Genomic DNA, 127,366 nt, shown 5'->3' on the forward strand with positions numbered 1-127,366 from the left:
ATATTACGTATTGTTCATCAATATTAATATATTATTACCCTAATACAAATGTTGTCAATCCAGCACTTCATTTGGTACGTAGTTGCAAACAGATTAGCAGTCGCTAATACAACAAACTTATTATTGACATTATTTGTTTGTTTGATTGATGTGTAATTTTAAAGACAATGTCTGCAAATGAACGAGTTATGACTATTTGCATAAAAACAATAAAAAAAATTAGAGACTACTCTCTTTTACCCCATCACCAGAATTTATATGTCATTACTCACTACCTGATCATGACTTGCAATTCAGCAATGTATCTAGAATTCTCTTAAATTCTGATTAATATAGTATATCAGAATGTCATAATAAAACTCAAGACGAAAAATGAGCTACGCATCGTTATACGTCATTATTATATTTAATTTGATTCAAACTTTAAAGCATATATATATATATATGTATATATACATATATGTATACACGTATGTATAAATAATGAGATATCGTGATTAAATAATGCAAATAAATACTCATAAAAGTTATGTTGAACTTGAGTTATAGTCTCGAGCAGATATTGGGTCAATGATGAAGAATAAAAAAAATCAGATCTATCAAGATCTTATTTATGAGATTGACTAGTAATTTAAATCTCTCGACAGCTAAGAGTAGTAATTCAATTACAAATGTATGAAACTAGAAGAATGCTACGTAAGTTATAAGTTATAACACTACTTATAAGCATCCATACAAAAATGAAACTTGATGTGGATATATATTAAAAAAAAAAAAAAATTATATATTTAATGGATCTAAATCTCTAATTCACTCATTCATATCAAATGTCACAGTAGTGATGATATTTTAATATATATATATATATATATATATATATATATATATATATAGCATCTCTTATGATAAAAATATAAACGCCTTTCTCTCGGTGAAAAAATAAAGATTATTTATTTTGTTTGATTTTTTGAAATTCTATGATCCAAACGTGTCCCACGATTAAACCTGGCAGGTCGTTTTTATACTGGAAAATATATAGTTTTTTAATTCTTATTTTTTATACTATTTTACTTGGCATATTATGTTGAGCTGTGAAACAATATTGTAGTAAACTTTCTTTTGTGCTTTGCTAACTGTGATGCGTTACATTCAACAAATCAATTTTCTCTGATCTGTCGTACAAGAAACACACCTAACATTAATCTTCTCAAGATATCTTACACGCCCACTTGAAAAAATTCAACTACTTGGACCAGTTTATTTCTTCTTATTTAAAACCTTATTTCATTAAGATTACAGGTTTAAGTGACTTTCAAATGTTGGTTAGTAGGACGGGTTTCCTTTTATTTTTAATTGAAAAAACATTCTACAAACTAACATATGAATTGCAACGTACCTAACGGGAATAAAAGAATTCAATTACAGGAATAATATTTTGATCAATTTAATGATGATCATATCGGCATGGAAATGGTAAGAAGATTAAACCCAATTTGAGTAACAATTGTATAAAATAATAAGATTAAATAATTTCCGATGGCTGCTAGCTAATTTAGCGAGGTTTAGAAGAAACCCCAGTCATTTAATATCATTTACAATTGAAAATTGCAATCTTACCAAATACTTTCTTTGACATATTCGCTTACGCTGTTCAAGACTTCAGACTGAGTTGAAGTCCAGTTAGTAATTATTATAGTTTAGTTTCATATTGAAAACTGGCACAAGTCAGTCAATTGCATTTATTATTATATTGATTATATGTAGAGAAATAGTACGTACAAACATGCACGTAAAATACTAGGAATCAGATATAGTTGCCCAATTTTACTTGCTAGCTTGTCGAATAAAAAAAACAACAAAAGTACGAGAAAAAAGGTAAATGTTGAATAAATCAAAGTGATTTTATAAAAAGAAACTATTTACTCACCGAGCGAGCCACGTATAAAATAAATCACATAGACAGATTCTATTTTATTTTGTCTTTCTTTTTTAGAGCTAAAAATATTACATTAGATATCAAATAAAGGTGGGTCCCACAGCCACATATATTATTGACCATGCATCTTACCTTCTCTATCGACGTCGATCAAATCGAAGGTCGATCAATCATTTGTACTAAACAATTATTTTGTGATCCACACACATATATTGAACAAATCAGTAAAAAAATTTATTGTTCGGCTTTACTGTTTTTATTTTGGCGGATGGTCAAGTTTCATTCTCACAATTAAATTAAAATTGTCATTTTCTCCAAACCCAATCCTTATTTCTATTAGTTATCAACCTTCTCTAATAAAACTCATTGATTGAAATAGTACTTGCACAAATATTTTCGCTGGGTAGATCCCAAAAGAATAAACCCTTTAATCAAACATTAATTAATCCCAACAGTTTTAGAGACTTGCATATTGTTCTCTCACATAACACCATAACTAAATAATTGGCAGAAAAGCCAAAAGGAGAAGCAATAATAATCTTCCTTTTTTCACTTTTCCATTTGTTTCGGAGGAAAAAAAATAGCAATTTGAATATAGATTAGAATATTAAGTCTCTTTCTCTCAATAATTAAAAAAAAAAAACAAAAATAATAATAATAGATATAGAGATAGCCTTTCTCCCTTTGGAAAAAGATGCAAAGACACCAAACACTTTCATAATTCCACTCCATTTGTCACACTCTTCTTCATCTTCACATCCCAAATTCAACCATATATAGTTTACTCTTTTTTTTATATATATATTTAGATCCCAATGTATATGCCATCCATTCAAACTTCAAAGCCTTCATGTCACGATTTACATAAACTAACACGCAGTTAAACCCCAACATAATACTCCCACTATATATATACACACACACACAACATATATATCTTAGTCATATATACACAAGAAAACAAACCAACTTAATAGATCAAGAAATAAACAAAAAAGAAAGATGGCTATGGCTAGCCTGGTGAAGGTGATCCTAGGCTCGATAGCCTTCGGAATCTTCTGGGTGATGGCGGTTTTCCCGTCGGTGCCGGTGCTTCCGATCGGCAGAACCGCCGGCTCTATGGTCGGAGGAGTTCTGATGGTGGTTTTCCGGGTGATATCTCCGGCGGAGGCGTATCACTCGATCGACCTTCCGATCTTGGGCCTCCTCTTCGGAACCATGGTGGTCTCGGTGTACCTCGAGCGAGCCGACATGTTCAAATACCTCGGCCACGTCCTCTCGTGGCGGAGCCGCGGAGCCAAAGACCTTCTTCTCCGAGTCTGCCTCGTCTCAGCCGTCTCCGGAGCTCTGTTCACAAACGACACGGCCTGTGTCGTTTTGACTGAGTTCGTCCTCAAGCTCGCTCGCCACCACAACCTTCCTCCTCATCCGTTTCTCCTCGCCCTCGCCACGTCAGCCAACATCGGCTCCGCCGCGACTCCGATCGGAAACCCTCAGAATCTCGTGATCGCCGTCCAGAGCGGGATTTCCTTTGGTTCCTTCCTCGCCGGACTCCTTCCGGCGACTCTCGTCGGACTCGCTGTGAACGCCGCGATGTTGCTCGTCGCGTACTGGCGCGCGCTCGCGCCTTTGACAGCCGAGGCGGTCTCGGCCTCTGCCGCGGCGGAGGCGGCGGCGAATTCTCACCGATTCTCTCCGGCCACGCTCTCGCACTTCTCGTCGTTGAACTCTCAGGACTGGTCGTCGAAGATCGACGCGCTTTCTCTTCAGAGTCCCACGGCGGTTTCCGTCGCAGTCGGATCCGATCGCATCCGGAGCAGGATGAGCTCCACCGGAGGGGATCACGAGATCCAAAGAGTTCTCAGCGAGGCTCTGGAAGGCAAAGATCACCTCACCGTCGACGTCGGAGCCGGAGTCGGAATCGGAGCCGCGACCTCTTTTCACGGCGGGAATTCCAACCGGATCGCGTCCGTGAACGGTCTGTCGGAGTCCGGATCCGTGAAATCGCGTCCCGCCGTCGCTGCTCCGCCGTTTCGCGGGGCGATCCCGGAGAAATGGCGGAGGTCGATCTGGAAGCTCTGCGTGTATCTAGTCACCGCCGGAATGCTCGCCGGACTTCTCCTCGGACTCGACATGTCGTGGACCGCCATAACCGCCGCGCTTGCCCTAATCGTGCTCGATTTCAAGGACGCACAGCACTGCCTCGAAAAGGTAACGCTGACGTGGCGCTCCGTAAATAAAAAAGTAATAACACTGAATTGTGAAATGACTGGAATGTCCAGGTATCGTATTCGCTGCTGATATTCTTCTGCGGGATGTTCATAACCGTGGACGGGTTCAACAAAACTGGGATCCCAAGCACTATGTGGGATATGATAGAGCCACATGCCAAGATAGACCGCCTCGCTGGCATCGCTATTCTCGCTCTGGTTATCGTTGCACTTTCCAATCTCGCCTCTAATGTCCCCACTGGTACGTCTCTCCTTTTTGTCTTTTTCTCTTGTGATCTAGCTCTTTTTTATTTATTACCCTTCTTTTTTTTATGTACTACACAAGATTCTAGAGAGATCTATTTATCGACGTGTTTTATTTAGTACATGGTCATGGTATGGTACACGATAAGTACGTCACGTAAATTTACGAGTGTTTAATGTCTCTATACGTATAAGGTAGCTCGAAAATGATGACGCTGTGTTTTCTCGATCAAAATTAGGGCTAGGAAATTAATAATTTTTTTTTTTTTTTACATATAAAATTAGGGTTAGGACTGAGGAATCGGTTTGTGTATATTCTAGTAAGGGTCGTTATCTTCCACTACCAATTTGCGAGGACCGACTTTCATTGTCTCTTTGAGTCGTTATCAGGTCTTTATGTATTTTCGTTTTTCTGATATCATTTTATTTCTTAGATTGTTTGTTTATATTAATTTGAATCTGATATAAATTCTTTTAAGGGGGTGTTCTGTCATTTTCGGTATGAAGTTCTAGGTTAAGTGGCCTTTTTAGCCCCACGTCGCTCAAACTGACCGTGCATATATATCGTGTAATCATAAACGTGAATGATATGTTGATCACATATATATTTGATATAATAAAGCGCCAATATCCTCAGATTGTAGTAGAAAAATAAACGGACAAGATGATAAATATCTATTTTTTTTTACAAAGTTCTACAATTCAACCCCTGTTGAATTGTGTTAAAGATTTTAAGATGTTTAGTTTTCCCAAAATATAATGTCATCCTTAATCAGGTAAAAAAGAAAAATATGAAATTAACAAAACCTCGCCATGGTGATTATTTAATTATCATGTAAAGGTATAGAATAATTACTTACTTATGCTAAGAAGTCAACAATATATTTGCTAAATGATCAGTTGTATTTATATTTTTTTTAAAAATAAAAAGGACTCCTCTTGTCAACTTAAAAAAGAAAAAAAAAATCAAATGTATAAGTTAGTTAGGTAGCCAAATTCCTATTCCAATCATGAATAATCATATCTCTCAAATTTAAAATAGTTGCATAAAAAATGCGTGATAATTTTTTTTTATTCTTCATAGTATTGTTGCTCGGAGGACGAGTGGCGGCCTCGGCAGCAATGATCTCCGGGGCTCAAGAAAAGAAGGCATGGCTGATCTTAGCGTGGGCCAGCACGGTGGCCGGGAACCTCTCTTTGTTGGGGTCCGCGGCAAATTTGATTGTGTGCGAACAAGCCCGCCGGGCCCCACAACTCGGATACAATTTGTCCTTTTGGACACATCTTAAATTCGGAATTCCTTCCACCCTAATTGTCACCGCCGTTGGTTTGACACTTATAAGATGACTGATTGTGATGATTTTTCGTTTTTTTTTTTTCTTTTGTTTGTGTAATTTTTTTTTTCTTCCTCTTTTTACGCTGATAAATTTAAATTTACTAGAAGGGTTGTGAGAATGAAAAATGATTATCCTCCTCCGTAGTAAAATTATAATTGTTTTCAATAGTTTGCATTTGTTTTGTTTGTCTATTGAACTAGTTCATTAGAACAATAACAATTATAACATTGTGAAAAGTTAGAGCTTTGACTTCTTTTTTCTTATTCTCTTCTTTTTTATTATTTAATTTTTATGAAAGAGACTTGTGTTGTAGCATGAAGGGTTCATAAGCTGCAACAAAAGGAAATGGTGTTTGGTGTTCCACGTAAAAATTATGATGTCACGCTCACACTCACACATTGAATTGGAAAATATTAATGTATTAAAGTTGTCAGAGATTTGTAGTTGATTTTAATAAATGTTCACAATTGTGACCATTTGATTTAATAATGATAAAGAGGGGTTTTATATTGAGAATGTCGACGAGAATATACATCATATACGTCAAACATAAAATTTAATCGGAGTTCGTACTAACTAAGAAGTGTAGTAGTGTGTGGGAACAATATAAATCTAATTTTTATTATATTCACGCCGTAAGCTCATAAGACGAAAACTCATATGGAGAATAAATCTCACGGATACCGATTTTTTTACGGTCATTTCAAGAATATTAAGAATATTGACTTCTAACCTTTCATAAACATTAATTTTAATATAAAATGTGAGCAACTATTCTATTCTATGAAAAGCATTTAAAAAAAAAAAAATTATATTCTATGAAAAGAAAAGAAAAAGGACACAGTTATTCAATTATTTGTTAGCAATAGCTATTTATAGTCATTTTAAGTTCGTTTCTACATCAATTTCTATTTTAGTGTAAAATTATATATAAATATAATTTTTTTATTAAAATATATATATATATATATATATATATATATATATATATATATAGAACGCTCAAAAAGCTTATCATTTTATAACAATATGAAAATGTAGACAGAGATATAAGTAATAAAATAAAAAAAATAAAAATAAAAAATAAAAACTATGGCTATTTGAATTTTGGACAACTACTGGAAGTTGAAAAGTCTGACAAGTTTTCTCTTCAAATACTCCAAAATGAGGCCTATAAATGGGCCATGACTTTTTTTCATTTCTCCTGTAGTTTATTGACAATATTGTCGTTTTACCAGCTGTTTGTTTTTTTTATTTATTTATTTTAAAGACAGCTGTCAGTGAGGATTTAAGCCGCGATTACCAATTAGTTTATGTTAAATACTCAATTGATGCTTTCAATTGTTTGTAGTTTTAAAGTAAATACTATTTAATGGCCCTCTATGATTTTAGGATTCTATGACTCTTTATATTTTTCTCTTAACAATTCACATTTATATAATTTAACAACTCGAAATGTTATTGATTTAGAAACAAATTTTTCTACTAATACTCTATGTTAATTTAACACTAAAAAAGATTATTAATTTGAAATAAATTTTGAACGGATATAAAAAACCTAGCTCAAAATATGAACATCCGCGTCCAAATCCATACTATTTTCCTCAAAATTATGTAACCGGGGTCCTTAAAATGCTCAAATATATTAGCATTTTTATGTGTACCAAAGTTAGTCCATTTTGACACAAATCGGTCTGGTCTATCAATCCCCGGAAAATAATAAATAAATTATAATATTAAAGTTAGGTTTTTTTTTTTATTCTTTTTGCATCAGTATTAAAGTTAGTTGTATGATTGTATCAGTGTAGTATGTGTTTTTTTTTTCTTTTCTTCTAATATACTTGAGACCCCACGACTTCGATTCAGCTCACTATACACATAATCTGATACAACATATTATAAGTTATAACAAAACCAAATATCGTTGAGTTGTGACGATTTGCTATAAAATAATTGTATTTTTTTATTGGGAAGGAAAACCCCCACAGACAATTTATAATAACAAACAAATAATATCAAGTCTTTCTTTATGCAATTATTCTAATTTATTTTACAGGTAAACCCGATGTTACAAATTAAAATTCAAACTAATTAAAATACATGAAACATAGAAACTACATCATAGCAAACGTAAATGTTTTGAAGCTGATTCTCTAAACAATTTTGAGATTCGTTCATATCAATATTTTAAGAGTTCATCATTTTTTTGTTCATAATTATGATTATAATTTCGTAACAATACTAAATGAAATGTTATATTCATTAATTACTAACGACTGTAATAATGTTCTTTTTTAGTTAAAAAAAACTTTAGCGTCTATATATACTGAAGCTAGATGAAGATATTGGCAATGATAATAAGCATTAATGTTTAAACAAGGTAATTTTTTTATATACTTTTTGTGAGTTTCTCAGCTCAATAAAAATGTGACCGACGAGTTTGACGAGTCGATGTTTGGGTTTAGATGTTACATCTTTCTTGGAAATTGTTTGTAGATGAGTACTTAATGTGCAATTTCATTGGGTGTTTCAATTTCAATTACAATTATTTTGTAAGTAAGTTGTTAATATATACAAGTTTTATTGGATTTGTTTGAATGTGTTCGTTTTAATTATTTGGGTTTGTATTATTATTTGTGTTATTTTAACCACTGTAAGCAATTATAAACATGAGAATATATGTAGCGTGACAGAATAATAGCGATGTTAACATACTAAATGATTATAAACATACAAATGAACAACGAATTAAGAAATAAAAGCATTTAGGGGGAGAATTAAGGGTACTAAAGTCAAAATTATTTATTTATAAGTAACTGTTGGAGAGAGAGAGAGAGAGAGAGAGAGAGAGAGAGAGAGAGAGAGAGAGAGAGAGGTGATTGTTAAGAAATAAACAGTACGTTAAATACTTACTAATAACAATAACACTCGTTGTTTTAAATAGTTATAAACCGATGCATAGTTAAGAGTTAAGGAAAGAAAATAGAGCATGAGAGAAAGAGGTATAAACAAAAATTAAAAAAAAATCATATTATTTAGAAGAAACGGTATGAAATAGTTAAACGATTACCCTCAATTAAAATTATAACTAAGCTATTCAAATAAATAAAGAACTATCTCAATTCATGCATACGGTTCCATATTATGAAGCATGCGTCATGCTTTTGTTTGAACTATTTTCTTAATTATTTAGATAGTTCGGGCTATAATTATAGGCATAGCGTAAAGAGTTTGAATGGGTTATATATCCAACTCTCCGACTTATTTTATCACTAATTAATAGGTTAGGAAAAAAATCAAAAGCTAGTTAAATTTTAAATCTAAAAGTCTTGCTACATAATTACAAGTTTTCAAAACTGAATTTAATTAAGGAACATATTCATTTTTTTTGGTCAACTAATTGACATTAGCCAATATGGCTGTTTTATATTCATTATAACTACTTTAGATTATCTATAACTCGCTCAATAGAGTGAAATTTAACAAAATAAAGTTAGATTATCTCAAATCGAACTCTATATCATACTATATGATAAGGGGATTGAATATGGGAACTACAAATAAAGAGATTCAATATTCACAAACTATATGATAATGAGTGAAGATATATAATATTTAATTACTTTAATTTATATTAAAATAATCCCAAAATTATCATTAATCTATATTATTTTATAATATATATATATATATATATATAATACTCTTAAAAAGATTTTATGTCATTCTAATTATATATTTGCGGTATGAAAATTAATTTTAACATGATAAAAAATAATAAGATAAAATAAAATACATTGAATAATGACAAACAAACTTTTAAATAAATTAAATGACGTAAATATATAATATGTTAGTATTTTATTCTATTATTTTAAAGTTACATATAATATAGTGTGTACATATATATATATATATATATATATATATATTTTCTATTTTTTATTTTTATTTTTATGTAAATTCACATTTATTTGAGAATCTAAAAAATAATTTTAAATACATGTAAAACGAATAAAAATATGTCGAATATAAAAGATACAAGTTAAAAGTATTAAAATAATAGATAGTTAATTTTGTTTATGTTAAGAATATAATTTTTTTTTGGTTGGATATGAAACTCTTTGATTTTAATATTATCAGAGCGTCATTTTCACAAAGTATAAATGACACCCCGAGAGCAAAAACGATAAAGCAAGCCCATACGTAAATCACAAGTTCACAAGCGAAGTCTTTTGATCAAACATCGAGTCAATTTTGACTCTTGACGCCAACTCATTTTGAGCACAAAACAAGCCTCGGCGCTAGTTCATTTTGGCCACAAAACAAGCTTCGCCTTCAACTTATTTTGGCCATCATATAAGGTTTTCTGCCAACTTGATGATGTCGCCAACCTGATAGCGTCGCTAATCTGATGACGCCGTCGACCTGATGGCGTCGCCAACTTGATGATGACGCCTACTTTATAGCGTCACCAACTTGATGACGCCAACCTTCTGATGGCGTCAACCCGATGGCGCCGTCAACCTGATGGTGCAGCCAACCCGATGACGCCATCAACCTGCCACGCGCGTCAACCTGCTGGTGCCTCCAACTTTAGGTGACGCGAACCTGATGGTGACACCTACCCGAGGTGACGCCAACACAAAGGCACCAACTTCATGGCGCTGCCAACCCGAAATGCCATCCACTCCTTGTTGCCGCCGACCCCAAAAATGCACTTAGAGGTAGTTGTCACCAATTCCTCTAGCCATGATGCCACCAACCTGCCCAAGGCTCCTTGTCGCCAACCTGCCAAGAGCTTCTTGCCACCAACCTGTCCAAAGCTTCTTGCCGCTAACCCCACTTGCCACAAGTCAAAACTCGCCTCCAACCTCTATTTACTTCAACTCATAATCAAGAGAAGTCTCAAGCCTCTATAAATACTCGTCTCAACTCTCTCTCAAGGTAAGTTCATCTCGACTTGAAAATCCTCTGTCTCTCTCTCACTAGAGAAATATTTCCTCGATCTACCCTTTAGAGATGAGATGAGACCCGCCACTTCTACTAATATTGAGCGTCGGGGAAAACACTCCGCGTCCCCTAATTTATGTTTCTTGATTCTCAGGTTGAATAATACGAAATACATGAAAATCATGAAGTACACGAAGGTTGACTATTGACGAAGTGACGAGGAGCTGGAAACCATGTTCCGGTGAGGCAAAAACGACGAGAATAGAAAAATTTCACCACACTTAATTTTACGTGCGATAATAAGGTATGACCTTAAATCGAACAACGAACGATTATAAATGTTAATCTAACAAGGCGATTAACAAATGAAAAATAGAGTTACTTATTCTATCGAGATGCCCTTAGGTCAATTTTCCAATTGCATTTTGTTATTATTATTGCTTTCCACTTAAGTCAATTTTACTATATTAAAGTATAAGCTAACTAACGCTCGAGTTATTAGATTACATTATTGACGTCCAACTTAAAAAAAAGCAATAAAAAGACTAAAATGGAGGAAATAAAAGGATCGGTCGTAAGTAAGACTTATTAAATATTAAATAAAAACGAAAAAAAAATCAACAGCTTTCAGACAAGTCTATCAATGTCTTTTAACTCAGATATATACCCTTTCTCTCTTTCTTCTTTTTGTCAACCGAGTTTCTGAAGTCAGAGAGAGAAAAAAATTCCATTTGAATCAAACCTCTTACGTTTCATATGTATTTAGGGTTTTGATTTGAGTAATTTTGAGGCTCAATAGGGATTCAGAGTCACTCAGATTTGTGCTTACAACCAACTCAGTGGCGATTTCGACTCAGCGAGTAAGCATCGTCTTTTTCACTTCTTGTTGTCTAATTTTAGCATTTTTTTTTATTATACAATATTTCGTCCTGTAAGTTTATTTCATCGAAAAAAACCCCGGAGATTTTGAAGTGCGAATCAGCAATAAGGCGTTGACATTTTCAATCTTCATAGTTGAAACTTGAAATTGCTGTGTTGGTTATGACTTATGATGATGTGAGTTTGAGGTCAAATGGATGCCTTGGTTGCTGTGTGATGGTAGTTTGGTAATTATTTATTTTTGCATTACCAAAATAAATAAGGAAATAAAATTATTTACTGGTTTTGTTTGCTGTGGAAATATATCGAGGATCAATGCTGTTGTCTCGTTTGATTTTTAGAAAGAAAAAAAAACTTTGAGAAAGTCAAACGGAGATGTTCTGATTTTGATCGTCTTTCTGTTCCTTTAAAAAAAAAAGGTGACTTGGGGTGAACATAATTTAGAAAATTTGAGATTGATGAAACTAAAGTAATTATTCGGTTTGCAGATCCGGGTTATTCAACTTAAAATGACTGAATCAAGTCGAAAAAAGAACTCAGTACTCAGCAAAGCTGTATAAATGCATAATTAAATATCATTTCGCTGATTTCATGCGTAGTCTTATAACCGCATTTTTTTTCCTCGTTGCAGGTTTTTTTTGGGGGCTCTTGAACTGGTCTTGAAAGTTTCATGACCTCATTGGCTTGCAAATACTAGTTTCTAGCGAATGGTTTTACTCTTAAAGTACACGGTCGGTGATACTGTTGAGCTTTAGTTGGAAATATGCCTACATGGTGGGGAAAATCGTCTTCCAAAGAAGCGAAGAAGAAAGTGGGCAAGGAGAGTTTTATCGACACGCTGCACCGGAAATTTAGGACCGCCTCCGACGGAAGAGCGGGCAGTGGAGCTCGAAGACGTTCCGGCGACACGGTTTCCGAAAAAGGATCTCGGTCCCCTGCAGAATCGAGATCTCCCTCGCCGCCGTCCAAACAAGTGGCGAGGTGTCAGAGCTTCGTCGAGAGGCCTCAGCCTCTTCCTCTCCCCAATCGAAATTCGCCAAGTGTCGGTCGTCCGGATCCCGGAATCGACCTGTCTGCGAAACCGAGATGCGAAAAGAGGTCCGAGTCGTCTGCGTTTTCGCTTCCTGAGCCAGCTTGTAGCAGCAGGGTAAATCCCACCGACTTGGACAGTGATTTGGAGAGTGATGATAATGATGATCAAGCTGACTCACATCGACGTAGTCCTCGGGCTGCTGATTATGACGATGGACTTAAAGCTTTCGCGGGAAACCCTTCCAGGTGAAGCTTAATTAACCCTTTTTCGCCGAATTCCACTTTAATTTGTGGGAAATAGCCAATTGAAATTAATGGATTCGCGAAATAGCCAAAGTTCGCCTAAAATTAGTGAAATAGCCAAAATTTACAAAATATGTGTGGTGTCAATAGGATTTCAGACAGTGGTAAATTGCTTGTATAAAAGTGTCAAATATTTTGTTAAAAACTTAAAACCTTGGCTAAACGGCTATTTTGTATGATTTCTTTCTATTTATTGAGATGATTAATCAATGTTGTTATTATTTCACTTTTTTGCCTCCTGAAGTGTGATGCTAAAAGATCAGCACCAGCCCTCTAATTCCTCCCAAATAAGCCCGAGGGAGTCGAAAAAACCAGCGAACCGTCCTTCTGGTAATCCCGTCCCGACGGCATCACCGAAACGAAGGCCTTTGAGCAGCCATGTCCCGAATCTATTGGTTCCTTACAACGGTGGATTTTGCAGCACTCCCGACAGTTCCAGGTCGAGCCCTTCCAGAAGCCCGATGAGAGGATTCGGCTCCGAGCAAGCGGCGAATTCCTTTTGGCCGGGGATTGGGTCCGGTCAATGCTCGAGTCCCGGGTCGGGTCAAAACTCGGGCCATAATTCCATGGGAGGAGATATGTCAGGACAGCTGTTTTGGCAGCAAAGCAAGGGTAGCCCCGAGTACTCTCCTGTGCCCAGTCCTAGAATGACGAGCCCCGGGCCCGGTTCGAGGATTCACAGCGGTGCGGTCACGCCAGTCCATCCCAGAGCCGGAGGTGCGCCTCTCGAGTCTCAGACGAGCCACCATTTGCCTCTGCCACCTGTCGTGATCTCTAATCCGTCTCCTTTCTCTCATTCGAATTCCGCGGCCGTGTCTCCTTCTGTGCCGCGGAGTCCGGGGAGGTCAGAGAATCCTCCGAGTCCCGGCTCTCGCTGGAAAAAGGGAAAGTTGCTTGGCAGAGGGACGTTTGGGCATGTTTATGTGGGTTTCAACAGGTTTGTCTAACAAGTTATTATATATATATATATATAATATTATCATTTATATTGGGCTAGGATATTAGGCAAGCGATTCACAATATATTCTTTGACCATTATGGAAGATGTTTGATTTGCATAACCTGAGTTTGTGTGTGTGTGTTTGTTTCACATTTTTGCAGTGAGAATGGAGACATGTGCGCCATGAAGGAGGTTACGTTGTTTTCAGATGATGCGAAGTCGAAGGAAAGTGCAAAGCAATTGATGCAGGTATCTCTCTCTCTCTCTCTCTCTCTCTCTCTCTCTCTCTCTCTCTCTTCTGTTTCTTAAAATTGGTGTTGATCCTCATCTTTCTGATCTGACATGGCATGGCAAGTACAGTATGAACGAGTTCTAATATTTATCTACTGGACAGGAAATCAGTTTGTTAAGCCGTTTAAGGCATCAGAACATTGTGCAATACTATGGATCTGAATCGGTGAGTTTTACACCAATTTCCATATTCCATATTTATTACCTAGTCTAGTGTATTTTGTATGTCAATTTCTACGTTCTACGATTACCAAATTCGGAATGACCTGTGGCATTACCAACTTACTAACCAACCGATATTAGTTAAATTTATACAAAGACTAGCTCCACTAGCATACAGTCCCGCACAGGAGACGATACCTGCACAACCCGGATTTCTAGCATAAGTGTGTTATGTTGATTTCTGTTGTGATATAACTATATTCGAGGCGGTTATTCACAAGTCTCAAATTATTGTAGTAGTAAAATTTTAATTACATGGTATCTGGACTTAATTATTGAAAAAACTGCGTATTTAAGTTACGAAGCATTCCTTCAACAGTTGGGAGACAAATTATACATTTACCTGGAGTATGTATCTGGAGGCTCAATCTATAAATTACTTCAAGACTATGGACAATTTGGTGAACTTGCAATTCGGAGTTATACTCAACAAATCTTGTCAGGCCTTGCGTATTTACATGCAAAAAATACCGTTCACAGGTGAATGAAATACCCATTTACGTTATGAGCATCTCAAGCTTTTGTTCCTTTTTTTAGTTCTTGTTCAAATACTAAGAATTCAGCGCAAAAGTCTTTTTAACTAAACATATATTGGTGTTAACTTTTTCTTGGAACAGGGATATTAAAGGGGCAAATATACTTGTTGATCCAAACGGCTGTATCAAATTGGCAGACTTTGGGATGGCAAAGCATGTAAGCTTAAGAACTATTTCCTTTTGTTTTACTTCTGATAAACTTAAATCTATTTTTTGCAATTGTGTAATACTTCTTGAATCTATAATCTGATAATTTTATGCAGATAACTGGCCAGTCATGTCCATTGTCATTCAAGGGAAGCCCTTACTGGATGGCACCTGAGGTGGGATTTTATTTATTTATTATTATTTAATTATAAAGTTTATTGGTTCTGCTGTTTTCTAGATCATTCCGTGACCTTTATTGCATATTTCATTACCTAGGTTATAAAGAACTCAAATGGACGCAACCTTGCCGTGGATATATGGAGCCTCGGTTGCACAGTTTTGGAAATGGCGACCACAAAGCCACCTTGGAGTCAATATGAAGGAGTTAGTACATTTACATTACACTATTAGTTGGAATGCATATCAAATTGATTACATTTTCGTCTCATAGGTTGCAGCGATGTTTAAGATTGGGAACAGCAAAGAACTTCCAGCGATTCCAGATCACCTTTCAAAGGATGGAAAGGATTTCGTGTATCAATGCTTGCAACGAGATCCACAGCATCGTCCCACGGCCGCTTGGCTTTTGGATCACCCTTTTGTGAAATATGCTACGCCATTGGAGAGGCTGATTATGAGCCCTAAGTCTTCCGATCCGCCTCCCGCGGTTACCACTGGAGTGAAATCTATGGTATGATGATCGATACCTCTAAATGGCTTTAGCTCTCTCATGTTTTGATATATGAAGGAAAAAAAAAAAACCGTATCGATTTTGGTATTTTCATTTGTATTTAAAAAGGTTATTTAATGTTGTTCTGGTTCTGGATGCCCTCATATACGTTGGAAATGCTGTGCTCTCCAAATCGGAATTTCTTCCTTACAAAATACTTTCAGACTGTATTCATGCTTTTTCTCTACTAATCATTGATAAGTAGAGGCTAACTAACTTCGTACCTTCTATATTAACCCTAACTTATCTACTTATTATCCTAATACCCCCGATATTCCAGGTTCTAACAGTTTGGTGGTAATTTGCAGGGAATTGGACAAGCTAGAAACTTATCCTCGTTAGACTCAGATAGACTTGCAGTTCATTCCACAAGAGTACTACAAACTTCTCCGCATTCCAGGTTTCTCTCTCTCTCTCTCTCTCTCTCTCTCTCTCTCTCTCTCGGTGATGAGTTTGATAAAATCACTTTTTAGAGTTACATGGGTTGACTTTTTTTTTTTTTTCCTTTCCTGAAATCTAGCGAAATCCCTATTCCAACGCGTAACGTTTCGTGCCCCGTATCGCCGATAGGAAGCCCTTTGCTGAACTCGAGGTCGCCCCGACACGGGAACGGAAGAATGACTCCGTCGCCGATCTCCAGTCCACGCAACACTTCAGGCTCGTCAACGCCTCTCAGCAGCGGCGCTCCGTTCAGCCACTCGATAAATTTGAGTCCCTACGGGAACGGCCCTTCCTACCACGATTCGAGCCCCGACATGTTCCGGGGAATGCAGCCGAGTTCTCGGGCCTTCTCGGAACTGGCGGCCTGCGAAAACGACATGCAGTTCGCTCGGCCCGCCCACGCAGAGTACGACGGACAATCGGTTTTGGCTGATCGTGTGACTCGACAGCTCTTAGGAGGCTCGGCCGCTAATGGCAATGCCAAAACGATCCCGTCTCTGGACCTGAGTTCAGCCTCGTCTTTGCCCACTCGGACACATTGCGTTTAAGATTTAAAAAAGAAAAGAAGATGATCATGGTCAGTTTATTTCACATTTCTGAATATACTAACGAAAGCTTAGCACCCGAGGCAGGACTGTGGGATGAGATGTAACTAACACGTGGCAAGTGGAGACAGGTATTTCTCTTGCCGATTATCTACGTTCATGATTCTTCATTGATGCTCGGGTAGAGAACTGTCACAAAGTTTTTGGCTTTGCCTCGGGGCATGGTTGTTTTCGTTCGAATACAGTTCTGTAATATAAAAAAGAATTAGTAGGTTCTAAAACTGAGAGGACCGTATATTTCTTTAGATATTCGGTATAGAGAAGAAAAGAGTATTACAATTTTTTTTATCGTCCCCTTTTTTTGACAGAGCAATCAGCATCTTTTTTTGGTGTTGCCCGGTCAAGTGTAACTTTTTATTTACCTTTCTTGATACATAATTTGTTGTAACTTATACTAACTGCATCACGGAATGAAGATCCTAATTACAAAGGTCCTCTCTACCTTTCGTGTCTATATATTTTAATGCTTTCCAATAAAGAAGATCTCGTTCTAAAACTATGAAAGCCATGCTAAGATACCTTAGCTTTCAGGCTAAATTGACATCATTAGCAAATACAAGAAGACCTTTATCCGTGACTATGTTCTCTTCATCTTAACCAAACCGATTAGTCCCATTTTATTTTCAGTGCTTAAATCGGTTTTTTCTTGCAAGGGATTATAGTTGTAATTTTTTTTTTAATTCTATTTAGAGTAATGTTTAAAATGTCGCTAGCCAACGATTTGTTTATGGAATCAGATTGCAAGAATATCAACAAAAAAAACTAGTGATTAATGGGGAAATGAAAAATTACCAAGTGATAAATTGGTTTTCGATATCTCAATAAATCTATCATCTTCGTCCTCTCTTTAAACCTACAAATCCCCTCTCTTGCCTTTCATTCTCTTATCCTTCATGAGCCACTGATCGCTCTCGTTTCCTATGCTTTATTATGCTTCATCCTCGTTGAATTTTAATTTTTTTTTAACTTTAAATAAAAAAACTCAATATTCACCAAAAGGGCTAATTTTGGAAATGTCGGATTTTCAACCAAAAACTACAAGAAGTCCAAATATAAGCCGTCTTTCTTTTCGTAAATACAGGAAAACTTTTTTTTTTTTTGATGGATTTCAAGCAACATTAGTGGGTAATCGGTGTATCGGTGTTGAATTATCCCTATATTAGGGTTTGTGAAATGTTACCCCATACAAAGTTAATATTCAATTTTGTCTTGTATATAACTGGTCTATTGCATATTTAGGGTTTTAGATCAAATACAAGGCGACGCCCAGATTTTTCTCCATCTCTCAGCAGTCGTAAACCTAAGTATCCCAGTAATATTATTTTCATCAATATCTCGTTTCCGTTCAGGCATTGATACTTGGCGCACAGTTCTTCCTGGATAATTATTCTCATTCTTGGATGATCAATTGGTTTGTAGGCAACAATGGCGGACGTAGCAAAGCCGCTGGCTTACATACCGGAGACGATCTTGAAGAAACGGAAAGTCAATGAGGAGACGGCTCTGAGAAGGAAAGCGCAATTAGAGCAGAGAAAATTTGCTGCCACTAGCAAGAAAAATAAGACCGAGTTTATCAAAAAGCCCGAGGAATTCGTCAAGGAGTTCCGTTACAGGGTAACGAAAAATATTCATTCTTTTTTATTTTCGAAATTATGGGTTATATATGAGATAGCTGAATTTGATGACTATTATCTGTCCAAGATTAAGAACCGTGTGTAATTTGAGTTGAAGTCCTCGGTTGTGGTCGAGAGTATTTGGGATGTATTTGGAGAAGGTTGGTTCAGAGACATGATGTCAATTGCTATTTAGGCATCAAGATTCGCTTTATCTTTGCCATCACAGTTTGTCAAATTTAGTGACAAGCTTACTGTTGTTTAGCTTTAATGTTTTGTTATTCTGCATTTCAGGAGGCAGATTTCCTCCGTATGAAGACTAGGATGAAGAGAAAGAGGCCAGAGTCATCCACCGGAAAGTCGAAGCTCCTCTTCATTGTCCGCATCCAAGGGTAATAATATATCTGTATATGTATTATAATTACAGTATGCTGTACCAGCTAAGAATATCTTACATTTATAAAATTGCGGTTTTTAATATATATGTATTATAATTACAGTATGCTGTACCAGCTAAGAATATCTTTCATTCTTATCACCTGTATCCATCAAGGCTCTGCTTTATAAAATTGCGGTTTTTAATATTCTTCAGAACAAATGACATGCATCCAGTAGTAAGGAAGACGTTGTACGACCTGCGATTGAGGAAAGTCTTTAGCGGTGTCTTTGTGAAAGTGAATGCGTCGGTACTTGAGAAGCTTCAAAAGGCTGAGCCGTATGTGACTTACGGGTAAGCCATATGAAATCTTTTGCATTTAAAGAAATGATTCATTTGTCAATATAGTGTTTGGGAAACTCAGTATGCTGAATCTACTTATATCAGAATGAAGCTTACTATATTCAATAATTTAGATAGACTTCTAGTCGGAAATGTTGATGGATCTTTAAGGATTTGAAGTTTCGCACATAGTTCTTCCTGGAGTCAAATTTCCTTTGGAATAATGGTTTCTAGGATTTTATTTGTGCGTATAGAAAATTTAGAATCCTCTCTGCTTGAGTCTTCCCTGGTGAATACCAATGGGGATGTGCTCCAATGTAATTGGCTTACATTTTTTCGTTATTGTTAAATGATCCACTTTTGTCTTGAGAGGTAGAACACCTGAAGGGATGATATTTTTAATAATCTTGATGGGGGTTTTTGGTGTCATAGATATCCGAATCTCAAGAATGTCAAGGAACTGATTTTCAAGAAAGGCTATGGAAACATAGATAAGAAGAAGGTACCCCTAACCGACAACAACATTATCGAGCAGGTACTAGACTCTAGAGCGTCAAATCTAAAATATCGTATTCTTTTTCAACAGAAGAAATACATTGTTTCAATACATGTCAAGTCTTATACAGCATTTACAAACTTTGCAGGAACTTGGGAAGCATGGAATTCTCTGCATTGAAGATATTGTCCACGAAGTTGCAAATGTTGGTCCACATTTTAAGGAGGTCACTCGATTTTTGTGGCCGTTTATGCTGAACAAGCCAGTAGAAGGGTTAAAAGGACTGAAGAAGACATATGAGCAAGGAGGAGAATCTGGAAACCGAGAGGATCAAATCAATGAGCTAATCGATAAAATGAATTAGGTTAAGGAGAAAGAGAAGCCAAGTTTTGAATTTTTTTTAATTATAAATTTTGATTTTATGTTAGTCTGTACATGGGGGGGGGGGGGTAAAACCGTACTCAAATTGTGTTGTAATCTAATTTTGATCCAAAATAGTAAAACAATTTTGTGATTTTTGATATTTTATAAGACTGCTTTGTCCCTCCACGGAAATGGGATGGCTCGAATCACTTGTGTGCCAAACCTCATTGATCTCCACTGGGCATTTCTTTGTGTCGACTGGCAGGTGTTGGATTCTATAATAATCACTCATTACCACGGTTTAATGTGTAGTAGTCGCTCGTGGTTCTCTGTAATTCACTCCTGCCTTGCGCTTCGGGCGGTAAAAAAGCAGCTTAAATTGGGCTCAGAAGTCCACCAAATGGGTAGTTTATTTGGCAATTGTTATAACTGTCGTGTTGATGATATATAGTCGGAGTTATGTAATCTGCTGCACTTCGTTAAGAATGGTAAGACACGTCAAGGATCTGTCCGAGTAGTTGGGATATTGAATACTGCCACACGCGCACATATATACATATATATATACTAGCTTAAATAAGAGGGACGTCGTGCAGTCCTTCGTCTCACCATCATCACGTCAGCTCGTCTCATCATCAGTTCGTCAACTCATCTCACCATCAGTTCGTCAGCTCATCTCACCATCATCACGTCAGCTCGTCTCACCATCATCACGTCAGCTCGTCTCATCATCAGTTCGTCAACTCATCTCACCATCAGTTCGTCAGTTCATCTCGTCAGCTCGTCTCACCATCAGTTCGTCAGCTCATCTCACCATCATCACGTCAGCTCGTCTCACCATCATCACGTCAGCTCGTCTCATCATCAGTTCGTCAACTCATCTCACCATCAGTTCGTCAGTTCATCTCACCATCAATGACTATCCAAGTGACGAGCCTCTTCGAACTGTGCAATCCAAGCTCGATTTCTTCATCATACCAAATCAAGCTTGAGGGGGGTTGTTCCACACAGGAACGTTTCTTCTAAAGTGATCTCGGAATTGTAAGGAACACAATTGTAGACACGAAGTTCACTTTTTTTTTTTTTTTTTTTTTTTTTTTTTTTTTATAATTATACAAGTGGTTTTCAGCTAATTAGAATAGCAAACAAGTATAATCCTTCAAATAAAAATAATCACTACGAACCTCTGGACGACGACTCAATCGAACAGAATCAATACACGCACCCAAGACTGTGTCTGACACTATTGAACCTTTAGGGCCTGAAGAAAAAGAGAGGAAAATTTTTAATCGTGCCCGAATGTCTTTAGTAGCAACTACATAACTTACCGTTGTCAACCATTGTATCTCTAAGGCAGTTGTATTGACACTCGAGCACCTCGGCTAAAATGAAAACGGCAATTAGCTTATTTAATACCATATAACTTCTAGCTCCTTTCAATTATATACAAAAAAATACAACAACAAAAGATTTAAACTCTACTTTCTTTTTGGTTGGCTTTTAATTATCAATGACCACCTAGACAATTACGGTCATCATTAACGGAATCAGGAAAAATATACCAAAAACTGAAACAGTCCAATATCTACCAGAATAAAACAATTGATTAGCAAGCTGGTAAGTGGCTACGATTCATATTAAAGCCAAACAAAGTATGACAGCTTCCACAATTTAATAACAAAATTCACACGCGCACATAATCTTGGGTTCCAATCCTGATGAAATGATAACAGTATAAAAAAAAAAGTGGATTATGTTTTGAAGTTCAAACTTCAAAAATTGCTAAAAAAAACTACACACATATATGTAAATCCGGAATTACGGTGTGTAAATAAAAACAAACAAGAATGTTCAGCTGCGTTAAAATCGGAAATCACCAAATACCGTTTAGATTGAAAAACAAAAAAGAACCCGTATATAACGGTACGGTAATAGAATATAAGAAAATGCACGTTGTACAGAAACACAGATGCACAGAATCTAGCTACCAAAGCATAACAAAATTTGGCTTAAGAATAAAAATATGCAAAGTAATAAGTTTCATGATCAATATATCATAAAACACAAGGTCCATAAAATTTTCGAACATTTTGATATAACTTCTAAACTTTCTAATGAAATCTAGTACTGGAAAAATTCAAAACATAGTTGTCAACTGAAGTAACTTATTAATTTTCTAAAAAAAAAAAAAATTACCAAAAGCTTTTGAATAACAAACCAATGTCAAAGTAATTATAATGAAAATGAATATTTACCTGTGAAAAAGTTTTTTTTTTTTTTTTTTTTTTTTTTTCAGGGGATGCCTACTTGTTCGCCAGTCTTTTTTTCACGATGACCCGAGTCAATTTGCAGATGTTGGAGGCGGCGTGTTAGGCTGCAGAGGATTCCACTCGAGCTGTAGAGTGGCCCAAGAAGGGTTGTCTCTGAACATTGGTAACGATATTTACTTTGATTCATTCAATTAGTTTTGGTAAATTGCTAAAATTTAGTTTGTATATAATTTTTGTCCTTAAGATGTATCCACAACGATGATTGTCCAACCTGGACCTGTGGTCGACTTCTTGATTGCTAACCAAGGGGTGCAAGATCCCTACAACATTGACTGGGCAAAGGTAATCGGAGTTTGTATGTAATCCTACGGCCGAGTTAATTAGATTTTCTCTTGACATGCCTCTTTTAACAGGCCAAGAGATCTCTCAAGAACCTGAGGGTTAGAGTTAGCCCTTCCAATTTGGAGTACAAGATAACAGGGCTGAGTGACTTACCCTGCAACCAACAAACGTATTTTCTTTTAGTTTTTCTTCAATCAGAAAACTTCTTTTAGTTTCCCTCTTATTGTGTTTGTTTAATTTTTTTTTTCTTCTAATTGATTGGGCCAACTCTTGTGTATGCTTGTTATCAGTTTTTTGCTGAAGCAGAAAAACGGAGACAACGATGCTGAACCTAAGGAAGTGACAGTAACTGATTATTATAGAAATGTCCGAGATACAAGTCTACAATATTCTGACAATTGTCCTTGCATCAATGTTGGGAAGCCCAAAAGGCCAACCTACTTTCCTATAGAGATGATTTGATTTGATTTGTTGTTACTAAGTCAACTTTGCATCCTGATGATTTCTTGTAATTGAGGTTTTTTTTTTGTGTGTGTACAGATGTGCAGTCCGGTTTCACTCCCTTGTTAAACAATTGTCACATGGATTCACTCCCTATCATATGTAAAACTAATGCTTTAAAAAGAGAACTAAAATCAACCCTTGTTAAAATATTAAAATCACAGTACAAACAACAACACTTGATACAACTCGGGTTCTCGTCAAATTTTTTTTTTTATCTCACCTGCTTGGCTATCTTACAGACCTGGCATTTCAAGTCTGTAGCGCTTCGGCGATCGATCCCGTGAGGCTCAGAACTTCGAACGGAGCTCTGTTAGCCAATTCCTTGACCGTAACAGGGCATGAATCTGTGGTCCAAAAGTGCGTAAACGCCTTCTCTGATGGTCCTGAACAAAAGCACAAACGAAACGTCACAGAGCTACACACGAAGCCACCGACTCAGACCTGGCATAATCATTAAAGAAATCTAGAACTGCTAAAACACAACTGGATACCAGAAGCATTAACCATTTGTTAAATCAATATGTGGGAATTTATTTTAAGTTAAAGCAACAATAGACAAAGGCAATTGAATGACCACTAACAATCCTCACAAAATCAGACTTACAAGCTTCAATTTAAATTCAATCAATAATATACAACGAAATCAATCGAAACAAGCACGATTTCAGAATCCCCAAATCAGATGCCAATTTCAAACCCTAGAAATAACAATTAAAAAAACCCTAATTTACAAACCTAAAACTCTGGAGGCCGACGACGAAGAGAGCGGAATCGGGCGACCAAGATTCTTCGGAAGCGTCGTTGCCAGCGAGGAAAGAGCAGAGGTCAGCGCGGCGGAGGAGGAAGAGTCCTGTCAAGTCGCGTAGAAGACTCGGAGCTCGTCGGCACTCGCGCTGTGCTCACGTCGGAAGCGCGTGTCGGGTGAGCGCGGGGACAGAGAGACAACAGGCGAGAGATAGAGATGGCGGCGCCTGGGCGCTGGTCGCGCGGTCGGCAGAGGCGCGCGCGCAGTCGGGGTTGGCGCTCGCGGGGGAGAGAGGAAGAGAGGACGAAGAAGAGGGAGCGGGTGAGAGAGAGGAAGACGGGAAAAGGGTGGTGGCGTTGTTCAGGAGAGAGGGGGCGAGAATCAGTGAGAGAAGAAGGAAGAGAAAGAGAGCGGTGAGGTGAGGTGAGGAAGAATGGAGAAGAAGAAATTGAGGAAGCAATTGAAATTGAGAACGTGGTAAGGATAAAACTTATATACGTGTAAAATTATAATTGGTTTATGTTATGAACAGTAAATGAACAGTAAACCATCATTTTGATTTCTAAGTATAAAGTAGAGATATTATATATATATATATATATATATTTTTTTTTATGTACTAAAAATCTAAAAAGTAACATATATTGTTAAAATCTGAAAACTGAGGTCGAATATATAATCCATTGCACACTTTCAAAATAAAGGCAGGGTCTCCATTGGAAATTCCCTAAAAACAAATATTATATACAATATTCGTTTACTCTCATAAAAACCCCATATTGCTATCATTTGCTAACTATAATATGAAACATCTTCACAGAGAGGGGAAAAGAAGAAAAGAAGAAGAAGAAGAATATAAGGTCTATAACAAATGTATTATTATTATTATTATTCAATATACGCTATATAGGGTAAACTCTAATACCTATGTAAGATGACATGAACAAATTATGATTTTGATGATTTTGTCAAATTCTCACTGAAATCCCAGAGCTTCTTGGCCAAATCTAAATCCGCGGCTTTTGAGCTCGTTTCCGAAATGTTGCAATCAACAAAATATTTTCCACTCACTCCTTTCACCTGCGGAGCCAACGCCACATAGCACGTCGTTGCAGCTCCCTATAACAATATTTATAATGAGTGAAATTATATTAACAGAATTGTGATTTATGTATCTTATTTATTCATAACATAATATATTGGACTTTTACCTGCTCAACATTTTTCATAACATATTTACCGAGGGTATTAATAAGGCCTGCAGGGACAAAAAAAAAGGAGGTTATTTTGCTTGCTCTATAGAAGAAAAAAAATGAAAATTTTACTTCGAAAAAAGTATTATTTACTCCTGGAAATTCCAGTGTGACGGAATAGATTGGTGACTATTACACCGGGGTGAAGTGAATTCGCGGTTATATCAACCCCGTCGTCCTGGGAAAAAAATTAATAAAAGAAAATAAATTCAAAATTATAACTTATTAAGACAATGTAGAAGTAGAGAAGAGTGTTGTTTTGCCTTTAACCGTCTCGAGAGCTCGTTTGCATGCAAAATATTGGCCAGCTTTGATTGTCCGTATGCTGCTCCGCTGTTGTACCTGAAAAACTCCAACATTTGGTAGTCGATAAACATGTTGTGATTTAAGTATTTATTTATTAAGGCAGGGTATTTTTTTTTTTGATACCTTGATTCGTCGTTGATCTTGTCAAAGCAAATTCCCTCGGAGTAAGAGAAGCGATGAGCCATCGAAGAAAGATTCACGATCCTTCCTTCTCTTTTGCTTTCCTCGGCGCTTTTCTTCATTGTGTCCAACAACAAATTTGTCAATAGAAAGTGACCTACAAAAAAAAAAAAAACAAAAATTAATCGACAGGATTTCATCGTAGTGATTCTAATTAAAATAAGTACCTAGGTGGTTCGTCGCAAACTGTAGTTCTACGCCGTCTTTTGAAAGCATGAATGGTGTTGCCATAATGCCTGCATTGTTACTTTTGAACAAAAATTAACTAAGTTAATAAACGTGACATTAAGTGAAAATTTGAGAGAGGTAAATATTATTAACAATGAGTTCTCTTCTCACACAAGGATGTTGAGTGGTTGACCGGTTGACTTGTAATCAGAGGCAAACTTCCGAACAGACGAGAGCGAAGCGAGGTCCAATTCCATGGCGTCAACTTTAGCTTTTGGAATTTCTTTGACTATCGATTCTTTGACTTTTTTTCCGGCTTCCAAATTTTTCACAGCCATCATTACACGGACACCGCGTAATGCCAAAACCCGCGTAGTTTCGGCGCCTATGCCACTTGATGCTCCTGTAATTTTTTTTTTTTTTCAATGCATACCAATAAATGTAAAAATGTCCAAAATGTGATAATGTAACAAGTTACAAGACTAGTAAGAACTTCTATTAGAGAGTAAACATATAATTTTTATGACATGTCGGCTCCACCATTGTAAGTGAGGCAATAAACTTGAAAAAATATTCCTATCAAATTGGGTTCATCTTTAAAACAAGTCAATGTTTAAAAGAAAAAAAAAATCTCGTTTGACCAGTGTACCCTTAATTTTTTTTTTTTTTTTTTTTGTGACACAATTGAGTAAAAATCTCAATTTCATGACTTGTGACACTGATAAGTCATATATTTTCAAATTTACGATGGTGACAAGAGATTTTAAAGTGATTTTTTTTTAGATTAGAAATTCACTACCTCTCAAACTGATCTGATGAATGGATATGGTTAGAAAGTAAGTTGAGTTTCAAAATAGAAGTAATATTGTAGCGATGATAAATATAACACTAGACTAAGGATATAATGGTAGTTTAATACTGTACAAACATCACACTGAAATTATGGGCATAAATGTCCAAAATATGTAAATTATGACCTGTGACAATGGCAGTGAAACCAGATCCATCATATCCTTGAGTAACTTCCTCTCCCGTACAAGATGATGCGAAGCCTGATGAGGCTTTTCTTCTCCTAAAAAACCACATTCTTTCTCTATTTTCCTGTAAAATGGACAGTCTAATTATATAACCTCGCTTTTTGAAGAAAAAAAAAATGGTTGAAGAACGAAAAATGGGAGTAATTGGCACCCAGTCAGTACGATGAATTTAATTTAATAAAATTATAAATTTTCCTTCCTCTTTTTGGTGGAACATGTTCTGCCAGCTCATCTCTGAATTAATGACCACCCAATTTTGCCATTTCTGTATGGCCCCATGTTTTTTTTTGTCCTGCTTATAAATCATATTTTCTTTTGCTTATCAATTAAGCTAGCCCCTCCCCCTAAACATATTGGAGTAATCTGCCTTAGTTTTTTGCACGGCTAAAAAACGATTTTGACCTAATTGCAGACGGAATCAATCAAACAAGCAAAAACGTAAAGTAAAGAACACAATCAAATTTTTCCGTGCTTCGTCCAGAGAATCACATGCACGTTGAGCTCCGTGGGAGAAGTTCGATTTTTTACTATGCTTGTCTCGATTACACCCTCAAAATTTCACCGATTCTCAATCTCTCAATTACAACAATCTCTCGCTCTCACTACATATGATTCTTCTTATCAGTGTCTCATAAAAAAACATGATCAAGATGATCGCTCAAAAACACACCACTCAAAGAAGAAGATGAAGATAGAAAACCTTAAATGAATCGTACAATATATTCATAAATTTTAAGGGCGAATATTTTTATATTTAAAATACATTGAGAATGAGACCTATGTTTATTATTTATTTATTATTGCGACACATTATATTTACTATGCCAATCATGAAAATAGACATGATTATGACACAGTTGCAACGATCTAGAAAGCCTAACCACTGAAGTGCTCATGCGGGCATATTGGAATAAAGTTGTGAACATATCAACTAAAGAAAACTTAAAAAATCAGACAATCAAAATTGTATAACAAATGAAAATTGTATAAAATTAAAATTTTTTTTTTTGCCAAAAGTAGGACTAAATTAAGGCCCATTTCCAATTTCCTACTATTTTAAAAAATTTACCAAACTATGACTAGTAAAAAAAAGTCAAATGAGAGATACACAAAATTTTACCTATTATACCCTCATACTAATTACCAACTTATCATCTTCCCCAATAAAATCTCTTCTTTTTTCTCCTTCTTTCTCTTTTCCCGCTCAGCCCATCGAGTAATTTTTTTTTTTTACTAGTCCTAGTTTGGTAAATTTTTGGAAAAAGTAGGAAATTGGAAATGAGCCTTAATTTAGTCATAGTTAAGGAAATGTCCAATTAAAATAACATGTTTTAATAATAAGGGATTATTCCTATTCTATGACTTGTACCAAGATTTTGGACCAAAATATACTAAACCCAAATAAATCCTAAACTATGACTACCTATTTTCACTAAATACAAAAATACCCTTACTTTTAATTACATTTGATTTTCTTTCTTATTTAATTATTTGACTTTCTTTTCGTTTTGGGTTCAACTCTCTTCCACTCTCTCTTTTCGTTTTTCAGTTCGTCATCTTTGTTTGGGTTCATCTTTGTTTTTTCAATTTGTCTTTTTAGTTTAGGGTTAGAGATTTTCATGAAATTTTTTTTGATCATATTCAAAGTGTTTAAGTCGTTGAATTTTTGTGGTTTTTGAAGTTAAAAAACAAAGAAAAAACGATTCTCGGGATTCTGGAAAATTTTGAAAATTTTCTGAAATTTTCTGGGTTTTCGTTGAAGATTTATTGACATTGATGTCAATAAATATGCATTTTTATTGACATTAATGTAAATAAATCTTTAACGTTTCTGTGTTTTTGTTGAAGATTTATTGACATTGATGTCAATAAATATGCATTTTTATTGACATTAATGTCAATAAATCTTCAACGATTCTGGGAAATGCATTTGAAGATTTATTGACATTGATGTCAATAAATATGCATTAAGAAGAACATGTATGCTCAGAATCAAACCTATATTAAGAAGAATCAAACATTTATTGACATGTATGCTCAGAATCAAATCATCAACGAAAACCCAGAAACGTTGAAGATTTATTGACATTAATGTCAATAAAAATGCATATTTATTGACATCAATGTCAATAAATCTTCAACGATTCTGGAAAATTCCTTTGAAGATTAATCTTCAACGATTCTGAAAAATTCATTTGAAGATTTATTGACATTGATGTCAATAAATATGCATTTTTATTGACATCAACGTCAATAAATCTTCAACGAAAACCCATAAATTTTCAGAAACTTTTCAAAATTATCCAGAATCCCGAGAATCGTTTTTCTTTGTTTTTTAACTTTAAAAACCACAAAAATTCTACGCGGAATCCATGGCGGGCTGTTCCGACGGACACTTCGAGGTCGCCGCCGCCGGGATGGCCATGGGCTGCTCTCCGGCGGCCATGACCGTCGTTCCCAGGAGCTTCAGCGTCGGAGATTCCCAGGGCTGCTCTCCGGGTTTTTGTAATGATGTTTGTTTTCATAATATAAACTAAATAATTGTTTTTGTTTTATTAATTAACTAATAAAAATAAACTAAATATGAAGGATAAATATGTAATTACTCATTTCATTAAGTCATAGTTTAGTATTTATTTGGGTTTAGTAGATTTTGGTCCAAAATCATGGTACAAGTCATATAATAGGAATAATCCCTAATAATAACTACGAACTGGGCTGATACATAAGTTTGCTTGTTGTCACATTTGAAGCTCAAAGGCCCAATTTAAAACAAGCAAGGTCCACATAGAAAATGGGCCGAAGTTAAAAGTAGGTATATAAACGTGAGTGATGAATTATCGTAGGCTATCATAAATATATAAACGTATTAGGTTTTATCTTAGCCTAGCGATACAATTTCTTCTGAAGTGGAAGCAGCGATAACCAGGTTTTTCCAACTCTCTCCTTCGATTTCTTAGCTCCAACTGCTTATTTACGCGAAATGATTGCGCTGTGATACATATTTCCGATCTCCCACTGAATTCATTCATATGCTCGAAAGCGTTTCCGTGTTTCGCTTCGATTTATTGTCTAAATTTTCGCATTCCTTTTTAGTAAATCAGTACAGATTAGTGAAATAGAAGGTTAAGAGGTTTAAATCACCAAGCCCTAGCTTTTGTGCAACTAAGTTCTGCATATGATGATTTTCGTCGCTTTTAGATTTTTACTTTCCCATTTTTGGCTTCCTGTGTATCTTAAACCATTTTTCTAGTTTTTATCGTGAGTGGTGTATCGGTGTTGAATTATCCCTATATTAGGGTTTGTGAAATGTTACCCCATATATTAGGGTTTTCGCTGAGACAGGCTCTCTAGGATTTGGTTTTCCGAAACGCAAGTTATTTAATTTCTTCCGTCGATATTTTTGGGTCTTTAGGTAAGCCATGGTTAAGCACAACAATGTTATCCCAAATGGTCACTTCAAGAAGCATTGGCAAAACTATGTCAAGACCTGGTTCAACCAGCCTGCCAGGAAGACACGCAGAAGGATCGGTCAGTACTTTTATGATCCTAATCGCTCTCACACTGAGTTTTATGTACATAATTAGGTTTGAGACTGAGTCTTTCAATGTATTTTGTGTACAACCAGCTCGCCAAAAGAAGGCAGTGAAGATCTTCCCTAGGCCAACCGCTGGGCCTCTTCGCCCCATCGTCCATGCTCAGACCCTGAAGTACAACATGAAGACTAGGTCTGGAAGAGGATTTTCTTTGGAAGAACTCAAGGTTGGTGGTTTTTTTTTTTTTTTTTTTTTTTTTTTTTTTTTTAATTCAAAGATCAATTTTATCGTTCTCATTAACACATCAGAACGTGGTACTGTATGTATGTGTGTGATCTCACTTCACTTGTTCTGGTTATACGGAAGTTTGTTCCAAGGAAACTGATGTTGAACAGCTATGGTTTTTGCTACAACTTTGGTATCTGAGTTGGGATGGTATTTTATGTTGCTAACCAGAATTTTGGATGTAAGGTTGATATCAGTTTATGTTATGCTAAAGCACTGTTGTAAATTTTTTATAAGGCTGCCGGGATCCCGAAGAAGCTTGCCCCGACCATCGGGATTTCTGTGGACCATCGCCGAAGGAACAGGTCTTTGGAGGGTCTCCAAACTAATGTTCAGAGGCTCAAGACCTACAAGGCCAAGCTTGTTGTCTTCCCAAGGCGTGCCCGCAAGGTCAAGGTAATAGTCGCAAACGACTCCGATTTCCTTTTCGAAAGTATTCTTAGCTTTTGCATTTCACTCTGATTTCTTTATTAATCAATTTCCCATGATTTCTTTATTAATCAATTTTCCATTCTTGTCGTTCCATCATTGTATATAGGCTGGGGATTCCACTCCGGAGGAATTGGCTAACGCCACCCAAGTCAAGGGTGATTTCATGCCGATCGAGGTTACGAAGCCGAACGTTGAGCTTGTTAAGTTGACCGCGGACATGAAAGCGTTCAAGGCTTACAACAAGCTGAGATTGGAGAGGACAAACGAACGCCACTTCGGTAAGAGGCAGAAGAGGGCCGCTGAGGCTGAGAAGGAGGAGAAGAAGTAGAGGATTCTCTAATCCATTTAGGGCAACACCTTCAAACTTCTTTTTGTTCGGTTCTAGTCAAATTTTGAGCTTGAGTTGGGACTTCTAATCCTGTTGTGCCATGCTGGGATGAAGAATATGTTGGATCTTAGTGTTGATGATTTAATTATGGTTTATAATTTTATATTGAGACTCAGTTTTCCTACTTATGTTTTGCTGTTATATTTTCTTGAAATTTAGATTCGCTATTCACATTGGACTAGTTTGATTATGAATTAGCCGGGATATTTTTCAGGAGAGATTAGTGCCATAACTTGTTTAGGGCCTTTATATGAGAGAATCAATACTTTGCAATTGAACGGATAATTATACCTTGGTTATAAACCTCTATTTAAGTTCATAAGTGCATGATTTTCCTTTATCCACGAACAATGAGCTCACTCTGTCGTTTAGACGTCTGGCTATGGAGTTGCTGGAGCGGTGACCCGAGGAAGTATTTCCGCTTCATGACACGGGTTAAATGATTTTAGATCCTTAAACCCGAATACCGGATGTATCTTCTTCTTTTTCGCCTTGTCTCCTCTTTGTTGTTGACGTTCAAGTCTTTACATTTATTACAAAGATATTCCAAGATGCCACACACAAAGGAAAATGCCTTCTTAGGCCGCTCTGCAAATCAGAGAAGTTTCTTATATGAAAAAACACTTATTCGAACTAACTTGTTATCATTCGAATTAACCGGTACCTTTCCCTTGGAAAAGCGAAATAGGCCTGTCGAAGACTCTTGCAAGCTTCAGATATCAGTGTTACGAAAACAGTCTTGATGAGCCTAAAATTTCGGAAGCTTGAATTCATATTTTGGTACCACAATGGCTCTCTTCCATTTCTTATAGGGTTTTCATTATTCATAAGGTCCGTATAACACAATATTTACGCGGTAACTAAATGATGATCTCAACAAAACAAATCGACAAATTGATTAGATTCAACACTTATTTAAGAGCACACTCTGCAGATTTATCACCAAGTACAAGTAATTCCTTGGCTTCAAAATATTATTATCATTGAAATACTCACCGCAATTTATTTTTTTGGGGGGACGGTAAGATCAATAACTACATTTTTCTTCTTCTCTCTAACCTTGTTTGAGTGTATGCAGGGATTTTTGGAGGAGAACGATAACGTCGTTGGAAGAACTGCTTCTCGAACGGACTTAAAACGGATACAGTTTGACTTTACCGATAATTTTTCTTCATCCAAACTAATTCTTCCCATGTTTCTTAAGAAACCTGTACGTTAAGTTGTTGACTTCTAAAGTGAGACTTGATGTAAGGTATATCTAGCTAACACCTTCTTTAACTTTGGAGCTTCAGTAACCAACACCTTCTTGAACCCTGTCATTTTGATAAAGCTGTGATGATTATGATAGATAAAAACTTAAAACTTTGACTATTTTGATTGTTCACTCCCTGATTTATTAATTGATCAATTTCCTACTGTTATTATGTTGTATATAGAACGGCCATTCTACTCCAAAGGAGTTGACTAACGCCACTGAAGTCAACAGTGACTTCATGCCGAACGAAGTTGAGAAGCAGAACGTTGAGCTTATTAGGGTCAATTTGCGTTTTATCATTTGTTAGTGTGTTGTGTTAAATTTGAATCCCAACATTGAAAAAACTGAATCTGAACATTTCTAGTACGTTTCTTATGCTCTTTTGATCCATTTGAACAACATTTGAAATTTATTGAATTATTAGGGATCAAATTGATATATATTTTTTTCTTTATGCACTAAAATCTAAAAAGTAACATATATTGTTAAAATTTGAAAACTGAGGTCGTATATATAATTGCACACTTTCTTATACAATATTATATACAATATTCGTTTACTCTCATAAAAACCCCATATTGCTATCATTTGCTAACTATAATATGAAACATCTTCACAGAGAGGGGAAAAGAAGAAAAGAAGAAGAAGAAGAATATAAGGTCTATAACAAATGTATTATTATTATTATTATTATTATTATTATTATTATTATTATTATTATTATTATTATTATTATTATTATTATTATTATTATTTAATGTATGTTATATAGGCTATACTCTAATACCTATGTAAGATGACATGAACAAATTATGATTTTGATGATTTTGTCAAATTCTCACTGAAATCCCAGAGCTTCTTGGCCAAATCTAAATCCGCGGCTTTTGAGCTCGTTTCCGAAATGTTGCAATCAACAAAATATTTTCCACTCACTCCTTTCACCTGCGGAGCCAAAGCCACATAGCACGTCGTTGCAGCTCCCTATAACAATATTTATAATCAATAAACAAGAGTCAAATTATATTAACAGAATTGTGATTTATGTATCTTATTTATTCATAACATAATATATTGGACTTTTACCTGCTCAACATTTTTCATAACATATTTACCGAGGGTATTAATAAGCCCTGCAGGGACAAAAAAAAAACGGAGGTTATTTTGCTTGCTCTATAGAAGGAAAAAAAAAGGGTAATTAAGCTAAGTAGCCTCCTGAAAATAGCCACTTTATTTTTAGCCAACGTTCTGTAAATAAGTGGTAAATAGCCAGGAGGATTTATTTACAACAAAAATTGGCCGAGACTACCCTTCCAACCGTTCCCGCCCATTAACATGCTGAAAATAAAACATTTAATACAAAATATTCTGATATAACCGCCCATTAATGTCATTAAGATTATTAATTAAGATCATTAATCAACCAGGCCTTTTTTCTTTCGCTCTTCTCTTCCATTTCGCGTCGCTTCTAGTTTCTTCTCCGAATTCATCCATGGCCAGCAACGATCCCGAGCACCGTGAGGACGAGGAGACCCGGCCGCCGAGGACGAGGACACCGAAGCGCAGGTCGCTCCGATCGTCAAGCTCGAAGAGGTCGCTGTCAGTACCGGCGAGGAAGACGAAGACGCCGTCCTCGATCTGTAAGTTTCTGTCTCTCATCGCCGATCTCGCTGTAAAACCCTAAGTTTTCTTTCGCTCTTCTCTTCCATTTCGCGTCGCTTCTAGTTTCTTCTCCTAATTCATCCATGGCCAGCAACGATCCCGAGCACCGTGAGGACGAGGAGACCCCGGCCGCCGAGGACGAGGACACCGGAGCGCAGGTCGCTCGGCGGCGGTTGAGGCGGCGGTTATGGCGGAGGAGGCTACAGCGGTGGCGGTGGTCGCGGAGGAGGTGGAGGCGGTGGGAACAACTGCTTCAACTGCTTCAATTTATTATTTTGGGGTTTTTTTCTAGGGTTTGATATTTGGGGATGGGTGTTTCGTTTTCAGTTTGTGCGCTTTGTTTGGTTGGTTATGTTGTTTTTTTTTTTTTTTTTTTTTTTTTTAATATACAGTATGTTCGTGTAAATAAATAGCCTATTTACAGTATGTTCGTGTAAATAGGCTATCTATTTACAGTATATTCATGTAAAAACGAAGCTTATTTACAGTATATTCATTGTAAATACAAAGCCTATTTACAGTTAATCGTGTAAATAAACTGAAAAATTCTGGAAATATTTTGAGCACGAAAATTCTGGAAATTATGAATATATGGAAGACAAAAAAATATCAATGAATGAAGAATTAATTCGAAATTAATTACCTAATGAATTGCAACGAAAATAGAAACTAATTAACTAAAGTCAATGTTAAAAATTTCCAAATACATAACAATTAATGGCTGATATCTTTCAAAATCTGCTCAAAATTCAAATTTCAAATTTCAAATTTGAAACTTCCATTTTCGGTTTAATATTTAATTCGAATTTTTTTAAAAAAATTGCCTAATTAAAATAGCTGAAGGACAAAAAAGTAAAACTAATTCAATTAATAAGCTGCCACGTAAGCAAGATGGCTATTTACAGGAAATTAACGAAAGGTTGGCTAATTTTAAATTGCTACACTTTCCGTGGCTTATGCAGCCAATTATTTGAAAAAAAAATGGAAATTTTATTTCGAAAAAGTATTATTTACTCCTGGAAATTCCAGTGTGACGGAATAGATTGGTGACTATTACACCGGGGTGAAGTGAATTCGCGGTTATATCAACCCCGTCGTCCTGGGAAAAAAATTAATAAAAGAAAATAAATTCAAAATTATAACTTATTAAGACAATGTAGAAGTAGAGAAGAATGTTGTTTTGCCTTTAACAGTCTCGAGAGCTCGTTTGCATGCAAAATATTGTACCACCATTTCCCCTATTTAGTTCATAGAAAAACGATTATTTATAGGGTCAAGCGGCTAAATGGCCAAATAGAACTTAAGGATTTGCAAAATAGCCAAAGTTTATCAAGTATAAGCAAAATAGCCAAGCTGCGATTATTAATCCAGGCAGGATTAAATTTAATCCACACAAAATATCGGGATTAAATTTAATCCAGGCAGGATTAATTTAGTCCAGGGATGAGAGTAATGGCTATTTTGGTTAACCTAATGAAACTATGGCTATTTTGCAAAAGCCATAGTTTGAATTGGCTAGTTCATGCCATTTTTCCTTATTTATATGCTTTTTTCCATTAATTAAATTTAAAATTCAACGGACTCGCGGCAAATCCTAAACTTGACCCCTTCGCCATTCTTACAGCTCCAGAAGCTCTCTCTCTCTCTCTCCCAGAAACTCGTTATCATTCTCATATCGCCACTCCCAATGAAACCCCACAGGTTTCTCAACTACCAAACACTCAAGTACCTCAAAACACTCAGACCCGTCGTCCTCAACCACCCTTCACACTTCGCCGCGCTTTTCTCTTCAACCCCTCAGACCCCGGAAACAGACCCTCCTCCGATCGTCCCGGCGAAATCCGACACCGATTCTCAAGACTCTCTTCTAAACCTGATCAACTCTTCTCAGTGGCATTTAATCAAACACCTCTCGCCCGCTCAAACCTCCCACGCTCTCCTCAGCCTCCACGAGAAGCCAGACCTCGCTCTCCGCTTCATAGGACACGTGGAATTCAGCCGCCTAGACGTCAAATCCCAGTTCCTCGCCGTCGCCGTACTCGCCGGAGCTCCGTCGCCGGAACCCGCCCTCCGTCTTCTCAAGATCGCCGTCAACGGCGACGACTCCAGATCGATCCGCGAGATCTTCGACGGGCTGTGGATCGCGAGAGAGCAATTGGGCATCGACGACGACGATGCCGGCGTGTTCGAACTCTTGATCAGGGCTTGCTGCGAGGCGAAGAAGGCCAACGAGGCGATAGAGTGCTTCCACGCCATGAAAGACAAGGGCTTGGTCCCAAAGATCGAGACTTGCAACGAGATGTTGACTTTTTGCCTGAGATCGGAGATGTTCGAGGCCGCCTGGGTCGTGTACGCCGACATGTTTCGGCTCGAGATCAGGTCGAGCGTCGTGACCTTCAACATCATGATCAGCGTCCTTTCAAGACAAGGGAAGCTGAAGAAGGCCAAGGAGTTCATCGACTACATGGAGTTTCTCGACATCAAGCCCAACAACGCAACTTACAACGCCCTGATCCACGGCTACTGCTCGAAGGCCCGGGTCGAAGGAGCTCGGGTGATCCTCGACGCGATGAGAAGCAGAGGATTGAAACCCGACTCCCACACGTACAGCCCGATCGTCAACGCACTGTGCGAGGAGAGAAAGACCGACGAGGCCGCCAAGACTCTGGACGAGATGATCACGATCGGAATAGCCCCGACCGCCGCGGCCTACAACGTCCTCGTCGAGGGGCTCTGCGAGAGAGGCGATCTCGAGAAGGTTTTCGGGTACAAAGACAGAATGACCGAGAGGGGCGTGAACTCGTCCGCTTCGACTTACAACCCGTTGATCCACGGGCTATTTCTCGAGGGCAAACCGGGGAGAGCCGAGGAGTTGCTCGCGGAGATGAGAGAGAGAGCGGCGTGAGCCCCGACGAGGTCACGTACAACTTCGCGATCAACGGAGCTTCCCGGCTCGGACTCGCCGGAAAAGCCTTCTCTCTCCGCGACGAGATGGAAAGCAAAGGAATCGCCGCGACGAGACCGACCTTCACTTCGCTCGTCTACGCTCTGACGCGGGAGAGAAAGACCGCGGAGGCGGAGGAGCTCGTGAGGACGATGGTCGGGAGAGGGGTCGCTCCCGATCGGACGGTCTTCAACGCTCTGATCGACGGCCACTGCGCCGGCGGCGAAACGGGGCGCGCTTTCGGGGTCTTCGAGAGGATGGAGAGACTGGGAGTCTCTCCGGACGAAGTAACGTTCAATCTGTTGATTAACGGGCTTTGCAGGGAAGGGAGCGTAGAGGAGGCCCGCGGGCTTATCGCGGAGATGAAGCTGCGGGGGATCAAGCCCGGCCACGTCAGCTACAGCATCCTCATCGGCGGCTACAAGCCTCGGGACGAGGCGTCAGGCGTGGGTTTCGATCCCACGATTCTCAGTTACCGTGTGCTCTTGGAAGGGCTCGGAAAGAGCCGCGACGACGAGCTCGCCGCAGAACTCCTCGAGCAAGTGGCGGGCTAATGTCGAAGATTGGTTGATTAATTAATGAGTACTGATGCAACTTTTTAATAGATTGATTTTTTTACATCAACTGGTTAGTTGAATTTACTGGGAAAAACAAATACAAATACACTGTACTTTGTATTCCTTTTTATTGTTTCTTAAAGAATTGAAAGTTGACCTTTTTTTTCATTTTTAGGAGTGAGCAGTCTTAATCCGGTAGGTTTTTGCATTTTTACCAAAAGTTGCACTTTTTTTCTTTGGTCCCTTGTGTTGTTATGTATTTTTAGAAATTTCATAATGTAACTAATTTACAAGAAAACGGGTTCCATGTTTTCATGGTAGATTCAGGTTCTACTATCCTTCACGAGGTCATATTGTGAACACAGAAAAAAAAAAAAAAAGTGATCTTGTATGATATGAAAAAATACATAAACTTGTATTCAATTCTGGATAGGAAAATATATTCACCAAAAAAATTGATCACGAATTTGTCCTTCTTTAATGACTTGCATTAATTTAATCAGAAACGAGAGCTGAGGGAGGTTACACAAATACAAGTACAACGACCAAGTGAAAAAAAAATTGAATGAATTTCAGCGAAAGTGAAGATAAAATATATAAAGGGTATTTCCGTCTTTGCATAATAGCTTGTTGTAGACATATGGTATCATATATACCGCAGCGGGATATGCAAAAACATTACAACAGCGACAACAACAAAAAAAATCTTCAGCTTTATTTCTCAATTCTCATCAGAGAGCAAACTAGTTCATGAGGTTTGACTTCTCAACTTTCCACTTTCTCTTCTGCCAAACAAGAACATCCCGATCGAATATTTCGCGGTCTCTGATAATCTCTTTGTATTTTGAAATTTTCGTGTTTGGAATTGATAGTTCGATGGAGAAGCAACAGGAATTGGAATGGAACGGCGCTCAAGTAGTCCACGGTCCACCCAAGACCCAACTAAAAACGAATGTCGTTTTATGTTGGTCTCAATGACAAAGGTCTTCTCTTTGGTTGAGGACCCAGTTAGGCTCCTGAAACTAGCCGCTGACACCAAAAACCTCCGGGCAGGGAAACAAATCCACGCTCATCTAGTCGTCACGACTCAACAAGCCTCGAGCAGAACCAACAACGTGATTCCGACGAACTCGCTAATCAACCTCTACGCGAAATGCGGCCGAGTTTCCACTGCCCGCCAACTGTTCGACTTAATGCCCGTCAGAAACGTCGTCTCTTGGAGCGCCTTGATGACTGGCTATTTCCACAACGGATACGTAATGGAGGTTCTTGGCTTGTTCAAGAGAATGGTTTCGGACTGCCACGTGGTTCCCAACGAGTTCGTCTTGACCACCGTTGTTTCGTCGTGCTCGGATAGTTGCAGAGTCGAAGAGGGAAAGCAGTGCCACTGCTATGCAGTGAAGTCCGGGTTGGTGTTTCACCAGCACGTGAAGAACTCGCTTGTTCACATGTACACGAAGTGCTCGGACTTGGGAGAGGCTATGAGCATTTTCGCTGCGGTCCCGGGTTTCGATGTCTTCTCTTACAACTCGGTGGTTAGTGGGTTAGTTGAAAACGGGCGTTTAAACGAAGCCGTGGGAGCATTGAGGACGATGGTCAGCGAGCATGTAAAGTGGGACAGTGTTACTTATGTCACAAGTTTTGGGGTTTGCTCTGATCTTAGAAGCCTTAGATTGGGCCGGGAAGTTCACTGCAGGCTCTTCAAGGATGGCGTCGAGTGCGATGCTTTTGTCGAAGGTTCGATCATGGACATGTATGGAAAGTGTGGTAAACTCGCGTACGCATCGAAAGTCTTCGAGCGCTCTAGGATTCGAAACGTCGTGTCGTGGAATATGATCATGGCCGCGTCTTTCCAAAGCGGTTACTTCGAGGAAGCTCTCAGCCTATTCGTCAAAATGAGGGAAGATGGTTTCGGTCCGAAAGAGTATACTTTCTCCGTGGCGTTGAACTCGACCGCGTCTCTGTCAGCGCTGAGGCACGGAGCTACGTTACACGCTTACGTAGAGAAAACGGGCTTTTCCGATCACGTCATCGTCGCGAACGCGTTGATCAACATGTACTCGAAGAGCGGGGACATCGAAGTGGCGAACCGGGCGTTCTCGCTGATGACGTGTCGAGAAACCGTCACATGGAACATCATGATATCCGGGTACGCGCATCACGGCCTCGGGAAGGAAGCTCTGGACTTGTTCCGCGACATGATGGGCTCCGAAGAGCGTCCGAACTACGTGACGTTCGTCGCGGTCCTCTCGGCGTGCGCTCATCTCGGTCTAGTCCAACAAGGCCTCGATTACCTCACCAGTGTCATGAAGCGGTTCGGGGTCGAGCCGGGCGTGGAACACCACACGTGCATCGTGGGTCTTCTCGGCCGGGCCGGTCGGCTCGAAGAAGCCGAGGACTACATGAGATCGGCCGCGGTCGAGTGGGATGTGACCGCCTGGCGAACCATGCTCAACGCCTGTTACCTCCACCGCGACTACAGTCACGGCAGACGGGTCGCCGAGATCGTAGTCAAAATGGACCCGAATGACGTCGGAACGTACGTGCTTCTCTCGAACATGTACGCGTTGGGCAAGGAATGGGACGGGGTCGTGAATATCCGGAGGCTAATGAGGCAAAAGAACGTGAAGAAGGAGCCGGGTGTGAGCTGGGTCGAGGTGAAAGGGACGACCCACGTGTTTGTTTCGGAGGACGATTCTCATCCGGAGTGTAGAGAGATACGCGAGAAAGTGAGGGAATTGATGGCCGGGATTAGGCCGTTAGGGTACGTGCCTGATATCTCTTCTGTGTTGCACGACGTGGAAGACGAGCAGAAAGAAGATTACATTAGCTATCACAGCGAGAAGCTCGCCGTCGCATACGGCCTCATGAAGAGTCCCATGGGAGCACCGATTCGAGTCATCAAAAATATCAGGATGTGCGACGATTGCCACTCTGCAGTGAAGCTGATCTCGAAGCTCACCGACAGATTGATAATCGTAAGAGATACAAATCGTTTTCATCATTTTAAAGATGGTGTATGTTCTTGTGCAGATTATTGGTGATAGTTTACTGGAATTTATTTAGAGAGAGCCAAAAAAACGGGGCCTTTGACCGATTATTGGTGCAGATTATACTCTTGTTCAAATTGGGCTGGTATTTCATTGTGACACAAATTCAAGTATGAAAGAGCAGTTCATATATTTTCTGCAAGTTACACATGAGGAAAAATAGAATAAAAAAGAGAAAAATAAAATCAAAATCAAAATCAACAAAAATATCCTCCACGAACTTGAAAAACTCGTGGAGATCAATCTTTCTATCGAGATTCGCATCTCAGCCTTCTTGATCATCCTACTGCTAAGTATCTGATCCTTGTTTCAGCCACTAAACAAACAAAGCACTCTCTGCTACTCCGTACGGCAAATCGCCACCAGAACCTGGATCAGCGACACGGAGAATAAGATAGGATTTTGTTGGAAAAAAAAATCAATAATCGTGAATTGAATTATATGGATATTGTAACATAATTATTCTCTTGTTCTGTAGAATCTTCGGGACACATAGGTCTCTCAATATATATTAAGGCAGTCTGAAATATACAAAGACCAGCCTAAAGGCTCTCCATTGAATTCCTACCAAGCTATCAAAATTAGGGAAATTGATCTTCTACTCATACTTCAAGGAAAATCCAAATTTGTTCTGGAAAATACTGTCTAGCTGATCAAATTTGAAGTAACATGTACGCAATTTTTCCTAAAACGTTCCTAAAATACTCTCAAATTTCTTCAAAACCCACGTACACTCCATAAGCTCAGACTTAAAAAAAAAAAATCCAAAAAGAAATCTACTTCAACGTCCATTCTAACTTAACTTAATCAATCGTCTTCAAGCATATACCTAGAGTTACGCAATCTCATGCCACGGCGCCGATAGGTTGTTTGAGAGATTTTCCGGAGGATTTTCCGGCGAAGTCCTCGGGGTTGTAGACGACGGTGATGTAGAGAGTGCAGCTAGGGCAGCGAGCGATCTCCTCGCCGATACGGAGATCGTCCATGGTGATCTGGAAGAGGTCGCCGCACGGGCACGGGTACGTGTACGATCGGAGCTCCTCGTTCCACTCCATATCTTCGATCTCCACGTCGTCGTATGACATTTTTCTTCTTTTTCTTCAAAGCCCTATTTCATTCTTCCGAGGCTAGTCTATGCGTTTTATACGGTAGAATTTCTTTTAATATAGTTTTTTTATTTGGGGGGAGAAAATAAATATAATAAATAAATGTTCGTCTTTTACAAATTAGTTGAACACTTTTTTTTTTTTTTTTTTTTACCAATTAGTTGAAGACTTAAAAAAGTCTGTTTGAAATCCAAAAATATGAGAGAAATTTGAACGAAAATAAAAATGATAAAAAAAATGCATAAGAAAATCATAATTGTTTGTTGGGTTTGGAAGTGATGAAAAATACAAGAGAAAAAAATGACAATTCCTGACACTTGAAATTTTTTATTAATTGGACCTAAAAATTAATTAAGTATCAAGATTAGACCTCATTTTTTAAAAAGACCTAAATATGGACTTTTGAACCAAAAGTAGACAAAATTCCTCTCTAACCAATATTTTAAAATTTTAGTCTATCCCTCACATTCACTCTCTCTCACTCGATTTCTCTCTCTCTCAACCGAAAAAAAATCTCTTACGATTCCATACGATATTGTATGACAGAATACGACGTGATACGATAGAATATCTTGGAATTCCGGCGGTGGTGGAGGCCCAAAATCCCGAGCTCTCAAAACGACGAAAAAATGCGATTTTCTTGTTAAATCTCATTGGATATAGTTAGAATATGTATTAGGAGTTAATATTTATAATTTGTGTTGATTTGTGTTGATTTGAGTCGGATTTAGAAAGTTAGGGTTTGAAATTGGGGATAAAATACGATAGGATACGATGAACTTAATGAAAGTATGATGTTGTACGATACGATGCGATGTCATACGATGAAATTGATATGTATGTACGATCCCGTCAAAAATTTTGGTCGTACATACGATGTTGTACGATATTATACGATAAGTTGCAATTCTGACTGTTTTTTTAGGACAATTTGAAGTTCATTTACAATGTGCCTTTCTCGGGCCGTATCACGTACGGTGGGACTGGTATCTTGAAGATCGTAAGAAAGAGATTTGATGATCTTCATATCAAATATCGAATTGTTGGGACTCCGTTCGAGCAGTTTTTTACGGAAACCGAAGACAATTTCTCTCTGATGCTCGTACACACTCTTCTACAACGTAAGATCGAGACAACGACACGTGGAGAGATACAGTTTGGATTGGGCGGTAAACGAGTGAGATTCGGACGCCTCGAATACTCCTTAATCTGTGGGTTGAGTTATGAAGACGGTCCGTCCAAGAAATAACAAGAGCTGCGCACGAGCGATAGGTTGATCACCGAGCACCTGAACGGAGTGGCTGGTTGCAAGTTAATTGCATTGGTAACGACGTTCAATATTTGTCAGAATCCGGACGATACATTGAAGCTCGGTCTTTGTTTATTTGCATTGGGCTATCTACGAGGGCAGCCAGCCAATAAAGTGATTGAAGAAAAGTGGCAAAAATTTATGTTGAAGACTTGTTGTTCTTCTTCAAGATGCCATGGGTAAATATCAGCTGGTCCGAGACATACTCCAGCCTCTCGGTCAACTTGAAGCACTATCATGAGGCGTTGCTGAATAAATAGAAGAAAAAGCCGGATGTGGCTCAAAAAGAGGCCAAATACACGTTGACAGGTAATTTGCATACCCTTCATTACTGGGCATACGAGGCTATCCCAGAGATCGGGATGAGATTCGGTTCAAGCCACGGTATTCGAGTGCCTAAGATGCATTCATGGTCCAGCAATGTTGTCATTATGGGCAACGACATCGAGGCCTGTTGAATAAGAAAAACGGTAAGTTCTTTTAACTTAAAAAAAAATTATGTCACTAACTTTGAAATATGATTAATTTTTTGGTTTTGTAGTTTGGCGTTCTTCAGATGTTGAAACCACGGGCAGCAGAGAAAGAATTTTTCACTTTGCTCGAGACGCAGACGATCAAATGTCTATATTCAATAGACGTCGAGAGAGATGAAGCAACGATGCCGCATACTATTGATGTGGAAATGGACCTAGTAGCGTCTGTTGCGAAGGAGGCCGATGTCCTCGGATTTGATGAAGATTCAGACGAAAAACATGTTTCAGACACTTCATGTCTTTCTTGTCCAAGAGCTTCTCGTCCCAAAGCAGCTGCTCGTCCTGAAGCTTTTCCTCATCCCGAAGTTTCCGAGTATCCCACCCCCGAAACGGTCGCTCGTCCCGAAGATCCCTAGCCGTTTGTAATAATGCGGGAAATGTGGAAAGAACTAAGGAAATCTCAGGGGATCATCTTACATGCATTAAGGCCCGGCCCAACCATGAGGGAGCTAAAGCAATTGCTTTAGGCCTCATTTTGAAGAAGACCCATAATTTTAATAACTATTTAGAAAATATAAAAATAAAATATTATAAAGCTAAAAACCTGAAACAATGAACGCATGTATTTTAAGTTTTTTTTTTAATTTTTTTTATTCACTTTTAATTGGCTGAGTAACTTCTAATGGGTCCACGTTCTTAAAATCTCCACCTCTCTCTCTAACATTTGTACATTCTATAACAATTAAAAAGACACCTACGATATTTCATTTAAATACTTTCAATCAAAATGGAAATTTATTACTCCACCACGGCCCTATTTTTCCCCTCTTTTGATCAAATTACCCACATGAACATTATTCAAAATATGAAGTTTTTTTTAATCATACTTATATAAAAATCATATATGCAGTTCATTAATTCTTCTATATATATTCTCCAAGTTAGGCTCTCTTATGTGCAAATAAATATAAAAAAGTAATTATCATTTATATTTCTCTGTTTATTTATTGTTTTTTTATTCTTTATTATTTCTGTTGTTTGCGTTATAAATATCAATTAGATATTTTTTTCCTGATTGTTATATACTGTCAATAATTTTTTGTTTGGCTTATTTTTCAAATATAAATGAAGAATAATTGCGCATGCAACCGGTAAAAATTAGTAATTGGAGTAAGAAAATTGCGTGTTTTAAAAAAAAATGGGTAAGTTTCAATCCCTAATTCGATGATATTTTGTAAGAGATTTGTTTGATTTTCTGAAAAAAGGAGTTTGGGTTCGTCATTTGGGATCCAGGAAAAAGTTCGAATTTGTTGTCTGCAATTTCGAACTTTTTAGTTATTATTTCGATTGCATTTCGAACTTTTTAACTTTTACAGATTTGACTGGTAATGTATACTCTTCAAGAATGGTTCTTCAAGCGGAGAGAAAAATCTCAAAACGCGAAGACCAAATTGAGTCCAAAATTTGATTTTGGGTCTGAGGGTTTGAAGTTTTCCATGAATTTTCGGTGATTAAGATTGTTTTTGTTATGAAATTTTAGGTATTTTTGGTTTGAAATTTTGGGTATATTTTGATTAGACATTTCGGATTTTTTGGCTATGAAGTTTATACCGTTTAGGGTACTTTCTGGTATTATTTGAAGGGATTTCGAAGATTTATGTTTGATTTGTTTTGGAAAGATTTGTGAGGGTATGTATGCAGTTTGGATATTTTGCACCTACTTTTAGCAATATTTGTGTCAAAATTCGAAGTTCTTACCTTTGATTGATTCTTTATTTCGAACTTTTCCCAGTGTTTATGACAACTTATCATTTTTTTGCCGCCCCCGAGACGGCAAGCACCGTGGCAGCCCCTGATGACGACGACGATGATTTCGTCAACCCTCCGGCGAAAAAAGACCCTCCGGCGAAAGAATCTGTCGGCGTCTATGGTAAGTTCATGTTGATTTCAAACTATTTTGGCTATATTTCTTGGTTTATTTTCTCAATTTCAAAGTTGTTTGTGTTTTTTAATTATTTTATGTTGGATTGTGTAGTTTCGAAGAGAAGGAGCAAGCGGCCAATAAAGTATGATGATTACACTCCGTTGAACACAGCCAAACTGAAAAGCTTGAAAAAGGGGTGATGAAAATTGGATGAAAACAATGAAAAAGTTTGGATGAAAATTGGGTTTGTAATGTTTGCTGATAATTACTTTGGTAGTTTTGGAGAGGGACTAGTTTTTTGGATGAAAATTGGGTTTGTAATGTTTACTGATAATTACTTTGGTAGTTTTGGAGACTAGTTTTTTGGATGAAAATTGGGTTTGTAATGTTTAATGATAACTGAAATGTCTGAAATCAAAGACATAAAATAACTGAAACCTCTGAAATCCATTACATAAAATAACAGAAATCTCAAAAATCCAACACATAAATAACTGGAAAGTATGAAATCCATTACATAAAATAACTGAAATGTTTGAAATCAAAGACATAAAATAACTGAAACCTCTGAAATCCATTACATAAAATAACTGAAATATCTGAAATCCAACACATAAATATTAACTGGAAAGTATGAAATCCATTACATAAAATAACTGAAATGTCTGAAATCAAAGACATAAAATAACTGAAACCTCTGAAATCCATTACATAAAATAACTGAAATCTCTGAAATCCAACACATAAATAACTTGAAGTTGTAAGTCCTCATCAAATTTTGGACTCAATTTGGTCTTCGCGTTTCGAGATTTTTCTCTCCGCTTGAAGAACCATTCTTGAAGAGTATACTTTACAAGTCAAATGTGTAAAAGTTAAAAAGTTCGAAATGCAATCGAAATAACAACTAAAAAGTTCGAAATTACAGACAACAAATTCGAACTTTTTCATGGATCCCAAATGACGAACCCAAACTCCTTTTTCAGAAAATCAAACAAATCTCTTACAAAATATCATCGAATTAGGGATCGAAACTTACCAATTTTTCGTCTCTCAAGTAGTTAACTACATAGAACGCCCAACAAATTTGAGTTTAAAGGAATTAGGTCGTGGGCATCGAGGGCTGAACAAGAAGAGGAAGGAGCGAATGGCGGCAACGATGAGGGCTGAACAAGAAGAGGAATGAGCGAATGGCGGCAACGACGAGGACTTGTTTGCGACGAGGACCGGTTCGGGCTTCGCCGTGCGTGGGTTTGTGGGGTTTTGCTCCTCTTTTTTATTTTGATTTTATTAAGTCATTTAACTCTACTCATGAAGGAAGAAGAAGAAATAAGGGTGTTTCAGAAAAATGCTTGATTTTCCTAAGAGTACTAAAACATGGCTTTATTTTCAAATGTGATGTCACAAAATGCTTGGTTTATAAAGTTTCCCTAAGCTAGCCCATCCTCCTAAACATATTGGAGTAATTTGCCTTGGTTTTTTGCACTTCTAAAAAACGATTTGACCTAATTGGAGATGGAATCAATCAGACAAGCAAAAACGTAAAGTATAGAACACAATCAAATTTTTATGTGCTTCGTTCAGAGAATCGCATGCACGCTGAGCTCCGTGGGAGAAGTTCGATTTTTTACTATGCTTGTCTCGATTACACCCTCAAAATTTTACCGATTCTCAATTACAACAATCTCTCGTTATCACTACATATGATTCTTCTTATCAGTGTCTCACAAGAAAACATGATCAAGATGATCGCTCAAAAACACGCCACTCAAATAAGAAGATGAAGAGAGAAAACCTTAAATGAATCGTACAACAGAATGTAATGACTCGAACAATAATTCTTGAGCTCTTCAACCACTTCATCGCTTAGTACTTGAAAAAAAAATTACTCAACAAACAATAAGTCTAAGCAGTGCTTAAACTTAGTGTTAGTAACGACCTTATTACTCATATCAAAGGGATTTTCTTCAGTATCAATCTTCAACAGTTTCACAATATTTATGGCTATCAAGTCCCTAATGAAATGAAATTTAAGATCCACATGTTTTATCTTCTTATGATACACATGAATTTTGTTCAAGTGAATAGTAATCTGACCATCAGAATAAACCACAACATTGACGACAATCAAATTGGTTTCTTTATTGATTTATGTTTCTAAATATATGAAAGGGATTATTTACTCTCAAATCTCAATGGCTCGTAATCTTCTCTCAGAATTTTGCCACTTGTCACTCTTCTCAACCTCACCTCTATATGACACACCTCTCCATTTTTTTCCCCCAAAAACTCTCTCTCTCAGAGAAAACCGACCGACCATAAAAAAAAATGTCGGGTGGGGTTGGGTTAGCTTGCGACGACCTAAGCAACCTCTCAAGAGAACAGAAAGATGACGTGGCGGCTTCGAAGTCTAACAAAAGAATCGGAGGCTTTCTCTCTTTCCGCCAAATGAACTCTCTGGCTTTGATCGTAATTCTCTCGGCGAGTGGAATGGTTTACGCTCGAGATTTCGCCTTCGTGGTCCTCTCGATCTTCTACACCTTCTTCCTCTCCAAGTTCGCGTTTCCGAGGCTCGCCGTCTCCGGCGAGGAACCGCCGGTGTTCGACCCCAAGAGCAGGCTCCTCCGAGCGTACGTCTCCGTCGGAGCGGTGATCGGACTGTTGCTTCCGATCGCGTACATCGGCGAGGGCGTGTACGAGGGAGACAAGGAGGGAGTGAGGGCGGCGATTCCGCACGTGTTCCTGCTGGCGAGCCAGGTGTTCATGGAAGGAGTGGTGTTCTCCGGCGGTTTCTCGACTCCGATGAGAGTGTTCGTTCCGGTGTCGTACAACGCCGTGAGGATGGGGACTCTGCTGGCGTGGCTCGGCGACGAGTTCTCGAAGGTCCACCGGGAATTTGGCGGGAATCCGAGGAGGCTTTTTCTTGGGAGAGCTCTTGCGATTGCCAACGTGGCGTTTTGGGGGTTTAATCTCTTGGGCTTCTTGTTGCCTGTTTATCTTCCCAGAGCTTTCAAAAATTATTATTCCGACTCCAAGCATAAAGATTAAGTTTCTGTTTTTTTTTTTTTTTTTTTTTTTTTTTTTTTTTTTGTGATTCTGTCAAATGTTGCCGACTTGCCGGTGTTTCTGTTTGGTAGGTTTTACTTCTAAACACTCTTGTTTATTAAGACGCAGAACGAATATTGGTATCTGATGAATTAGTCTTTGCTGTGGAACTGATTTGTTTACCAAACAATTCAGAGCAAAAAAAAAAAATATCTAAAAACATGCGGAGATAACTAAGATAAGTTGACTTAAACAAGATTCGAGAACCTTATAATATCATCAAGGTGTGTTGTGATGCAAAGTAAGTCCAACCTTAAAGAACCTATGAAAACTGAACTTGGAAGTTCCCACTTTTAAACATGTTCATATTCCTTTTTTTAATCATCTTTCAACTCCTACTTTAAAGTACTTATTAAACCCTTAGCAAACCCAAAAGTGGCCTACAACTGGAACAACAAAAGAAAAAAAGAAATGAACTAAAACTGGAAGAAAAAGAAAAAGAAAAAGAAAAAAACATTTTTTTCAAAATAAACTTTGGTACAAAGTATGATACAGACCACCACCATCCATCATAACAGAACAAGGTCAAAACAACCGAGCATAATGCTCATATTGTAATCCTCGCATTTCTTTCTGTTTTCCCTTTTTTTTCATTTTTATTGTTTTTTCCTCTTCTTTCTCTCCAACACATTCTTCTGCCACTCAAACAAATGGGGGTGGGTGGATACAAGGCGTAAAAAATTGCGATTTGGTCATGTAAAAAAACAAACAAATTTTTTACTTGTGCGCCACCGCAGCAACGTTTCAGGCCTACTTTTTCGCTCAGCTCTCCTAGCAGCAAAAACTTCATTATAGCTTCTTTCGAATCCGCTTTCGCTGCCACCGGACGATACTCAGAGACCCAATATTTCCGACAAAGAATCCTTATCTCCTATCCAAACCTGTTTGAACGCCAAAATTTCACATTACTTGCGAAAACAGGATCAAATTTGAGGGCATCTATTTGATTACATTTAAAAAAGTCATGAAAAGTGAAAGGGCAACAAAAATTACTGTTGTATCTACTTGAGCCATTGCCATTCATCGTTATAGGCACAAGCCTTCTTTCTTGGCCCAAGGATAACATTTCTTGCATTCTCTCCGGCCAATCTGAATTTAATCTACGTGCAAAGTCCTCGACTTCTCTGGAACAAACACATCAAGCACAGTTGATTAGCTTAGTCCAAAAAACCACCAGCAATATGTCATAGTATTATTTAACTTGATATAATGAACAACTCAGATCTATGCTCCTCTAACCACATAAGAAGGAATTGGTTTTTTTTTTTTTTTGGTAAGGGAGTTCAACAATTTAGATCACTATTACCTGTCAAGTTCTTCCTTCATGGCCGGATCTAAATCGTCATCAAGATCAGCATCGTCAAAGTCAAGTTTTAGCGAAAATGACGCGTTTGCAGAATCTGGAAACACTAACGATCTGCTGGGAGAGGCACCATCATTGCAATCATGAAAAGTTGGACAAAGTTCGTCGAATTCCTGTGTTTTATAAAGACGCCCTTGTTTTTTAGAACTTATATAAGATCTTGAATAAAATGGTTTAAGAAATATAGACAAGTATGTATCTTATTCTTATAGAAGATTGGAGAAACAAATCTGTGACCTAAAAAAAAAGAAAGAAAAAAAAAATGTGCGTCATCTCCAACATTCACAAACAAGATCTGAACAAACCTTATCATGGTCCCCGTTCACGTCATTTGTAGAATTCTTCGAATGATCTTTTCTTCTTCGGTTTTTCTTTTTATTCTTATTGTTTCTAGCTCCCTTTGAATCTGCAAGACAAAGTAAATCACGTATGTTTTCATGTATTTGCAAATTACACAGACGTATCATTTTTGCTACTTCCAAATAATCTATGCCCTTTTCTTATAGATAGTATAATGGCTTTCTGAGTAAAGAAAGTGTAGCTATATCTTAATGATCAGCCACGGTTTCCTTGGAAAAGCAAAGAATTATATCAAAGTTGTAGCAAAAAGTTTATACATAAAACAAGCTCAAAGATGATTTCAGTAATCTAGCCTATAAAAAAATCTAGCAATGAACTCATCAATCGAAGTACATTATAATCAAATTTTTTAAATATTGAAATCTTAAAGGTACCTCCATTTCCCCCATTTATAAATGACAAGAGATCTTCAACAGAGCGTTCATCCACACGCTCTTCTTCAGCCTCGATAGTCTACAACATAAGAACGCAAACATCATCAGCGCAAATAACAAATGCATGCAGGCTTGATGGATTTCGTTATGCCATATAGCATTTAGATTACATTCAGTTCAAATTTAATATGTTTTTAAAATATAGATTTACCACAAAAACTGATTCAACATATGCTAAAGGCTTCAAACTCTTCAAGTAAGAGTAAGCACCTTCAATTTCTCTCTCTCTTTCAATTCTTTCCTCTTTCTCGCATATAGCCGGTTTAGAAGACGAATTCGAGGATCGTCGGTTATGTTTCTGAGAGGCTCCAACTTCTCCTCCTGGTTAAAACCAATTCCACATAAATTTTTTGTAACCTATGTCAGATTCCAAATTCCAAAAAAAAAAAAAAAGGCTTGAAGCTAACCTCGGTGAGGTCATCTGGTAAATGAAATGTCTCGCGAATCTCCTCTGGTGTTTTCCCTTCAATAATTCGCGCAAGTGCTCTACTTGTGAGATCAACCAAAGGCTTTAGCTGGAGGCTGTCAGCAGCAGATGTCAACTCGCACAATTTTTTTGTGTCCATCCTAATAAATTTCTCATCGTAAGTTTTTCGTTCCTGCAGATGAGAATGTTTACGATTCAGCTACAGCAAACTTCGATCTAGTGCATCAATTCATGTCAAAAATGACGTAAGTATTAAAAATCTAGCTTTGATGAAAGACCTCCTCTTCTTTGCTGGAATGATGAGTTGTCTAACCAAATTCATTGTGTTGTTTAGGATAAAAATAGAGTAAAGAGGAATACAAATTTATGAACAGAATTGTCGAATGAAGGGCCCAATGGGTCTGAGAAGCAGATATACATTCTTCCTTCCATATTCACCAAAATAAAGACAAATAAATATCACAGATAAAAATTATATATAAGGGGCAAGTGAGGGGTTTGAGGAGAGGAGGCATATTCAACCTTGTTAGAACGACCTGGTACTTGGTGAAATCGACAATAATCAAGAATCAAGCCCAAGATAGCAGGGTTAACTCGTTGTGGAAGTATGATCGCGTAATTCTTGGAAGTGCCCATGCCGGTTTGAATTATTTCGCGACATATCATGGGGCAAAACATGGCGACCTCTTCTTCTACTTGCTGTATCGAACCATCGGCAGTCTGAAGCCAGATGTAGGACTTCATCTAGTTCACAAAACATAACCATGATTAAGCAAAAGCCCAGCTCAAAGAAGATTCCTTACACAATTGGCCTACTTGAACATATTATTCTGCCCTTAACTAACCCAAAGTCTTTATGTTTACAGACATGATATAGCCTAATGAATCTCTGTCCTCGAAAAATGAAGGCAAGCCTCAATCATTTGGCATCAATTCTTCTACCCTCTATACATATATCTTTAACACATGTTTAATATGAGGAAGAATATCAAAACTTCCTAATATAAACAAGTCTATTTTTTCAGTCTTATATTTGAGAGCTGCATTAATCTAAAAAAAAAAAAAATCATTAAAACACCTATTGAAAAAACTAAATTTTGTACCGAGGAAATTTGACATACCTCGGGTTTCACTACTGCCATAGCACTCTCTGACATTTGACGATTGCACAGCAGGACTTATTAAGAACTTCAAGACAATGGATGACTATGCACTTGTACACTCCAAAAAATATTATAAAGAAGAAATTTATAATGCTAGAGCAAGCTCCCCCTCCTTCTCGAGCGTCAAAATTACTATAACAGATGAGAAACTTAGCAAATATTCCCAAAACGATACAACGCCAAATCCCAGAACCAGCTGGATTAGCATTATATTGAAAAGCTTGCTAAATAGTTCCTGAAATGTGAAGACAATTGATTTGTTACTTCGGATAGACAACAGTCCATACCGGTAAAATAATTAGACTTATAAGAAGAAAAACTATCGGTTTTAAAGCCTTTGATTAATTTGTTTTTATTTTCAAATAAAAGATGAGGATAATAAAAGCTTCCGAACTAACACATTTCGAATCAACACTTAGTAACCAAAAGATTCATATTGAGTTTCAACACCAAATACCAACTCAACATGGTTACCTTATCCACAGACTAAAGTAAAAAAAAAAAAAAAAAAAAAAAAAAAAAAAAAAAAAAAAAAACACCAAAAGTCGATAATCTAGAACACGTCAAAGCTCCAAATTCCACTAAATCTAGCTATGTACTTTTCTGCCACATTTTCCCATACCAAATAACTAGAATATGTATAACTGTTCTATCCCGAAAGAATATCAAAAATACATTACAGTAGCAAACGCAACCAGCCAATATATCATAAACTATAAGCTAACACCGAATATACAAATAAATCAAACAAGGGAAATTAAAGAAAAAATTAGAAAACGATAAAATAAAAATACTTTGACAAGAAAAACCTATCCCAATCTAGTAAAGCTTCCAAATTACATCCGAAATCCATAAAAAAAAATTCACTAATCACCAACAACAACAACAACTAATCGTCAAATGAAACGAGAGCTCGAAACGACAATAAACGATACGATTAGGGATAACACATTACAAACATGCATATGAAGATATACAAACTCTCCGAGAGAGAGAACACGAGTCTGTGGCGTACCTTTGAAACGAGATAGAATGTCGATTGAGAGAGCGACAGCGAGAGAAATTGAGAACAGAAAGAAAAATAAAAATTGAGAAGCTAGGGTTTCGAAGAAGCTGTTCGTTGTTTCTGCGTTGGGTTTGTTTATTTTTATTTTTTAATTTTAATTCCGATTATTAATTTGTGTGTGTGTGTGTGTTTTGGTTTGCGATTGCTTTGGGTTCTCTTGCGTTTCTCTATTGTGATTTGGGTGTGGGGGTGGTTGTGACCCGCACGTGACTCTCTTAAAAACGGGGTTCCTCGCACGTGCATGTTTTACGGTGTTTTTTTTAGTCTTGACTCTATTTAATTGGGCCTTTAATTCTCACCGGCCCAGTGTTATTTATTTTTATTTTTTTTGCTTTTCTACTAATTTTTTTTCTGTGAAGATGTTACCGGTTTATGTGATGATATTTCAAAGATACCCGGTAACTCTCGAATTTTTAAAAATCGATATTGATAAAACTAAAATTGAAAAATCAGTACCAGAAATATCACATAGTGATGTATTACCAGAAATATCACATAGTGATGATATACAACTTTATCACTTATTTGACGTGAAAGAAGAAGTACATAGAGTTTATATTTATATCCACGTTGGGCTAACTAACAACTAACCAAAGACATATTCCCGCTGAAGGTTTTATAATTTTATTATTTTTCATAAGACAAATTGATATTTATAGCCATATCAACCGTTTTGTTGTACTTGTACTTTAGTTTAGGTTGGTAAAGAATCTCCAGTTGTGGTACCAAAAATCTTCTCTACTTCGTTCCAATGTCCCCAAAAAAACAAAGCTACCTAAATCTTTTAGGTGATCCATTTAAAAGCTTTTTGCTTTTGGTTTAAAAGATTTGCTTCGTTAATTATCAACAATTGCATTATTTATGTAAATAAAACATATCTACAATTGTGTGTGTTGATGAGCTGGCAAAAACAGGGTCCACGTACTAATCGCCAATCTGCCATTTTCTTTCTCGGCCCAAAAAAATTGCCAAACAAATTTTTGGATTGGACTGCTTTTTGACGAAGAAGAATGTGGGTTTTTGGTCGACGAAAATTCTCATCGGAGTTCTCATCGTCTTCTACGGCCGAGGAGGTCACTCAAGGAACTGATGGAACAGATCTCACCGCCATTGTTACAGGTTATATATTATCCCGTACACTCTCGAGGATTGATTAGTAATTCAACATCATGTTTCTGAAAATCTGAATTAGGGCTTTCGCTCCAAGGTTTTCTTCGGCTACTCTAATTTGTCATTTTTAATGCTATATACATATACATGTAGATATGCAGAGTGAGAAGTATTGAACTTAGATGCTTTTGCGATTTAACATACTTGCCTTCAACTACAAGTCTAGTATCTTTGTCAAGTTTAGAGCTTTAAGAAATTGAAATAAAAAAACTAAAATAATTTTTTGTAGGGAACTTTCCAAATGTCAAGAAATGAGAAATTTATACATTTCCTGATCATTTTTTACTCAATAAATTTAGGAGCATCTAGTGGCATAGGAGTTGAAACTACGCGAGTTCTGGCATTACGCGGTGTTCGTGTAGTGATGGCTGTGAGAAATTTGGAAGCTGGAAAAAAAGTCAAAGAGTCTATTGTCAGAGAAATCCCGAAAGCTAAACTCGACGCCATGGAATTGGACCTCAGTTCGCTCTCGTCCATAAGGCAATTCACGTCGGATTACAAGTCGACTGGTCAACCTCTAAACATCCTCATGTGAGAAAGCTCATTTCACAGCTCTCAAATCAAAACTTTTTTTAAAATTTTATTGTAATTTTTTTTGGGTTGAAAGTAACAATGCAGGAATTATGGCAACACCATTCACGCTTTCGAAAGACAACATAGAGCTACAGTTTGCCACAAACCACTTAGGTATGAATTTCTGATTAGAACCGTTTTTGTACATATATTTTTATTTATTTTATATTTTAATTTAGAAATTTTCTCTGTGCAGGTCACTTTCTCTTGACAAAACTGTTGTTGGACACGATGAAGAAAAGCGCCGCTGAAAGCAAAAGAGAAGGAAGAATTGTGAATGTGTCCTCTAGAGCTCACCGCTCCTCATATCCCGAAGGAATTCGCTTCGACAAAATCAACGACAAATCAAGGTATTATAAAAATCACGATATGTTTATTGATAATGCTAAACTAAGTTTTATTTTTATTATATTGCGTTCGAGTTCAGTTACAATGGCAGATTAGCATACGGGCAATCAAAGATTGCCAACATTTTGCACGCCAATGAGTTGTCGAGGCGCTTAAAGGCATGTTCGCATTCTTTTAAGTGTTGCAAAATTCAAATCTAAAAGACATTAAATTGAATGTTTTTCTTTCAGGAAGACGGGGTCAACATAACTGCAAATTCGCTTCATCCTGGTTTAATAGTCACTGATATATTCCGTCACATTGGAATCGCCAGCTGTAAATAATACTTAGGACCCTTAAATCTCCTTTTTTTTTTTTTCCTTGTTAGAGAATTTCTATCAACCATTGAGCTTTTGTTCTGGTGCAGGGCTTGTGGGAGCAATTGGCAAGTATGTCATGAAAAATGTTCAACAGGTGTGGCTAATAAATAAGACTGTAAATTATATAAAAATAAATCTAATTCATTTATTAAAATAATGTTATAGGGTGCAGCTACGACGTGTTACGTGGCGTTGACCCCGCAAGTGAAAGGAGTGAGCGGCGAGTATTTTGTTGATTGTAACATTTCGAAGGCGAGCTCGGAAGCCATGAAAACAGACACGGCCAAGAGGCTTTGGGATTTGAGTGAGCTTTTGACGAGATAAGAAAAATCATAAACCCGTTTATTTAATCAGTTAGTACTACAGTCTGGCTTATAAATCAAATCTGATTCAAAAGTGGAAGTGCATTGCACGGTGATTTGTGAACGAAACTTATAGCCAAAGCTAGTGTTGTATTTGAAAAGCTTATATTGAAAAGCTTGCTAAATAGTTCATGAAATGTGAAGACAATTGATTTGTTACTTCGGATAGACAACAGTCCATACCGGTAAAATAATTAGATTTATGAACATGACTGCAAAAAGATAGTAAATTCAGATTTAAGAACACAATACAATGTTTAGATAGGAAGTGCATCAGGGTTTATAAACAAAGCGCAGATTTGTGGTTCATTGTATGACGGGACGGCGACAAGAAGGGCAGGAGTTACGAGAGCGCGCCCACGGGACGAGGCAGTCGCGGTGGAAGAGATGGGAGCAGTAGGTGCGTACCACCTCCTTATCGTGAGGGCCCACGAATTTGTCCAAACAAATGGGGCACGTCTGATCCACGGGGACGCGCCTGACGCACCTAATAAGTTGGTTCTGCAGCCCCACCTCGTACGAGTCGTCGTCGAATTCTCCCTCCAAATACTCGTCTCCGCCCGGGTGGTAGGGCCCGGAGATCACCATCATGAAAAAGAGCACCCTGGTGGTCGGGAACTCGGAAAAGGCGTCGAAGGAGCAGAGGCGCAGCCAGAACCCGATGGGAAACAGCAAGGCCTCGGGCATGCGCCACGGCATGTCGACGAACAAGTCGGTGGCAAAGGCGAAGTCGAAATCCTGGCGCTCCTCCGTTTGCTGCCGACTGAACAAACGCATCACCCTCTGCCTCACCGGACTGCGGGCGCAATGGAGGTACTTCGCTTGGAAGACTACGTACTGTTTCCCGTCTTCTGGCAGCGAACTTTCTCGAGACACATCGTCCACGAACAGTTGGCATAAATACCTGCCGCCTTCGATCACTTGTCAGTTCCGCTGCAGCTGGTACTCCACTCCTCCTCCCATATTTAGTCCTTCCTAATCGCAACTTCGAATTATGTCTTGCTGTATTTAGTCGGACTCGGCCTCACAGGGTATATATATATACACATAGACAACACTACCTACGAATCCTAATAGGAAACCTTTCTAACAATATATATTATTCCTCAATTAATTTTTTTTTTTTTAACGAAAGATAAAAAAAAATCGTATAATTATAGCAATAATTAATAAATCGGAAAGTTTCAATTTTCAACTTTCAACAATATGATAGTTTCTCTCTCTAATAACCTATATTGATACCACGTTTGATACCACATTTAATACCCTATAATACCTTGTATTGAAACCACTTTTATTTTCGTAGCAAAATCCATATATAAATTATATCAACAATTGAAGCCACGTTCAGGAACAATTTATTTTCAAATTCTCTCTCACTCTCTCTCTCTCTCTCAGCAATATAACAAAACGTGGTTAAATCTTTCAGCGCCGTCGAAGAGGTGATGAGGATAGATAGCTTGTCGGAGTTGTTTCGTTCTTCTTGAGAGTTGAACAAATTGGAGTCTTCTTGATCAAGGTAATTAAACCCTCTATGATTGGTCCGAATTTGAAGATGAATAGGTGCGTACCACCTCCTTATTGAATTCGTCCAAACAAATGGGGGCACGTCTGATCCACGGGGACGAGGCTGACATACCTAATAGTGAGGCAGCCTATGAAACTACAGATAATGGAAGAGGAAGAGGCAAAAAGAAGACTTTTTAAGACTTGCAACCTGGGCCATCTTTAACACTTTGTCGGAACATTTACAAGTTCTTGTGAAGGCAACAGTTGAGATGTGCCGAGAGTGTTGGACATCATGTTGCATGGGCACGCAAATATCTCACTCATGTGGTTCTGCAAAATCAAAAAGAGCCTTGAGAGCAACTCTTGAAGGCTTGACCAAGATTAACGGCATTGTACCACTGGTATGGTCGCTTCTGTTCTCAACGCCACCATGTGCATATCCTTGGCCCTAAAAGTCTGCAATGAGGTTTTGGATGACTCAGCGGACACGCGTAATGATACCGCGGTGGAGATGGATTCCAGCAAGGACCTCTCGCTGTCATAAATTCACGGTTTAGAGATCAAACTCAAAACTCGATGGAGCTCGCGAGCAATAGTCTCGCTATTGTCACAAAGGGTTTGAAACTCTTGGCGAATCTCGACGTTCTAGTTTATCAGAGGCTTCTTGAGCTTGTGTGGGAGGAAATAAGAGAGAGTGAAAGAGAACATAGAGAAGTGGGAGGAAGGAAAAACAGAAAATAAAAAAGGGAGGGATAAAAAGAATAAAGGAAAGAAATGAGAAAATTGGTAAAAGAAGATATTACAGACGTATATCACTAATAAAAGAATAAGTAATTTAGCAAAATAGTCAAATCAAACCTTTAACATTGCTAAATAGCCAAGGTTTTGTAAATACTAAGTAAATAGTCAGATATCATTTAAGACACTTCTACATTTACTAAAAAGCCCAGACATTTTCCGCCTATAAGCACACGGTTTACTTAATAAAAAAAAATAGAGGTAACGTGTAAACGAGAATCAAGGAAGTAATAACTGCAAATTAATTACGATTATCTCTCCACCAATATTTAATCTGCCATTAAGAAAAAATCTCTGTTAATGTATCTTGATGCGTAGTAAAATGTAATCATGTTTCAATGTTAATGTATGGGAAAAACCATTGTGAATGCATTTAGAATTTTGGGTGTTTGGATGTTAGAATGAAAAAATAGGTGTTGACATATTTTGCAGTAAATCTGAGAAATATTGGGCAATTTAAATTTTTGTCGTGTGTAAATTTATTTACATATATTTACACCGAGTATGTCAATCCTTCGATCTTACAACAATGTATGGTTGTTAATATCTGTAGTAAATGTGTGTAAATATTAAGTACTATTATATTTGGTTATATGGAAGTGTTTATTTACGCATATTTACTGCATAAGTTGTTATAACTTATTTACATATATTTAAATAATAAACGATACAATATATTTCTGGCCGAAAATATCAGAAATAATCTATAAAAAGAAACAAATAAATTACAACTTCCGCGTCCATTTAGTTCATAAAATAAAGGGAATCATAAATTGACTAAATCATGTTCACACTTATATCTAAAAAACAATTCAAAAAAATTCGGGAAAAAATTTAAACCGAAAATTCAAATATGTAATTCAAAATTCAAACGCACATGGGCAATTTTCGGAAATAAAAAACTATTATTGGGCCACGTCATCGACATGGCTATTTACTTAGTATTTACAAAACCTTGACTAAATAGCAAATCATAAGGTTTGATTTGGCTATTTTGCTAATTTTTTGTAAAAGAATTAATAAAATCAGAGAAATTATAATTCAGGATCGTGTAATTACTTAATAGACAATGAAACTTTTTGGTGATAAAAGCTATTGAACAATATCCAATATAAGTACACAAGGTAAAAACAAACATAAAACAACATGAGCTCACTAATATTCATAGTTAAGAAACTCCATGAGATCTTAAATGCAACAAACCATTCACGAAGAAACTCTCAGCATAAAATCACCAATGTAGAGGTCACATGTAAATCATATCTCGACGAAAACTTAAATTTTCGTTACTCAAGTAGATATCATATAATTGTTTGGAGTATGTCATTGCAAGAAGAATGCATTGTTCGGCCATCTCGGAACCCTCTTGGAGACTTATTATCGGATCCCCTCCGAGATTTCCACACGTGAGGAATCGGGCCAGCTTGGTGGCTCTTTAATCATTGAAAAATTTTAAAAAAAATTTAGAAGAGATATTATTGTGGACTATCTGTAGCGCTAAAGCCGAGTAGGTTCTTCTCCAGCAATCTTCCACATCGCTTCTCCTCGGAGCTCTGTCGGCGGAAGATAGCACAAACTGCCACGGAGCACAGTTCGAGACTTTCCTAAAGCTGCCAATACATCTTGCTGGCATTCCCATTGGATAGGCTCGTCGTCTTGGAGTGCCAATTCATTCTCCGACGACGAAGAACTGCTCATAATTGCTTGATAATATATATCTTCGATCCCGACCTATTAAGACATCGAAGAAGCACGAATGGGCAAGCGCCTGCTCCCAGTGCTTTGGGATTTGAGAAACTTTTTGATGAGATCAAAAAAATCATAAACCCGTTTATTTAATAGTTAGTACTAAAGTCTCGGTTCAAGCCCAATATATAGTACTTTAAATTTTTTTTACCTTTGTGTTTGGCCGATGTGGGACTTTTCTCATCCTTAGACCTCAACAAAATATACTAATGATAGAAATGACATCCCTTCAATTTCATTTTTTTTCTTCATAAGATTAGTGTTTGAACTTTCATTTTGTTGCAAAAATGCCCATTCCGTCAATTTTTTAACCATTACGTCTAAATTTTGCTGACGTGCATGTTACATGTGACTTAAAACATATAAAATTAACAAAATACCCCCACTCAGTATTATTATTATGAAATAAAAAAGAGAAAGATTGTACAGAAAAACATTATTTAACTCTCTCTCTCTCTCTTCACCATCTTTATACCATTTCAACATCAAGCGAGTTCAAACTAGAAAGGCCTCTTCTGGGATTGATAGAATAACAATTGTTGGTCTTTTCAACATCAATAACAACAACAACAATAACAATGACGATCTCTTCGAAAACCATAATCTTGATCGTGGAGGCCAATGGAAATCCCCGAAGTGTGCTGCTGAAGTTAGGGGGTTTACTTCACTGATAACTATGACGAGACTGATAATGGAGGTCCACAACGCAACAGACCCGATGCCAAAGGATGGACATGGCACGACGTGCCCCTTTGGTGTTCGATTTTTTCTTTGATTTCGCCGTTGCTTATGAAGCTCTGAAATCGAGAGAGAAAGAGAGAGACCTCTTAAACGAGGTGATATCTTTACACTCCGGCTGAGAGAGAGAGTGAGAGAGCTCCACCACAAGGAGGCTCCGTTCCGATCGCAGTCTCGCTACCTCAAAATTGGTTGGAGTCACGACGCAGGTGCACATGCTGCACCAAAATTAATGAATGGATTAATAAAATTTGTGCACCTGACATACATATTTTTCAACATTGTAACTCCAACCTATTTGTACGTTCTCGAACCAATTGCTTATTCGAGAGATGAAAATCCAGCATTGACATAAGTTGTTAGATATTCGAGAGAGATTTAGCAATACGGTTATGTGAGCGGGATTAACATAGTATGATTGAATAATCAAGCTTACTTATAGGAATCCCAACCACATGAGAGATGAGAGAAGGATGAAGCTAAAATCTTTGTCTTCCTCATATTCATACGTATCTGTCATATTTTGCAATTTTTAATTGTATCAATATTAATAAATTATCGGTTAATGTTCAATACTTATGGGATCGACTTGTTTTTAATTATGAATTTTACTATTATAACGACATATGCACCCAGTGCGGAGCTAGGAATTGAAGTCAAGGGGGAAATTTAAAAAAAAAATAAAGAGGGGCAAATTTGAAAAAAATCAAATAAATTTGGGCTAAAAATTTAAAGTAAAATTTGTAATTTTTAAAAGTTCAGGAGAGGTATTGGCCCACCCCTGGTCTCTATGTGGCTCACATGCGTACATAATTTTCAACATCGTGACTTGAACCCACATTTTGGTTGGGAGCTTATTAATAAAAATAACTTTACATTCATTATTTGGATTGATAAAATTGGTTTGTTAGATATCAATCTTTTAGTTAATTAACTTAATTTCGAATAACGAATGAAGTGGCATCTGCAAACGTAAATTAACAGTTGATTATCAGTGGAATCTAATCAATCAAATTTAAACACGTCCACAAGATCTTAACACAGTAAACGTTGATGTTGATGTGCTTTTAAGCCCTTATTTAACATCACCGAGATACAATAAAATGCCATTGCACTCAAGTCGCGGTAAGAACTAGCTAGCGTAGTGAATCAAAGCAACAAAGGTTAACAACAACAACAGAAATCCCATGCATGCATGCACATAGTAGTAAATAATTATTGATGTGATGGTACGAATGATCAGACGGTGGTGATGATGGGGTTGAGAAATTGGGGGTCCTTCTCCAACCTCTCCATGGCTGAGGTCTCGAGGCTGATCTCGACGTCGATGCTTCTGCCGCCGGACTTTCCGGGATACAAGTACACCATTCCGTCGAACCTGTTGTTGGTCCCGCTCCTCACTCCCTCTGGCTTCCCGAACCCGAAATCCACATTGTACACCTTGAACCTCGGCGAGCTTCCCACCGCCACGCAGTTCACCCCCGCGTCCTAATTCATTCATTTTTTTTTTAATCCACAAAAATAATTATCATTGTTAACTAAATCTATATAATGTACATGTTGATGTTCCTAGCACAAGATTTATGTCACCTATCAAAAATGTGCGAAAAAATTATTTGTATTGCCACTAACATATTTGGTCATTTAAATATGGAATTCCGAAATTACAAAAAAAAAAAAAAAAAAATGATCACATGTATATATTTTCAGATGTCTCTCTTGAATATCAGATCCGTTCATTATTCTAAAGTATCAATAAAAGTATAAAAGGAGACACAAATCTAGAAACAAATATATTTTTTGTAGAGAGAGGTATAGGAGACATTTATCTATTTCACGAAAATGTTGAACATCAATCCAATATATTCTTCCTAGAAATAATATATTTTGTTAAGAAGCATTCGTATATACATGCTAATAACGTATTTAAACATATTTAATTATTTATACGTACCTTGAATTGGAAGATCTTGGGAGCGGCTTCCCACTCGTCATTACGCTTGTTGATGGCCTTGGAGTCGTGTCCCTCAATAGCCTTCTGCACCGTCGCGGCGCCGAACGCCGGCGGATTTCCGACCAAAAGCCCCGCCGCAGTGACCGTGAAGATCGCCTGAATCAGGTTCCCGAAGTACGTGTCAGGCATCTCCGGCTCCACTCGCTTCCGACAGTCGGCGAACACGGTGTACACCGTGTAGTCCTCCGGCTTCAGCTCACGTGCCATGGTCACGTGGCGCCAGATATGCGCCGACAGCGACTGGAACGTCGAGAACGCCTTCGCCGGCGGCGGATCCGCGCCGTCCGATCGGTTGACCTCCGACTTGATCCAGTCGATCGTTGACTCCGGGAACTTGAAGACCTTCTCGCGGAGGATCGGAGCGGCTGGTTTTCCGTTCGACTCCGGCGCCGGCTCCGCCGCCACGGCGGCGTGGGGGTCCGGAGGGAGGGTTAGGTCGAGCTTGACTCTGGTGTTGCGGGCCTTGGTGCGGTCCAGGAAGGGCTTGGCCGAGATTGACTCGGCGCCGTTGCAGATCTCGGCCCATGAGCTCATGAAGTGCCACGTGGCCGTCCCGTCTAGGATCGCGTGGTTGAACGCGCACCCGATCGCTATCCCGTCTTTCAGCTTCGTTAGCTGGCATTTCGGGTTTTGATTAATTAGTTGCATGCATTTATTTATTTACTCTGTATGATCTGTATTTATAATCTACTGCTGTAATTAAACCTTTTTGTGATAATAAAACAGAACCGAAAAGGAGAAAAAAAAAAAAAAAACTGTCATGATGGATAATTTTTTGTTGTTTTTTGGGGTGTATATTCTATCAAAGATTTAACAAAGCAGTTGATATTTTGTTCGAAATTGCTAAATAATTTTAGATAGGATGAGATATATGGTTAAATGTTCGCACATGGCTCACCGAAATTATTAATAAAAAGATAAGGTGGAGTGTACTAAAAAGTGAGCACAGGGTAGCCATAAATGATAGCGTTACAAACTGGTAGCTGAGCCAGTTAAAGAAGGCATTAATAGTGAACCACTAATCCAAACATTGGGGTAGTTGTACAACATTCACAAATAGCCACACATATAATAAATAAATTAAAATTAAAACAAACACGCGCTATTCTATTATTTCTCATTATAGTTTGTAATTTGTATAATAATAATAATAATAATAATAAATAATAAAAACCAACTAAAGTGATTTTAAATTTAATAGATCTACGTTGCAAACTGAAGAGTTGATCGTCAACCTTTGTCGACCGAATTAAGAAGAAAAGACAAAAAAAAAAAAAAAAAAAAATGATAATCCATACATACATGTACGTCTAGGCTAATATAATTTCAATGCATGCATGCATGCGCTTCAACTACTACTAATTAGTATTATTATTATTATTATTATTACCTGAACGGACAACAAAGGCCTATGAGTGCCTTCCAAGTTAAGCACGCCGTTCAAAGGAATAAGCTCCTTGAAAGTGGCGGTGCCTTCCTCGACCAACAGGTCTCCGATCCCGATCTCCTCCGCGGAAGCCTCGACGACCTCGACGCCGTCCACGTCATCATCGTCGTACTCGACTCTGAACACGCCTTCCTCGTCGGTCCCGAGCTTCCCCGCCAGCTGGTGAAACTCGACCAGGACCGAGGCCAGGCCGTCTTTCAGCTTCTCCACCGTTCCCTCGAAGTCGGTCCCTTTGTAGAACATCAGCTTCTGGTTGTAGTAAAACGCCAAGTATGGGAGATCGAATGTCACCAATTGGTACGTCTTTTTGCCGATCTCTTTGTTCGGCTTCACGTGGGATTTGTTTGTGATTTTCGCCTTCGGAGGAGGAGGACTATCGCTCTGAACCATCTTTTCCTGATTTCTTTTTGGGCTTATTAGTTTGTGAGATCAGATCAGATCAGAAGATAAAAGATTGTGTTCAGTATATATATTTTTTTTGTGTTCTTATTAGTTGAAATGGGATATAGTGCGTACTTATAGTAGTGAGAGAAACAGTATCTCTTTCTTTCTAGTGTAGTTGAAAAGAGCATTTATTGGCTATTTTTGGTGCGGTTGAGATCAATAAATGTTTCTTTTCTCTTGCGGAATGGGATGGTAATTTTAGCTGTTATTTGGCCTGTTACCTAGTTTAATTGGAATACCCTTTTTATCTCGGATAATCGGGTAAGACCCGCTAAGATTTTATAAGGTTCAAATTTAAATTCGAATAAGTAGACGCATACCCATCTACCCGATATATATCCTTTAACACTAAAAATGTGCTTTCATTATAAATTGATCTTGAGCCTATTGTTTGCGTTATTTATCATTTGACTAACACTATAATGTTGATAGTGTTGATTTAATCTCCTCTCTCTCACGTACATGATCAAATGGAACACAATTACGTCCATTTAGCAAAAAAAAAAAAATAGAACGGATTAAATTTCTTCATTCCGGGATGGAGTGATTCATCGATCCCGAAATTCGGAATAGAATATTAGAGTTCAGAAGTTCAACACCAATAAACCCAACAAATATGTATATATACGCAAGTATTCTGATTTTTTCATTTTAATTGGCCCTCGTAAATTTTAACAGGTTTTTTTTACGTAATCCCGGGCGAAGTGGATTCTGCCTAGAAAAATCAGAATTTGCATTTTTTTTTCACTTAAGAAATGCCCATCCGCGTCCATTAGTTGTACATTTTAATGTGAATTATGAGTCTACCAACTTGTTGACGTCTTTATACTCTGACATCTAGTACTGCTGGTCCACAACCAAATTTAATTAAACCCCTCTCATGAAGCTGATCTATCAGAGCACTCATAAAATCGTATTGATTAAGAAGTTAGATAATTGTTTTAGGCACTTCTAAAACTCGTTTGATGATGACAGCCAGCTATTTGCTAACGTGTAATCTAAAACAACTTATTAATGGTATTTTTAACGGATATAATTAGATAATTCCTACACACCTAAAAAAAAAAGAGCATTCTTATATATGTGCAATTTGTGTTTAGCTAAATGGGTTCTCGCTATATCCTCAATTGCAAATAAAATATAGTCAGCATTTTACATATTAATTTGATCAAATTTTACCAAGAGATTAAAGCTCGTATATTGGGGTGTTCGGTTTAGTTTGTTACCTTTCTTTATTATATGATACAAAAAATACCGTAGAAATAACCAAACCGGTTGAAAATCAAATTTTAATTATCCAATTAATCGTTTTGTTTTCATTCGGCCAACTAAATTGATTAACAGTTTTTAAATACAAAATATCAAATATATATTCAATATTTCAGTTTATATATTATTTAACTTTGGTTCGCTTACGGTAGTTAATCAAATTTAACGCGTCTTTAAAACTGACTAACAATGTGATTATATTAAACTAGCCTGGTTAATTACTGAACCAAATTATTTGTAATCTACCTCTTAATTATATATATATATATATATATATATATATATATATATATATATATATATATCGATTCATTTTGGGTAATTATTAAGCAGTTCACCGTTTTACCACCATAAATTTATATAGAATAATAGAGAAATATCTTTCACATTCGAATCAATTAAAAATAAAACTACAAAAATGAATTTGTGTTCAAATTTTTTTATTTTAATTTTGTGCATGTTACAAGTCATAATGTTTCTCCCCCAAAAAAACCTATGTTCGTATTAATGTTTGAAGAGAGGACCATGCTCATTACTATACAACGAAACTGTACCATTGTAGAAGTTTTTACAATGTTTAGTATACCGTTGTAGAATCCCTTAGATTTCTACAACAGTACGCTAAGTGTTGTAAAATTTTCGGAAGTTTCTACAACAGTACATAAAGTGTTGTAGAAGATTTTATAATACTGGATTCTACAACGATATAAAAGTGTTGTAATTTATCACTGTTTTTAAGTATTGTAGAATCTCAATTTAATAGTAATGCTTAAATTCAAAGTTATATATGAAGCTCAAACTAGCAAGTTTTTTTAAAATATGATTATTTACCAATGAAAACAAATTCGATAAAAAGTCTATATAAATTATTTGTATGATTAGTTTCGAAAAACTTTACCGAGAGCAATTTTATGAGAAATTATTTTATTGAACTAAAGCAAGTATGTACTATGTACTAAACTTGAAAATTCGGTTAACTTCAGTTAACCTTTAACCGAATTTTTTTCTCACGGTTAATTGTTAACCGAAATAGAAAAGTGGACAATTAATTGCAATTAATTGTTTTAACCGAAAAGTGGACAACTGCAGCAAAAGTGGACAATTGCTTACGTATCCCACATTCCCACGTATTGTTTTAACACTTTCTTTAAGCCACATCCACATGATGTGATTGTACAGTACGATTAATTTTTCAATTAACCTAGGTTAATTGTTTTTTATTCGGTTAAAATTAACCGTACGATTAATTTTAACCGAAAATTCAATTAAAATTAACCGTACGGTTAATTTTAACCGAATAATTTCAATTAAAATTTAAATCAAAATTTTTTCTTTAACCGAATTTTTTTCCTTGTTTTGGTATGGGCATATATACTTGTTTAAATAGGACCCAACTATTGAAAGGGCTTAGCTGGAGTTCCTCCAATCAAATCATAAAGCCTTTGTTCTCTCCCCAAAAAGTTATTTTCTTATTATTTTGGTTGCCCATTTGCCGATCATCACCAGCCTTTGTAATTTTACATCATCTCTCCCTCTCTCTCTCTCTCTCATTTTTAAGAGCTGCTTAATTATTAGTGCTTTCATTTTCATATTTATCGTCAGATATACACAGTAACACAGGCCATGTGACTCTTGTGCGCGCCATAAATTTTCGACCTCTCTCTTTGGCTGTCTTTGCTTCTCTTAGCCTAGAATAGAGTGCACTGTGCTGAATGTTTGACTAGAAGAACTCGCTAGCTGGCTAATTAATTTTTGCGCCTATGCATGTATATTATTATTATAGAGTATACGTACGTTAACAAACGCGAGTTGTAGTAGTTAATTAAGTTGCGACCGAGGTCAACCGTCAAATCAATTGCTGAAATAACACAGCTCTTTCTAACATTTGAGTGATTTGACGTAATAATTTCTTAGGGTTAGTCAAAGATGTAGTAACCTAGTGTTGCCTATTATGATATATGACGACCATAAATAATAATCATGAAAAATGTTATTAGAAAGTTTAGCTAAATTTTAAAAAATAAAGTTGCTCAGATTTAGCTAGGTTATTATTCCTACGCGTAGCGCGATGTGCCACATAAACTACCTCCGTAATATGAGTTATTTCTTTCTTTAAGGGTTATTATGCAACCACTTTTCTCTCAACTAAACTATTGAACTTTCTATCATCTTTTGTCGAATTGTTGGATTGACTTTTTAGGCCAATGAGAAGGAACATACCAAACTCCATTATTAACAGAAAATATAGATATGTGTCATTTGTTTGCCACCCCATATCTTAATAGCTCTCCATATTTTAGTTTCAACTTAATTAAATTTTTAAAAATAATTTTTTCATTGTTATTCTTCTTGTGTGAATATAGTGTCTCTCTATATTCATTGAAAATAAGTCATCATCTCTAGCTCTCCATATTAATTTCAACTTACAATTAATTAAATTTTTAAAAAATAATTTTTTCATTGTTATTCTTCTTGTGCGAATATAGTGTCTCTCTATATTCATTGAAAATAAGTCATCTCGTTATTTTTTAACACATTTTAAACAGAAAAATATAACAAAAAGGACACTATATAAGTAACTCGAGAGTTAAATAATAATATAATCATCATAAGAAATTACTGGTATTTTTTTCTCGTTGATATAAATTATAAAGTAACCATAAATATAAAATTTAAAAGTAACTGAAAAGAAAACTCATGTGATTAACCTCAATGAAAGTGTTTTTCGGTTGATGATATTTATTGGTCTCACCACTCCCCAACGTGACTTGTTCAGATCGTGCAGCTACACAATAAATAATGGACAATCATATCTAAAATTTTCAGCCTTTCTGCACAACTCAATGTTATATGTTTTAGTTTTAAAAAAAATATTGGGAACATAGTATTAAGATTTAAGAGTATGGTTTTGTGTATATTGTTTATTGTTAGCAGTCTCACCAAGATTTAGACGTGTGTCATTGGTTGAAAGTTGAAACTCAGTGTTTGATTAATTTGGGGTGGTCATCTATTACTTAACAAGAGAGTTGACTTGAGAAAACATATGTGCGTGTATATAGCTTTGTATAAATATCAATGTATTTCGTGAAGGATTTTTAAACTTCGTAAATTATTTTAAATTTTTTAATAGATCGATCACGAAATAAGGAAAAACTTAAAATTTATATAAATATCAATGTATTTCGTGAAAGATTATTAAATTTCGTTAACTATTTTAAAAGTTTTAATAGATCGATCACGAAATATGAAAACGGTTAAAGTTTATGTAGGAAAACAATATTCTTTCTTAATTTCAATAATAGAACTATCAAATTTTAATTGATTTTGATAATGTGACATGATCAGTTTAATAATATTTGTATCAATATTCATTGAAGAACTTGCTACTCATTGAAAATAAATCATAAATGTAATGTTTATTAATTAACTTGTTTTCGCAAAATATAGCTTTTTTAATTGTAAAGAATTTTTTATTTTTATTTATTATGAAATTTGTTTATAATTTTTTAACTATGTATTTTTACTAGTAAAATAAATTTGTAAGAAAAATAATTATTTACCATTTAATTTAAAAATATAAAAAACACTCATTTTCTTAACGATCTTAAAAATGTTAAACTTTTATTGCACTATTTCTATGTTTTGCATTGCAGAGCAAAAAAGAAAGCTTAGTATTTTCATTTATGTGAGGGAATTTGTGTACATAAGAGAAAGTAATAATGTGAGTAAAAAATATATGTAGCACATTTAACTAATTAAACGGTTGAATTAATATTTTTAACTTACCACATAATTGAATAAATAAGTTTGGCAAAATGTCAATAACAACGACGTACGGGCATGAAAAGTTAGGTATCACCCAGGTAAACATATTTATTCTGGCGTTTTGATAGGGCTTGGAAAGCAAAGCAACTTCATTCACATATGAGGTATACTTTAAGTATACACACACTTGAAGCAAAAAAAAAAAAAAGCATATACCTTGTATTGTAGGCAGGTATAATATAAGTATAACAAAAAACTGAAAGAAATAGATCTTTTGCCCAAGGACTGAGCGTTATGTTTCCTGTTTTTTCAATTCAATTTTGGGCGTGAAAAGAGAGCTGCCGGTCGCGATATATATATCATTTTTAATTTTATTTAGTACAAAATAATTATACTTTTAAAAAAACTTCAAATTAACCCTAAGATTTTTTTTTTCATGTTAGTCCCCTCCTACGTCTCTCTGCTCCTGTCATATATACAGTGAATAATCTAGAAATTAAGCTCAAAGGTATGTGTATAAAGGTTGGGCTCATCGAGTTATTTGTATTCAAGTACATGGCTTGTCTTTTTACGCATATCCTCATGTGACTACATGATATCAAGCCTAGCTAAATTAAGTTTCACCATGTATTTGAAACTGAGATAAAAAGAGATATCTATCCGATCCGATATCATTTGCTCGATTGTGTGTAAAGTCCACGGTAGCAATGGAACGGAGAAAAGTAACCAAACAAAGATTTATAATTTCACATTACAAAAAGAAAAAAAAAACTAAAATAAAATGTCTCCAAAAAATTACATGACATTTTCATAAATTACACGAACAATAAGTTCTACTTTGATGATAAAACACAAGGATGTTTGGTGGGTTGTTTTAGAATCTCCTTGACGACGGTGTTTCTGGCTCGATTTATGGTCATGAAGCAAAGATACAAATGTTCCTCCAGCTCATCAACTTGCTCCTTGAAGCCGGCCTCGTTCTTCTTCAGCTGGCGCGCCACGTCACCGCTCGCTTGCACCCAATCTCCGTCCGATCTCCTCTCCACCCAAAACCTAGCCGTCCCTCGAACGTGCTCGAGCTCGTCGTTGAGCCGAGCCACCAAGTGGCTTATCGTGTCCAAGTCGCGGCTCAGCGTGTACGTCCCTTTAGCCGCCGCGTCGAGCTGAGCCGCGGCCCTCGCGAGCCGCCTCGAAGCCGCCAGCTCGATCGAAGCCGATATCAGAGCCGGCAGCGCCACCAGAAACGACAGCGCGTGGGTGACGATGATCACGCTCAGCGAAGCCGCAAGAGCCACGAGGACGACAGCCGAGCCGTGCCTCGCGCTGTTGATGACGTGGAGTTTCGCTCGGGCCTTATCACGTTTCGACTCCAGACGCTGGAGTAAATCAGAACAGTCCGTTCGGATCGAAACGACCCGAAACGGGGACGAAACGGGCGAGAGAAACGTGTCCACGGAGTCTGATAGCAGCGGAGCCGCGAGGGTGGCTTTGAACGAGCGGTATTTGACACGTGTCGTTTCGATGTCCTTCAACAGGAGGGCACATAAAGCTGAAGCACTGGCTGTTTGGGAGAAATATTCGGACAATAAAGTACGGATATTGGGCCTAATCTTATGACCCGAAACGGAATTTAAGATCTTTGTGACCGTAAGCTGATCTGGATCCAAAAGACACTCGGCGAATAGACGGTACGATGGGAGCCGAGCCGCCGAAGTTGACTCGGCTGGAATAGGCGTGGCGCAAGTACAACCGTCGGATAACTCGACGACATGTGTCCAAAATTCGACATACGATTGTGTACGGAAGGCGTTTGCGTATTCCTCGCGTACATCTACGCTTATAGAACGGCTGGGACTGGAAGTATCACCGTCCATCACTGCATTTCATTTTAAAGACTAAAATCAGTATATAGGCTGTTTGATTACAAAACTATGATTATTTATAATTTTATTTTTACTAAAAGTTAACAATTATTTTAATTCCAAAATTATGTTCAAATTTGTCAATAAACATAGTTATATATTGACAAGTTTGTGAATAAATAATCATAATTTTGAAAATTAGAAGCAATTAATAGATTTTGGTATAAAAAAAAATAAAGGAAAATTGTCAAAAGTATGACTAAATTAAGGTCAATTTCCATTTTCCTACTTTTTTTCAAAAATTTACCAAACTAGGAACGGTCAAATGAGAGATACACAAAATTATACCTATTATACCATCATACTAATTACCAACCTACAATTTTTCCCAATAAAATTTCTTATTTTTTCTCTTTCTTTCTATTTTCCCGCTCAGCCCATCAAGAAAAAGAATTTTTTTTTTACTAGTCCTAGTTTGGTAAATTTTTTAAAAAAGTAGGAAAATGGAAATGTCTCTTAATTTAGTCTTAGTTAAGAAAATGTCCCAAAAATAAATGGTAAAATATTTAGAATAATCCATACATTATTTCCCTTGCTATCTTTTGGGCGTTACGTGCTTTTATCTGGTAATGAAGCTAATTCATGTGGAAAATATCCTAGCTACCCCAATTTAATTACTATATACGAGAATATCCTATTTCTCATTCTTATCTTGATAATATATATTTTTTTACGGTATTTTCCTTGGTGTTTAAAGTTTCATTTGATTTGTTTTAAGTCATATATTTCGTTTTTTGTATTATTTATTTATGGTTTCTTTTAAAATCACGGAAAAATTATCTGAAATAAAAAAAAAAATCATAAAATATATGAAAATTGGAGATATTCAGGGAATGATCATAAAGTATTCGTTGAATTTTTGCCTAATGCATTGTTTTAGGAAAAAATATACATTTTTGGTATTTTCTATTCACTTTCATTTCCATGAGCATTTTTTTTCAGTTCACTTCAAAATATTCAATGTTGAGATGATCCAGTCATTATTTTATTCTCTTGCAGATATACTAAATGGGACGAGAATTAGTAATAGTAAATACATACCGATGCATGAAAAAAAATTCCTAATGCGAGAGCTGACTTTCTTCTTCATCTCCCAAATGCAAATCTCAGTCTCGCCAATACACTTGTTGTTGATTTTCTCTGAACGACACAACGACGAAACAGGGTAAGCTAATTAAATTAGCAAAAGCCCTGTAAATAAATAAGAAAGGAAGATGAGTACGAAGGAAGAAGAAATAACAAAAACCAATCTAAGATGTCAATACGATGGCTTTTGTCCACTAAAAATAGCCTCTCTGTTTCTTCTCTCAAAGAAGAGAGTAGTCGATTTATAAAGCATAAAAGATGTTTCCTTTTCCTCTAGCTTTTGCTTGTAGGACAATAAGATATAGGCTTCAATTCCGGGACTTGTAGTGCACGTGAAGACTTGTGATTGTTTGGATAATTTGCAAGAAAATAACAATTTGAATTTCCCTTTCGGTTACGATGCTTGGTTGTGTAACATTTACTTATTTAACTAAAATGACATTGGCTTATGTCATCCTATATAATGATTGGTGAACATTATCATGTAATCCATCTACATTTTGTATGTTGTTTCAATGATTATTAAAAGTTATAACAAATTATTTGACGAACGGAAATATTATAGAAGATTTTTTTTTTTTTTTAATGCAGAGATGATCGGTTAGAATACTATTGAAAAATTGCTCAGGGGTGAACTAGTCGTGAGTTGCCAAAACATTTCCATGTTTTTTATGGCGGAGCCATATATTACATTTAAGGAAAGCAAATTTGAAAAACCATTATTCGAAAGGGCATACATGAAAAAAAAAATCATATAATTTTAGACCAAAATATAAAAAATAATAAACAAAAAATGGGGTAAAAATTATAATTATCAAAAGTTCAAAGGATGCATTTGGTCCTTAGCTGGCTCTGTCGTGCGTGCATCTCCCTAATATGAGATAAAAACTCATACTCAAAGAGGATAACATATTCATCGACCAAATTGGTTTTTTCCCAAATACCATGGTATTTAAAAGGTAATCGAGACCAAAATCAGAAAGGTGTCGGGGAAGTTTTAGGATATTTTTCGACACCTTTCTGGTTTTGGTCCCGATTTCTTCCGTCAAATCCTAGGGATTCCTTCATTTTTCGGCGGTCTAAAGACGACTATTCCTTGCGTCCCGACGAAAAGCGAGCGTGAAGATTGGTAAGTGTACAAATCACGACGAACTTCAAACCTTGATGAAATATAGTGTATTTTTATGAAATTTTTTGTGATTTTTTATAATTAAGTTCAATTTCTTAGTTTCTAACTTGATTATTGGTATTAATCTGAGTTTGTATCCAATTTTTTTCAAACTTTTTTTTTGTCAGATCGGAAAATTAAGTTTTGATTTAAATGTGTTTTTGAGTTTTTTGTTAAATTAGTTGGTTATTAACATGAATATTATCATTATTTTGATTTTGTGTCCTATTTTTTTTAATTTGTTTGTTAAATTCGAATTTAATATAATTTTGAATAAATGTTGTGTTGAACTTTTTGAATTATGACTTGTAATGTAATGAAGATACTATAGATTGTTTCTATTTTTATTCTATGTTATGTATGACTTTTTAAAAAAAATATATTTGTTCACTGCATTCCTCTCAATAAATATGGTATTTGACGGTATCATTCGACTGTAACAGTAAGTTCAACGTCACAATTTATTCTTTTTTTTTTTTCTGTATTCCACGGTATACCACTGGATATTAGTAAAATCTGAGTCTTGAAACAGCATTTCAATCATTGGACCAAACTAACTTCATGACTTTCAACCACAAAAAATAAGTATATTTTATTAATTTTAATATGTGTAATATAATGGGATCACATTTTGCATTTCACGTTTATAGTTTTAACGATTCACTAAATGAAAGTGCCCAAACATGAACATAGTGAAGACAATTTACTTTTTTTTTTTACAGACAATTTACTAAATTCTAAATTTACTTGATGCTCTACAACGAACATAATGTGGAAACCGCAAACTCTCTTACAAGTTACAACTATAAAGCTACGCAACCAACAATTAAAAAAAGCTAGCACCTAAGATTTTAATATTAAAATAAACAATATATTCACTACTTTTGATGCGCAACTGCTCGTGGAGAAAAAAACAATATGACACAACATGCCTATGACGATAAATAAAACGACAACATTATCCCTAATAATATTTTTGTTGTATTTTGATTGATAATGCCTAAAAAAGACGATGGATATTTATCTATTTTGCATTTAATTATTCGAGAGAACTCATGCATCCGGATGCCAAATACCAATAACAAAACATTTAATAATAATTTAAATCCGTCAATTGACGCGGATGTACCCAAAAATAAATTATCACTAACATAAAGAAACGCATGAATCACAATTGTTTTTTTCTTCACCTAACATGAATCATAAGTAACCGTATTTAAATGAGAAAATAACACATTTATACCCTGTGTTTTAGTGAAATGTCGAGTTTAACCCTCGATTTTCAAAAATGTCGAGTTCATACTATCTGTTTAACTAAAATGACGAAATTATACCCTGAAATAAATAACAGCGTCACAAATCCCCCTTTCATTGATATTAACTCTTATATAAGAAAAACCAAATCAAATCTAAATCAGTGCCCTAACTTACAAATTCTCAATTTTGAAATAAAAATAGCCTTAAATTGAAATTAAATAATAAAACTCATACCTCCTAAGAAATGACTTCATTCAATGTTCAAATTGAAACTCTAAATCCTGGATTCTCTGTTCGAATATGCGATTTTGATGACTATCAACTATCGATGTTTACCCATTTGCCTCTTTCTGTGTTTTTCACGATTAAGAGACTATTGTTTATTTTTTAGTTTTTAAATAAATTACATATATGGCGCGAATGAATAAAGATAATTGGTGTTTATATATAAATATTATAGTCAACGTCAATGAAAAGTCAATAAAAAGAATATTCGTGACACTGTTGTCTATTTCAGGGTATAATTTCGTCATTTTAATTAAACAGATGGTATAATTTCGTCAATTTAGTTAAACAGATGGTATGAACTCGACATTTTTGAAAACCGAATGTACACAGGAGGGTATAAATGTGTTATTTTCCCTATTTAAATTCACAAAAGTCGGCTTCTTTTATCCTCTCTATTCTTGACTTTTATTCCAAATCGCCGTTATATTTATTTTATTTATTTATGTCCCACACCCAGCAATAAAAAAAAAAAAAAAAAAAAAAAAAAAAAAAAGTACACGTGTCATTTCGTCAACCAAACACACCAAAAGGCTCAATAGAACGAAAACGAACATGAGAGATCATAGAGGTAAAGAATCATCTAGAAGTCGTCATCGTCGTAGCCGAGATCTTCCTCCACTTTCGCCGCCGCGTCATCGGCGATCTGATCCTCCACGTAATCCACTCCTTCCGCCAGAGCCAGACCTCCCAGCAGCCCCGCCGCCGCTCCCACCGCCAGCCCCGTCCCCATTCCCCCAAACTTCCCCTTCTTCTTCTCCTCCTCTCCGCCGCCGTACGAGCCGCTTCCGTACGGATACCCCGAAGGAGGCGCGGCGATCGGCGCCGAATAGTACGGATCTCTCGCCGGCGCTCCGTACGGCATCGGCGGAGGCGGAGGCGGCGCGTAGTAAGCCTCGCCGGGATGAGGTCCGACGGAGTAGGGTTCCGGCGGACGGCGGTAGGGATCGCGTACGGAAACCCTAACTTCGAGCTTTCCGTGCGGCCTTCCGGAGGGGCGTTTGAGCTTGAGAGTCCGATCGGCGCGCTCGTCGAAGCCGACTTCGTCGATTATTTCGCGGATCGGGAGCCGAGCCGAGCCGATGAGGCGCTTGGTGTCGGGCTCGGAGCCGGCGTGGACGACGTCGATGTGGAGCGTGGTTTCATCGTCGTCGATCGGGGCGGTGAGTGGGATCACGAGAGTCTCGTCCCAGACCGGATCGGTGTCGTTCAGGTCGTCGGACCGGGTCGAGCATTTCCGGTTCGGGTCGACCCACAGGACGGCGTACGGACGGGTCGGACCGTACCGCCAGTTCACGTTCTTGACGTTCTTCGCGGAGGAGACTTTTACTTCCAGTTCGTAGCGAGACGACATTTCTTTTCTTCTTCTGTTTTGGAAAAACGACAGGTTTTCTCGTTGAAACGATGAGATGGTTTCATTCTTCTTTTGGCAAAGGGGTATTTATAGGTGTAATAAAACGTTGGGGACGAAATTTACGCATTTGCCACTGAGGGCATATGCTTTCGTTGAAAGACTGTTATGCCCTTGTCTTGGTTGAAGGAATATTAATATGCTTTTCATTTAAGGTCACTCACAAGTCACAAGACTCATAACCAGTGTGGTAGTTAATTAATCTGAGATAGGAGGCATAATTAGGCAGGTTGATAATGGTGAAGTTTTTTTTTTTGGGGGCGAGATAGCTTACTCGTTAAGCACTGTCGAGATTCTTCTTGATATTGCTTTCTTAAATTGATATGACTTCTGACACGTCAGTTTTTAGCATCAAAATTAGGTGATATCTAAAAAGCGTGGAAAATGAGGCAAATGCGTGTACAGTTGACTCATATGCTATTGGAAACGGAACGTTATGTTCTGCACGGTTTGCACACGGTAAATCCGCTCACTTAACAAAGCCCAAATTACTTTACTCAAAGCTAGTCCACAGTCCCGATCTAAATACAGGATGTTGGTCGGAATGGTCGATGTTATATTTTCAGATGTTGCTCAACCCGATCAGGTTTACCTTTCTGTTACATTTTTAATTTTCACATTTGAGATTTTATCATATTTGTGCGGGTTTGTTCAGTGTCGTTATATCTTGTATTTGATTAATCATTTACCTAAACTAGCTAATTTCCATTTCGTACATAGAAATCGTTTTTGTTTTGCTATAAATTAATGCTTGTCAAAATTGTCTAGATTGTGGATAGTGTTTTTTGTTATGTTTATTATCCTTCCGTGGTTTCTATAGTTTATATACATTCGAATTTGATGAATTACTCGGATTCCCCTACACGACATACGTATGATGTTAACCCGAGCTATCTGATGCATTACAAGTTCTTAATCTTTATATTTCCAAACGCCTGTGATTTTTAGTGTAACAGAGCTAGTTACTATATATGTGAATGCGTTGTCAATTTTGTCAAATCTTTTTTTTTTTTTTTTTGGTTAGTAATATATTCACTTTCGTTATATCTGCAAAGCACACGATGATCTTCCGCGGATTCCCCTTCAAGACACTATGGGTGATTTAAGCCCGAGAATCTGATGCTTTGTCTGGCTTATGGTATTGCTATTTAATTTTTTACTCTATTGTAAGTGTCTAACCCATTATTGTAATCGAAGTAATGGTAATGTTTAGTTGTCGAGATAAGACATTTTCGATGACGGTAAGGCAATAGCTTTCAATTTTCATTGCCATAGAATGTTATTAATTTTCTTCGTTCTGATCCTCCTGTGTTAATCCTAACAGGCAAGAATTCTAGCACTCGATGCTAGTTACTTTTTGAAAGCTGGAGGTCACTTTGTGATCTCGATCAAAAGGTTTGTATATTCTCAAGATGTCTTGGTCTTCAAGTTTTGGCTCACTGTTTCTGAATATAACCCAAATCTTCGATCATTTCTGAATATTGCTACCGTATGCCTAAGAAGACCAAGGCCTGATCATATTATCATTGCATGTCTTTGTGACTTATTTGAGTAGTAACTTATTTCTTTAGAGTTTTTAAGACTTGTCTTCATGTTATTTCTTTGGTGCATGTAACATGGATTTTTCATTTTATATGTCTTAAAAATTTTGTTTCTGTTCTCTTTGATATATCTTTAGTTTCCTTTGCCGGACTCTTTTAGAAAACTAAACCAATCAAGAAAACCGGCTTGAAGCATGAAACGTGATACTTGCAAATAAGATGAGTCTATTTTGATCGTAATTAACATCAAGCTTTCATCATCTTTCATCAACTTGCTGCTTTAGCTTTTAATTCTTGTTGTTCTGGCACTTGGTGAGCCCTCCTCTATATTTATACACTTCGTTCATGGCTGATTTTGATCTGCTCGTTAGTGCTAATAAAAGTCCTCTCTCAAATTTTTAGCACAAGATTAACGATCGATACTAAATTTTTTAATCTCGTTCAGGATGCATAGAATACTTCTACGAATCCCCTCTTGTTGAATTGTTCGTGTGATGTGCACCACACTCTTGCTCAATAGATTCGGGGACGACACTCAATAAAACTCCACGTCGAAGTCAATGAAGGAGGAGATCAGAATCCCACTGCCCTGTCTCCCAAATAAATACTTGAATGGAATGTATATTAGGGATTTGAACACGAGTGTTTCAAAAAAAAATTATGGATTCCTACAAAAATCTAAAAAAGAATGATGTATGAGTCTTTAGTTTGTCACTATTTGTGATATTAATGACATGTTTGTCATCCCTACAAATCTTTTTTAAGATTTTTGTAGGAATACCATTTTTTTTTTAAAAAAAAAACTTAATAGTTTTGGCAATTCCCCTATTAATTACCACTATTTTAATTGACCGATCAAACAAAACAAGAGAATATAGCTCAACCGAAATGAGAAATATAATCTACCTCTGTGTCAATAAGAAAATAAGATATGTAAGAGGTACACTTGAAGTGGTAGCTAGTTTGGTCTAGTGTAATCTCATACATACCTCTTTCAACTTAATGTTCTTATACAAAATCATGTAATCTTGACCAATAGTGATTCTTGATCAATAATGTCACTTCTCAAAAAAGAAAAAAAGAAAAAAGAAAGGTACACTTGAAAATAAGCATGCTCTTAGAGCATCTGTAATGGTGTTTGGCTTAACAACTTTAAGGACTTGCTTGCAATTAGGAGAAGTGTTAAGCTATTTGCTTAACCATTATTTGGCAATTTGACTATGTGATTGGCTAGAGAAATTGGCTCTATAGAGCTACTTGCTTAAGCAAAATACATGAGACTCAATACACCACTTGATGTATATTTTAGCAATTATTTTATTTTTTTTTATACTGCTTTACCAACGGCATAGTATTGAATATGAGAAGATTCAAGTGAAAATTGAATAAAAAATAAACAAAAATAGAAATTGACAAGTGGGATAAACTTAAACAAGATGAGAAATCAACTTACCATTGTGGATGATTTAGCTTAAAGTAAGTTGTATTTTGGTATGACTTATATGTGGCATGATAAGCTAATTTGACATTTGATTACCATTAAAGATGCTCTTAGAATCTCTCCCACTTTACAACTTAAAGATGCAGAATTGGGATTCGAACCCACGCCCTCTTTAGAAGACCAAAATTTGGGTCTGGCGCCTTAAACCACTCGATTCATTGTCGTATATTGCACTATTATTATATTAATTATTAAAGCAAACATTTTTTGTAATAACGCTTTACTTTATAACCCATGCATGTTTGACATGTACATCAAAAGTCAAGGTTTCAAAAGTCGACGATTTTCAGCGGCGGCACCGACGCCAAGAGCTCAGCGGCCGACGAAAACGAATTTATATGCCGCTCGAAAATCGGAGAAAGCAAATTTTTTGTGTGCTTATAAAAAGAAAAAAAATGCAAATATTGAACTATCATATGGGGCTTATGCCAACGTCCGGCGACTTTCGGTCGAGAAAGATGATTCAGTGAAGATGAAGATGTGTGCACTGTGTATCATTATTATTCTTCCTCTCTTTCTACTGTCTGATCTGGCTTATGCCAATGAGATTTGTCTGTTATAAAGAGAATCTACGGAATCTCGTTATAAAGAGACCAAGAGGTATTTTTATCATTATTGACATTCATTAAATTATCTATGCAAGTCTAGTAGTGTAGACATGACGCAGTAAAAATGTTAAAAAAAAAACATTTTCAATCAATATTTACATTTATAGTATATACACGATCAATAATTTAATATGCAAACAAGTTTTGATAAAAAGAAAATAATAAAATTAATACATATTATGAAATAAGGATTAAAAGATATTCTAGACATAAATTTAAAAAACATTATAATAACATAAATCTCATCTATTTTACAATTTAAATATTATACAAATCTCATCTATTATAAAAGTTAAACCATTGCTTTGATGAATAGCGGCAAAAAACAGATCATATTGAATACGACGTTCATCCATTAAAGTTTTCAATGACTCATATTCGAGATGACATTCAAGACAAAATAATTATAAAAAATCTATACCACCAGAACATCTGAAATCTTCTCATCATTGACCGTCGCTTGACCACCCCAACGTCGCATACGCTCTGTCGTTTGTTCCACCTATAACATTGACTTCCGTTTAGCAAAGATTGTAAACAAAAATAGTTAAACTATTGTTTAAAACGACAAATTTAATTAATTACCTCTTTTTGCCAATTGGTTTTATAAAGCACTATCAAGAGTAAGAAGGTCTGGAGAGCAGTTCCACAAATCATGCCTCCCCAAATTCCCTTTTCATGTTATAAGAGCACATGTACATTATTAGAACAATCAAGAACAGAATTAGAAGGTTTTTTTTTTTAAATGACATTTAAGCATTAAATAATTAATTACCATGACTCCGAGGTTGGCACTGTAGCCCAAAAGGAAGCCCAATGGCAGCCCAAAACCATAGTACGAACCTAAATTTATATACGCCACCAATGATTGCCAACCTCCACCAATGGCAACACCTACCAAATTGACAAAAAAAAAAAAAAAATCAATGCTAATTATTTACATATCAACAAGTAGTGATTAACTATCATTGACTTTATGTTTGTTTCTTTATGTCTGTTTATTTGGTACCCGAAATCACTGGCTGAACGCTGTTGACGATCATAGTGACGCCGAGAAGGTATCCGAGGCGAGCCACGGCTCGTTGAACATCCTCACTGTTCGTGAATATGACCGCAAAGTAGTCTTTGGTCAGCATAATCAAGACGCTGAAGAATATCCCGAAGAGGAGTGACTGGAGCACCGTTGCATACACCGAATATTTTGCCGCCAATGGATGCCCCGATCCAAGCTCATTTGAAACCCGAACGCTTTTTAAAAAAATTAATCAAATAAGTGTTTGTAGTTTTGTACTTCAAGCTAGTAAGAAAATTTAGTTACCTTATTGCAGCATTGATTCCAAGGAACAACATGAATTCCCATCCATTCAAATTCATACTATAATCACAAAAAATAAATATAAATATTAAATAAGTAAAATAAAATATAACCACATATATTGGCAAAAACCAGCTATGGACATGGGGATATGCCTCATGAACATTTAGCAATTATAATTTTTACTCAAATTCTATATTAACTTTATATTTTTACTTGAAAATTGTATGATTTTTCTATACATGTCTCCTCCAAATTTTCTTTCTTTCAAATTTGTCTACTGATTATAGTTTTTGGCTCCGGCATTAGTGACATTATCATATCATTTTAAAAAATAACACTAATGTTCATTATAGCACGCTGATGAATATCATTTTTCTTCAGATAATGATAGACGCGGTCTATTTATCCGAAGGAGACATATATGGATTCATTTGATTTCTAAGTTTTAAATGCGAGCGATAATTTATGAGCATTTATTTATTTATTTAAAAGGTGAACTTCTGACCAGACGGAGAGAGAGTCGATGGCGATGACGGCGTTTCCGAGGTGTCCAACCATGACAATGATGCTCATCATGTACCAAATCTCGAGGCAAAGCATAAGAGCCGAAGCGAAAGAGAGCCTCACAAACCCCCATATCTCACTAAAAGCTGACCGCGAAAACCCGGTCCAACCCTCACTACACCAACCCAACACGTAAACCACCTGAGCCATCACGGTGACCCAGCTCGTGACGTCGACCGCCATGGCGGCCCCGACCAAACCCCAACCGAGGGCCGAGATGAAAAGCCAGAGAAGTGCCACGTGGAGCACCAGGGCCGCGAAGCCGATCCAGGCGAGAGCCGCGACTTTGCTCTGCGCCTGAAGGAACTTCTGAGTCGGGAAGTTGAGGGCGAGCGAGAAGAGCTGAGGGATCGTCATCACCGTGAAGGCTCCGGCGAGTTCCGCCACGTCATCGGCTTGGCCGAGGAGCTTCAGGATCGGCGCCGAGAAGATGTAGACGGGCGAGATGAGGATAGAGCTCGCGAGCAGGATTATCCATGACCTTTGCAGATAGATTCCGAGCATCTCTACTTTTCCGGCCCCGAATGCTTGCCCACATAGAGTCTCCAACGCACTTCCCATCCCAAGCTAAGAAAATAAGAAATAAATAAATAATCACTTACCAAGTAAAGATAAAGAATGATATAATATCGGTGTGAGAGAGGTCTACCATGAAGCCGAAGGAGAAAGTGCCGATGACGGTGAGGGAGATGGTAACGGCGGAGAGTTCAAGATCGCCAAGGTGACCGGCGAAGATGTTAGTGGCGGAAAAAACGCCGTAATTGCAGATAATTGTGGCTACGATTGGACCAGCGATCTTCCATAGCTTCGTCGTTTCCTTCCAGAACACGATGTTGGCTTCCTTCACGCTCTTCACCGGAGCGTAGTCTTCACTCACCGCTGCTTCCAGTAGAGGTCGTGCTTCGTCCATTTTTATTGATCTTTTTACCTTCTTTTCCACGTAAAGCCCTATAGGAGTTTGCTTCTGATCTCTTGGTTTTGCAAAATAATTAAGATAAAACAAATCGCGAGATCTATGGCTTCCAATAATTAAGTTTATGTCAGTGACAATTAAAATAATATGTACAGTTGTCTAAAAAAAAATTAGTCAAGATCTGATTTTTGTTATATTTATAGTCAATAGTCTAAGTAATTAAAATAACCTTTTCCATGTAAAACCCTTGGAATCGCTTATAATATAATCTTGGTTTTGCAAAATAATTGAGATAAAACAATTAGGAGTATATAAGGTTTAAAATAAATTTTAACCTTATTCTAGATAATATTGGTTTATTTTATTTATTTAATATTTATATATTCCGTTGGGCACGCTAAGTATTTAGCCCAATTAGTCCACCTCTTTTAACAACGATTCGGAAGAGAAGCCGAGCAATCTCGTCGAAATTGAAGTGAAAGTCGATTAGGAGGGATAAAGGTGATGAATCTAAAGCTCATTAAAGAAAAGAAAAAAAAACATCGATCGTAATTGTAATGAATAATTTTGGAACCAAAATAAAATAGGCTATTTAAAAATGGGAAAATATCAACGATATCCCATGTCCTTAATCGAAATGTGTGATTTATTCCCTTAGTTTTCAGAAAAATCAGACAAATCCCTTCGGTTTAATATAAATGATAAATATCTCTCTTAAAAATATGTTATATTGCAAATACCACCATTTTCATTCATTTTTTATATAAATAAAAAATTGAACTCCCCAAAATGCTCTCAATAAAATAAATATTTATTTACTATTTTATATTAAAAAAAAATCAAAATCTCTCTCTAAACAAAAATCCTTAACTTTTTATAAAGAAAAAATTTGATTTAATTTTTTTTTATATATAAAATAAAAAATAATAGTTATTTCATTAAGGACATTTTGGAAATTTTTAATTTTTTTAAATAAACGAAAAAGGTGGTATATAGGATATTATATATTTTAAAGGGAGGTATGTGTTATTTATATTAAATTGATGGGAGATATATGATATTTTTGAAATTGATAAGATGAATCTCGCATTTCAATAAAATATAGGACTTTTTGTATGAAATAGACATTTCAAACTTAGTGTTTAGTATGAAATTTTTTAAGATTTCATATTTTTAAATGAAATCCGTTTTATAAAATATATAACTAAACACACAATAAGCTATAAATACCTTTTCATATATATAAATCTATTGAAAAAAATAATTATGTAGCTTTGTATATATATATATATATATATATATATTATTATATATATATAAAGCTAAACCCAAATTCACTGTTCATCTAGTGTAAAAACACTGTTGAGCAGTTTTTTAAAATTACAAAAATACTCTTATAATTCTCTGAAAATACAAAAATACCCTTTAATGGTCAAAAATCTAGATTATTCGGATTTCATAGTACTAATGATTCGCTCAGCTACGTCAGCAACAGTAACGTATGCCCAATTAGTTACTAAAAAAATTACAATTTTTTATTGTGCTTAACTTTTCCCAAGTGAAAGACTTTTCATATCGGCTAATGCGAAAAAAAAATGAACTTCTCCAATTCTCTAGAAAAATCAATCCTGAATCCAAATATATATTTCTGACAGCTTGACGTTTCGTATCTCGCATTGAGATAGTTTTGAAATGTTCCTAATATAAAATAAAATACACAAGTACCAGATATCTTTTTTACAAATGCTGCCAGCCTGCCATCCCTGTCATCTTTTGATTTTTCCCGAAGCTCTCTAGGGATGGCAACGGGTACGGGTAAGGCCGGGTACACCTATTCCGTTATCCGTACCCGCTATAATTTTTTACCCGTTACCCGGACCCGTTTACCCGGATTTTGAAACGGGTCGGGTAACGGGGATACCCGCCGGGTAAACGGGTTAAAAATGTTGGACCCGTTACCCGTTTATCCGGTTAAAAAAAGGGTAGCGGGTCGGGTAGACCCGCTTACCCGTTTATAAAATAAAAATCCATCAACAATATAAAATTTAAAAATAATATATCATCTTTAGGTAAACATATGATTTATTATATTTTTAAAAACAATGTTTAAAATATATCATCTAATTAGGTAAACATATGATTTATTATATTTTTAAATATTTAAAAGTTAACGGGTCGGGTCCCGGGTAACCGGGTACGGGATGACTATTCCGTTACCCGTACCCGGACCCGTTAAAACCTTAACGGGTATTACCCGTTTACCCAAAAAGAACGGGTATTACCCGACCCGAATAAATAGGGTAACGGGCCGGAACGCGGGTAACGGGTCAAATTGCCATCCCTAAAGCTCTCTAGAAACGTCCTAAAATTGCTATATATATAGCCTTCGGTTCAATGAACCTCATCTATTCCTCTTATCTTTGATACCTACAAAATCTAGCATGCAAAGATTAATACTTAACTACCTGCCATCTTCGATACCTGCTAAAAGATTAATACTTTGGTTCCCCATGTCACCATTCCTTAATCTGCAAACAGAAATAGAGAAAATAGGACCTAATCGGTCGCATGCAAAGATCTATTCTAAAGCTCAACTACCCACACCACTTTATTTTGGTACAAACGAAGTTACAAAAATTATGTTCTAATTTTCCCCTATTCTTCTCCCTCTGAATCAAACTTTTTATTGCCATTAGATTCTCATATGTTCTATTCTCTATTTTTAAAAAAAAATCAATCAGAAGCCTATTTTGTCAAAGAAAAAGGATAAACATATAGACAAACATTAAAATCAAAGAAAATATATTTAAAAATAAAAACCTACCGATCTTCGACGACAGCGTAGCAAACCCCCCCACACAAAAAAAACTAAGCTTCAAAGAGTAAAGATCCACGAGCGAGCTTATGAAGAGACATGAACTAAAATCAAACTGACAAATAGAGGAAAAAAAAATGAAACCAACGATTCTTCGATGAAAGCATATCAAACAATAGCAAACAAATATGAACTTGATGGAGAAAAATATCTATGACGACAAGCGAGATTAGAGAGAGAGAGAGACTGATATACAGAGAGAGTGAGATAGAAAATATTTTTTTTTTAATAAATAAGCAAAAACTCAGAGAGATGTTGTGTTTGGATTTTTTTTTTTTTTATCGGATGATTATTTGTTTTCTGCATCCTTTTTTTTTTTTTTTTTTGAAGGCATTTTCTGCATCCTTTCTAGACCGTAGGATGTACATCAATGTAATAGTTCAGATTAAAAATCGTAACTTTTTTTTTTTTTTTTTGAAAGAGATTAAAAATCGTAACTTGATAATGTTGACACGAATTCAACTCTTTTCAATAAAAAAAATCACCTGTCAATGTAAAAGAAAATCAAGGCACAACTCATGTGAGGCTGGGGCACAGGCCCACACCTTATAGGGTTTAGGTTTGATATATTTTTGGGTTTTTTTTTTTAAATGGGATTAAATACTTAAAGTTAAAGAACATTTATATATTTATAATAATATATATATATGAATAGAAGGATATCTCTAATAGAAATAAAAAATGTTATTACAAATAAATAAGGTCGATTCCAATTATATGAATTATCAAAATTTATAATTTATATATTTATTTTACATTCATATTTAACTATTATATACATTGCATATTATATTAACTTCTTATCTTGACTAATATGCATAATTAGTTTTAATTTAACTTGAATGAGTGTATTAATTTCAATCGAAGTTATTTATATATTTATTTCGAATGAGGAAAGTATATTAATTGATTATTTATTTGGACTAATAATACTAATAATACGTTTCCTTGACCGCTGCAACGCGCGGGTATATATATATATATATATATATATATATATATATATATATATATATATATATATATATATTAGTGATAAGATATAAATAGGAAACACCAATATGCTACAAACATTAAGGGAAAGTGTGGCTTGAGGTGACGGAGAGGGAATAGAATCATGATTCTTTAAATTGGGTCATTCGTTTGGTTTCAAAATTAAAATAGAAGTACATATTTCAATATAATGTTAATTCACCACATTTAGATGAATGAACATTTAATTGGCATACCAATTGAATTCTAATTCTATTCCAAATATTTTTATAATCCAAAAATACGTACCCTTAAATTGAGAAAATGTATATACATTCACGAGCAAAAAAAAATATTTACTGACATAAAAATAACCACTAAAATTGTTCCAGCAAGTAAACCCAACAACACAAATCGTCGGAGGTATCGCGGAACTCCGACGCCCCCTTTCATCACTGTAATCATCGACGTATAGTCACCGGATCTACTTCAATGTTCCCCAGTAACTGTTATCTCTTTGTACCAATAACTTTTAAAAAATTAATATTGCGTGTCTGCTTCGGTGACCATTTTTTTCGATGATCTCATTAATAGATTTTAATTTATGTGTTGTGATGTTTGTCTTCTTTTTTGGTATATATACGTATATATGTTATTTGTGGTGAATGTTTTTTTAATTTTTTTTTGGATAATTTACAAGAATACACCCTGAACTCTTGGTCGATTAACAATGTGCACCCTCAACTTTGATTTTCAACAAAAATTACTCTGAACTACCATTTTTCTTGACTTTTGCCCCTTCCGTCAAAATTTAGCAGTTACCTCCATAAGATACGTACGTTTTAGTCACATGTTACCTCAATCGAGGGTAGAATAGTATTTTTTAGTATATTGAATTAATTTTTAATTTTTTTATATAAATTAACTCTCTCTCTCTCTCTCTCTCTCTCTCTCTCTCTCTCTCTCTCTCTCGCTCTTTTCTTTATCTCAATTTGAGATTCTCAACTCCGAAATAGGTTTCTTCTCTGTTTCATATTCAAATTTTCCTCTTTCCGATTTCGGCTTCAACAGTAACCGGTGATGCGAGAACTTCCAGAAGAAATAAAGCCGTTCTGAGAGTGAGAGACTTGTTTTTTTTCCTTTCTTTTTAACATTAATTCCGTATACATAACATGGAAGCTCGAGTTGGGCAAACAAGTCTGAACTCAAACAGCAAAAGACTGCAACAACAACAGCCACAAAACCAGAGTCTGGATCAACAAACCCAAATGGGGACGGTTCAATTTCTCGCTGGAGGTCTCGCCGGAGCTTTTAGCAAGACCTGTACGGCTCCTCTGGCTCGCCTCACAATCCTTTTTCAGGTTTTTTTATGTAACTAAAAAGAATTCTCTTCCGCGACTCTGATTTTACGCATAAAAGCTTTCATCTCTTTTTCTTTTCCGGTTAAGGCTGTATGACTTTGTGAGAAGGGTTTTTCGTTTAGGTCTAGCTTTATTTCTTGGGTGAATTGAATTTGAGGATTTATATCACTTGTCCATCGGTGCGACCAACGTTTCCCCTATATTTTTACCCATTTCCTTTTTCAAGCTTGAAGAGTTTTTATTTCTTCTTCTTTTCAATCTATGCACTATCGGGTTTGTATTCGGCATTATGTTTTGCTCAGTTTTGTTACTGTTAAGGAGAACATTATAAAATTTATTTTATTTTTTGAACTGTTGGCAAAAGTATAAGATAGGTTTCTTGGGATAGATGTTTAAAGGTTGGAATTGTGTTGTTTGATTTGCGTGGTTTAGCTGCAAGGAATGCACACTGATGTTGCAACGCTGCGTAAAGCGAGCATATGGCATGAAGCTTCTCGAATCCTCAACGAAGAAGGGTTTAGAGCGTTTTGGAAAGGAAATCTCGTCACCATCGCTCATCGTCTTCCCTACTCTTCTGTTAACTTCTACGCTTATGAACGCTACAAAAATCTGGGTTTATATTTGATTGTTGATGTCTATCATTGTACTGTAAATAATAAGAAATTCTACCAGGACTCTCGACGAACAAACCAAATGGAGGTTATGAATGTGTGCGTTGTGTATGTATTGATTTTTTTTTAAAAAAAAGTTGTATATATAAATGGGTTTATGTGTGTATTGATTTGTTAGTGTATGTGTCAGGAGAGAGAGAGAGAGAGAGAGAGAGAGAGAGAGAGAGAGAGAGAGAGAGAGAGAGAGAGAGAGAGAGAGAGAGTTAATTTATATAAAAAAAATTAAAAATTAATTTAATATACTAAAAAATACTATTCTACCCTCGATTGAGGTAACATGTGACTAAAACGTGCGTATCTTATGGATGGTAACTGCTAAATTTTGACGGAATGGGCAAAAGTCAAGAAAAATGATAGTTCAAAGTAGTTTTTGTTGAAAATCGAAGTTGAGGGTGCACATTGTTAATCGACCAAGAGTTCAGGGTGTATTCTTGTAAATTATCTTTTTTTTTTTCTTTTCAGAAATATGTTGCAATTAGCCATTATAATGTCTCATTTCAAGATTCTATCTCCGGTTTGTTCTATTAAAAAAAATAGTCAATTAGCTCGCAGTAAATTAAATTAACTAAATAGTTAATTAAAATGTGCTTGGACTATTGAACTATTTTTTTTAATAAAATAAAACTTGTTCTACTTTTTAAAATGAGCATGGGCTATATTTGGTTGATTGCCCATTTTATTTTTAGATTAGAGTTTCTTTGGCCCCCATTCATTGGAGGGGGTTTTTTTTTTTTTTACTTATGGTTTCTAGTTATGAAGACATCCTTTAATTGTTGTCCACTGATAACAATATTTTATTTTGGGGCAATTTTAGAGTTGGACGGTGTATTAATTTTTGTAATCATACGCCATACTAAGGAAATAATGAGTTATATGTATTATTTACATTATTTTTGTCTTTCCTAAAAAAATATTTTTTTTATTGTCATTTTGATAAATAAAAAAAATCAAATTTATAACTAATTAAATTACCTAAACTAAGAGATTTTCTAAATCACCAACTTTTTGTAAATTTTAAATAAATAACTATAATAGCGATGTGACATTTTTTGGATAGTTTATGATTTCCATATTTGTACTTGTGATTCACGTTATTTTTTGTAAATTTTATAGAGTATTTATATTAATTTGGGCTTGTAAATAATATTTCGTGGCTATTTATTAAAAGCTTACGAAAAATTGGCTAAAAGAAAAAATTCAAGTGGTTCCTAACATAGTCTAGTTGGTAATTCCACACCACTTTCGAAGTGGATGTCGTGGGTTCAATCATCACTCACATGAAAGCCGCCTTAAAAAAATGACAAAATTCAATATTTTATATGGCAGTAAAACAATATTGATAGTTTTATACCAACCAAGTCACCTAAACTAAGAGATTTACTAAATAATCAACCTTTTGTAAATTTTAAGTAAATAACTATAACGGCGACGTGACGTCTTTTGGATAGTTTTTTTATTTCCATATTTACCATTGTGTTTCACGTTGATTTTTGTAATTTTATAGGGTATTTATGTTAAATTGGGATTGTAGGAAAACGACCCAAATAACTCTAAAGGCTAAGCCCCGAACGGCTCTGAAGGATAAGCCTCAAACGGATATGAATGCTGAGCCATAAAACAAATCTGAAGGCGGAGCCCCAAACAACTCTGAAGGCTAATTAAGTCATAAACCGACTCTTAAGGCTGAGTCACAGAACAGTTCTGAAGGCAGAGCTTTAAACGACTCTGAGCCCCAAACGACTCAGAAGGCTGCGCCCTAAACAACTTTGAAGGTTGAGCCCCAAATGGCTCAGAATGCTGAGCCATAAAATGGCTCAAAAGGCGGAGCCCCAAACACCTCTGAAGGTTGAGCCGCAAAACGGTTCTGAAGGTGAAGCCCCAAACGACTCTGAGCCCCAAATGGCTATGAGGGTCGAGCCTCAAACATCTCTGAAGGTTGAGACCCAAACGTCCCTAATGGTGTGAAATCACTTTTTCGGACAACTTAAGGTCCAAGTGTCCCTATAAATACCATACATGTTTTAGAATAAATACAACAATCCTTGGAGGTGAAAAATACTACAACTTCTTTCTCTCCCTCCATCTCTCTCTAAAATTTTCTTAACACATATCAACAAAATAATGCTAGAGTTACTCCACGTGGGAACCGGATCAAAACCGCCCTATAAACTTTCGTTATTTAGCGATTCTCAATTTTCCGTTATTAGAGCATCTTTAATGGTTTCTTGCTTAAGAATTGTAGGGATTTGCTTGCAAATATCAAAAATGTTTAGCTAGTTGCTTAACCATTGTTTTGCATATTGGCTATTGATTTAGCTAAGCAAATCTAAGCAAATTGGCTAATTTAAGCTAGTTGCTTAACTATTTAGCTATAGAAAATCTATGTGGCAAAAATACTATTTAGCTAAGCAATAGCCTAAGCTAAACCATTAAAGATGCTCTTACTGACTGATTTTCCTGAAATTTAAACCATTACTTTGATGAATAACCGCAAAAAACACATCATATCGAATACGACGTTCATCCATTAAAGTTCTCAGTGACTCATATTCGAGATGACATTCAAGGCAAAATAATTATAAAAGACCTATACCACTAGAACATCTGAAATCTTCTCATCATTGACCATCGCTTGACCACCCCAATGTCGCATACGCTCGGTCGTTTGTTCCACCTGTAACATTGACTTCCGTTTAGCAAAATTGTAAAACAAATAGTTAACTATTGTTTAAAACGATAAATTTAATTAATTACCTCTTTTTGCCAATTGGTTTTATAAAGCACTATCAAGAGTAACAAGGTCTGGAGAGCAGTTCCACAAATCATGCCTCCCCAAATTCCCTTTTCATGTTATAAGAGCACATGTACATTATTAGAACAATCAAGAACACAATTAGAAGGGGTTTTTTTTAAATGAGATTTAAGCATTAAATAATTAATTACCATGACTCCGAGGTTGGCAGTGTAGCCCAAAAGGAAGCCCAATGGCAGCCCAAAACCATAGTACGAACCTAAATTTATATACGCCACCAATGATTGCCAACCTCCACCAATGGCAACACCTACCAAATTGACACCAAAAAAAAAAAAAAAAAAAATCAATGCTAATTACTTACATATCAACAAGTAGTGATTAAGTATCATTGACTTTATGTTTGTTTCTTTATGTCTGTTTATTTGGTACCCGAAATCACTGGCTGAACGCTGTTGACGATCATAGTGACGCCGAGAAGGTATGCGAGGCGAGCCACGGCTCTTTGAACATCCTCGCTGTTCGTGAATATGATCGCAAAGTAGTCTTTGGTCAGCAGAATCAAGACGCTGAAGAATATCCCGAAGATGAGTGACTGGAACACCGTTGAATACACCGCATATTTTGCCGCCAATGGACGCCCCGATCCAAGCTCATTCGAAACCCGAACACTTTAAAAAAAAAAAAAATCAAATAAGTGTTTGAAGTTTTGTACTTCAAGCTAGTAAGAAAATTTAGTTACCTTATTGCAGCATTGATTCCAAGGAACAACATGAATTCCCATCCATTCAAATTCATACTATAATCACAACAAATAAAAATAAACATTAAATAAAATAAAATACAACCACATAAATTATTGTGTACGGCACAGTCGAAATAACGCCACATATATTGGCAAAAGCCAGCTAAGGACATGGGCATATGCCCCGTGAACATTTAGGAATTATAATTTTTACTCAAAATCTATAATTATTTTATATTTTTTACTTTAAAATTGTATGATTTTTCTAGACATGTCTCCTCTAAAAATTATTTTCCAAATTTGTCCACTGATTATAGTTTTTGGCTTTGGCACTAGTGACATCTTCATATCATTTTAGAAAATAACATTGATATTTATTAGCGCGCTGATAAATATCATTTTTCTTTAAATAATGATAGACGCGATCTATTTACCCGAAGGAGAATTTATATGGATTCAATTTGATTTCTAAGTTTCAAACGCGGGCGATAATTAATGAGCATTTATTTATTTATTTAAAAGATGAATTTCTGACCAGACGGAGAGAGAATCGATGGCGATGACGGAGTTTCCGAGGTGTCCAACCATGACAATGATGCTCATCATATACCAAATCTCGAGGCAAAGCATAAGAGCCGAAGCAAAAGAGAGCCTCACAAACCCCCATATCTCACTAAAAGCCGACCGCGAAAACCCGGTCCAACCCTCACTACACCAACCCAACACATAAACCACCTGAGCCAGCACGGTGACCCAGCTCGTGACGTCGAAAGCCACGGCGGCCCCGACCAGACCCCAGTCAAAGACCTTCACAAAGAGCCAGAGAAGCGCCACGTGGAGCACCAGGGTCGCGAAGCCGATCCAGGCGAGAGCCGCGACTTTGCTCTGCGCCTGAAGGAACTTCTGAGTCGGGAAGTTGAGGGCGAGCGAGAAGAGCTGAGGGATCGTCATCACCGTGAAGGCTCCGGCGAGTTCCGCCACGTCATCGGCTTGGCCGAGGAGCTTCAGGATCGGCGCCGAGAAGACGTAGAGAGGCGATAGGACCAGAGAGCTCGCGAACAGGATTATCCATGACCTTTGCAAATAGATTCCGAGCATCTCTACTTTTCCGGCCCCGAATGCTTGCCCACACAGGGTCTCCAATGCGCTTCCCATCCCAAGCTAACAAAAAAAAAAAATCATAAATATTTACCTAGTAAAAAGAAAATGATTAATATTGAGTGAGTGAGAGAGAAAAAGAGACCATGAAGCCGAAGGAGAAAGTTCCGATGACGGTGAGGGAGATGGTAACGGCGGAGAGTTGAAGATCGCCGAGGTGTCCGACGAAGATGTTAGTAACAGAGCTAACGCCGTAATTACAGACAATGGTGACGACGATTGGACCAGCGATTTTCCATAGCTTCGTCGTTTCCTTCCAGAACACGCTGTTTGCTTCCTTCACGCTCTTCACCGGCGCGTAGTCTTTACTCTCCGCTGCTTCCAGTAGAGGTCGTGTTTCGTCCATTGCTGTTGAGCCTTACTTTTCTTTTCCACGCAAAAACCTAGGAGTTGCTCTCTAGGTTTTGCAAAATGATTAGAAGACAAAGAAAAATAAACAAATTGCTATATATATTGCTTCCAATAACGAACATTTGTCGGCGACAGTTAAAATAATAGCTGAGGTTGACCTTTTAAAAAATAAATTAAAAGTCATGGTTTGATATGTAAAATATATAGTCATGGTTGGTAGTACCAACCTCTAAGTATGTAAAATATCCTTCTTAATATTCTCTTGGTTTTGCAAACTAGTAAAACAAATCGGAATATAGACGATTTAAAATAAATTTAAACCTTAGTCTAGTTAATATTCGTCTTGTTTAATTTACTAGTTATATTTTACGTACATTTTATGTTTCTTCAGAACAAAAAGGAAATAAGAAGTAAGATAATATTTTCATTGTGTTGCACTAGCATTTTATATAGGGCTTAGGGGAAAAAAATTGCATCCAAGATTGATTATCAATATCTATCTCTACATTCCGTAAGATAAAAAAAAAAAAAATTAAAACCGTCTATATTTTCTTATAAATCAAATAAATGATTTTACTAATCTATCTTTATTGCATTTAAAGTATGTGTAACTTTCTATATACATAAAGATCTATAACTTTTCATTCTAACCACCACTTTTGACAAATATTGATATTGATATTGATATTGATATGCATTCTAAAGTCTCAACGGGATGATTATTTTGTCACTAGAATGAATGAACTACTTCATGTATCTACATAAACATAATCATTAAACAAGAATTATGAATCACACAGAGTATATAGATTTTACACTTGTTCAAAAATATTTTTGGTAAATTATCAATGTACATATACCTATATAAATATATATATAGTAAATCCTGGTGGATATACCAAACCCTTGGATAAAGAATATCTAACATTTTTTTCCCTTTTTTTCTGCTCAGAAAAGAAGATCTAACCTTTCTAAAACAATACCAATCATGGTGGGTGAGGAAGATAATCATATCTAATGACGATTATTACCGACACCGACCAGTCAACTATGATATCACTTTGTATGTCATTATTACGTAAATTCTGAATCCCAAATTACAATCACCGTACAAGACACAAGTACATGTTGTCTCTTCTATCTTTTTTGAATCTACCAGCTTTTACAAAGCACGTGCTTAGCTGACATTCAAAAAACTTTTTGTAAGCACGGAGGAACTCACCACGACTTCAATTGTTCTTTTAAATCAAGAGCCCATTAGAAACCTTCTATAGATCGATTCAATGATTAAAATTCAATTTGGTAATCTATACACATTTTCTTGTTTCTTATTTTCCCTTTTTTTCCGGGAAAAAAAATGTTACTTCTCCTCTCAGTAGTGAGAAATTGTCCCAATAAAAAAAGGTTACATCACATATAGTACAAAATTTCTCCTTATTTATTATAACTCTAAACAAAATTTCTCTTAATTGATACAAAAAATTAGGTAATTAGTCAATTAAAACATTTGAGATTATTATATAATCAACGTTTCGTAAATCTTAGATAAATATTTATAAAGATGACGTGACATTCCTGATTTGTCATTTCATGAAATAAAATGGTGGGATATATACATCAATTTACACGTGTAAATACATAGACGTGACTATTTATCTAAGATTTACGAAATACTGACTATATAGCAACATGAAACTGTAAATATAACTATGTACCTGATTGACCCTTATTGATAACAAAAACTATGATAATTACCTTTACCATTTTATTTTTTGGCTCAGAATTACCTTTACCAATTAGTTTTCTCGGATAGTGTTGGAGCTAAGAAGCACTTTTTTACAGTCACTAATATTAAAAGAGCGAATTCGATTTAAATTTATTTATGGGCCTTGGAATTTCATTTTAAAGGGGTCGATTCCTCAACTCAAATAGTCGTAAAAAAAATATTTAAGAATATTGATTAGGTGAATGATAATATGAAACAAATAGAGAAGACAAATTAGGTGAGTATGCATTGTGAGATATTTTATGACTATTAAGTGTTTAGTAAAGTTGGTATAATAGTGTTTAATTATCGTTAAACTCGCAACCCCTCCTCTCCGGGGCATGTGACAGCTTGGCATCAGAGCATTATATATGGCTTCATCGAAGTCCACGAGTTCAACTCCGATGGAGAAGAATAAGGTTCCAGCTGCTGAACTAGCCGAATAATGCCGCATCCAGCAGCTCCTCATCACAGTGTGGTCGCTGCTCGGCCAGCAGTTCCGTTTCCAAACACAAAACAGCAACAAAACAAATTTTGGTACTTTGGGTTGCCCAATATTTTATTCTCCTCCACAAACCTCTTCAGCGGTATGGCATTCATATTCGCTTCACACACACTCAAACATACACACGCACTCACATACACACACATTAACTCACTTACACACACAGATAGACATTCAAACTCACAGCACACACATATAGACACTCAAACACAAAGCTCACACACAAACGCACAGAACACGCGTACACACACACATAAATCCACATAAAACACACCACACACACACTCGGACACACATACACTCACTCACTCACTACACACTCACAAACATACACACACTCACAGACAGACTCAAACGCACAGGACACACACACAAAACGAATACGCACACACAGAACACTCACTCTCAAACACACGTATAATCACTCACACACAGTTGTCATAGAAGCTAAAAATATATATGACAACCAAAGCCTAATTATATTTTTAGTTTTACTATAAACGACAACCTCCCATTGAAAGAAAAAAAGGAAGAAGTGTAAAGTTTGTTAAAGCACTTTATTAATCACTTGGCAAGCAGCGAATTGAAAAATCCGCCCAAATGTCCAGGATTACATATGTTAACTTTATTCGATAAGATATATAAAGAGCTATTGAAAAGACTTGGTATTACTCTTGTAAAAAGACTATAAATTACTGTTTATTATAACTGACTGGTCTTTATTTCTTACCTAAATGCTCAATAATTGGCCTATTTTTATAATAACCAAATTAGGGTCAAAGAATTTTTTGTTTTTCACCCGAGAAGTGGGAATGCACCAAATACAGTACGTATCATATCTTTTTGCAGGAAATAAAACAAAAGCAGTAAAAATATTGTGGAAATATAAAAACCCTAAATGTTTTCGACAAACTTCTCTACGTTACTAGAAATGTACAAAACAATAAATATATTCACGAAAAGTAGCAAGACTGCATGAATTAATGATTGAAAGGTCAATTAAACGTACACAACATGATGATCTTATTAAGTTCGAAACAGAATATTTATATATTTTCCAAAACTATAGAGGCATAGTCTGTTGGTGAGTATTTCATTCCAATAATAATAAAAATAAAAATAAAAGATTGTTCATTTAAAATTAATAGTGAAGTATTTCTTGAATGTTAGGTAAGCACGTGTGCCTTCTGAGGAGTGGTGCTAATTCGGTACACTCACCGCCATCTTGGCCGGTCACATCGACGACCTCTCTCTCTCTCTCTCTCTCTCTCTCTCTCTCTCTCTCCAAGATTATATGTGCAAATAAATGCACTCAAACAAGATCAAACGGACGGGACGGACATTTTTGTTCCATTTGGAATGGAATACATCCTTGAAAGTCCGCTTTCTAAACAAAAATTATTCAATCATCACATAAGATAAAAAAAATAATAATAATAACTAACTAAAAAAAAATTAAAAAAGCGGATGGGTCTCCAAATTGACGAAAATGAATAAATGTTTCACCCGTGATTCAATCCATTTTTATTTTTTGATAAATGGATGAATAAAACCTTCATCCGTCCCTATAGCTATAGGCTATAGCCCCCCAAAAAATTATACTTTTTGTCCATTTTTTTTTTAATTCTTATTATTTACCTTATAAAATTACAAATTAGTCCACCTAAATTTTATTTTGCATATTATTAGCCCGCCTAATTTACGTCCCTAGCACTGTCCCTTATATTTGGTAGCTTTGGATGTTGAGTGATTGGAGACATTGTGTGGACAAGCCGTGTGAGCCGGAAAATAGAGCTCGATGCTCGAAATGTACATACGATACAAGGTCATGGATAATCCTATCGCGAGCTCTTTCCTTGTCTTGTCTGTCTACATCTTCGCCGCTCCAATCTAAAGGTCGTGGGCTAGACCCAAAGAAAAGTCGAGTCTCTCGCATGGATCGGCTTCGCGGCTCTGGTGTTCCACGTGGCACTTTTCTCTGACTCTTCGTTTGGCTAGGGTTTAGTTGGAAATTAGAGGAGATTAATATGTAAAAAAATAATTAGGGGTGCTAATTTGTAAATTATTTCTAGGATAATTTTTTTAAAAAAAAGAATACACATCCCTTTGTTTGCGTAACAAATATATCTAATTAACATTCAAATTTTGCACCATGGATATTTTTCTAATAAAACTAAAACGGTAACCACGAGAAAGTTCACATTTATTACATAAATTGTTGCGCAAAGCGGAAACAAAAGACCCGCCAATAGCTTGAACTCGAACTTTGAAGTACAAAAACCACTTGATTGGCGTCCATTGTCGGAAAAATACACGGTGTACGTGACAGTGTTCCAGTTACTCCTCATCAGAATATTCTTCGGAGTTGTGATTTTGTTGACCAAAGACTACTTTGCGGTCATATTCACGAGCAGCGACGAAGTTCAACGAGCCGTGGCTCAGCGTAACGATGATTCTCAACAGCGTTCAGCCCGTTATTTCGGGTACTAATGAGACATGATAAATTAAACTTGATAATGTTAGTTGTTGAGATGTGATTAACTAGCATTAATTATTTTTGGGAAGGTATTGCAATCATTGGTGGCCTATATTAACTTGGGCTGCTTCTACGGTTTCGGGCTGCCATTATTGGGCTTTCATTCGGGCTACACAGCCAACCTCGGAATCATGGTAAATATTTCTCCTAATGATTTCTACTTTACTCGTGGAAATTAGAGTTTTGAAGATAAAAGATAAAAATGCGCAATTTTTTTAGTTGTAGTTTATTTGTAAAATTTATGCAAAGCATGGTGGTAGTGCGTTACAAAATAAGAGTAACTACTAATAAAAATAAGCGTAATAATGTTACAAAAATAAAACATCTAAGGGTTACAAAAGGAAGAAAAAAAAAAGGAATTTACATTATTTTTTTAATTAAGGGTTCGATTATAACTAATTCTGCACACAATTTTTTTTCTTATATACAAGGTCGTTGTGTGAGCTTATTACGTTGTAAACATTATTGTTAACTAATTATATGATTTTTTTTTTCCCACATGCATGTATAAATAAAAAAAATTATATCAATCTCATAAAGGGTTTAAAATTTGTTTGCAGACTAAAAAAAAAAAAAAATCTATGTCTGTGTAAGTCTTTACAGTAATTAATGACGTTGACATGATAAGCTTAGTATAACTGTGCTTTAATATAACATTGATTTTTCAGTTGTATGTTCCTTTCAGGTATTAATTGAAAATCAGACTGGCAAGAAGATCCTTCAAGACGGATGACGTCGAATTTCTCCAGCGTCAACTTATTCAGGATATTAAATCGAAAATGACACAGAATACTACTAAAAAAATAATAGCAGAGATTGTACTATGGGAATGTTATAACCTCGCTATCCTCAGAAACTCTTCACCAGAAGTCTAGCATGACCCACGAAACATAATATCATTCTCACAAAGGACATACACAAGGGAAATGCAATGCACAATTTTCTCTCATTTGATATCTACTTGACCAATATAAACATTGTTCAATGGGATTTATAACCAGCCCTATTAACACTGGACTCACTAAACGACGAGACTTGAACCACACTCTAAAGCGAGTGATTCTAAAATAACTACCGAGTCATAGCCAGTACACAAAATAAAATTCACACATGTTTGATAACCATCTAAATTCCAAAATATCTTCAGTTTCGTAACTATTCTTTGTGGACGATTCTCGATAAATGCCCACCAAGAATTAGGACATTAAACTGATTCAAAACTATATAAACACAATATCTTTGCGCCAAAAACGAATTCATCGATAACCATTAGAAATATCCATCTCAAATAACGAAAAATAAAACGTAAACACTTGCCATGTTTATAGATTCTGTAAGGGCGATTCTGAACTCGATAAATGCCCACCTAAAATTCAACAAGTTAACTCTCTCCATATTTACAGCAGGTACACAGACTAGGCCTCCAGCCAATAATTAGGACATCAAACTAATTCAAAACTTCACGGAAACACCTTACACTGTCCAAAATCTTATTTTGGGACTAACCACTAGAAAACTAATCATTTGAATCAAATCAAAATGTAAAGAAAACCAAGTACACATCATTTAGCAATACAGAACAACTTTTACGAAAAAAAAAGTATTGAAGGTGCTAGTATAGCTTCGAAAAAGATTAAGATCCACTAAAACGCAATTACTCACGAGACCAATCCCGATCCGCCTAAAGACTCAAACTTTAATCTTTCAAATCTAATACAAAACCACAGACTCATGAAACAAACCACAAAGATCCAGTTTCCAATCTTTTCAATACAAACTCTAAAAAAAATGTTTAATTACAGATTACAATACAATTACAACTCAAGTCACGCTCACGCATACATATATAAGGTCATAGGAGCAAGGAATGTTGGTCATCGTCTTCATCTAGCTGATCTGAATGCGACGCAGAAAAGAGAGGCGAGTGAAACCGAGGAAGTGAAGCCTCAGAGCAGACATGAAGCCGCCGTAAAATATCAGCCTTAATAGATCGCAACAGAATCAAACTTGGGCTGCAAATTCTCGCAAAGAAATCAAACTTGGGCTGCAAATTCTCGCAATAAAACACCACGATCATAGCCGGGGATGATTTTAGAACAAGTTTCGTACTTTCTTTCATTTTGAAAGATCAAATTTTTCACTCCAAGCATTTTTGTTCCAACTTTCCAGTTTCCAATACAAACTCTCTCTAACAAGGGTAAAAATGTTTAATTACAGATCACAATAACACAAGTCACCTATACACATGTAGAGAGGGTCATAGGAGCAAGGAATGCTGGTCATTATCTTCTCCTTCGCCTCTGCCTCCATCTCCATCTAGCTCATCCGAATCTGAAGCAGAGAAGAGAGGCGAGTGAGACCGAGGAAGAGAAGCCTCGCAGCAGACATCAAGCCGCCTTCGAAAATCAGCCTCCGTGGACCTCAACAGAACCGGGAGCGGAAAGCAAACCCGTCGATCAACGCACGCCTGGTGTCTCGGCACAATCCGTCGGTCGAGACTAAACGAAAAGTACTGCGGAAACCGCTTCAACTCTCTCGTGTCCCGCCCCATACGAACCGCAAAGAAGTCGAACTTGGGCTGCAAATTCTCGGCGGCGCTGTAGCCGAAGAGCGGCGGAAACTTCCTGACCATGGCCGCGGCCTCGGCGGGCGAGAACCCGAGCCGGCGTTGGAGGAACCGCAGCCGGGGGAGAAGCTTCCCTTCGACGTCGGCGGTGAGGAGGGTCGGGTGGCGGTGCGGGAAAGGGATGCCGAGGGAGCGGAGGAAGAGGAGGGTCGGGCGGAGGAGGGAGGTGACGTGGCAGACGAGGATGCGGGGGCGGCGGAGGAGGACGGCGGCGAGGGAGGATTGCGGGACCCGGGCCTCGGTGAGGAGGAACGCGACGACCGGGGAGAGGCGGTGGGGGACGGAGAGGGTGAGGGATTCCGGGCAGAGGTGGGCCACGCGGCGGAGGGCGGCCGGGGAGAGGTTTACCGTCGGGGAGAGGAGGAACGCCGCGGCCGAGCGGAGGCGGGAGAGAGGGGTCGTGAGGAGAGCTGGGTGGATGGGAAGGAGGGTCAGAAGGTCTATTCCCAGGGAGTCTAGGTACATAAGCTTCGCCTGAAACTCGCCGCAGGGGATCGTAGCCGAGGCGGGTTCGGGAAGGGGTTTGCTTTTCTTGGCGGTGCTGATGTGGAGAGTCTGTGGTGCGGGTGGTTTGGGGGGGCAGTTTGGGAATTTGGTGGGGGTGATTGGGATGTGAGGTGGTTTGGAGGGGTAGTTTGGGAATTTAGGGGTGGTGGTGGAGGGAAGGAGGAGGAGGTGATGGGTGGCTTCTGGCATTTGGGGACTGAGAGAGGGAGAGGAGGTGAATGAGGAGGAAGGAAGAGAGTTTTGGTATGTCTTCTTCTTCTACATCACTCTCTCTCTCTCGAGCTCTTTTTTTTTTTTCTTTTTTTTTTTGCTAGGATGAGGTGGTGGGTGGGGATTGGGGAAGAAGGATAAGGTTGTTCCTGTTTTTTTGTTTGCGAAAGAATCAGAGTAAGAGGTGTGTTTTGTGGGGACTGGGGGGTGATAATATTATTATCTCATGAAATCTAACTATCTAAGGATATATTGGAGTTATTTGAGAGAAATAGACCTCACTTCGGCTTAGGCCTCGTTTTGGGCAGACCCGAATTCTCCGAGTCATAACGAGACTTGGTCCGACCTTGGAGATGGTTTCGCGGATCCTGGCTGATGACTAGTTACGCAGAGGAGAGGAAATGATTCATGTCTTGTTTCTTGCTATCGGTTCTTTTTTTCTTTTTTTTTTATGGGGGTCGATTTTTAACTCGTAACATTGTATAACAATAATTATAGGTAATTTTCATCTTAAATCTAATAGGTTTGTTTTTAGTTACATCTCTAGTGTCAATTTCTTCAAGTAACGTATGTATAGATCAAATGTCTTCATGATTTGGATTCATATAGATTTCGTTATGTTATGTGGGAGTGCTTGCTCTTCACGTGGGGGTGTAAAAATATTTTTTCATTATTTATTGAGCTTTAGTTCGGCCAAAGCCCAATAAGTGATTCAGTCCGGCTCTAAGCGAAAAGACCAAGTCCATTTCACTGAAAGGAGAACAGATCGTCCGCGTTGGTCCAATCAAGGAACGAAGTCGTAGTCAAGCTGAAACTTCGTCGAGAAGACCGGATCTAAAACTTGACCAGTCTGCGACGTGGTGAGGACGAGCTAATCAACACGTGTCCAAGAGATGATCCTTTCTTCGCCAATAAATAACGACTGTTGTATTCATTTTCGCACACACAAGCTTTCACTCTGTCTCTCATTTTTTTATTCAAATTCTCTCAGTCTTTTGTTGAGTTCGCCTTCTTGAGCTCGGCACTTCGCCCCTTCTAAACGATCATTATTAATACAACTCATTTCTTTTATATTTCGTATCAATATTTCTTTTGAATTAAATCCATATTTTATTTTTGTTTTTTATACGAAGTCTTCTGAGACCTATTATTAAATAAAACAAATATATCGTATATCTATTTGTGATTGTTGACGATCCCGAAATCGACATCAACAATTTGGCGTCGTCTGTGGGACACTTCAGAAAGACTAACATCGAAAGAAACAACTCTCCCAAAAAAAAAATTATCATATCTTTCACCCCGACTCATTATGAACCAGGAGAGGAAATCCCTCCAGGGATCAGGGCAATCCTGGATATGCTGAACAAAAAGTTGAAAAATCAGGAAGAAACCAACCGAGCTCTCAATGCTAGGCTAGACTACCTCACGACCTCTCTGAACACCCCGGATCCACGATCTCGGTCCGGCGAAATGACCACCTCTGAGTCGGCTCGGAACGCGGCTTCAGCTGCACAGACGGGCCGAGCTCTTCCTTCAGGCATCCAACTGGACTTTACTAAGATTCAGGTTTCCCGATGGTTAGACCAGACCCCCTGTCCGAGCTTCTAGCTCGGCGGAACTTCAGATGAGGCTGCCCCGGAGGCTCGAAATGATCCGATCGGGCTGCCCCCGCCCCCGCCGGCACGAGCACCCTTCGGGCCCTTCCCAGCGAACTCCGAACCTCATCCCTCAAAGACAACAAGACCTGGTCCATTGTTGACAGACCACCAAACAAGAAGGTAGTAGGATCAAGATGGATTTTCAAGCTAAAGGAAGGAATCGAATGAGTTGAACAACCAAGGTTCAAGGCAAGACTGGTTGCAAAAGGTTTCTCACAACAAGAGGGAATAGACTACAATGAAATCTATTCACCTGTTGTAAAACACATATCAATAAGAGCAATGCTTGCTCTAGTTGCTCACTTCAACTGGGAGCTTGAAAAAATGGATGTCAAAACAGTCTTCCTCTATGGAGACCTTGATGAGACTATCTACATGGAGCAACCAGAGGGCTTGTGGCAGGTGAAAAAGGTTTGCTTACTCCACAAGTCTTTATATGGCTTGAAGCAATCTCCTAGACTTTGGTATTTCAGGTTTGACTCTTTCATGATTAAGTATGGTTTTCATATGAGTGAATATGACTGGTGTGTGTATTTCAAATGTCTAAGAAATTCACTTATGATCTATCTATTACTCTATGTTGATGATATGCTGATAATCTGTCAAGATGCCTTTGAGATATACAGGTTGAAATCATGGCTGAAGAGTGAATTTCAGATGAAGGACTTAGGCCTTGCAAAGAAGATTCTTGGCATGGAAATTTTAAGGTTCAGAAATAGGAAAAGCCTAAAGCTACATCAGAAGCAATACATGATCAAGGTGCTTGAAAGGTTTGATATGGCAAATGCCAAACCGGTATCTACTCCTATATCTCAGCATTTTAAACTTTCTATGTCACAATGTCCTGATAGCGAGAGTGATAAGACTGATATGTCTAAAATTCCTTATGCTAGTGTTGTAGGAAGTTTAATGTATGCTATGATATGTTCTAGGCCTGATCTTGCTTATGCCATAAGTCTTGTTAGTCGTTTCATGTCAAATCCAGGAAAAGAACACTGGAATGCTGTGAAATGGATTTTGATATATGTTAAAGGGTTTTTGGATGTTGTTATTGTCAATGGTCCCTGTGAGACTAACAATGTGCAGGTGAAGGGTTATGTGGATGCTGACTATGCAGGAAGCATAGATACAAGAAGGTCCTTGACTGGATACATATTCACAACATGTGGAGGAGTTGTGAGTTAGAAGTCAAATCTTCAATTTGTAGTCACTTTGTCAACTACTGAGGCAGAGTACACTGCCATCACTGAAGTTGTTAAATAGGCAATCTGGCTAAAGGGTTTTGTGTCAGAGTTAGGCTTCAAACAGGAACAAGTGCAGATCATGAGTGACAGTCAAAGTGCTCTACATCTCGCAAAGCACCAAGTCTTCCACGAACGATCAAAGCATATACATGTTAGCAGGCACGAAGCCAGATGTAACTCAGGGGGGGCTATGGCCCCCTCTAAAAAAAATTACACTTTTTACCCACTTTTCATTTTATTTTTACAGTTTTTTACCCTTAAAATATATAAATTAGCCCCCCATGATTTTTTTTTTACAAATTAGCCCCCCTTAAAGTGAAAACCTGGCTTCGTCCATGGATGTCGGACTACATTTTGTAAGAGACATGGTAAGTGAAGGCACAGTGAAGATCGACAAGATTTTTACAGACGACAACCCTGCAGACATGCTGACAAAGCATGTACCAAGTAACAAGTTCAGCCATTGTTTGGACTTAGTACATGTTAAGAGCAGCAGAGTGGAGAGGCCTTACGGCCAAAAGATCAAGATCAATTAATTAAATGATGAGAAGAGGATTCTCAGCTTAGGTGGAAATTTGTTAGTTTGTTAAGGCTCTCTTATCCTCTTTTACACGTGGCGTGCATCTGAAGGCAGTGAAGCGTTGCAGCAGTTCAGTAGTGTGGCTGTTGGATCTTCAACAAAACTGCTTAGTTGGCAAGGCATCTAAAGTTGGCGTTTATATAGAGGAGATAAGTTGGTTTTTCATCAAGGTTTTTAGATCATCACTTGTATTCTTTACATTTTTTAGAAACACTGAGAGTCTTGAGAGAGAAAGTCCGGGTTAGAATTTAGGTCAAGAAGGGTGTGTTGAGTGAATTGTATTCGGGTGTGAGTTGAGAGTTCTTTTCATTGAAAGTTGATTGATCTTGGTTGCTGGATGTAGGTCTTAAGACCGAACCAGGGTAAACTTTGTGTCTCGTCTCCTTTTTTGCTCAAAATCCACAAACAACGCTAGATCGAAGAGGTTACTTGCACTGGAAGGCATCGCTCGAGAAGTAAAATTCAAACCAACAGGAAATTTTGCATAACACTTGTTATTGTATTCACGTTCTAAATGTGACTTGGAAAAGTAACAATAGGCTCGAAATTCATCAACATCTCTTTAACCAAATCTATAGTGTACAAGTTTCATTCGTTCACTTATATACACAACACAATCATTTTCATACGTATTCACAAATCACGAGAATAATGTTTTAAAACAATAAAACAAATAAAAAAAAATTACATATTCATATTATGCATGTACTATGAAATTGTGAGCTATATTTTTAACATTGATTCAATAAATGGTCGTATATTGCCTGGGTCCATTACTCTAAAGAACCAAAATTGTTAATAAATGTCATGTCACCGTTTGATAAATGAAAATGTACAAAATAAATAAAAATTAATAAAGGGTAAAAAAAAACATAAACTTGTACTATTAATTCTCATCTTTTCATTATATTCGAAATGAATATTGAAGGACTGGTCCCCGTATCAACCAAGTATTGTTTAGTGGTGAAAAGCCAAAAGAAGATGAAGAAAAAAACTAAAGAAAGTACGCATTGAATTAAATATTTGGCTAACCAACACAAGTAGAAAAATATAACGACGATCCGATTAATACATACCCATTTTCTTCCCGCTCCAAGTAGGAAGTTTCACGTGTCAGGTTCTGGAATGAAAATCCAACACGTGTATGCATAGAAATCTAATAAGTATTTATATATAGTTAATCCAACGGATGTGGTTCAATCATAAAAAAAAACTCTAATTGCGGCGCTACTTTTGCGAAAGAATCACAGCAAATCTAAAGCTGCGATGTCCAGCGTCCACGATCAGTAGCCGGTAACTACTTGTTTGTGAGAGTGGGACCCGCATGATTGCATGGGCTGAGGTCTTCGTCTTCCAATTTAATATTGTTATATCAATTTACATTTTTTAAAATGAATTTATTAGGAAAAAATTATATCGAAATAGTTATCCTCTATTAAAATTATAGCAAAATTATTTAAATCATTAAAGAAATAAACCAACGTATATATGTTCATTATATGATGCATGTGTCATGTCTTTCTTTTGGTTACTTTTTTTTAAAAAAAATAGTTTGACTATAATTTTAACATTGGGAGTTTGAATGAGCTATATGCCTAACTCTTTCATTTATTATTTTGAAAAAAAAACAAAAATGACTTTAAAACTTTGATTCTCCGCTCAAGTGTAAAATTGCAGCTTAATATATTATTGATAAATTAAAATCGTTTATTTTTCCTTTATTCACTAAAAATTTAACATTTATGTGGTTTTATGATAGAAAATGTACGAAATACGATATATATATATATATATATATATATATATATATTCACTATAAATAAATAAGTACAATAAAAAAAAAAATTATCTTAAACTTTAATGTATTTTATCATCCCAAAAAATACACGATATAAATTGTGGCTCTCTCTCATGTCATTTAAGAATTTTGAAAAATTCACTCATTTTCTAAGCTTTCATCAGGGATTTCGATCACCGTTCTCATCTAACTAGCAGCGTGCCTCCAACTTGAGGGAGCTATATCGATGATTGGTTTCATGTTCAGCCTCGGGATCTACCTTCCCTCGACTTGATGCTCTCCCCCACAACCTATCGTTACTTTGTCTTGTGCAGTGAAGCCTCTTCTAGTTTGGAGTTTTTTTTTTACATGTTTTCATCGTGTTGTAAAATCTTCAATCCAACAGATGGGCCCTGATCGGTGGATCTTAGATTTTTCAATTCGTGAATCTCGTTATCGTTGGAGATAATCTCATGGTGATTGACAGCCCCAAAGACCTTTGGCACTTTACCTTCAAGCCAATCTCTAGTGAACGTATTTCTTTATTGTGGAAAAATCTCTCGTCGAGCTTCTTTTTCTCTAATCAATGTCATCTAGCAGCGTCGCTTTCATCGATGGTGTGGACTGACGTACGGATGTTATTCTTAGGCGAGAGGTGTTCTATATTATACTCAATCGAAGTGAAGTCCACAACCCCCAAATCCTAGTTTTGGGAGTCTGGTATATATACTTTCTGCTCACGAGACTGGTGGGTGGGTTATCTTGCTCAAGACAAGTCTAAATTTGTACCTTAAGTCAAAAGCGCCTATTTTGTTCAACATTCAAAAATCCTCATCTTCAAATTCCGACCAAAGCATAAGAAATAAAGAGGACACATTCACTCAATCAACCCCACAACAACAATCAACAAACCTCAACTTCACCCTATCCAAATAAAACCCTAAGTTTTTCTCTTGGATTTTCAAGCAAGAAAAGAATAAAATTTTGAACATTTATCTTAGTATGGTGCTGAGGTCGGTCAAATTTTGGAGAGTTTCTCTCTCTCTCTCTCTATCTATCTATTCTCTCTATCTCTCTCTCTCTCTCTCTCTCTCTCTCTCTATATATATATATATATATATATATATATATTCTGATGTTTTTAAGGCTCTCTTTCGATTGGTTCTATTGAGTGATGGTATAACTACCCTAACGCAATGTAAGGTCAAGTTTCTAATTTGCCAATATGTCCATAAGTTTATCATTTCTCATCTTTTATGCCACTGATCATATTTTTCTGCAAATAGCCCTTTTTACTTGGGAACACATAATATACATTTTTCAAACAAATAGAAAGCTAATATCTTTCTTTTTTTTATAAACATAAATATATTTAGGTACTTCATTTCCTAAATATCAAATAAAATATACATATTGATATATATATATATACATATATATATATATATATATTAATATTTGGCCAATAAATGCATGTATAAAATAAAATTCATTAGACAAAAAAATGAATCAATTAAATGTCGGTTACCACACTACCAATTCATTATTATTATTGCTGGAAATAAATGGCTCAAGATAAAGGAGTATATATTGTGTTTTGAGAATATGTATGTATATATAATATACAACAGTTTTTTTGTTTACATAATATATATGTATATATAGCAGTATATACATGGACAAAGCCAGAAATTTAAATTAGAGGGGGCTAATATTCAAAACAAACATTGAGAGGAACCTAATTTGTAAATTTTTAAGGTAAAAATTGTAAGAAAATTAAAAAAAAGGTAAAAAATGCAAAAAAAAATAATAATAAATTGAGGGAGGGTTATAGTCCCCTCTCACTTCTCATGTGGCTTCGTGTTTGAGTATATATATATATATATATATATATATATATATATATATATATATGTATGTATATGTATATACAACAGTTATTTGTTTTTTTATTACAATTTACATCTATGATATGATACCCTCATTTATATGACCTAAAATATGGGTTAATTTTTTTTTTTTTTTTTAGTTTTTTCCATTTGTGTGATTTATGAAAAAGGTAACTATATTAACATAAAATTATGTACATTATTATTGAAATACATAAGATTTGATGCAGCACCGCCCAAGTCTAAATTGCTTGTTTTTATATAATTTCGAATAAATATGTAATAGGCGAGTTGTGTGTATCCTAAGTTAAAGACTAACTTTAAAAAAAATAAAAATAAAAAAAATATAAGAATATCACGATACGCGCTTCATTAAAATTATCCTAAAAATGTTTCATAATATGCGGATTTAAAAAATGAGTAAAACAATTCAATCCAAAGACTGTTCTGTGAGTGACATCTATACAGCGAAATGGCTACTTTTTTCAGAAGGAAAATTGTTGGTGAAATATCTGACAAGTTGTCACCTAATTTTTCTTACACGCTGATTAATATAACCTAGCTGTCTGGTTTAGGGAATGCTGTAATATTTTATATTTTCGCTTGTATCTGATTGGTAGCTCAATTTATTTATCTTTTTTTTTTTGTCATTAAGTCGCTCAATTTAATCAACTTGATATTTGCGTAGCTTCCGGTCTTTAATTCATTCTATTATATTCTTTCTTTCTTTTCTTTTTTTATACTATTTTTTCATAAATAAATTTACATTTAATCATATATAAAAATTTGCAACGGATATACACTCCTACATAATAACTAAGACTGTTCAATGAAAGAGCACAAAGTATCTATGAAAAGAACTATGATTCCTGAGAGCTAAACAACAGAAAAGATGCCAAGATACATTTGACGAGATTGCTCTCTCGCCCTCCAAAAAAGAGAACTAATCATATGGCATACTATGCCTTAGTCCATTTACCAGAAAGACAAGTCTTCAAATTGTATAAACCAAAAAAATCTAACAAAATTTCTCGAAGGGGAAGGTGAATAACAGCTAACCTGTCCCCAATCCAAAACAAAACACCACAAAAAGTAATGAACATAGTACAAAAAAACAAAAAAAATCAACAGCACCACCGATGGAACAAAACACAAGAAGGACCCCAACGCCTCCAATTATACTACAGCCAGCAACGGCGGCGGCAAAGAACGTCTGGGACGTAAAAGCTTCTGCGGGACGAGATGTCGAGGTCAAGAAGCAAGGCGGCGGGCGGATGTCGGCCCGATTGAGGATTTGGAACCAGGGTAAGCGCTCGAAAAGCAAGCACGGTGGAGGCGAGGATCTAGAATCGGCGTCAGATTTGGAATCAGTGCAGGCGCACGAGCCGAAGAGGAGCGGACTGGATCCAATGGCATAGAGGAGACAGATCTGGAACCGGTGGAGCCGAACAAGCACGGCGGCGGCTTCCCTGGGAAGCGAAGCTCAAAAAGAAAATAGAGAAAAAAGAGGTTTTCGGAAAGGAAAAAGACGCAAATAGCGAGGCGTCCCTCCGCAAACCCGAGCCATGTCGATGACGGCATCCGAAGCCCAAGGGGCGGCGGCTATAGAATTTTTTAAGGTTTTTGATGTAACACAGAAGAATCGTATCATGAAGAAATATATATATATATATATATATATATATATATATATATATATATATATATATATATATTGAATAACTAATATAATGTATTTGACCTTAAAATAAAATAAAATAATGACCCAAGATTTCATAATTTGTGTAGGATATGACTCTATTGATTGAATACTATTAAATGTCTTTATGACTCTTTATCAAAATTTACTAACCTAGTTCGTTCTAAATCCCGGCGGGGGTGTGTGAGGAAATTGAGAAGGCTTGCGCAGATTATTGGTGGGGCGAAGATGGTGGGAGGAAAAGATTTCACTGGCAGAGTTGGGACCGTCTTTGCAAGCCCAAAAGTGAAGGGGGTCTCGGCTTTAGAAGTCTACAAGATTTTAACCAAGCCCTCTTGGCTAAGGAGGTTTGGAGATTAGCGAGAGCACCTCATACCTTAGCAGCGAGAGTTATGGCGGGTAAGTACCATCCTCACTCGTCGATTATGGAAGGGAAAGTGAAATCCGGCTGTTCATATGTATGGCGGAGCTTGCTTTGGGGCATCGAGTTAATTAAAAAGGGATGACGGTGGCGAGTGGGTAATGGACAGAATATCAAGGTGTACGGTGACATGTGGATTCCTTCTCCTTCGAGCTTCATGGTGCAATCCCCTGCCCGAATTCACCCGTCGGCGACCGTTGACGAACTAATCATGGATTCCGGAGGTTGGAATTCTAGGCTGATCCGGCAGGTCTTCCTACCCTTTGAAGCAGAGAAGATTCTGGCCATAGCTCGGTCGAGTGGCAAGAAGCAAAATTCTATAGCATGATACTTTGGAAAGAGGGGTGTCTACACGGTTCGAAGTGGTTATTATGTCGCAAGGGAAGCTAGGAAGGCTGAGGAGACCTCCGGCACCTCTCATAGAAGACGAGACAAATTGTGGAAGATTATTTGGGACATGGACACTCCTCCCAAAATAAGGACGTTCTTATGGAGAGCTTGCAAGGACTATATCCCGACACGAGGTAATTTAGCGAATCGATCTATCCCGGTGGCCCCGGTCTACCTTCAATGTCTTCCGCTCATGCCCTCATTTTTTGCCCATTGGTGGAGGAGGCATGGGCCAACTCACCTTTTGAGACCATTAAAGAAGCAAGTCATAGCTGGAAGCTTAGAGACATCCTCGTGGGAGCTGCGACGACCATGTCTAAGCAGGAATTTTCTTCTCTTGGAATCTTCTTGTGGGATATTTGGAATCAGAGAAATAAGCACCTCCACGAGTCCCACAACGATTTCCGCCTCACTTTTTCTCGAGTTGAAACTTTGCAGATGGAGACGAGGCGATGTAGTATCCAAAAAAGGCAGGCCCCTCATGCCGAGAGCCGGGTATCGTAGGAACCTCCGACGAAGGACAGGTGGAAGATGAACGTAGACGCGGCGTATCCCACCAGCGGGTCCCAGATAGGGCTGGGTGGATGTATTCGAGACGCCCAGGGTCGCTTTGTCGCAGGCTTCAGTAGGTCCAGACCCAAGGCGATATCGTCCCTGGAGGCGGAGATGGAAGCGCTACGAGAATGGCTCTCTTTCACGACGAGCTGGGGCTATAATCCATGTGAAATGGAATCTGACTCCAAGGAGGCCATCACCATGCTCAAGACAAGGACGCCAGTCGCAGATGAATCCGGATTCCTCGCCGATGACCTTAGTGAATTGGAGAAGCAAACCAACTCCAGCTTTAGTTTTATTAAGAGAGAGGGCAATTATGTGGCTCACACTCTTGCGCAATTTAGTTTGAAAGCTTGTAATCCTGCTACTTGGATTCATTATCCTCCTGATTGTATTTCAAACACTATTTTGGCGGAATCCGCTGCCCTCTTCCAGAGGTCTTAATAAAGCTGGTGTTTCCCTAAAAAAAAAAAAAAATTTACTATCCTAATTAATTAGTCGAATCGATCTCTTATATATTTTATATACTTTTTTTTTTGCTCGGAAACTTATATATATTATATACATTTAAGCACGTACGATTTTAACTAATTATTTACTCTAAGAATTTTAGATTTTTATTTGGGTGTAAACAGTGGCTTGTATTTCGATGAAAGCCCATAAAAACTTTGTTCCTAGTGTGACTCAAATATACTAATATAGACCTCAAATTGGTGTGCATTACTCAATTAATTCGAATAAAATAAAGCATTCTCTAAGCATGAAATAATCCAATATGTATGTGTATTTTGGTTAAATAAATATTTTTAAGAATAAATTTTATTTTTCTCAATTTTACCCAAAAGTTTTGGTTGGAATTTAGTAAAAAAATAAAAATTGACCGAGATTAACAGGGAAAAAAGTAAAGCAACACACTTTATTTTGTTGTTGTTTTATATTTATTTTATTTAGTGTAAAAAAAACCTATAGATATGTCGGTCAGAATATTCATTAATGCTTTGTAAGATAAGAAAGGAAAATCATAAATGCATTATGCTGTGAATTTGGAGGGACTGCTTAAATTTCAAACGAACTTGCCAATATGTTACTACAAGGACGCATTAATTTATACATACAACATACAAAAAATTAAGTAACTAGCCCACTAAAATATTTGAAATTGTTATATATCCAACGTTTCGTAAATCTTAAGTAAATTGTCACAGACATGACATGTCATTTATGGTTAGCTCTTTAACTGAAATAAAATGACGGGTATTTACGTCAATTTACGTGTGTAAATACATGAACGTGGTTATTCACCTCAGAATTAAGAAATTCACTATATAGCAATGTAAAACTGTAAATATGGTTATTTAACTAATGAACTCTTATATATAATAGTGTGATGTATATATAAAAAAAATAGTAATAATAATAATGGAAAATAATACATATATATCTTGTGACCCTGTGTTTTAGTGAAATGTCGAGTTTAACATTTGATTTTTAAAAATGTCAAGTTTGTACTTCTGTTTACTTAAAATGACGAAATTATATTCTAAAATAAGTAACAACGCCACAAATATACTTTTTTTTAATTGATTTTTCATTGATGTTGACTCTGATATAAGAAACCAAACCAAATTCCAAACTAGCACACTGACTCTCAAATTCTCAATTTTGAAATAAAAAATAACACTAAATCGAAATAGACTAATAAAATTTATACCTCCCAAGAGATGGCTTCCTTCCGTGTTCGAATTGCGACTCTAAGTCCTAGATTTTACGCTCGAATCAATGGTTTTGATGACCATCGATTGTCGATTTTTATCCATTTTCTCTATCTACGTTCTCCACGATTCAGAGATTATTGTTTGTTTTTTTTATTTTTAAATAAATTTCATACAAAAACATGAATGAATATGGGTAAAATGTGATACATACAAATATTAGAGTTAAAATCAATGTAAAGTCAACAAAATAAAGATTTGCGACACTATTATCTATTTTAAGGTATAATCTCGTCATTTTAATTAAACATAAGGTACAAACCCATATATTTTTTAAACAAAATATTAAACTTGACATTTTACTAAAACACATAATATATATATGTCATTTTTCCTAATAATAATAGTGCGATATATACTTCTTAATGCCATTATGCGAGGACTAATAATAATAATAATAATAATAATAATAAAAAGGAATGTAAATGCGCTACCTATTTGTGAGATATTCAAGGCATGACTATACAGACTTTGGATTCGCTTTCTAAAGTTTTAAATTTAAGTTTTTATATAATAACAGCTTGAACGTTTCATTAGATAATGTGCATTATATTTGAAAGTACATATATCAAATATTTTCAAATAATGAAGGGAAAATATCAACAGTATCCCTCGTGTTTAATCGAAATGCGAGATTTATCCCCTCTATTTCTAGAAATATCAGACATATCCCTTCAATTTCATATAAATGACATATACATCCCCTAAAAAAATTTATATTACAAATATCACCCTTTTTCGTTTATTTTTTACAAAAAAATAATTTGAACTCCCCAAAATACCCTTAATGAAATAATTTTTTATTTTCTATTCTATATACAAAAAGTTTAAATTAAAAAATTTCTTTATAAAAAGTTGAGGATTTTTTTTATAAAGAGAGATTTTGATTTTTTTTTTAATAAAATAGTAAATAAATATTTATTCTATTAAGGGTATTTTGGGGAGTTCAAATTATTTTTTTGTAAAAAATAAACGAAAAGGGTGATATTTGTAATATAACATTTTTTTAGGGGAGGTATATGTCATTTATATTAAACTAAAGGGATATGTCTGATATTTCTAGAAATAGAGGGGATAAATCTCGCATTTCGATTAAATACGAGGGATAGTATTGATATTTTCCCAATAATGAATAAGACCTCAATGCAACAAAAATTCAAAGCTAAATTTTGAGAAACACAAATCATGGGTAATTTGCCGACGTTCGAAAACCATATCATACTAACATTCCAGTAGTTTAATGGATTTTCACAACAACATATGACATTAATGGATAAACGACAACACTAGAAGACCATCGACTATAGAGAAACGTTCGAGTGCTGCACAAAAATATACACGGACCCCATAGCTACTTTAAATCAAAATTATATTTCAATAGTTCAAAGAAAATGAATGGAGTCTAATTCATGCTAAACTTTTATAGCATGACGCATGCATTTTGTCTTAATTTGATTTTTTTTTTAATTATTAGATAATTAGGTGATGTCTAAATTAACTATAGCTTCTTTCATTTTTTTATTAATTTTAATAAATAAAGAAATTGGAGTTTGTCAAGTTTTAGCTCAAACAAAAGCTATAAACAATATATTTTTTTCTTACAAATTCTAAACATCCACTCCTTTGAACTCTAAACGAACTTTAATTAAGTAGCTAAAAGAATATGACTTGTTATATAAGAAAATACTCAAATTGGAATGAGCTCCAACAAAGCTCAAAATATAAACGAGACTCGGAGATTTATTAGATGTATATTATCTTCATTAGGATTAATTCAGTCTATAGATGCATGCATTTCAATTGTGTTGCAAGTTTAAACAACTTGCTTTTTTGCAACTAACACCACCCAAACCCAAGTAGCTCATCACAAAAGAAAGAATCAACCAAAAAAAAAAAAAGTAAAAAGATACCATCAGATTTCAATATAGATATGAATATGACAATGACATGTAGTTATCGACAACAACACTCTTTTAATTTACAGAAATCTAGTTGTTATACAATACACGTACCCAGGGACGGATCTAGAAAATCGTCTTAGAGGGGGCACAACCAAAACCTTTATAGTACCCATTTTATAATTTATATATAAGAATGATGCAAAAGAATAGTATTGGCATATTAGAGTTTAAATTCATTTATGTAACTATCGTATATCAATTCAAAACTTAAATCTATATTGCATATAAAAATTGAAAATATGGACAAATATATAAGAATATAAAGGAAAGGTTATAAAAAAAATAAGGAGAGGAAAATAAATAATAATATAAAGAAAAAATTTAATAAAAGAATGGAATAATATATAAAAATAAAAAATCGAGAGAAGTTAAAGAATGGGAAATATAAAAGAAAAAAATGAAGAGGGGACAAATATGTAAAAATATAATAAAAAATGTTATTAAGGAATACAGAAATGTATTAAAAAAAGTATATAAAAAAGGGGTTTGGGTTGGAAAAGTAATGAACATATAAGAGACAAATATAAATATATAAGAAAAAAACAATTTAAATGAAAAAAAAATGTAAAAATAGTTCTTTTGAGATGTGGGCAAAGAAATGAACTCTCGACATAGAGGCGTAATGTAAATACAATGCAGTTCGCTCAGCCAATCAAATATAAAAACACAAAATTAACATGCTAATTGTATAAAAATAATGTTTAAATACATACAAATTAACACAAAATTAGATGTTAATTATTTGTTGTTAGGAATCTCACATTGAAAGTAAATAACGACTAACAAGAGCTTATAAATGTCTTGAATTATTCCTCTCACTACCAATTGGTTTCGAGATGGAACTCTATGATACTTTTACAATTATTTGTTCTTGTTTTTTCAGAAGGGGCACGTGACCCTCCTGGCCCCATTGTAAATCTGTAACTGCACGTACTTATTATATTATCGGGTGTACTGTGTAGAATCCTGGTTTGCTCTTATTTTCTTACTATTTTATTGCTCACGCGTCTGTAGGACATCTTGAATTTCCAATTAAAAATAGTAACACGGAAACAGATTTTATATGACGTTTATGTTTCATGGGTTAGGATGGAGTTGATCACATCTATGAAAGTTCAAATTTTGTCATAAAATAATTTGTTAGTAAATTTTAAATAAATAATAATGAAATTATTTTAATAAAGTTAAAAAGACGTTAATAATTATAAATAGTTGTTAATAATTGTAAATAAACCATAAGACTTCAGTGGTATAAACGGAATGCTAAAAACTTATAAATAATGTCATATAAGTATAATGACTATTTACTTAAAAATTTACAATAAATTAATTATTTAGCAAATTTTTAAATTTTGGTGACTTAATTACTTATAAATTTGATTTAAAATCATTTATGAAGTTTAAATGCCATTTTTAAAATTTTGTTTTGAAAAATATCTATTGCAAGATATGTATTATGTATCGTGATATATATTTTTTTAGAAATTTTTGAATTTTATTTGCGTTAATTTTATAATATAAGTTTTTGACTTTTATTAGTATAAGAATCATGACTCTTTTATATATATAAAAAAAATATTATTAATAAACATTGAAATTCCGTTAATTAGTGACTTAAGTCTCAGATCTATAATAATCTGGGGTGAGTGGCTAGAGATGCATGTGAGGGGACCTTTTATGAAAGAGCGAGTGTTCATTTCTCTTTCTAATGATATATAAATAGTCTTTAATGTGAAGCTTTATGAGTTAATTTTTATAATTTACGTTTAATTGTCAAATAAAATTAATGATGTATTGTATAACGTCAATTGAACAGAGGGAAAAAAATGGGAGAGAACTGTGTTCCCGAAAAATAATAAGCAAGAGTTATCCAACAAATGTATTCTACCTTTTTCTGTTCACTAAACCAAATCGGGACCGTCTATCCCTAACAACTTCTCATATCTCAGCCGTACATTGCATCACCCAGGAAAATCGTCGTGTATATAGTGTTGCGTGGATAATAAAAACGTGTTACGTGGCACGGAAAGCGCGTTGACGTCTTTCAGTTTGAGAAGCGCGTGAAACTTGCTAAGTCGGCGCGTATAACATACAGTCGCTGAATTGCGAGAGTAGTACTCTATGTCAAATGAACTCTATGCGACAGTATCAATTCTTATTAATTTTATTTTTTGTAACATATTATTATTCATGTTTTTAGCTCCACCAACTCATGGATAAAAGGGATCGCAATAAAGACCGTAGTTAAATGACCCACTTGCCCTTATTGTTCTTAAGTGGGAGATGGTGGGGATACAGATTACACTCACGAGAAGCCCTTTCTAAATTATTGTTTTTAATATTAAAGCGCTTTAGAAATCAATCAAATGCAAATTTTTAAATATATATATATATATATATATATATATATATATTAGAGTTAGTTTATATATATTTAGAGTGATTTTATAAAACTGATCTCATAATTCTCTAAATGATTGACTGAATCTAACATAATATATTTCAATGATAACTCTTATTATTATTGAAGACCAAATAGGTTGCCATATTATTTATTTAAAATACATTCAGAATATGTTTAGAGTTATATGTTGTCCATTAAACATAGATTTTAAATTCCAACTTGACATGTATAAGCTACAGGTAAATTAAATAAAAAATTTCATCGTAACTATATATTTAAAAAATTGAAACTCTCACATAATTATATTCTAAAACAACTCTAGACGAAAAACAAGAGGGTTTCAAATAATACAATTGTGCCACCGTAATCAAGATTGTCAGTAGTCCAGAAATCTACACACTTGTGATAAATTTTTTAGAAGTTTCAATTTTTATTTCTTAATCATCTTAATTTAAGTTTTTTTTTAATTTTATTTTATAGTATATACATTAAAAATTGTTCGAAAAGTATTTTTTTATATATTTAATTTTTTCTAAGATTCGAGATTTTAAGTTTGGCGAGAGTTAAGTGGTAAATTCATTTGGTGCTTGACACGTGTCAAATATTTGAGACTTAATAAAAAAATGGAGTTAAGCAAAGAAAAAATGGAAAAAAAAAGGTAGGATAACATAAGGTTGGTAGTACTCGTTGATAGTTTAGTTTTCTAACCGATTTTTCCCAGAAAATAGCCCACACGCAACGCTTTTATTGAAAAGAATATGGTATTGAGTGTGAAATACTGAAAACTCGCACTAATTTTATGCTCGTATAGAACTTAAAAAATAAACAAATATATGCGGCTATAGTCGTATAGTTACAGAATTGCCCCTGAGAAGTTTGTCTAACATTGTTGAATGTATATCCCGGACGAATAAGAACTCAATTTATTTTATTTTATTATTTTGTTTCGGTGGCAATGGTTGACCATATCATAGCTCTTCCGAGCTCGAGGGGATCGATTTTCAATAATTGGGTGGTTGTTTTGTATTGGGGAAAATGTTTTATGTAGAGGAATCAAAATTGTCAAAAAAAGACTTTTGGATTGGAATTAATGAATAAAAGTTCTTTGAATCTGACTATATCAAGAACTTTTAATCACTAATAGTAACGCCGAATCTCTCGCATGATAATATATCAAAACTATCACATAAAGTAAGATAAATATTTTTAGTTTTTTAGTTGTTATCTCGGACAGAGATAGAGATCGATACTTCGTTCAAACACATAAATATCCCGTAATAAAAATAAGAAACATAAGATTCACAAAGCAAAGAAAAGAGACAATGATCTATATTGACGAAAAACGCTAATCCCGTTAAGAACTCATTTGGACCTCTTTAATAGATATCTTTTGAAATTCCGAGATCGAGCAAGAGCGATTGCCAATAGGCAGAAGCTCGAAACCAAACTCACCCTCGATAGTTCGGAAATCGAGGATCGACGTGAGAAGCCGAAACAAATATGAAAATGTTCGGACATAGAAAAACACTATCGTTTTTACGGCTGGCTACCAAAAGAGAAAAAAAATGTACTATCAGAAATATATTAGAAAAATGTGGAGTGATCGTTTTTTTTTGTAAATAAATAAAAGTGAAATTTGTTGTAACTAACCAAGTTTGTCATTCTTATTGGGGGAATAGCCCAAGTTTCATTTTATTAAGCAAATAGCCCATATTTTCGGCTCAGACCATAACGCCCTTGGTAAATTCGCGAATAGGTTAATTTAATTAACCTACTGGAGTGAGTTAGGTTAATTAATTAACTTATTGGTTGAATATTAGTTTAGGTTTTGATTTTTTTTGTGAGTAAAGTTAATTTACTAAATGATTGAATTCGGAATTAGGTTAATTAATTGAATGCTTTGAATATCAATGGACTTAAGTTATGATTTTTGCAAATTTTTTGTGAATTTCAAATCATTCACGAATCAGTTAATTAATTAACGTAACTCACTCCAGTAGATTAATTAATTAACCGATTCGCGAATTGTTTCTTCTTCTCCACCTCCAGCGAACCCGAGGTTAGGGTTAGGTTTAGGGCTTTGCTTCGCCGTCGACTTCTGAGACCTCAGGTTCGATCGTGAAAGCAAGGCAGTGGAGGAGCCAAACCCTGCGCCGCTTTCCTCTTCCATCCGGCGGCGGAATCGTTCTTCTCCGGCGGCGTGGTTGTGGAAGCATTGGCGTAGCGGCGGAGAACTTGGTCGACGGAGGAGTGGCCGAACGAGAATGTGTTGCCGGACTGAGACACCACCAACACCGCCGTCTCAGCGTCGCATTTCGTGCACAGCTCCGACGCCTTTCGGATCAGAGCTGTCCGCCGCTTCGAGAACGAAACCAGAAGATTTTTGGCGGCTTTGGGCTCTTTCGTCGGCGTCGCCATGGAAGAAAGTTTAATTAGATGAGAGAGAGAGAGAGAGAGAGAGAGAGAGAGAGAGAGAGAGAGAGAGAGAGAGAGAGAGAGAGAGAGAGAGAGAGAGAGAGTTGTGTGAAATGGTAATTTAGGTAGTTTAGATTAGTTGGGCTATTCTCTTAATTAATTGAAACTTTAGCTATTCTCTTAATATTAATAGGTTGATTTGGCTAGTTAGTAAAATAGCCCTAAATAAAACGAGTAAGCAGTGATCAGATATAGTTGGAAACATTTGTCTATCAAATATTTATATGGACTAATCTGTAAGCTTAAGCATGAAAGTTCTTTTACATTTTTTTTGCAGTTTGAACTCCCGTATTCTCAAAGTGATCGAGAGGCTTGATGTATTCTTTTATCAGGGAGATTTATAATACAAATAATTATGAAGTTGTAACCAACTGCATGAATTATATTACCAATTTACCACATGTTTCAATTTAAGTTTTAGTTAGATTTTTTTTGTGGACTATTTCATTCGTACACCACGAATTAATGCGTATGATTATTTGTTGGATATATGCTTAAACTTTATTTTTGGGAACATTTTCTATAAAATTGGGGATCAACTCATGATAGCAAATAGTTTTTTTTTTTATTTTTTTTTTATTTTTTATGAATGTTAATTGATTTTGTTTCTTTTTTTTTTTTCTTTTTTAAATTTGCACGAGACTTTCACTAGAATTACTAAGGCGCACCACAAACTTAAATCTAAGTGAATCTAACAGTACTAACTAGTATAAATGTACAATTGATCGCTTAATCTCATGTATCTTTTCGATAAATAGAATAACACATAGCATATTTAAAACTGAACATACATAATAAGCGTTGGTCTCATAATAAACTACGATCCGATGACCACATAGAAATCAATTTTTTAATATGTATAGACAAAAATCTAATAAAAAATTAAAACCAGAATAGTGGAAGGCGGCTAATCTATCTTCAATAATCCAATAAAAAATAAGTACATAGCAACAACAAAAAAATACTAAAAAAAAACAAAATCTATGTATACGCATGGTTTTTTTTTTTTTTCGTTTTTTCTCTATCTAGCCCTAGTGGCGAGAGTATTTGTATAATTTTTAACGAAGTACAATTTAATAGGATACCCTTATTTAAGTTTTAAGCATTTGCACTATAAATATATGTATACAAAAAAATTCCCAATCAGCATAATTTTCATACACGAGCGACTGTGCTTAATATTTTGTGTAAAAAGGGATACAACCGTCATTAAAGTTCTGCTTAATTAATCTACATCTTTTCCATGTTTGTTGAAATTTCCAATAACTGAGCGATGCATGCACTGTTTTGCAACATGGCCAAGAACATTTCATGAAGAAACATGGATATTATTGCGAGATTCAACAGAGAAGTACCATTCGTCAAAATAAATAAATAATTATATAAAAGTACCATCAGACCATTTCATATACGCTGATGCAAATTATATATTGTATTTGACAAAAAAAAAAAAAAAAAGAACAAAGTAACATATCATCAAAGACTATATATACATGAATATATACTACCATTGTTATTATTTATATTTTACTCACGAATTCTTTTTATTTATCATAGCTTTAATAAGAATAAATTAAGAATCATGGAAAGATGATGTGTTTCAATTTTTCTCCTTGGTTGTACTCCAGTCTAGAGGCTGATTTAGCACGTTAATGTAACCAAAACATTTTAAATTTATAAATATATATATATATATATATATATATATATATATAACAATTTAGATATTATTCACATAATTGTTTTTTTTATTTTTTTTTTATTTATGAAAAACCCTGTTTTTTTTTGCTACTGTTTATCACGCAATGCCGGTTAAATGTAAAGTACACCACGGTTCGTAAGCGGCTTACCAGAAAACTCAGAGGGTCAGCAATAAGCGGTATTTTAATCGTTGATATTATACACTAATATTATCTTTCATTTTTTTAATTTAAACATTTTGTAATCTTATACTAACAATAATTTGAAACGCAGATATAGTTCCTTGTAAAAAAATACTCATCAACTAAAAGTCTGAACGTGAATATCAAATTATATTAAATTTATTTGTAGAGAAAATGGCGGCAAAACTACCTAAAGTTTTTCTCTGGATACACTTAAATACTCAATCTTTTTTTTCGATGGGTAAAATACCCAATGTCAAAGTTTGGTATCGCCGTTACTACCCAATTAAAAAGAAGGGCCTAGATTTAACGGCTGAACAAAATATGTTTTCTTTTTTTTTTGAACAAAATAAATATATTTTCCCGAAATAAAGAAATATGTTTTCACGAATAAAATACAAATAAGTGGGAAATCCCTAAATCAAATTTTCACGAAACCTTTTACTCTCAGCAGTGATGGACGAAAGTGGGGGGAACGAAGATTTTGAGCTCGCGGAGGAAGAGTACGACGACCAAGGAGAGCATGAGGCTGACTTCCAAAACACGATTCACCCACAACAATGGTGGTCGTCAGTGAACGAGGTTTGTAATGACGTCGATGGTGGCGATGAAGACTCTGATGGGTTAGGGAATGAGAGCGAGTTGGATAGTCTCTGCAGCGACGAAGACGAGCGAGTTGAGAAGGTGCGTAGATCAGAATACAATCCACGCTCAAATGTAGAGGATTTCAAATTCAGTCTGGGTATGTCATTTCCAACTATGGGTCATTTTAGGCATATTCTGACAGAGATTTTCATCAAGGAAGATAGAGATTTCAAGTACGTATTTAATGATAGTACAAGAATAAGAGCTCGATGTAGAGGCAAAGGGTGCAAATGGGTTGTTTATGCTAGGGTTAACAATGCTGATAAGAAGACAGTGAGGATTAACACTCTCGTAGATAATCATGATTGTGGCATTGTGTTTGATAATAAGCGTGTCACAAGCCCTTGGTTAGCAAGGCATTTTATGGAGCAGTTTCGTCTGAATCCAAACATGGACTACCAAAGCTTCAAAGAAATGGCTTGTGCACAAAAATTCAGCAATGTGTCGAAGACCATGTTTTACAGGGCCAAGAAAAAGGCAAGAGAGGCGCTTGAGGGTTCGGTGAAGGATCAATATTCCATTTTAGAGGACTACTGCAACCAGCTCACATCAACTAACCCAGGTATGATCTATATGCTTAAATTGTACAAGCTTTTGATTACTTTGTATATAAACAGATTTTGATGAGACTCTTATATGCACAGGAACCACTGCAATGTTGAAGACGACTCTTGAGCACGGGAAGAGAGTATTTGAAAGGATATATGTTTGCTTCAAAGCCTGCAAGGAAGGGTTCAACAAAGGCTGTAGACCACTGCTCGGTTTTGATGGATGCTTTCTAAAAGGATATTGTAAAGGTATGCTTTTGGCTGCTATTGGAATAGATCCCAATAATTCTCAATATCCTGTAGCGTTTGCAGTGGTAGAGAAAGAAAACACCGAGACATGGACATGGTTTATGAGGCTTCTACACGAGGACTTGGAAATTCAAAATCCAAGTAGGTTCACTGTCATGAGTGATAGGCAGAAAGGTTTGGAGAAGGCCGTAGCTGAGATATTCCCGGGAGCTGAAGTAAGGTTTTGTGTCCGGCATTTGCACGCAAATTTCAAAAAGGAGCATAGCGGATTGTTGCTGAAACAAATGTTATGGGATTGTGCACGAGCAACAACTAGGGCTGAGTTTAGTCACAATATGAGTAAACTAAAAGAAGAGGATGAGAAGGCACACCTATGGCTTGAAAAGAAAAATCCTAGGGAGTGGAGCAAATCACATTTCCGAACCACAGTGAAATGTGATATGCTCTTGAATAATTTATGTGAAAGTTTCAACTCGGCCATAATGCCTGCAAGAGACAGGCCAATAGTGACACTCCTTGAGAAGATACGGTTCTGGTTGATGTGTCGTTTTGCAACAAAACGGCGTGAAGTTGAGAAGTGGGTGCAGCCAGTGGGTAAGCGAGTATTGGCGCTCATTGAGAAACACAAGCATGTGGCAAAGCACTGTCAATCCACACTAGCAGGTAAAATAAGATAATAAAAAATGATATGCCTTTAATCTCTAATTTCTATTATGCTATGCTAATTATTGTTATGCTAGGTAATGCCAAGTTCCAAGTTACATTTTATGGCGCCGAGTCATTTGTAGTTGACTTAAGAGCCAAGGAATGCACTTGCCGTGGCTTTCAATTAACTGGCATTCCTTGCCCTCATGCCTTGTCATGCATTTGGTCATCGGGACTCGATGTGTTTGACTACGTCGACGAATGGTACAAGAAAGAGGCCTACGTTGCAGCATACCAGGGGATAATCGAGCCAATGATAAGTCCAGACAAATGGCCACAACCAGGGCTTAATCCAATACATCCACCTCCAGATATAGCTTTGCCAGGAAGACCAAAGAAGAAGAGGAACAGGTCCAATGACGAACCAGCGCCTGGATTTGGCCCTCACCCAATGCATGGTAAGAAACAGTCGAGGAGGGGACAAGTGAATCACTGCGGGAATTGTGGAGAAGCAGGACATTCAAGGCTCACATGTACTAAAACCGCTGCGATTAAGGTTTGTTTTATCCAAATTCAAGGCTCAAATTCTAATCCTGTGTGATTTATTCAAATTCAAGTCCCATTTCTTTGTTTATGTGACATGCTCTCACAAGTGACTTATTGTATGTGAAACTCTACAGCCCAAACCAAATAAGAGAGGGAGACCTAAGAAGGATAACCCAGCCCCGGAGACAATTAAAAGAAATGAACGACGACAGAGACAAAATGTCAGAGCTTGAAGGAATTCTGTAGGCTTTTTGGTCTTTTTTTGTTGGAAAATACTGTGAATGTGAATGAAGGAATTCTGTAGGCTGTTTGGTCTTTTTTTGTTGGAAAATACTGTGAATGTGAATGAAGGAATTCTGTAGGCTTTTTGGTCTTTTTTTGTTGGAAAATACTGTGAATATGAATGAAGGAATTCTGTAGGGTGTTTGGTCTTTTTTTGTTGGAAATCCTGTGAATATGAATGCAGGAATTGTGCATACTTATTTTGGTCTTTTTTTGTTGGAAATCCTGTGAATATGAATGCAGGAATTGTGCATACTTATTTTGGTCTTTTTTTGTTGGAAATCCTGTCAATATGAATGCAGGAATTGTGCATACTTATTTTGGTCTTTTTTTGTTGGAAATCCTGTCAATATGAATCCTGTAAAGAAATTGTGATGTTGAATCAAAAGTCCTAAATGTAGGCAATTTTTGTATCCAAATTCTCATGTTCAATCAAAAGAAGAACTTCTTAACCTCAGATTATAGAGAATCTTTTTCTCGGTTTTATTTGCAGACATGTGTATGAATTTTGTATCCATATTATGCACACAAAATACTCAAAATACCATAACACATACTAATTTCCATTTAGAAGATTTCATCAGAGTCACAAACTGAAATATACCAGTAATGCTCCATTACAACACAAACTCAATAACAACTTTCAATACTTCCCCACAACACAAACAACATTCCACATTCCAAACACTGCACCCCTACTCAAACAACATTCAGCTTCAAAACACACACACAGACATCAGATTTCAAAATATTACAACCATAGCTACAATTATCAGAACACACACAAACAGGGCTACTTGCAGCTTCAAAACCCGAACACGAAGTGCGCCGATATCAGATTCCAGTTTATTCTTCCTCTTGATCAGACCTGGGATTATTTGTTTGGCTCTCTCGCATATTTCCGGGTCTTTCCAACGAAAGAAGTTACAGCCACCC

The 127,366-nt window shown here is 36.2% G+C and overlaps 17 protein-coding genes, 1 long non-coding RNA gene, 3 other non-coding genes and 1 pseudogene across 22 annotated transcripts; 11 read left to right on the forward strand and 11 right to left on the reverse strand.

The window, feature by feature from the left end:
• The first annotated feature begins 2,470 nt into the window (after nucleotides 1-2,470).
• Nucleotides 2,471-6,010, forward strand: LOC149380157 (silicon efflux transporter LSI2-like). The gene is made up of 3 exons (XM_089603817.1): nucleotides 2,471-4,147; nucleotides 4,219-4,408; nucleotides 5,495-6,010. Exons 1-3 carry the CDS (start codon nucleotides 2,939-2,941, stop codon nucleotides 5,755-5,757), a joined length of 1,662 nt encoding a protein of 553 aa, XP_089459943.1. The 5' UTR covers nucleotides 2,471-2,938; the 3' UTR covers nucleotides 5,758-6,010.
• A 5,324-nt stretch (nucleotides 6,011-11,334) lies between these two features.
• LOC149380158 (mitogen-activated protein kinase kinase kinase YODA-like) lies at nucleotides 11,335-17,267 on the forward strand. Of its 2 annotated transcripts, XM_089602912.1 has the most exons (13): nucleotides 11,335-11,560; nucleotides 12,211-12,857; nucleotides 13,159-13,851; nucleotides 14,016-14,103; nucleotides 14,249-14,311; nucleotides 14,687-14,847; nucleotides 14,985-15,060; nucleotides 15,167-15,226; nucleotides 15,327-15,434; nucleotides 15,502-15,741; nucleotides 16,089-16,180; nucleotides 16,301-16,798; nucleotides 16,898-17,267. In XM_089602912.1, the coding sequence occupies exons 2-12, from the start codon at nucleotides 12,343-12,345 to the stop codon at nucleotides 16,767-16,769; spliced, it is 2,565 nt and encodes an 854-aa protein (XP_089459038.1). In that variant the 5' UTR covers nucleotides 11,335-11,560; nucleotides 12,211-12,342; the 3' UTR covers nucleotides 16,770-16,798; nucleotides 16,898-17,267. The 2 variants fall into 2 exon arrangements, with proteins under 2 accessions (XP_089459038.1, XP_089459037.1); XM_089602911.1 differs by having other exon boundaries at nucleotides 16,301-17,267.
• Nucleotides 17,268-17,999: 732 nt separating this feature from the next.
• Nucleotides 18,000-20,222, forward strand: LOC149380159 (large ribosomal subunit protein uL30z-like). The gene is made up of 6 exons (XM_089604184.1): nucleotides 18,000-18,138; nucleotides 18,246-18,440; nucleotides 18,734-18,831; nucleotides 19,032-19,169; nucleotides 19,590-19,692; nucleotides 19,802-20,222. The coding sequence occupies exons 2-6, from the start codon at nucleotides 18,252-18,254 to the stop codon at nucleotides 20,015-20,017; spliced, it is 744 nt and encodes a 247-aa protein (XP_089460310.1). The 5' UTR covers nucleotides 18,000-18,138; nucleotides 18,246-18,251; the 3' UTR covers nucleotides 20,018-20,222.
• A 4,337-nt stretch (nucleotides 20,223-24,559) lies between these two features.
• LOC149380160 (short-chain dehydrogenase TIC 32, chloroplastic-like) lies at nucleotides 24,560-27,064 on the reverse strand. The gene is made up of 8 exons (XM_089602998.1): nucleotides 26,762-27,064; nucleotides 25,956-26,187; nucleotides 25,784-25,863; nucleotides 25,560-25,713; nucleotides 25,394-25,472; nucleotides 25,224-25,308; nucleotides 25,089-25,135; nucleotides 24,560-24,996 (listed from the first exon to the last, which is right to left on the reverse strand). The coding sequence occupies exons 1-8, from the start codon at nucleotides 26,868-26,870 to the stop codon at nucleotides 24,826-24,828; spliced, it is 957 nt and encodes a 318-aa protein (XP_089459124.1). The 5' UTR covers nucleotides 26,871-27,064; the 3' UTR covers nucleotides 24,560-24,825.
• Nucleotides 27,065-29,666: 2,602 nt separating this feature from the next.
• Nucleotides 29,667-31,586, forward strand: LOC149380161 (large ribosomal subunit protein eL13z). Its single transcript, XM_089603040.1, has 5 exons — nucleotides 29,667-29,750; nucleotides 30,237-30,352; nucleotides 30,450-30,583; nucleotides 30,880-31,038; nucleotides 31,181-31,586. Exons 2-5 carry the CDS (start codon nucleotides 30,244-30,246, stop codon nucleotides 31,400-31,402), a joined length of 624 nt encoding a protein of 207 aa, XP_089459166.1. The 5' UTR covers nucleotides 29,667-29,750; nucleotides 30,237-30,243; the 3' UTR covers nucleotides 31,403-31,586.
• Nucleotides 31,587-33,447: 1,861 nt separating this feature from the next.
• On the reverse strand, nucleotides 33,448-35,640 carry LOC149380162 (uncharacterized). The gene is made up of 3 exons (XR_016294218.1): nucleotides 35,391-35,640; nucleotides 33,801-33,847; nucleotides 33,448-33,698 (listed from the first exon to the last, which is right to left on the reverse strand). It is a non-coding gene; the product is annotated as an uncharacterized LOC149380162 (long non-coding RNA).
• Nucleotides 35,641-38,352: 2,712 nt separating this feature from the next.
• EMB2744 (Pentatricopeptide repeat (PPR) superfamily protein) lies at nucleotides 38,353-40,985 on the forward strand. Its single transcript, XM_089602402.1, has 2 exons — nucleotides 38,353-38,632; nucleotides 38,750-40,985. Exon 2 carries the CDS (start codon nucleotides 38,777-38,779, stop codon nucleotides 40,919-40,921), a length of 2,145 nt encoding a protein of 714 aa, XP_089458528.1. The 5' UTR covers nucleotides 38,353-38,632; nucleotides 38,750-38,776; the 3' UTR covers nucleotides 40,922-40,985.
• A 710-nt stretch (nucleotides 40,986-41,695) lies between these two features.
• Nucleotides 41,696-42,031, reverse strand: LOC149380164 (diphthamide biosynthesis protein 3 pseudogene; annotated as a pseudogene).
• A 5,920-nt stretch (nucleotides 42,032-47,951) lies between these two features.
• LOC149380165 (uncharacterized) lies at nucleotides 47,952-48,899 on the forward strand. The gene has a single exon (XM_089602997.1). It carries the CDS (start codon nucleotides 48,065-48,067, stop codon nucleotides 48,782-48,784), a length of 720 nt encoding a protein of 239 aa, XP_089459123.1. The 5' UTR covers nucleotides 47,952-48,064; the 3' UTR covers nucleotides 48,785-48,899.
• A 382-nt stretch (nucleotides 48,900-49,281) lies between these two features.
• On the reverse strand, nucleotides 49,282-53,804 carry LOC149380166 (SKP1-like protein 21). Its single transcript, XM_089602996.1, has 10 exons — nucleotides 53,604-53,804; nucleotides 52,547-52,823; nucleotides 51,948-52,169; nucleotides 51,406-51,597; nucleotides 51,209-51,319; nucleotides 50,939-51,017; nucleotides 50,510-50,610; nucleotides 50,148-50,317; nucleotides 49,835-49,965; nucleotides 49,282-49,722 (listed from the first exon to the last, which is right to left on the reverse strand). The coding sequence occupies exons 2-10, from the start codon at nucleotides 52,580-52,582 to the stop codon at nucleotides 49,706-49,708; spliced, it is 1,059 nt and encodes a 352-aa protein (XP_089459122.1). The 5' UTR covers nucleotides 52,583-52,823; nucleotides 53,604-53,804; the 3' UTR covers nucleotides 49,282-49,705.
• Nucleotides 53,805-54,598: 794 nt separating this feature from the next.
• LOC149380167 (short-chain dehydrogenase TIC 32, chloroplastic-like) lies at nucleotides 54,599-56,730 on the forward strand. Its single transcript, XM_089602833.1, has 8 exons — nucleotides 54,599-54,773; nucleotides 55,124-55,355; nucleotides 55,432-55,511; nucleotides 55,594-55,747; nucleotides 55,825-55,907; nucleotides 55,980-56,060; nucleotides 56,152-56,198; nucleotides 56,270-56,730. The coding sequence occupies exons 1-8, from the start codon at nucleotides 54,665-54,667 to the stop codon at nucleotides 56,426-56,428; spliced, it is 945 nt and encodes a 314-aa protein (XP_089458959.1). The 5' UTR covers nucleotides 54,599-54,664; the 3' UTR covers nucleotides 56,429-56,730.
• Nucleotides 56,731-62,271: 5,541 nt separating this feature from the next.
• Nucleotides 62,272-65,224, reverse strand: PEL3 (HXXXD-type acyl-transferase family protein). The gene is made up of 3 exons (XM_089603311.1): nucleotides 64,662-65,224; nucleotides 63,212-63,886; nucleotides 62,272-62,745 (listed from the first exon to the last, which is right to left on the reverse strand). Exons 1-3 carry the CDS (start codon nucleotides 65,106-65,108, stop codon nucleotides 62,497-62,499), a joined length of 1,371 nt encoding a protein of 456 aa, XP_089459437.1. The 5' UTR covers nucleotides 65,109-65,224; the 3' UTR covers nucleotides 62,272-62,496.
• Nucleotides 65,225-70,992: 5,768 nt separating this feature from the next.
• Nucleotides 70,993-73,315, reverse strand: LOC149380169 (transmembrane protein, putative (DUF677)). The gene is made up of 2 exons (XM_089603637.1): nucleotides 73,160-73,315; nucleotides 70,993-72,072 (listed from the first exon to the last, which is right to left on the reverse strand). The coding sequence occupies exons 1-2, from the start codon at nucleotides 73,206-73,208 to the stop codon at nucleotides 71,030-71,032; spliced, it is 1,092 nt and encodes a 363-aa protein (XP_089459763.1). The 5' UTR covers nucleotides 73,209-73,315; the 3' UTR covers nucleotides 70,993-71,029.
• A 3,085-nt stretch (nucleotides 73,316-76,400) lies between these two features.
• LOC149380170 (Calcium-dependent lipid-binding (CaLB domain) family protein) lies at nucleotides 76,401-77,597 on the reverse strand. The gene has a single exon (XM_089602592.1). It carries the CDS (start codon nucleotides 77,266-77,268, stop codon nucleotides 76,498-76,500), a length of 771 nt encoding a protein of 256 aa, XP_089458718.1. The 5' UTR covers nucleotides 77,269-77,597; the 3' UTR covers nucleotides 76,401-76,497.
• Nucleotides 77,598-78,156: 559 nt separating this feature from the next.
• On the forward strand, nucleotides 78,157-78,227 carry LOC149380171 (small nucleolar RNA snoR60). The gene has a single exon (XR_016294319.1). It is a non-coding gene; the product is annotated as a small nucleolar RNA snoR60 (small nucleolar RNA).
• A 150-nt stretch (nucleotides 78,228-78,377) lies between these two features.
• On the forward strand, nucleotides 78,378-78,449 carry LOC149380172 (small nucleolar RNA snoR60). Its single transcript, XR_016294318.1, has one exon. It is a non-coding gene; the product is annotated as a small nucleolar RNA snoR60 (small nucleolar RNA).
• A 2,738-nt stretch (nucleotides 78,450-81,187) lies between these two features.
• LOC149380173 (protein DETOXIFICATION 35-like) lies at nucleotides 81,188-83,791 on the reverse strand. The gene is made up of 7 exons (XM_089602591.1): nucleotides 83,507-83,791; nucleotides 82,799-83,424; nucleotides 82,294-82,350; nucleotides 81,985-82,223; nucleotides 81,751-81,869; nucleotides 81,561-81,647; nucleotides 81,188-81,477 (listed from the first exon to the last, which is right to left on the reverse strand). Exons 1-7 carry the CDS (start codon nucleotides 83,765-83,767, stop codon nucleotides 81,391-81,393), a joined length of 1,476 nt encoding a protein of 491 aa, XP_089458717.1. The 5' UTR covers nucleotides 83,768-83,791; the 3' UTR covers nucleotides 81,188-81,390.
• An 8,305-nt stretch (nucleotides 83,792-92,096) lies between these two features.
• Nucleotides 92,097-94,743, reverse strand: LOC149380174 (protein DETOXIFICATION 35-like). Its single transcript, XM_089603680.1, has 7 exons — nucleotides 94,390-94,743; nucleotides 93,682-94,307; nucleotides 93,144-93,200; nucleotides 92,834-93,072; nucleotides 92,593-92,711; nucleotides 92,404-92,490; nucleotides 92,097-92,323 (listed from the first exon to the last, which is right to left on the reverse strand). The coding sequence occupies exons 1-7, from the start codon at nucleotides 94,648-94,650 to the stop codon at nucleotides 92,237-92,239; spliced, it is 1,476 nt and encodes a 491-aa protein (XP_089459806.1). The 5' UTR covers nucleotides 94,651-94,743; the 3' UTR covers nucleotides 92,097-92,236.
• Nucleotides 94,744-100,777: 6,034 nt separating this feature from the next.
• On the reverse strand, nucleotides 100,778-100,882 carry LOC149380175 (small nucleolar RNA snoR103). The gene has a single exon (XR_016294334.1). It is a non-coding gene; the product is annotated as a small nucleolar RNA snoR103 (small nucleolar RNA).
• A 197-nt stretch (nucleotides 100,883-101,079) lies between these two features.
• On the reverse strand, nucleotides 101,080-103,020 carry EMB3114 (Mitochondrial transcription termination factor family protein). Its single transcript, XM_089604506.1, has one exon. It carries the CDS (start codon nucleotides 102,781-102,783, stop codon nucleotides 101,719-101,721), a length of 1,065 nt encoding a protein of 354 aa, XP_089460632.1. The 5' UTR covers nucleotides 102,784-103,020; the 3' UTR covers nucleotides 101,080-101,718.
• Nucleotides 103,021-112,996: 9,976 nt separating this feature from the next.
• On the forward strand, nucleotides 112,997-113,464 carry LOC149380177 (uncharacterized). Its single transcript, XM_089604109.1, has one exon. It carries the CDS (start codon nucleotides 112,997-112,999, stop codon nucleotides 113,462-113,464), a length of 468 nt encoding a protein of 155 aa, XP_089460235.1.
• A 10,507-nt stretch (nucleotides 113,465-123,971) lies between these two features.
• LOC149380178 (uncharacterized) lies at nucleotides 123,972-126,381 on the forward strand. Its single transcript, XM_089604111.1, has 4 exons — nucleotides 123,972-124,722; nucleotides 124,805-125,620; nucleotides 125,698-126,158; nucleotides 126,283-126,381. The coding sequence occupies exons 1-4, from the start codon at nucleotides 123,972-123,974 to the stop codon at nucleotides 126,379-126,381; spliced, it is 2,127 nt and encodes a 708-aa protein (XP_089460237.1).
• Nucleotides 126,382-127,366: the final 985 nt, after the last annotated feature.

Source organism: Urtica dioica, chromosome 12 (assembly GCF_054948205.1).
Source record: "Urtica dioica subsp. dioica isolate 48M chromosome 12, U.dioica_male_clone48M_v1_H2, whole genome shotgun sequence".
NCBI lineage: Eukaryota > Viridiplantae > Streptophyta > Magnoliopsida > Rosales > Urticaceae > Urtica > Urtica dioica.

Excerpts from the sequence above, each read along its gene's own strand:
- LOC149380157 (XM_089603817.1), top strand. The coding sequence starts at position 2,939 with ATGGCTATGGCTAGCCTGGTGAAGGTGATCCTAGGCTCGATAGCCTTC. Across the intron at positions 4,148-4,218 it reads CACAGCACTGCCTCGAAAAG|GTATCGTATTCGCTGCTGAT; the intron begins GTAACGCTGACG and ends TGGAATGTCCAG. Across the intron at positions 4,409-5,494 it reads CGCCTCTAATGTCCCCACTG|TATTGTTGCTCGGAGGACGA; the intron begins GTACGTCTCTCC and ends TATTCTTCATAG.
- EMB3114 (XM_089604506.1), bottom strand. The coding sequence starts at position 102,783 with ATGCCAGAAGCCACCCATCACCTCCTCCTCCTTCCCTCCACCACCACC.
- LOC149380165 (XM_089602997.1), top strand. The coding sequence starts at position 48,065 with ATGTCGGGTGGGGTTGGGTTAGCTTGCGACGACCTAAGCAACCTCTCA.
- LOC149380178 (XM_089604111.1), top strand. The coding sequence starts at position 123,972 with ATGGACGAAAGTGGGGGGAACGAAGATTTTGAGCTCGCGGAGGAAGAG. Across the intron at positions 125,621-125,697 it reads CTGTCAATCCACACTAGCAG|GTAATGCCAAGTTCCAAGTT; the intron begins GTAAAATAAGAT and ends TTGTTATGCTAG. Across the intron at positions 126,159-126,282 it reads CTAAAACCGCTGCGATTAAG|CCCAAACCAAATAAGAGAGG; the intron begins GTTTGTTTTATC and ends GAAACTCTACAG.
- LOC149380158 (XM_089602911.1), top strand. The coding sequence starts at position 12,343 with ATGCCTACATGGTGGGGAAAATCGTCTTCCAAAGAAGCGAAGAAGAAA. Across the intron at positions 13,852-14,015 it reads GTTTATGTGGGTTTCAACAG|TGAGAATGGAGACATGTGCG; the intron begins GTTTGTCTAACA and ends ACATTTTTGCAG. Across the intron at positions 15,227-15,326 it reads CTTACTGGATGGCACCTGAG|GTTATAAAGAACTCAAATGG; the intron begins GTGGGATTTTAT and ends TTCATTACCTAG.
- LOC149380174 (XM_089603680.1), bottom strand. The coding sequence starts at position 94,650 with ATGGACGAAACACGACCTCTACTGGAAGCAGCGGAGAGTAAAGACTAC. Across the intron at positions 94,308-94,389 it reads CTTTCTCCTTCGGCTTCATG|CTTGGGATGGGAAGCGCATT; the intron begins GTCTCTTTTTCT and ends TTTTTTTGTTAG. Across the intron at positions 92,324-92,403 it reads AAACCAATTGGCAAAAAGAG|GTGGAACAAACGACCGAGCG; the intron begins GTAATTAATTAA and ends TCAATGTTACAG.
- LOC149380161 (XM_089603040.1), top strand. The coding sequence starts at position 30,244 with ATGGTTAAGCACAACAATGTTATCCCAAATGGTCACTTCAAGAAGCAT. Across the intron at positions 30,353-30,449 it reads GAAGACACGCAGAAGGATCG|CTCGCCAAAAGAAGGCAGTG; the intron begins GTCAGTACTTTT and ends GTGTACAACCAG. Across the intron at positions 30,584-30,879 it reads TTTCTTTGGAAGAACTCAAG|GCTGCCGGGATCCCGAAGAA; the intron begins GTTGGTGGTTTT and ends ATTTTTTATAAG.
- LOC149380166 (XM_089602996.1), bottom strand. The coding sequence starts at position 52,582 with ATGTCAGAGAGTGCTATGGCAGTAGTGAAACCCGAG. Across the intron at positions 52,170-52,546 it reads TGGCAGTAGTGAAACCCGAG|ATGAAGTCCTACATCTGGCT; the intron begins GTATGTCAAATT and ends TTTGTGAACTAG. Across the intron at positions 50,318-50,509 it reads TGAACGGGGACCATGATAAG|GAATTCGACGAACTTTGTCC; the intron begins GTTTGTTCAGAT and ends TATAAAACACAG.
- LOC149380159 (XM_089604184.1), top strand. The coding sequence starts at position 18,252 with ATGGCGGACGTAGCAAAGCCGCTGGCTTACATACCGGAGACGATCTTG. Across the intron at positions 18,441-18,733 it reads TCAAGGAGTTCCGTTACAGG|GAGGCAGATTTCCTCCGTAT; the intron begins GTAACGAAAAAT and ends TCTGCATTTCAG. Across the intron at positions 19,170-19,589 it reads GAGCCGTATGTGACTTACGG|ATATCCGAATCTCAAGAATG; the intron begins GTAAGCCATATG and ends TTGGTGTCATAG.
- LOC149380177 (XM_089604109.1), top strand. The coding sequence starts at position 112,997 with ATGAACGTAGACGCGGCGTATCCCACCAGCGGGTCCCAGATAGGGCTG.
- PEL3 (XM_089603311.1), bottom strand. The coding sequence starts at position 65,108 with ATGGTTCAGAGCGATAGTCCTCCTCCTCCGAAGGCGAAAATCACAAAC. Across the intron at positions 63,887-64,661 it reads GGCCTTTGTTGTCCGTTCAG|CTAACGAAGCTGAAAGACGG; the intron begins GTAATAATAATA and ends CCGAAATGCCAG. Across the intron at positions 62,746-63,211 it reads CCAAGATCTTCCAATTCAAG|GACGCGGGGGTGAACTGCGT; the intron begins GTACGTATAAAT and ends TGAATGAATTAG.
- LOC149380169 (XM_089603637.1), bottom strand. The coding sequence starts at position 73,208 with ATGAAGAAGAAAGTCAGCTCTCGCATTAGGAATTTTTTTTCATGCATC. Across the intron at positions 72,073-73,159 it reads GAATTTTTTTTCATGCATCG|TGATGGACGGTGATACTTCC; the intron begins GTATGTATTTAC and ends AATGAAATGCAG.
- EMB2744 (XM_089602402.1), top strand. The coding sequence starts at position 38,777 with ATGGAACGGCGCTCAAGTAGTCCACGGTCCACCCAAGACCCAACTAAA.
- LOC149380167 (XM_089602833.1), top strand. The coding sequence starts at position 54,665 with ATGTGGGTTTTTGGTCGACGAAAATTCTCATCGGAGTTCTCATCGTCT. Across the intron at positions 54,774-55,123 it reads TCTCACCGCCATTGTTACAG|GAGCATCTAGTGGCATAGGA; the intron begins GTTATATATTAT and ends CAATAAATTTAG. Across the intron at positions 56,199-56,269 it reads TCATGAAAAATGTTCAACAG|GGTGCAGCTACGACGTGTTA; the intron begins GTGTGGCTAATA and ends ATAATGTTATAG.
- LOC149380170 (XM_089602592.1), bottom strand. The coding sequence starts at position 77,268 with ATGTCGTCTCGCTACGAACTGGAAGTAAAAGTCTCCTCCGCGAAGAAC.
- LOC149380160 (XM_089602998.1), bottom strand. The coding sequence starts at position 26,870 with ATGTGGTTTTTTAGGAGAAGAAAAGCCTCATCAGGCTTCGCATCATCT. Across the intron at positions 25,473-25,559 it reads AAGATCAACGACGAATCAAG|GTACAACAGCGGAGCAGCAT; the intron begins GTATCAAAAAAA and ends GGAGTTTTTCAG. Across the intron at positions 25,309-25,393 it reads AGCTCTCGAGACGGTTAAAG|GACGACGGGGTTGATATAAC; the intron begins GCAAAACAACAC and ends TTTTTTTCCCAG.
- LOC149380173 (XM_089602591.1), bottom strand. The coding sequence starts at position 83,767 with ATGGACGAAGCACGACCTCTACTGGAAGCAGCGGTGAGTGAAGACTAC. Across the intron at positions 82,351-82,798 it reads ATCGACTCTCTCTCCGTCTG|TATGAATTTGAATGGATGGG; the intron begins GTCAGAAGTTCA and ends TTGTGATTATAG. Across the intron at positions 82,224-82,293 it reads GGAATCAATGCTGCAATAAG|CGTTCGGGTTTCAAATGAGC; the intron begins GTAACTAAATTT and ends TTTTTTAAAAAG.